The sequence below is a fragment of the Biomphalaria glabrata genome, chromosome 18 (assembly GCF_947242115.1).
Source record: "Biomphalaria glabrata chromosome 18, xgBioGlab47.1, whole genome shotgun sequence".
Classification (NCBI taxonomy): Eukaryota; Metazoa; Mollusca; class Gastropoda; family Planorbidae; genus Biomphalaria; species Biomphalaria glabrata.
This window is the reverse complement of record NC_074728.1, coordinates 2,599,345-2,743,523: the sequence shown is the minus strand read 5'-3', so window position 1 is coordinate 2,743,523 and position 144,179 is coordinate 2,599,345. Positions and strand designations below refer to the sequence as shown.

At 36.5% G+C, this 144,179-nt stretch overlaps 4 protein-coding genes across 8 annotated transcripts in view; 3 read left to right on the top strand and 1 right to left on the bottom strand.

Annotated features, from left to right (window-relative positions):
- The window catches only part of LOC106052273 (NXPE family member 3-like), a 36,109-nt gene extending 15,921 nt beyond the window's left edge, over window positions 1–20,188 (top strand). The window contains exons 5-14 of the mRNA XM_056016866.1: window positions 1,720–1,854; window positions 2,335–2,573; window positions 4,269–4,453; window positions 8,574–8,756; window positions 10,732–10,823; window positions 11,875–11,924; window positions 13,861–14,045; window positions 14,745–14,834; window positions 15,886–15,978; window positions 18,512–20,188. Of these exons, the coding sequence (XP_055872841.1) occupies window positions 1,720–1,854; window positions 2,335–2,573; window positions 4,269–4,453; window positions 8,574–8,756; window positions 10,732–10,823; window positions 11,875–11,924; window positions 13,861–14,045; window positions 14,745–14,834; window positions 15,886–15,978; window positions 18,512–18,925 (1,666 nt within the window). The 3' untranslated portion in view covers window positions 18,926–20,188. The remainder of the gene's footprint in view (window positions 1–1,719; window positions 1,855–2,334; window positions 2,574–4,268; window positions 4,454–8,573; window positions 8,757–10,731; window positions 10,824–11,874; window positions 11,925–13,860; window positions 14,046–14,744; window positions 14,835–15,885; window positions 15,979–18,511) is intronic.
- A 5,177-nt stretch (window positions 20,189–25,365) lies between these two features.
- On the top strand, window positions 25,366–55,985 carry LOC106075578 (NXPE family member 4-like). The gene is made up of 14 exons (XM_056016867.1): window positions 25,366–25,677; window positions 30,210–30,281; window positions 34,389–34,495; window positions 36,051–36,126; window positions 36,242–36,376; window positions 38,111–38,349; window positions 39,691–39,875; window positions 41,634–41,816; window positions 42,558–42,649; window positions 43,827–43,876; window positions 49,618–49,799; window positions 51,249–51,338; window positions 53,027–53,119; window positions 53,340–55,985. The coding sequence occupies exons 1-14, from the start codon at window positions 25,664–25,666 to the stop codon at window positions 53,766–53,768; spliced, it is 1,947 nt and encodes a 648-aa protein (XP_055872842.1). The 5' UTR covers window positions 25,366–25,663; the 3' UTR covers window positions 53,769–55,985.
- Window positions 55,986–56,122: 137 nt separating this feature from the next.
- On the bottom strand, window positions 56,123–118,171 carry LOC106063264 (NXPE family member 3-like). 5 transcript variants are annotated; one of them, XM_056016864.1, is made up of 16 exons: window positions 117,836–118,167; window positions 111,714–111,767; window positions 87,681–87,758; window positions 85,667–85,738; window positions 77,766–77,881; window positions 76,535–76,640; window positions 73,924–74,058; window positions 73,277–73,509; window positions 70,503–70,687; window positions 69,282–69,464; window positions 68,359–68,450; window positions 65,614–65,663; window positions 63,531–63,718; window positions 61,295–61,384; window positions 59,996–60,088; window positions 56,126–58,411 (listed from the first exon to the last, which is right to left on the bottom strand). In XM_056016864.1, the coding sequence occupies exons 3-16, from the start codon at window positions 87,698–87,700 to the stop codon at window positions 57,986–57,988; spliced, it is 1,989 nt and encodes a 662-aa protein (XP_055872839.1). In that variant the 5' UTR covers window positions 87,701–87,758; window positions 111,714–111,767; window positions 117,836–118,167; the 3' UTR covers window positions 56,126–57,985. The 5 variants fall into 5 exon arrangements, with proteins under 5 accessions (XP_055872837.1, XP_055872836.1, XP_055872839.1 ...); XM_056016865.1 differs by lacking the exon at window positions 111,714–111,767 and having other exon boundaries at window positions 117,857–118,167; XM_056016863.1 differs by lacking the exon at window positions 111,714–111,767 and having other exon boundaries at window positions 117,836–118,166.
- A 10,886-nt stretch (window positions 118,172–129,057) lies between these two features.
- Window positions 129,058–144,179, top strand: part of LOC106064547 (uncharacterized) — a 15,475-nt gene continuing 353 nt past the window's right edge. The window contains exons 1-9 of the mRNA XM_056016868.1: window positions 129,058–129,423; window positions 130,746–130,787; window positions 131,500–131,566; window positions 132,388–132,586; window positions 133,196–133,276; window positions 134,516–134,628; window positions 136,709–137,494; window positions 142,010–142,050; window positions 142,907–144,179. The exon at window positions 142,907–144,179 is cut by the window's right edge and continues 353 nt beyond it. Coding sequence (XP_055872843.1) covers window positions 129,175–129,423; window positions 130,746–130,787; window positions 131,500–131,566; window positions 132,388–132,586; window positions 133,196–133,276; window positions 134,516–134,628; window positions 136,709–137,494; window positions 142,010–142,050; window positions 142,907–143,014 — 1,686 coding nt within the window. The 5' untranslated portion in view covers window positions 129,058–129,174 and the 3' untranslated portion in view covers window positions 143,015–144,179. The remainder of the gene's footprint in view (window positions 129,424–130,745; window positions 130,788–131,499; window positions 131,567–132,387; window positions 132,587–133,195; window positions 133,277–134,515; window positions 134,629–136,708; window positions 137,495–142,009; window positions 142,051–142,906) is intronic.

Here is a 144,179-nt window from a genome sequence, read left to right as displayed (position 1 = left end):
TTATAACCTGTGACTTAAGGATATACAACGAAACTGTTACGAAACATATGGAAAATAAAAACAGCGAACGGGTAAGCTTACAGAAGATTTTATTTCTAAAACAAAACATAAGTTCCTTTTGGCTTTCTTTAAAAACGTATGACCCCTGGTTACTCGTTTTATAATTTTTGAAATGCTGAGCACCATCGCCCCCCTTCCCGCCCCCCAACCGCACTTATTTTTTTAACAGAAATAAATGGGTATTTTAAAATAAATCAGTTAATGATATGCAACGCGTACCCCCTCAAAAGTCTTCCCGTACTCCAGGGGGTACGCGTACCCCACTTTGGGAAACACTGCTTTAAGCAAAAGTAAAAGAAATGTCAAGTGCGATACAATGTATTCTAAAGAAAAATCGAAAATCGCAAGAGATTTTGAAGCGAATAGTTTTTAAAAAATCGCAAGGTCGCTATATTGAAAGAGTCCTGTTTCCAATTAAATGGTTACAATTACACTGTGCTACTAGCGGAAGAGCTTAGAACTTTGATTTTGCTTAGAGCTAAACTATTTGATTCACCTTCGAGCTAAACTACTTGATTCACCTTGAAGCTAAGCTATTTGATTGACCTTGGAGCTTAACTATTTGATTCACCTTGGAGCTAAACTATTTGATTCACCTTGGAGCTAAACAATACGATTCTCCTTGGAGCTTAACTATTTGATTCAGCTTGGAGCTTAGAACCTTGATTCTGCTTGGAGCTTAGAAATTGGATATTACAGTGTTTCACACAAAATTATTATATGCTTTTTAAAATTACTCAGACCGTCAATATTTCCGTATGGCTTACAGCGGACACACTAAAAAGAGATGCATTTATACATTTCCCTCTAGATATGAAACTAGGGAGGTATCCCTAGAGAAAATTGAATTTTAGGTCTAGGATATCGATTTTTAACTAATAACATCATTAAGTAGATCAATCATTTTTCTTTACATTACAATCATTTTTATTGCTTAAATCTGTGTATAAAACATGTTTTTTTTAATGTTTTTTGTAAGGGCTATGATACAAAATCTTAATAAAATTTATACTTTAAACTCATTTTTCTCAAAATGTTAGTTTTTGCACATGTCATTGTGCTTTACTAGGAATTTCTCCTAAACTACTTGATAGATTTTGATGAAATTTGAAACGCTTCTTAAGGACATCATTAACTTTACTCGTACAATGATTTTTTTTCAATATTTTATTTACTTTTTTTAAAAAGTATTTTTAATTAATAATTATCCAGTTTTTTTAGGTCTAAAAAATACTAAAAATTCAAAAATTTGTAAAAAATTTAACATACTTAAATCTTTAATTCTGACGTTGTACCAATTTAGAGGATCCTTTTTCTTATCTTTTAATTCAATTTCATGTATTTCTGATCAATAGTTTTTACAAAATTCAGATTTTTAATTTGTATACAATAAACAATATGGCCGCCATTACCATGGCAACCATCATTCAAAAAACTTTTTTTTTTAGCATTATTTATTTTAGAATATCATTATATGTTACCATAACAAATTTCAAAGGCCTAGCTTTAGAAATAACAAAAATGAGATTTTCAGGGATACCTCCCCTTAAGAACAGATCGAATTCTGTGTTTGAGTAGTTATACAGCATTGTGAATTTGTCTTTGTGCTATTCAATATTGTACAACGAAACATTCAACACGTCATAACGTCTCCGCCAGAGCTCGGAACTTGTCTATACAGAACACCAGTGCCTGCGCCACTGTCCACCTCAATACGTCGCAAGCGTGGCGGTCAACAACAAAGGTTGGCTTTACGAACAGGACCGACTTTCACAGGATGTCCCTGGCTTCTAGGTATGAGATGTGACGTCTGTTTTTTTTTATGACTATTTAGTGATGATGTTATATTTAATATTGTGTTTACAATATAATGATCATTTCACTTTAAAAAAAAAATACATAAAACCACAAAATAATGTTTCTTAATTAAAATTATAGTTATAATGTTACAGCTTTACCTGATACAACTTTATAAGGATACAACTTAATACTAATATAACTAAATACTGATATAACTGATATTTTTATCTTTTAACTTGACTCTAAACAATTGGTGGACTTTCAACTGCGTAAGGACCGTGTCTGAATCACTTTCCCACATCCCACGTCACACAGCCCAATTTATCTGGACTCATTAAAATAAACCATATGTATTTTTCATCATATAACACTCATTTGTAGATGCCTCACTCAGCGTACAGTACACTCCTGCATAATAAATTTAAACTTATATGTATTTTAAATAATTTCTAGAATCTTCTTGTAACTTCTCAGGTGTGGAGCTCTTTATTACGAGGAGGTGACAGAACCGTCACCGTGGCCAGAGCTGTCAGCATGGGAGCGAGACTACCTCTCCACCCCGCTTGTAGAAAGTTTTGACGACATCGCCTGGGCCAATACATCAGAGATAGAACTGGCCAGTCTGGCCGGATTAAATAACTCATTTACTCTGGGGTCAGAGGTCAAGTTCACTATTTTCCTTTATAATGGCCGCAAAGAGCGAAGAAGATTGGGTAAGATTGTTTCTATGAACTCATCAAGAGATGAACTAATACATGTACTCTCTGAACCGTATTCTTTAATAAAACTTGAGCCAAATCTCATTTTCTTATTTTGACAAATAGGGTTACCGTCTAAGAAAAAAAGTATTACGTAATAAGTGGTTGGGTGTAGATATGGTGAAATTCATTTTGGTTTGCATTGGCTCGGATTACCTAGCACGTTTATTTTGTGTTGTCAGATTGGCGTTTACACTGTGGAACGTTTTGCTTTTCTGCATAGAAAATAAAGAGAAGAGAACCATATGAGTTCTTCGTGCATCCAAAATGACAGAGGAGACCTATTTTTCTAGCAAAGTTTATATCGACTCACTCTGTCTGTTTGTCAGTCTGTCTGGTCAAAAGTTTGTACACGTTTTTTCTCCCACACCCAATCTCGGATCAAGCTAAAATTTTGCACAATTATCTCCCTTCCCTGACAACACAAGAATCAATTAAAAAATTGACCAATTAGTTCATTAATTATTGGTAAATAATTATTTTGTTTGGTATCTCAAACAGTGTAGAGAATTTCTACTTGACTGAATTAATGGTATACGCTGAATTAGTCCCCTGTTTACAATATGGTTTGAGTCATAGTGAATACAGCAGGAAAAATAGGACGAGATTATAGAAAGAATAGATAACTATAAAATCTTCCATGTTCATAACCTATCCACTAGCAGAGAGGTTACCGTGTTTGCTTGAAAAGTCCGAGAAAGCTTGTGCCTTTTCAATTTCAAGTCGTTCATCCCTTTTTTTTCTAAATGCTTTTTTATTGTTAGTTCACATTTAATAAAATTAATTACATCACTTATCCATACTAATTGATACAAGTACGATTATAATAAGCTTTTTTTTTTTATTATTATTTTCTTATGTTGTTTTTTTTTTTTTGTTTAAATTTTTACCTTAGTTAAAGGTTTCCGCTAGGACCTTGATTAACTTGATTAGCAAGAATATAGCTTTTCTTTCCGGACCACAGTTCAGTTAATTAAACTTGTGAATTAATACACCGTCTAATTATATTTTATTATTAGTGTGTTATAGTTACCCCTTACAAAAAGTACATCCCCCAACCTATTCAGACCTTGTGATCAATGAAAGCAGATTATGCCAATCTCATCAGTTTCTACAGCTAACTGTTAACAAGGGTCGGCATGTGACCAGCACAACGACCAATCGCCGCTACTTCGAATAGGGTTGATTCCTTAGCGTAGTAAAAATCCCAAAGTTGAAAAACTCAACAGCTTGAACTTGGCTTGTCTTGGCTACCTAGAAAGGGGGCTCGACACCCGACTCGGGCAGAGTTGCGTTTACTGAGCGCCTAAAGGCAGCACGGAAAATCAACTCCTAGATACCCCCTCCCCCCACTTGTCCACAAATGAGATGGGACCAAAGCGCTCTGAGCATGCTATAAGCATGAAAGTAGCGCTATATAAAAGCTATAATAATAATAATAATAATAACATCTCAGTACGGATGCCAAGCGATTTACCACTCCATCTCCAAGTTTCACCTTAGATTAAAAGACCTAAGCAACTAAAGTTGCCAGATCTGGGAAATGAGAAATCCTAGACAAATAGAATGCCTTGTTAGCTGAGATTTATCTTCGTGTCTTTATGTCTATGCCAATTGCTTTGAATGCATGTCTGCCGTGTGTGCTGACAGGTGGCGATCAGGTGAACGTGTGGCTGGTCAGTGACAGCCCCAAGGCCTCTATCGCGGCTGATGTCACTGACAACAAAGACGGCACCTACACGGCCGTGTCACTTTTGCCGTGGACTGGGAAGGTCAAGGTCAAAGCCGGAATAGCGCACCAGAGGGAGAAATTTAGAATGATGTTTTTCATCCAGGTAAGGGTTCTCTTCTAACGGAGAGTTCTCTTCTAACCGAGAGTTCTAACCTAACAAGAGTTCTAACCTAACAAGAGTTCTAACCTAACAAGAGTTCTAACCTAACAAGAGTTCTCTTCTAACCGAGAGTTCTAACCTAACAAGAGTTCTAACCTAACAAGAGTTCTCTTCTAACCGAGAGTTCTAACCTAACAAGAGTTCTAACCTAACAAGAGTTCTCTTCTAACCGAGAGTTCTAACCTAAGAAGAGTTCTAACCTAACAAGAGTTCTCTTCTAACAGAAGAGTTCTAACCTAACAAGAGTTCTAACCTAACAAGAGTTCTCTTCTAACCGAGAGTTCTAACCTAACAAGAGTTCTCTTCTAACCGAGAGTTCTAACCTAAGAAGAGTTCTCTTCTAACCGAGAGTTCTAACCTAACAAGAGTTCTCTTCTAACCGAGAGTTCTAACCTAACAAGAGTTCTCTTCTAACCGAGAGTTCTAACCTAACAAGAGTTCTAACCTAACAAGAGTTCTCTTCTAACCGAGAGTTCTAACCTAACAAGAGTTCTAACCTAACAAGAGTTCTCTTCTAACCGAGAGTTCTAACCTAACAAGAGTTCTCTTCTAACCGAGAGTTCTAACCTAACAAGAGTTTTCTTCTAACCGAGAGTTCTAACCTAACAAGAGTTCTCTTCTAACCGAGAGTTCTAACCTAACAAGAGTTCTCTTCTAACCGAGAGTTCTAACCTAACAAGCGTTCTAGTCTGAGAGTTCTCATTTAACGGAGAGTGCTAGCCTAACGGTTTAGAGTCAAACAAAAGATTAAGCCAAATTTAATTTTAAGATGATTATTTTTTTTCACTGTGTGGCAAATTACTTAATTATTTTTCCCCAAACATAAACATAAACTATCAAATTTAAAAAATATAATAATAATATCGTTAGAGCCGTTTTTAAAATACCCGTCTATCCCGTTTCCAGCTTCCAGAGTTACACTTTTTGAACCCATGAAGAAAAGGCAAACTATTTGTAGGAATTGAATAGAAACATATCTGCGCACTAACGAAGAAAGCAGGAGTTATATAGTTTTTTTCCATCGTGGTTCGATGCTGACCACTTTGGTCATACAGGAGCACTGGCGGATCCAGAACTTTGGAGTGGGGGGGGCGATTTTTTTCCAAACCCTAACCCTAACGCCCAGTAAACCCTAACCCTATGAATAAACGTGCGTACAGCATTTATATATATTATATATATATATATATATATATATATATATATATACATATTCGATATATGAGAATAAAATAAGACTGTTTCTCAATCTCAAACAGGAAAAAAACAGTCATGTTGAGGCCTTTCTCTTGCACGCTTGAGGGTCTGGGAAAGCGCTGTAAGTTTTCTCAGTGGGTTTCGGGGCGAAGCCCCGACGCAAAAAGCGTTTTCTTGCATTTTTCACGGCATAAACGCATTCTCCTGACATCTGCAGCTTATTACATATTAGTGGGTTTCGGGGCGAAGCCCCGACGCCATAAGCGTTTTCTTGCATTTTTCACTGCAGAAACGCATTCTCCTGACATCTACAGCTCATTGTTTATCAGTGGGGTTCGGGGCTTCGCCCCGACGCAAAAAGCGTTTTCTTGCATTTTTCACGGCAGAAACGCATTCTCCTGACATCTGCAGCTTATTACATATTAGTGGGTTTCGGGGCGAAGCCCCGACGCCAAAACCGTATTCTTGCATTTTTCACTGCAGAAACGCATTCTCCTGACATCTACAGCTCATTGTTTATCAGTGGGGTTCGGGGCTTCGCCCCGACGCAAAAAGCGTTTTCTTGCATTTTTCACGGCAGAAACGCATTATCCTGACATCTGCAGCTTATTACATATTAGTGGGTTTCGAGGCGAAGCCCCGACGCCAAAACCGTATTCTTGCATTTTTCACTGCAGAAACGCATTCTCCTAACACCTACAGCTCATTGTTTATCAGTGAGCCCCGACGCCAAAAGCGTTTCCTTGCATTTTTCACGGCTGAAACGCATTTTCCTGATATCTACAGCTCATTACTTATTAGTGGGGTTCGGGGCGATGCCCCGACTCCAAAAGCGTTTTCTTGCATTCTTCACTGCAGTAACGCATTCTCCGGACCTACAGCTCATTATTCATTCTATTATAAATGACCTTTTGAATAATGTGTTCTAATATGAATTTATAGTCCCTTAATACACTGCAAATACAACCGATTTGTTCTTTAAAAAGATAAGATACCCAACATATTTAGATTAAGGCTTTGAGGATCGCCGCCGAAAAAAAAAAATTCGATTAATAATATTCAATAAAATGTAAGCATAAATTGTGAGTTATAGTCCTAAATTTATTTAACTAGAAAAATATGAGATAGAGTAAAGGTTGGAAAAAGTCGACTAGGAAAAGATTATATGGCTTTTGAACTCATCTCAACCGTGACTGTTATATTTAAAAATTTCGTTTGAATTATAACTTTTCCAAAGCAAAGTCTTTCTTAAAATAGTTATGATAAATTCATGTGAAATTACACAAACTCTGTCTGGAAAGGGGAAGGGCGGTAAAATGAAAACGGTTAATCCTCCCTCCTTTTTATAATTTCTGCTAACGATTGCATTTTGAATTAAAGAATAGAGGTTGGGCGACTCAATATAAGAATTTACTTTATAGCATATATATATTATATTAGTGACAGATTTTTTTAATTTTGTAATTTCTTACTATAATACAAAAAGAAAAAGTTTGTCCGATGGGGGGAAGGTGATTGCATGTATCGCACTTCCACTTGTTTATATTATATAGATATTCGACTAATTTGGTTCACATACTATGATTTCTCCATTAAAGTAGGACCGCCCCCCCCCCCACTCAAAGGGTTTAGATGGGAAGGGCAGTAGAGGTATTCGCTCCTCCCCTTCCAATCGGCCAAAGATGAACGACATAATATAAAGACCGATTAAAATACCAATAAAAAGTTTTAATCATATAGATATTTAATTGATTCTGTTAGCAAGCTTTGATTTCTACAAATAAATAGGACCGCCCCCCCCCACTCGAAAGTTTATGGTGGGGGGGGGGCGGATTGATGCCATCGCCCCCTCCCGAACCTACCAGATCGGCCAAAATAATAGAAGGGGGGGGGGCGAAATAATCTAAAAATAGGTTGAAATATAAATAATTAGTATATATTATTAACATAAGTAATAAATTCGTATACAAATTGTGTGAATTCTATACTAAAATTAGTCCGCCCCCCCCTCGGGGGGGGGGGTCGGCCGAGTGGGGGGGGGCGATCGCCCCTACCGCCCCCCCCCCCCTGGATCCGCCAGTGTACAGGAGACTTGTATGGGGCGGGGGATGACTAAGTGACGCGTTGAAAATTTGGATTAAAGTGAGGAGGATTCTCGCAACACGTTGCCCTAAAGCCCATCCTTTTCCAGAAGCAAGATTTAGTCAAGTTGTCCGGGGACTGACCAGAGACTTTCTGTATGTCTTGTCCTGCTCTAGAGTGCTCCACAGCACTGTACTGGTAGTTTCCTTTCTGTCCGATTTGTCTTGTTATTGTGATAAATCGACACACAATGTGAGTGAATAATAACAACAAAAGTAGTTTCCCTTTTCAGGCCTTGCGATCTATGGGACAGATGATGAACAATTCATAAGTTTCTGTGGCCCACGGTTGACGAGTTTGTCATGTTGCCAGAACAACGAACAACCGCCTTTACTTTTTCTCAAATAATGTCAGATACCAATTAAGGCTGGGTGGTCAGATGCGCCCTAATGTTCTCAAAATAAAAAAATCCTAGTCTTGACCAGGATTAGAACCCAGGACTCCTGCTTCGGAAGCCAAGCGCTTTACCAGTCAGCCACCGCGCTTTAATATAAAAAGACAGGTATTGCAGTAATTGTGCGGTTCTTTCACTTTTTTTGAGTTTGCTTTTTTAAATAGCAAAGATATACTAATTAAGATTTTGAAACCATCAGATTACACAAATTTTGCAACTACCTTTCCTATAACAATGATGTACATTTTTTTTACAACTTATAATTTAGATGTTCATTTATAAATGTAGTAACACAAATTTGCATTAGACATTTATTTCTCTCCTCACCAGCGGGTATATAAAACTACATTCTGGCACACTGGGAATTTCGTCAGCCCTAAAGCATCCGAAGCCACACCTTGCTCCGCCCTGCCTTATTTACTCGGCTTCAGAAATAACGAATTTTGCAATTTGACGGAAATCAATGGTTTCCAATGGTACTGTGGTAAACCCGTCAAGACAGATGTGCTAAATGTAAGTAATATTCCAATGGTACTGTGGTAGGCCCGTCAAGACAGATGTGCTAAATGTAAGTATTATTCCAATGGTACTGTGGTGGACTCCTCAAGGCAGATGTGCTAAATGTAAGTATTATTCCAATGGTACTGTGGTGGACTCCTCAAGGCAGATGTGCTAAATGTAAGTATTATTCCAATGGTACTGTGGTGGACTCCTCAAGGCAGATGTGCTAAATGTAAGTATTACATTACGCATTCAGAATTTTTTTTCTGCTTCCCGACGACGGCGTTGGACCAATCAGGAAGTCCCACGTTCGATTAATGGAAAGCCCAAAAGAGTAAAGCGAAGACGTCTAGCACGGTGTAGCAACTTCTGTTCAGATACGGCCTAAGGGGGTTGTAAGTGGCCCCGTTCCTGAGAGCACCCCGAAAAAGCAGAAATTTGTTTTTGTCTACTTTGTTGACTTTTTATGCTTAATGTTTTCTAAATGTTTCTGAATCATTAGTTTTGTGTATTATAAGGCAGTAAACTATCATTAGAGGACTGGTGATAACATTTTTGTAACAATAATACGGTCTTCAGTATTTGAGGCGGACGAGCCCGTTTGCTCGACGAGAGGTACGGTATATCTTTAACACGCTTACGGTTCCCGATCCCGCATATGATAATCAACCGGGGCCCCGCGTATTCCGCCTGACACGGACCCAGCGTACTGTTAACGCCATCTGTTAAACCGTTGGGGCACCACACATGATCTGTTGACCGTCTTTCTCTATTTTTCTCTCTGGCTTGGATAGAATCTATTTCAACGACAGGCCCGTCCATTCTTTTAACTCTTTCTCTCAGTAATTATTCACCACATTTTGGTGGAATCAACGTTGGTATCGTCAGTTAGGAGAGAAAGAGTTAAGTCATCGTTTTTTCTGTCTTTAAAGACTTAAAATGTGTAGGCCTAGCTTAGACTTGATACTCGTTGGGCTGTACCTCCAAACATTTGGTACGACTAAAAATGTGCATGCGCCTTATTTTCTGAATGAAGAATGTAAATAAAACTTCAACAAACTTCTTTTTGATACCTAAATAAACTTAACGTTTAGTACCCACACAACTTTCAACTTCAATACAGATGTATTTAGATATACAACTCGTTGAACGAAGCCTCTTTCTGTCACTCTTTTTGTTACTCTTTCTGTCACTCTTTCTGTCACTAAATCTTTCACTCTTTCTGACTCCCTTTCTTTCACTCTTTCTATCTCTTTCACTCTTTCTGTCACTGTTTCTGTCACTAAATCTTTCATTTTTTTCTGACACTCTTTCTTTCATTCTTCCTTTCACTCTTTCTTTTGTTTAAACAATACATTTTTTAAAAAAGCGATCACCCAGATACACCGCTCTTTCTCCCCCCTTTGCAACTGGTCCAGAAATTAGGCTAGACAAAAACAAGTGGTAAAAAAAAATATTACTAATTGCACAGGTTTCATATTGTTAGTCTAGAGTCTAGAACAATTACAAATTTAATTACATGACTGATCTAAACGAATTAATACATTAATTAACACATTAATAAACCAATTTTAATAGTTTAATAACAGTTTAATATTTAAAGAGTCTTTTGAACCTGAAATTAATTTCTAACAGTAAGTCTTAATCCTTAAGTGCAGCATAATTTTGCTACAAGTTTACTTGATGCTATAAGTGTATCTCAGTGTTAAAGGCAGGGTGTTTAATATTGGGTGTTTAATGTAAAGTGTGTAAAATAGATTTTTTTATCATAGTTTAAATTGAGGTGTTTATTAATATGGGGTGTTTAAAATAGTGTGTTTGAAATAGGGTGCTTAAGATAGTGTTTCTGAAATAGAATTTTTAAAATGGCGTGTTTAAAATGAGTGGTTTACAATAGTGTGTTTAGTGTGTATGTTTAAAATAGGATGCTCAATATAGGGTGTTTAGTTTAAGGTGTTTAATATATAACGTTTATTTATCTTTTAAGTGTTCGCACTTCATTTCGGTGACGAGAATGGACCGAGACACAATTCCGCCTCTGACAGAGTTAGAGGAATGGCTGTTAGTCACAGTACGTAGGTCAGTTGTTGGAGTTACTTATACATACATTAGTTAAAAATGCTTAAAAATTGAGTTTGTATTGTATATATTTGATATAGTATATTGTGTGTGTGAGAGAGAGAGAGAGAGAGAAATAGAGAGAGAGAGAGAGAAAGAGAGAGAGAAAGAAAGAGAGAGAGAAAAAGAGAGAGAGAAAGAGAGAGAGAAAGAGAGAGAGAGAAAGAGAGAGAGAAAGAGAGATAAAGAGAGAGAAAGAGAGAGAGAGAAAGAGCGAGAGATTGAGAAAGAGAGAGAGAGAAAGACAGAGAGAGATTGAGAATAACAAAAGAGAAAGAGACTGTGAGAGTCGTCTTCACCTTTACCTACTCCTTAGTCTGCTGGACCATTGGGGTCAACTATTTCTCTCAAAATATACAAGTTATTTCCCTTATTCGAGAAAAAAAATTAATTACACATAATTAGTGACTAATTAGTTTAATTCATGTTATTCTCAGCACAATAAATGTTTAAAATTTTACGTGAGAACGGATGTTGACTAAGAAAAACAAACTGGCATAATTATCTAAGGGGACTAACTCTATATATTTTGCCATATTTGTGAATACTTAAAGATTAATTCCCCTTGTTGTTAAAATCCAAGATACTTAATAAGCAGTAATTAATTGACTTAATAGTTATTTCAAGCCTCTGTTGCCTTGCAGCTATGCACAAACATTGGAAAGGTTTCAGGAGTAAAGGCTGAGAGAAATAATAGCCGGTGTCCTTTGCAGTATAATGTGCTACATCCTCGCATAGGCTTCAACGACCCTCATCCCAAACTGCATCGGCACTTGCCGTTTCTCTGGACCAATCAGCTGCGGGGAACTGCTGCGTGGGCCACATTGTTCCGGCCACACCTATTGCCCAGGCATTCATCTCATTTCAAAGAGATTATCCATAATTGCTTCGTAACTAATGGACGCCATAGATAGATTCCAGACACTATTTATTTCTGCTTTAGTAAAATATCTTTAGAGCTGAACTATTTCTCTTGGAAAATGTTACTGATGTGAATGTATTTCTATTTTAGCCTGAGGCCGTTCTTCATCGCCAACAACATTTCCATTGACGTTGTGCCAGGTAGGAACACCCGGTTAGCAGAAGTATTTCTTTCAGTTGTATTGGATGTTAGTTCTGAAATGAAGATTATCAAATCCTGGCCCAAATCTCCCAAATGATGGCAGGAGGATGAAGGCGGATGAGGTTGAAGGGCCTGGACATAGAGACGACAGTCCAGAACCCAAATACACAGCCAGGCAGCCGCTTTTATGGAGTTATGGGAAACGGTATCGTGGAATGCATGATCGAGAGGCTAAGTACGCTTAAACTTGGCTTGGCTTGGCTTGGCTTGGCTACCTAAGAAGGGAGCTCTAGCAGAGTTGTATTTACTGAGCACCTAAAAGGCAGTACGGAAAACCCTCTCCCATATTCCCCCTCCCCCCTCCCACTGGTCCACAAATGAGATTGGACCATAGCGCTCTGGGCATGCTATAAGCATGAAAGTAGCGCTATATAAAAGCTTTGATTTAATAGTAGTCTAAACCAAAAGACTAAACTATTAAATGTACATTTACAAGCAACATAGATTGCATTGTATCAGTTTCCTAATGACCTTTATCTAATCCCAATGTACTTTGTAATTACAAATAATAAACAAAGAATTAGAAACATTCAGGCAAAACAATATGAGACTTTTTTAAATGGAATTTTGTGCTTAAATGCATGGTCTACTACATTGGAGGGATTTTACCTCTTTTGTTGGACACTTATCGTCGATACTTATTAATTTCGTGGACTTTGTTTAAGTTATTTCTTTTCCCCCAAGCGCTTAACCCCCTCAGCCACGGCACTTCTTGCATGTGTAAATGCATGAAATTAATCTTAAAAGTTTTATTCAACACTTGTGTCTTGCTAGGTATCAATTGTTTTATTTTAATTTTGAAATATAGCGCAATGGTTAAGGCACAGTCTATCTAAATCACCTTGTATATTACCCGACATTACACTTACAATTGTTTAAAACGTCAACATCATATTAAGCCCCCCCCCCCCACAATATAGTGTCTAGAAGGTGTCATAATGTCGTGTTTTACGAAAAGAAAGAGTCGTGTATCCAATTTCTGCCATCATTGATTTCATCCTTATTAATTGGCAGGCATTACTTTCCTTGACGTCCTTCCATTTCGTTTAAGACTGTATTAAGGGCCGGATCTAAGGATGTGGAGTTCCCGAGCAAGATGTATTAGGAGGCCCCTAAAATTTTTCGAAAGCTGTAAATAAAGAACCATCTTAAAAAAATGAAAATACTTAGATCTGAAAGCAGGCTATATTTTAGAAGAAAGAAAAAGAGTTTTTGTACATTTAATCTACGTTTACTTTGAATAAAATATTTAATACAGTATGCATATTATGGATGGCTGCCTGGTCGTGCGGTTTGCGCGCTGGACTGTCGTTCGGATTTATCGACGGTCGAGGGTTCAAACCCTGCCCGCTCCCATCCCCCGTCGTCCTGCGGGAGGTTTGGACTAGGAAGTAAACTATCTTCAACTCTGAAGGAACATCCGAAATATGTAAAACATTAAACAAACAAACAAGCATATTTTAGTTTTATAAAAATATTATAGAGCCAGTGGTGGGTAAGGCCTTCAATAGATGCACTGTCGTAAATTCGAAGCTGTATTTACTTATTCCAAGCATTCTACAAGCGTAAACGTCTTAATCACTTCATCTTCTTAATCGCGACAATTTTTGCCAACCCTAAAAATGCGAAAAAAAAAATGTCAGTAAAGTTTCTGTCGAGTGGAGATTCGGACATATTTTTATCTCTTTCATGGAGGCCCCTTTCTATGTGTAGTGTCCTGGGCTGTAGCCCCGCTTGCCCTTCATTAAATCCGGCCCTGACTGTATTTTTTTTTTATTTGCTTGTTTAAGTTGTGCACATCTTTAACCTAACACATTAAAATATATATCTCATTCCAATGTCTTTCTCGTTACAAAAAAAAAAAAAACAACCTAGTGCCATCTTCAAACAAGACTGTACTGCCATTGCCAGAACTCAATTGCAATAAAAGGAAACTCTCATCAACCTTTGAAGACACAAACACATCCGGGTTTTTCTATAAAGGAGACTGGCGACCTTTGGCGTGTCAAATTCCAGAAGTGAACACAGAGACTGTGGTCACGTGTTTGAAAGATACTCAGGCAAGGATAATTCATATAGAGAAATAAGCAAAGTTCCCGATTCAGATTTTCCTATCTGTCGGCCAGGGGAGGTAACTGTCATCTGTTTGATCGACGGTTAATGAGGGTGTCATGTGGCTAGCACAACGACCAACTGCTTTAATTTTCCCCAATTTATGTCAGGTAACCATTAGAGCTAGTTGGACTTATGTCCCTGGGTTCGTAAGCCAAGCGGCTTACCAATCAGGAACCAAGCCCCTAATTCACGTATAGATAATCTAATAGTGCATTAAATTTGTTTTCTGATTTAGTATAAATCATATTAGGAGGGCCGGGGCTGAGTGGTAAAGCACTAGGATTCTAACCGAGGGGGTCCTAAGTTTGAATCTTGGTGATGACTGGGATTTTTCAATTTTGGGATCTTTAGAGCGCCTCCGAGTCCAGCCATTTCTAATGGCTAACTGACACTAGTAGTTAATGTTGGTCATTGTGCTGGCCACACGACACCCTCGTTTTAACCGTGGATAATAGAAATAGATGACCTTTACATCATTTGGCCCATACATCGCAAGGCTCATTTAGTTCATAGTTCATTTAAAATACATTATATATCTTTATTATTAGAAATGAATCCTTAATCCTTTTTTAAAAATAGTGTATCGTCCTAGTGATGAGATTTAGTACACCAGATAAAAACACTGTAGACTTTCTTTTGGACAGGTCATTTTGGTAGGCGACTCTAACTCAAGACGACAGTACGAGCTGTTAACAAGCCTCGCTCCTTGTCAAGACAAGATTGAGAGAACCGCTGTAAGTTTAGTACTATCTGTACAATGAGACTGTAAGTACATTTGTGGTACACGCCTCTGAGACTCGACTCCACTAGATATTTATTACGATACATGTGCGTGTTTTGTCGGTCGTTGATGCAACAGAGGTGCCACGGTCGTCATTTAGTCTTAGTTAGGAAAGGCGACTCCAGAAATTGAGACAGAAAGGTCGTGTTATTGTAGTGAGTTAGATTTTGTTAAAGAATATTATTACTAAAGTATATTACATTTATTTTATCTCACATTAGCTTGATTATTTGTCTCTATCATAAATAAAGTTATAGTTAGTATTGTTATCAAGGAAGTTATTTGAAGTTTTATTACTTAAGGAACAGTACGCCTAAAGCAGTTTAGTTGTCTACCAGCAGTTTGGTGCTACAAGTCAACGACCGACAAAGGGTTTAAATTCAGAGTTGTTTGTTTTCTTTCTACTAGTTGGGTAGCCAGGCTAACGAGCTCCTTCTGCTTGAAGCTTACTGGTTAAAGGCGCCAGTTACTCCAATTTGCACCTTGTCCTATTAGTGCAAACAGTTTCGCAGGACTCAATATTGCTGATCAAAAATGCTCGTCTTTCTGTCAAACGTCTCTCGCTTGTTCTGTTCAGCCAACACAACCAAAACCATCCGCTCACCTTTAATTAAGATTGCATAAAAAAACGCACATTCACTCCCCAACAAACGGACAATGTAATACAATAGGACTATGCCATGTTATCATCTAATCTAGAGATATTGAAAAGGTTAATTGAGTGCTGTCAAGAATTAGGTTGCCTCGTTCAGTATTTTTCGTAAACAAAAGCAAAGCCAAAAGCATGTCGATTAAATCCTCCATCGAACTGGCTCTAACAACATAAAGAGATGTCACACAGTTGGACGTAATCTTGTTTACCTGTTAAGGATTTAAACTAGGACTGCTGTCAGTGTAGGATGTACTACATAAATCTATCTATCTATCTATCTATATCAATATATATATTTATGTTTTTGTTTCGGTTTTAATGAAACACATAAAATAAACTATTTTGCTTTCAGAAAATCTGGCACGCGCCACTGCGCTGTGAGAACGAGACTACCAACATGTCCATTTCCTATTTCCCGCACAGTTTCCCGTTTTTAGGCTCTACAGTAAGTTAACACAGTTAGTGGATAAATAAGTAGGCCCTATCATTACATTGTATTCAAATAGGAACTTAGTATTTTAATTATAGCGGCTTTAATCAAGAGGGGAAAAAAAGAAAGATGCCCTGTCCGCTAGCCCTGAATCAGAGGCATACACATGTATGAATTGTGGCAAAGTCTGCTGCCGTTCTAGAATTGGCTTGATTAGCCACACCAGATTCTGCCTCGTCTCAAGATTAAACCAAAACCAGTGACTCATCTGGACGCATCCGTTGCCTTTCGAGACAAAAGGAGCCTTATATATATATTAAAATAAGAACACTGTTAATACGTTTTGAACCACAAAAGAGATACAAGACACCGATAGCAAAGACATTCAGACACACTCTTTTGTTTCCCTGGCAATCAAATCATTAAATAGAAACTATCTGATAGAAACATTTCACATGTAAATCCCGGGCACGCTACCCTGCCTCATAGTGGCGCCAGGGTGGAAACGATCGTAAGAGGAAACGATTAGGCTAAAGGGTAGCAAAACAAGACTCCCGTGGGGGATGGGGTGCCTAAGGAGGTGCGAGAGCATCCTCATTGCACTGCGCGGAGTTGTAAAAAAGCTCCCACAACCTTGTCACAATTCAGGAGTTGTTCCTCAAGGGGCCGTTACATAAATGGCGTGTTCCGCACCAGTTAGCCTGGTATAGAAAAGGAAAGTGGCGGGGGTCTTAGTGTATGCTGTCTCTTGCAGCGAGTCTGACCCACCCATCAGACAGAACAGTGTACACCGTTCTCATTGAGGCCGGTGAGAGGGAGCTCTTGTTCACTTTTGCTGGCCTAGAGTTCCAAGAGCCGAGGGCTCAACTCTACCTGACAGTTGAAGAAGAAGAAGATTCACATGTAAATTATCAGTGAGTCATGTGTTAATGTACATTCTATTTTTTTTATAGTTACAATGTTTTGTTTGGTATAATGCACAAATTGTAAGACTAATTTCCTTACGGACAATAGAGATTAACAATAATTAATATCATTACTATTATTGATTATTGTGTACAATGTATATTTCAATCTTTCGATATTTTATTGCAAATGTTAAATAATTAAGGAATATGAATCAAATAAAAAAAAAACCTATAACAACATATAACGTGAGTTTTGGAATAATTACAATTTGTGTAAACTTAAATAACAACTATAAAATTATGTGTAAATAAAGCGTCACTTTCACTTCATAATATTAGGTTATAATGGCAATTAGACTAAAAATGAAATTAATCTTAGTTTGATTTTCATATACCTGTACAATGCTTATGTAGTTTTCCAGAAATAGGGTGTTGGGGTCAGGGATATCTGATATTGTGTTGATTGTTCTGGAGTAGAGGATACTTGTATCATTTTTTTGTCTTTAGGGGGTTCATTGGTTAGGTAGTATGTCTTTGATATTAAATAATATTTCTATTACTATTATTATATTTTTAGGTTAATCACTTTTCAATTGTTTATGATTTAATACTTGTGAATTATGATAACTTACAAATAAAAAAAAAATAAAAAAAAGCCCACAAAAGAGGCAAGATGGCCCATAAAAGAGGCACATAAAGCCCAAAAAAGAGGCAAAGAAAAGAGGCCCAAGGCCCAAGGATTCCTATGATGATAAAGCTAAAACTGAATAGCGCAAATTCTGAGGTTTCCTTTAAAAAAAAAATAATAATCTTAATCTACTTCAACTTTTATTATTGTTTGGGCTAGCTGGCTCAAAAAGCTATACAGTATAACAAAGTATTTGATCCTAATCACTTAGAATTGACATTTGGGAAAATTATTGATTTTAGTGTAGAGAATTATCTAGTTTGATTTTTATATGCTTGCACAATACTCAGGCAGTATTCCAGAAATGGGGTGTTCGGGTCAGGGATATTTGATATAGTGTTGATTGTTCTGGGGTAGAGGATCCTTGTATCATTTTTCTGTCTCTGATGGTTTCAACAGTTAGGTAGTATGTCTTTACTATTAAATAATATTTCTATTACTATTATTATATTTTTAGGTTAATGACGTTTCAATTGTTTATGATTTAATACTTGTGAATTATGATAACTTACAAATAAAAATTATAAAAAAAAGCCCACAAAAGAGGCAAGAGGGCCCATAAAAGAGGCATATAAAGCCCTAAAAAGAGGGGGAAAAAAGAGGCAAAGAAAAGAGGCCTAAGGCCCAAGGATTCCTATGATGATAAAGCTTAAATTGAGTAGCGCAAATTCTGAGGTTTTCTATACAAAAAAAAAATAATCTAATCTACCCATGAAGTTATGACTGAATAGATGTAGTGTAAAACAAAAAAGCCCAAGAATGAGACAAATATTACTATCATCCACTGGATATGTCAGCAGACGTCTGTATAAATGTCCAAACGTGTAGTACACAAACCTAGCTCGAGATCACAACCGATCTGCTCCTGTGGTTACAAAATGTTTTTAGCACTAGCCGTACAATCATCCATTGCCTATTTTATAATTTTTATTTTATGTTCTCTTCTGTCTAGGGAAGGTCACTGAACAACACTGACCTACGTGCAGAGACGAGAGTCCTAGATTCGATCCCCAGCCATGGGAAATACATCGTTCATTTTCACCACTTCTTACACCTCGTCGCCTACCACCTGTCCTACTTGGAATACCGCCTCGGTCGCCTGCGTGAGGCCATTGAACGCCTATTGGCTAGAAACCCTCACGTGTTCGTGCTCTACCAATCGGCGCACAGCGTCTACAACAGGCAGTCTATGAACGGCGTCTTTTTCCAGCAGCTCCAGAGGCGTGTACTGAGAGGGCTGGGAGAGCGGGTGATGTTCGTCTACACCTGGCCCATGACCATGGCGGCGGACAACGACAACGTGCACCCACAGATCGCGCCCAAGTTTACGACCTACTACCTAGGCCATATATGTGGACGCCATTAGCTGCTATTACGAAGTTTACGACCTACTACCTAGGCCATATATGTGGACGCAATTAGTTGATATTACGGCATGCGTTGGTTTGATGACTCAACAGTGGCATAGCTAGGAATTTGCCATCATTTGTGGTCCCGCGCGGGGGGGGGGGGCTTGACCTCTTAAGGGGCCCCAGCATTTTGCGTAATATTTAATGTAAAAACACTCAGTTTGGGACCCTCACGTTCAAAATCTCCCCCTCCCTCCCCCCACCCTAGCTACGCCTCTGTGACTCAAAGAGGATACCATTGAAAACGTCATGCGCACTGCTAACATTTCAAATGTATTATATACTAGTTTTAGTAACGGGATACTGTCTTGGAAGTAAAATTAAATTTCACTGCAAATACAGATTATATCACCAAAGAGGACAGCATAGAGCTAACACTTTTATACTACAAAGGAAAATGTCCTTTATTAGTGTTGGCGAATGAAGGGTCCTAGTTGCTGTATTAAACCAATGTTAAGATCTAGATCTACAAAGTTTACACGAATGCATTTTAAAAAAGGTAGTAATCTAAGAGACTATTAGATGTTTAAATTAAATAAGAAGTTAAGTTAAAGATTCTAATCGATTCAGAAGTAGTTTGTTCACAGCTGTGGTAGTTAGTGTACATTGACGACCAATCGCATGAGAGGCAAAAATCACGTGAACCAATGGTATCAATCTTATTTGTCAACAGAAGATAAATATATAGGTCTAAGCAGTTCTTTTTTTTTTTTTAGTCTGGGAACTCATGTATATAGGAGGGAAGAAAGTTTAAACTTTATTTTTTATTGGATGTCTCTTTGTAGTATGACATTACAGAAATAACGGACAATCTTTCCAATGAGGTCAAACATGATGGGCTCATTTGATCATTGTTCATTGTTACTGAAAATCAAGAGATAAAATGGGTATTTCGCCATTTTTAGCATTTATTTTGTGACAAAATGACAATTATTAAATACATTTCTCACATAATAAAGAATACTCTTCAATGTTATCATTCAATAAAATGCGCGCAGATGTTGAACTATTTTAAACACGTAAAAACTAAAACTAGTTATTTTTAGACCATCATCTTCATTTAGTACATGCATTCATAAGCCCGAATGTATATGCAAAAATAACTGCAACAAAAAAAAAAAAAAACAGATTGAACATTTCATTGTGATTTTCGTAAACTTTTGAAGCAACTGTGTATATTCTGTGGATTATAAAAGAACATAAACTCACCAGATTGGAAGCGGTGGATTTACGAGTTATGCCTTCAAGCTAGCTGACCATATAGACATTGGGGGGGGGGGGGGAAGATGATCTGCACCATGGCCACGCCCTTTTTGACCGTAACGACATTAAACTAACATCCTCAAAGCCTCCAGAAATGAATGTTAACATTTGAACAACTTTCGCTTTGCTTTTTGAACAATACAAAGATAGCATTTTAACAGGAAACTCAAGGAATGAACTCAACACATATCTGAAGTTGTAATATTGAGTGTCATGACAAAGTTAATAATATGGAACCGTAAAACTAGAAAGAAGTGAATGTACATATCGCAAAACTGTTCACATATTACAATCATAATAACTCAGACGCCTGTAAACCTTGATGGTAAAGGACTGTAATCTCTTACCTTAGGATTTTAGAGGAAAAAAATTGTTATAAGGTGATTGGAAATGTATCTATCTTATGTTAGTTACTAAAGTTATTGGTCTCTAAATATAACGTTGCTTTTTCAACAAGAAATATTTGTAAGGTATTAGTTATATTACCTCAAAGTTAAAAAAAAAATATTGTTTTTCTTATCTAAAAATAAATGAGAAATATTAACTAGAAAGGAATACAATCCGATGTTCTTCACATGGACTAAAAGTTTATAAACAGACAACCAAGTCCGGAGACTAATCTTCACTAGACAGATCAAGTTTTGTTTGTTTTCATTAATCTTGAACTTTTTACCTACTATTTATGTAGATTCACTATTTAATTACTAATTAAGTATGAATTAATCATATTTCAAAGTTTAATTTTAGTTCTTTGTACTTTAATATTTGTGAAATGTGAGAACTTATAATAATAATAATAAAAATAATAAAAAGCCCACAAAAGAGGCAGGATGGCCCAAAAAAAGAGGCATATAAAGCCCCAAAAAAGAGGCGAAGAAAAGAGGCCTAAGGCCCAAGGATACCTTTGATGACAAAGCTAAAATTAAATAGCGCAAATACTGAGTTTCTTTTAAAAAATAAAATTGTTTTAAGTTTCACCATCTCTGCCTGCAGGGTCGGCCTTAGACATAGGATAATTAGGCAGCCACATATTGTCTCTGATTGGTGGGCGTCTCACACAGTACTCTTTGCGGTTTGCAATTCTTTTTTAGAGAATAAATTGCGAAACTTGTGCTGAATGTCTTTGCTGGAGTACACTAGGTTTTAAATAAATTTCGCATTTTTATTTTTTTTTTCTATTCCGTTTCGGGCCACCAAATACACTTCTCATAGGGCCTTCCGTTCTCTAAGGCCATCCCTGTCGCCTGGTTTGCAAATTGAACATAAAAATAACTTCATAAAATTCTTAGAGCCTTTATCAGTGCCATCAAATAATCTCCACTTTTTAACGAAAAACAATTTTTAGAAACATATAAAAAAATTCGGATCAAGATTTTAATTTTCAATCAATTATTATATTTTTTTTATATTACGCTACTTTCATGCCTAAAACCAGTGGTTTTCCATGCTGCCTTTAGGCGCTCAGTAAACACAACTCTGCCCGAGTCGGGTGTTGAACCTCGAGCCCCCTTCTAGGTAGCCAAGACAAGCCAAGTTCAAGCGCATTTAGCGTCTCGACCACCCTTCATCACAGAAAAGACAGAAGACAATGACCTCAAAAACTCAGACAAGAATTCTTTTGTTTCCTCAGCTCTTAAATCATTTTATGCAGTGTTTCCCAAACCTTTTCTATTACGAAACACTTCGCACATTCTGAGTATTTAGCGGAAAACTTTTATTGGGTTAATACAAGCAAGAGACTAGTTTCCCTTTCAGACCTAACGATCTATAAGGCAGATAATGTTAAGGTCATCTGTTTCTATGGCCAACGGTTAACGAGCAGGGTGCCATGTGGCCAGTACAACAACCAACCGCCTTTACTTTCCCCAACTAAAATCAGGTACCCATTAAAGTTGGGTGGACTCAAAGACGCCCTAAAAATCCAGAAATTCAAAATCCCAGCTTTCACCGAGATTCTAACCCTGGACCTCAGGTTCAGAAGCCGAACGTTTAGCCACTCAGCCAACGCGCCTCCCTTAAGTTTTTGTAGAGAGGCTAATTCACGCGGTGGCCTACTAGTTAATTATTCCAATAGATCGTGGAACACCTATTCAATCCTGGCTGAACACAAGGGTTGCGCGAAACACAGTTTGAGAAACACTGTTTTAATGTAACCAAGCTTATCGATGTAAACTTCACATGTGGCGTTTAAGAGAAACTGTGTAATGTATAGATTGTGTGGTTATAATGTATTTGTTATGCTTAATGCACAATTGTTAGACAAATTTCAACAAGAATAATAAAGATTTATTTTTTAAAAGATGTGTATTTTAAAGTGTATACAGTGATACTTTCACAAAGTCCCTTGAACTATTGGATCGTAAGGGCACCACACACGATCTGTTGAACGTCATTCTCCATTCATCTCTGTAAATTTTTTTTGCCTTCGATAGAATGTCTTACAAAGACATGCCTCTACATTCTTTTATGTAGTGTGCCCATCGCTTTCTCTCTCTGCCTCTTCTCTTTCCTGGTTGCTGTTGACGGTCGTTGACTTGTAGCACCAAACTGCTGGTAGACAACTAAACCGCTGTAGGCGTATTTTATTTTAACTTTTGAAAGTTAAAACAGCTTGAATAAACTTCGCTGCGTGACTAAGATATCAATTAATCGTTAGGCGACTATTAATCAATTTTTCTTCTTTACGTCAACCACGTAAATTAATTTCATATTAATTTTTTATTTGTAGAGAAATCCTGCTGCCTATTTAAAAATACAGAGAATAAAAATGATAAGTATTCTTCGAATTTGTGATTAGTACCTAGTGATTAGTCATGACATAGACTACAATACTATCGAGGACATTTCTTTACATTTTATTAAATACAAATATATATTCGATTCCGAAAATTAAATATAAGGGTTAAATTTGACCTGAAGTCAGTACACATGGGAGGTGAGGTGACCTAGAGGTGAAACGCTTAGCTTCTGAACCAGGACTCTCAGGTTCGAATCCTAGTGAAGACTGGGAATTTTAATTTCGAGATCTTTGAGCGCCTCTGAGTCCACCCAGCTCTAAATAGTTGGGGGGAAAAGTTTGAGTGAGTCGTTGTGCTAGCCACATTAACCGTAGGCCGCAGAATCAGATGCCTATAGATCACAAGGTCTGAGAGGGGAACTTTACTTTACTAATACATATGGGGAAAGTATGATTAAACGTTCCTGGCTGATTTAGGCAACCCATTCCATGCTCTTCATTAGTGGGATTAGAGAATGAAATGGGTTGCCTGAATCAGCCTAAAAAAAACTACTTGGCAGATTTTAGGTCATTGATTAACAAGCATGACTAGATGGTTAATGGGATGCAGGTTGGACGTAAGTATCCTCTCTTTTGAAGTGACGTCTGCAATCTATAAGATAGGATAAACGTGATGCAGCTGCTATACATTACAATGTTGGTACCCACCCCCTCTCACCTCCAAAGTGATGTCATTTGTGTCCATTAAAGTGCTCATTAAACTGCCTAACTTGTCCTATCTCCCATGTACCCATTACATCAGAGGCGTAGTGAAGGGGGAGGGGCAATGGGGCACGATGCCCCGGGCGCCACACTCAGCTGGACGCCACATGCAGCTTATATTTCTAGCTGCAGTGGCGAAGCTAGGTTGGGGGGGAGTAGGGGGAGAATTTGAAAATCCCCCCAGGCCCCCACTTGAGGGGGGGCCTTAAATGAGTACTTTTTACATTAAATATTACGCAAAATGCAGGGGCCCCCAACGAAGTCAATCCCCCCCCCAGGCCCCCAAATGATGTAACATTTCTAGCTACCCCTCTGTCTATGTGATGTTCATGGAAAATGGAGGATGTGGGGCGCAAACAAAGTACCTGGCCCACTACGTCTCTGAATTACATAGTTTAAAGTTTCAATTAAGGTTCCGATTGTCTATTACAGTGTTTCGCAAACTGAGTTCCTAGGGGCCTTAGTGTTCCTAAGGCTGAACAGGAGTTCCACGAACTACTGGAACAATTAACATGAGCCACTACGTGAATTAATCTAATAAGCAAAGTGTTCCGTTAAATACTCAGAATTTGCGAAGTGTTCTTTTAAATACTCAGAATTTGCGAAATATTCCGTTAAATACTCAGAATTTGCGAAGTGTTCCGTTAAATACTCAGAATTTGCGAAGTGTTCTTTTAAATACTCAGAATTTGCGAAATATTCCGTTAAATACTCAGAATTTGCGAAGTGTTCCGTTAAATGCTTAGAATTTGCGAAGTCTTCCGTTAAATACTCAGAATTTGCGAAGTGTTCCGTTAAATACATAGAATTTGCGAAGTGTTCCGTTAAATACTTAAAATTTGCGAAGCGTTCCGTTTAGGAAAAAGTTTTGTGAAACACTGGTCTATTACATTGTCTGAAAAAGCCAATGGAAGATTCTATTGCAGATTTTTTAACCATTATAAAATTATAACCAGGAGTATAGTAAAACCAAATGGAGCGTTACCATGGTAGCCTAACACCATCATCGAGAACTGGTCAGTACTAGTGCACCTGTCGTCTGCTCTATGAAGCCCTGGTCTCATAAGAATTTTTTTTCTCCTGCCATTTTTTTTTTGTTCCAATCAGTAAATCAAACAGACTACTTTAACTCTTTCTCCCCTAATTGACGATGCCAACGTTGATTTGACCCCCATTAAACTAAATTGTTTGGATTTATAAACTTTAATTTGTGTTGTGTAAAAAAAAGCATGCAATTTTACCTATAATTCGATGCCCAAAATAGAACATTTTCTAATACCAAACAAAAAAGTTATTGAAGTTTAATCATAACAGGGTAGTGAAATACAAACGAGGAAATTAAATAATTCTATTGGAACGGAGAAAATAATTGCGGAGGGAAAGAGTTAAGGTTTCATTTTGTTCCATTGTGAGCCAAGAGTGAACATGAAAACACGTTTCGTCAGGCGGCCTCTCATTGTCGTCTGCATCGAAGATTTGACGTCTTTTGCCTGCACACGTTTCACAAACATGGATACAAACCCCTTGACAGAGCCCCTTTTAAAATGTAATGCTAGGTATAAATTCGAGCTTGGTTGCGGGTTTGTGTATGTGAGTGAGTGTGCGTGTGTGTGTGTTTGTGAAGAGAGAGAGGTAGTGTGTGGGTGGGGGAAAAGATTGGTAGCGTGTATGTGTGTGTGATTTCGGATTACATCTGTTTTAAAGTTAGCTAATAGTTCTATACACAAATATTTGTTAACCAATCCATTGATTATTTTTTTATATTTTTTGTGTGCCTATTCTGTATTTATTTAGCTTTAATATCTGATTGGGACAACATTTGTTCACTATTGATCACATCGTGTTTTGTTTTGGTTTTTGGTTTGTTCCTTTGTTGTTTTTTTGTTCGCTAACTAGGACGCTATAATAGTTGTGACTTTTAGCGCAACTCAAGATGGGATTTGTTAGGTAAGAAATATATGCCAATGGCAACTATAGTCTCTTCATTTGTTTTCATTTTTCAACTAGGAATAAAGATTCGGCTTTTTCATTTTTTTCATTTTTTTTTTTGCTTTTTGAAAAAAAAAAAAGATTTTTGTTTCAAAATTGACAACTATTATGTTAGTGAAAACAGAGAGATTTGAAAACATTCTAACAAACTATACCAAGTGTCTTTCAATTATGTTTAGGAGGCCCCGTAGCCCCGTAGTCAGCTGTTAAATTAATTTAAAATTGAAATATATACATATATATGTAGACATTAAGGGTCCTTTTTGTTCTGGGCGGGGTCCTGTGCCAATTTCTTAACATTTGCTCGCGTTTTTTTTTTGACATTTTCTAAAGTCTTTTTTTTTTAATTAATTAATTTTGAAATTAACGCATATGATTAATATAATTAGAATATTTTTCTCATTCGAACAGTTTTTCCTAATGGATTATAAGTTCTTACTGAAAGCCTTTATTGTTGAAATAAATTTTAATTAATAATATAATAATTAATTAATTATTATATGTCTCAAAAGTTAATTAACTTACATTCTGTATAATAACAAATGGGCCATTTGTTACTTTACCCGTGAGCGCTGCGAGAGTGGTCCTCATTTCAAATGTTCTTCTTATAAGTCTTAAAGACATTATGACTTTTTACAATATTGTTACATATTATACAAAATGACTTTAAAGTATGTTAATAATTTTTAAGTTCTTATTTCTAAGGTTCTTATTTATTTGGTTCTAGTTTTGAAAGTTCTTATTTTGAATTCCTAGTTTCTAAAGTTCTAATTTCTAAATTTCTGATTTTTAAAGTTATAATCTCTAAACTTCAAAATTTTAAAGTTCAAATTTCTAACATTCTGACTTTTAAAGTTCTAATCTCTAAACTTCTAATTTATTAAGCCATATTTTCTAGAATTCTAATTTTTAAAGTTCGAATTTTTATAATTCTAATTTAGTTCTAAAGTGGCTACAAAAGTAAAAAAAAATTAATCCAAAAAAGAATGACAAAATACTATCGTTTCCTAACAATTGCAACAAATGACTGAACTTGGAGACACCTAGTCGAGACAAATGACTGAACTTGGAGACACCTAGTCGAGACAAATGACTGAACTTGGAGACACCTAGTCGAGACAAATGACTGAACTTGGAGACACCTAGTCGAGACAAATGACTGAACTTGGAGACACCTAGTCGAGACAAATGACTGAACTTGGAGACACCTAGTTGAGACAAGCTTGGTGAAGAAAGTTATAACAATTTAAGCATAAAACAAGCAAGTTTTTCAAAATTAAATTAAATAAATAATTTAAAAAAAGCTTTAAGAAAGCGTAATTATATCAAATAGTTTGGAACAGTTGTAATAGACTAACAATAGTAAATCTGTGCGATTAGAAATATTTGTACAAAGCATATATCAACTGACTATGTCTGTTTGTCTGTCTGGTAAAAAAGTTTGTACATGTTATTTTCCGAAACCCAATATTGAAAAAGGCTGAAATGTTGTACAATTTTTTCTTTTGCCTGACAAAACAAGAATCAATTTATAAAAAGTTAATGAAGTAATGGTAATTAATTATTTTGTTTGGTTTCTCGAACAATGGACAGAAATTACACTTAATTTGAAGTGGTGGTATAAGCTGAATGTGTCCACTTTATAGGTCGTCGCTTTATAGGTCGCCGCTTTAAAGTAAGTTTGAAACAAACAATATATAACTATACACAATCATCTACAGACATAAGCACCTCAATAGCAGAGTGGTTAGTATGTCGGCTTGAGCCATGGGTCCAAATAAAAAAAAAATGCTTTTTAAAACCGATTACTGTAAAACGTAACCAGATATCGCTTTTTTTATCCACCTTTCCCCATTTTCCCAACTGGTCCAGACAAGTCGTTTTTTAGGTCGCCGCTTTAAAGTAAGTTTGAAACAATACATAACTATACAAGTGACAAGTGATAGGATCTTAACGTATTGAGCAAGCTAAAAGCATGAAATTGCGCTAAACAAAAACACTTGGTAAAACTAACTCTAATCGCACAAGTTTATTTGTTGTTGGTCTAGATCTATTAAAATGTAATTAAAGGGCTGATCCAAACTAATTGATACCATTACACTTCTTATAAGCTTTTGGGCATTTTAAAAATATTTTTTGTTTTGTTTTTCTTGTTACTAAGTGTTTTTGTTTAGAGCTATTTCATGCTTCTAGCTTGCTCAATGTGTGATGATCCTAATATTATTATAGCTTTCATATAGAGCTACTTTCATGCTTATAGCATGCTCAGAGCGCTTTTGGTCCAATCTCATTTGTGGACCAGTGTGTGGGGGGGGGGGAGGGGGTATCTAGGAGTTGGTTTTCCGTGCTGCCTTTAGGCGCTCAGTATACACAACTCTGCCCGAGTCGGGTGTCGAACCACCTTCTAGGTAGCCAAGCCAAACCAAGTTCAAGCGCACTTGGCCTCTCGACCATCAGTTGGGAAAGGTGGGGTAAAAAGGAGTAGGTATCCCTAGGGAAAGTTAGCGTGTTCGCTTTTTAGATGCGTTTTATACATTTTAAAAAGTAGAACTACTTGAATTCAAACTCGAGGGCTGAAGCCTCATAAAGCCGACATACTTAACCACTGTACCAGCAAAGTGCTAATGAAAATAGAAAGTTTTACTTTTTTTTTTTAGTTTCAATTCTTGAAGTCAAAAGCTACTTCTCTACACAAAGTTCAAAGTGGACTTATGCAGCTTATGCCACCATATCTGTCAAGTACAAATTATTTCCCTTGTTCGATACCAAACAAAATAATTAACTATCAATAGTTAAATAACTATTTCTTTACTTTTTTTAAAACTTTATTCTTGTTTCGTTAGGTAAAAAAAAATAATTATGCAAAATTTCATCTTGATCCGAGATAGGGTGTGGGAGAAATAGCATGTAGAAACTTTTTACCAGACCTAGTCAATTGATATAAGCTTTTTAAAAACACTCAGGTCCATGAAATTAACATGTTAACAGCCTAAAAGAGATATGATAGCTGATTACATAAACAAAATAGATACAGGGACTCTTTTCATCCTATAGTAACTAGATCGTTGAATGAAATGTTTACTGTTTTAAATTTCACATTTAATGTTTCAAAGAAACTGGTGTATAAATGTATATTTTGTGTACTATCGTCTAAATTGTTTGCTCTTGTAATGTCAATATGACCTCCTTCAGACCTCCTTCAGTCACGAAGCGACTATGGATCATGTCATGGAAACGAGCTGAATGCCTGGACCAAAAAAAAATTACATTTAAAAAATCTTATAATAATAATAATAATAATAATAATCTACAGACCTGCACAATCGTATCTTTTAACACTACCAAAAAATGATGTGAAAAGCTTTTAAAAGCTGAAACAAGGTGTTGTTTTGTAAAGAAGCTGACCTAACCAATGTAACATATAATTTAATAATTAGATTTAGTAGGCCCAGTAATTGAACAGCGAAAATAAGAGCAATATCGTCACAGAATTATTTTTGGCAATGGGCTTTGTTGCTGAACATAAAAATTATATATGTGTCAGTTGTGTTTACACAATGTTTGTTTACATGTTTCTAACCGCACAGATTTATTATTTTAGTCTAGATCTATTGCAAATTTTATTACATGACTGATCTAAACTAATTAAAACAACTGCATTTTAAATAAGATTTTTTAAATGTAATTTTTTTTAATTTGTAAATGCTTTTAAAAACCGATTTCAGTAAAATTCACACAGAAATCCCCTTCTTTCTCCCCCCCCCCCCCACATTTTCCAGACTGTTCCGGATAAGTGATAGGATCATAGCGCATTGAGAAAGCTAAAAGCATAGAATAGCGGTAAACAGAAACTATTGGTAAAATTATCATTAATCGCAGATTTAGGCCTATTTTTGTCAGTCTAGATCTATTTCAAATTTAATTCCATAACTGATCCAAACTAATTAACACAACTACACACAATATAAGCTTTTTTTTTTTTAAATTTTTTTTTTGTTAAATGCTTTTAAAAACCGATTTCAGTAAAATTCCCCCTCCCCCCCCCCCCCCCATTTTTCAAACTGTTCCGGATCAGTGATAGGATCACAGAGTATTGAAAATAGCGCTAAACAAAAACAATTGGTAGAAATATTTCTAATCGCACAGAATTATTGTGAATAGTCTCGACCTATTACAAATTTAATTGCATGACTGATCCTAACGAATCAATACAATTACTCTCCGTATAGACCAGGGGTTCTCAATATGTGGTTCGCGACCCCCTTGGGGGTCGATTGACGATTTGCCAGGGGTCGCCTGAGACCATCGAAAATATTGACTGTTATTGTCTATTCTTCTATTGCTATAGGTGTGTGTGTGGGGGGGGGGTCGCGGAAGAGTGGGGGGTCGTAAAAGGGGGTCGCCGAGCTTAAAAGGTTGAGAACCGCTGGTATAGACTTAGGGATTTAAAAAAAAAAGATATGTTTAATGATGTTCTTGTTCCATTGCAGTTTCTCTACCAAGAAGAGTATTTATGCCACCATTGTTTTAGCCTCCTTCATGATGACTCTGATTGTTTTGCGGTAAGGAGTTTCATTCCCGAACCATTATATCTGTATTTGTCCATTTTAGACTCGTTGGATTTATCGCGATGGAGTTTATAAAGTTAAATGCATGAACATTCTCAAGAAATTTGATAAAGCGAATTATATAAGATAAAATAAGATAAGACAAGACAAGATAAGATAAGACATTGACGTTTAGGTAGAAAGATTGTTTAGCACGTTACTTATCTGGACAGCCGTCTCTAAATATCTGTATGTTACCATGGAGACATTTAAACATGTTTAAAAAAAAAATTTGTTTAGGAAAACATTCAATTAGTTTTAAGTACGTCATGTAACCAGCACAAGGACCAATTATCTTTACTTTTTCCCAACTAATGTCAGATACCCCGTCAGAGCTGGGTATACTCAGAGTCGCCCTAAGATCCCGAAATTAAAAATCCCAGTCTTCGCCATGATTCGAAGCCGGAAGCCCCGGTTCGGAAGCCTAGCTCTTTACCGCTCAACCGGCGCGCCTTGAAATGTACAGCTCAACAAATACCACTACAAGTTTTGCTTTTTAGCTGTTGTATAATATTACTATTGCTCTTTTAAAAGAGCGTTCCATTTGTGCAATGTTAATTTTTGCTTTTAATTTACCCGACATAATATTTGTCTTTGTCTCAGAGGAGGGACTCATAACTATGAAAGACTGATGAAATGTGAACCGCTTTAAGCCTTAAACAAATGTTGGTTTTACTAAGAGTAGGCTACATTCTTTGCTGGCTATTTCCAGGGTGATTCATGAATAACTTTTTATTTTTGTCTATTAGCTTTTAATTTTTTAAAAATTGGAGAGAGAGAGAGAGACAAAGAAAGAGTTAGTGTGAGAGAGAGAGAGAGAGAGTAAGAGAGAGAGTGAGAGAGAGAGAATGAGAGGGAGAGAGAGAGAGAGAGAGAGAATGAGAGATAGAGAGAGAGAGAGAGAGAGAGTGAGTTAGAGAGTGAGAGAGAGAGAGAGTGAGAGAGAGAATGAGTGATAGAGAGAGAGTGAGAGAGAGAGAGAGAGAGAGTGTGAGAGAGAGAGTGTGTGAGAGAGAGAGAGTGTGTGAGAGAGAGAGTGAGAGACAGAGTGAGAGAGTGAGAGAGAGAGAGTGGAAGAGAGAGTGAGAGAGAGTGAGAGAGAGAGAGTGAGAGAGAGAGTGAGAGAGAGAAAGAGTGAGAGAGAGAGTGTGTGTGAGAGAGAGAGTGTGAAAGAGAGAGAGTGAGAGACAGAGTGAGAGAGTGAGAGAGATAGAGAGAGACAGAGAGAGACAGAGAGAGAGAGTGAGAGACAGAGTGAGAGAGAGATTGAGAGAGAGAGAGAGTGAGAGAGAGAGTGAGAGACAGAGAGAGTGAGAGAGAGAGAGAAAGAGTGAGAGAGAGAGAATGAGAGAGAGAAAGTGAGAGAGAGAGAGTGTGAAAGAGAGAGAGTGAGAGACAGAGTGAGAGAGTGAGAGAGAGAGAGAGAGACAGAGAGAGAGAGAGAGTGAGAGACAGAGTGAGAGAGTGAGAGAGAGAGAGAGAGATTGAGAGAGAGAGAGTGAGAGAGAGAGAGATTGAGAGAGACAGAGTGAGAGACAGAGTGAGAGAGTGAGAGAGAGAGTGAGAGACAGAGTGAGAGAGTGAGAGAGAGAGAGAGAGATTGAGAGAGAGAGAGAGGAACTAAGAAAGAAAGAGATAAATAGGTTGTTTAATGTATATATAGAGATAGATAGATAGATAGATAGATAGATAGATAGATAGATAGATAGATAGATAGATAGATAGATAGATAGATAGATAGATAGATAGATATATGGATAGATAGATAGATAGATAGTCCTGGCGCGGTATGGAAAGTATAGAGGGACTTCTTATGATCCGATACTTATGCTGGGCAAGGCACGTATGCCGTATGGGGGACTAACGTATGCCCAAAAAACAAAGTGAATGCAACCTAAACAAGTTGGCATGTTGTTCTTTTAGCTTTTCTTAAAGCAGAGGACATAGAAAAATTATTTTAGCTCAAGAGTATCACGATGATATGTTAGTAATAAAAGTAATCATGTAGTCAACTACTTGAAAACTGTGTTGCACATCCTGGGGCTTTTGTATTGATGGCATGAGCTCTAAGTTCCCCTTTCAGACCTGGCGATCTATAGGGCAGATGATGTAAATGTCATCTGCTTCTGTGCCCCACGGTTAACTAGGGTGTCATGTGGGTAGCACAACGACTGTTTCTCCAACTAAAGTAAGGTACCCATTAGAGCTGAGTGGACTCAGAGGTACCCATTAGAGCTGAGTGGACTCAGAGGTACCCATTAGAGATGAGTGGACTCAGAGGTACCCATTAGAGATGAGTGGACTCAGAGGTACCCATTAGAGATGAGTGGACTCAGAGGTAATCATTAGAGCTGAGTGGACTCAGAGGTACCCATTAGAGCTGAGTGGACTCAGAGGTAATCATTAGAGCTGAGTGGACTCAGAGGTACCCATTAGAGCTGAGTGGACTCAGAGGTAATCATTAGAGCTGAGTGGACTCAGAGGTACCCATTACAGCTGGGGGGGGGGGACTCAGACGCGCACACAGATCACGAAATTAAAAATCCCAGTTTTCACTCAGATTCGAACCTGCGACCCACGAATCGGAAGCCGCGCACTTTACCCCTCAACCACTGCGCCTCTTTGCAATAGCAGTGCACGACATAATTTTAGTTTAAATTTATTTCGATGGAAGATTTGTTTTGTTGTTAGCCTTAAGTATACACATACACATTTTTTTAAATTATAGCACATCCAAGTTCATGCTGGCTTCAGATCAAATAATTAATGTGTAGATCTTTTGTCATGTTGATAATTGACACTTATGCATTTGGACGTTGAATACCTGCTGGTGTTCTCTTGACAAAGACTTAGACACTTGTATTGTTATTTTTTTTTACAAAGCTTTGTTCGGCGACTCCTCGTTGTGTCTGGTGTAGACTAGTCTAATAGGATGCAACACTCTAATAACCCAATTAATTTACACAGGCAAAAGGCCAACAATTATAATACATGCATACATATATATGATATATAGATAAATAGCATTATCGTGCCCGGTACAGAGTAGTTATACTTTTTCAGTGTATTTTATTATAGTTTTTTACTGAAAAGGCTAAATAAAAAATATTGTTTACTTACTTTTTTATTTATGAGGCGCGGTGGCTGAGCGGTAAAACGCTTGACTTCCGTACCGGAGACCGGTTCGAATCCTGGTGAAGACTGGGATTTTTAATTTCAGGATCTTCGGGCGCCTCTGAGTCCACCCAGCTCTAATGGGTACCTGACATTAGTTAGGGAAAAGTAAAGGCGGTTGGTCGTTGTGCTGGCCACATGACACCCTCGTTAACCGTAGGCCACAGAAACAGATGACCTTTACATCAGCTGCCCTATAGACCACAAGGTCTGAAAGGGGGAACTTTTACTTTTTTTTTTTACTTTTTTATTTAAACTAATAGGAAATAGTCTAACCTAGTAATCAGTGTTCCGTTCAATTCTCAGAATGTGAGAAGCGTCCCGTTAAAGAAAAGGTTTGTGAAACACTTGTTTAAGATATACTCTTCATATCAGAGACATCAAGTATATATGGTCTAGCAATTCTAGTTGCACGATGGGAAAGTTTTTGTAAAAGATTAAAATATTTGGAGAATTATTCCATGCATAAGAAGTGCATACCTGTTAATAATAGAGTGGGTTTTTTTTTTGAGTTATTAGAGAAATTGTAAGAGAGAGCAACGCGTAAGACGTAATCATCTTTTTTTTTTTTTTTTTTTTTTTTTTTTTTTTGAAGTAACGTCTGTATTATATAAGATAAGATAAGATGATAAGAAGATAAGAAAAGATAAAATAAGATAAGATACGATACGATACAATAAGATACAATACAATACGATACGAAAAGATAAGAGAGAAGATACAGGAAGGAAAAGCGAACAGTTAAGTATACATTTCAAATACTGAATCTATGAATGATAAGAACAGGAACTAAGACAAAAAAATTGACATTATCCTGTTACTATTAATCCATGGCACACATCAACGCTTCTCTATTGACCTTCGTTTTATATTTTCTCTGTGTTCCAGGCACGTATCAGAGATGACGCAAGGAATCCCATTTCTGAACACAATGTCGAAGGCTGAGACGCCTGAAGGAAGAGAAGCAAAAATCAGAACAACGCCTGATACCAGCTGTACGTAATGTTTCTCATGGGCGCTGTATTGACTCAAAGAGTGAAAGTAGGAGTTTCTTTAAACTCAAATGCGAGAGTGATGAACAAGCTTGTTAGTAATTGGGGAGAAAAAGGTTTACGAGGATGGCATGTAGAGTCTAGCCAGCACAAGAAGTAGCAGGATTTACGTGTCATTTGACGATCTGGTATAAATAAGACTTGGTTGGAGTCATCAGTACTGAAATAAAACAAGACTTGGTCCCATTCAAACATCAGTGTGGAATAGACATCAGTACAGCACCTTAGTATACACCAGTAGAGTATGTACATTGATACAGTTAACAGCAATACAGTACATACACCATTACAGTTATCGTTTATACAGTACATACATCAATACAACACATACATCAGTAAAGTATTTGCGTCGATACTATTTGATACAGTATATGCATCTGCAGTATATGCATCAGTAACACATATACACATCGATAAATAAGAATTTTCATCACATTGTCAATTGTCAAATAAAAATGTTTCGCTGTTTTAAAATAGTAATTAAAAAAGTCAGATTAGTTCGAAAATGGCCACATTCTGATATGCCTTCGAATCTCTGACTCTGACTGCAGAACGAGGGAGAAGTATCCTAGCAATGGAATTTGGGATGGTACTACAAACATTACAAAAATTATAAACGCAGAGATTAGAGACGGTGTTATTATTGCGATCGGACCCCACAATGACCTACTAACTACTATCAACAAACGCAAACTTAAATTTTATGGTCATATTATAATAAAGTCTTGAGGGCTTCCTTCAGGGAACAGTACTAGGAAAAAGAAGAAGAGGCAGACAGAGAAAGCGATGAAAAGACAACATAAAAGAATGCACGGGCCTTCCATCAGTGGCTTAACTATGGATTTGGGGGCCCTTGGGGGCTTGGCCTCTTAGGGGGCCCTTGCATTTTTAAATTCAACTTCATGACATGAGATAATGGCGTAATATTAACTATTAAATGTAATAACAAATTTCGGACACCCTAGTGGGGCCTCCTTAAAGTGGGGCCCAAGGGGAATTTAAACTTTGGACCCCACCTAGCTAGGCCACTGCCTGCAACTGAAAGAGGTTCTATCCAAGGCAAAAGACAAAGAGAGATATGGAGAAAGTATGTCAACATATGGTTATAATGGATATATACATAACATAATGGATATGGGAAGGTGAATATAACACCAAAAAGAAAAAAAGTGTACAAAACGGTTGAGTTTGTGTAAGATTCTCGCTCCAGAGTCCAGTGGCATAGCTAGGAATTTTCCATTTTTCCTCTTGGGTTTCCCCTGCATTTGCGTAATATTTAATATTTAATGTAAAAAAAAAATAAAACACTCATTTGGGGGCCTCCTCAAGTGGGGGCCCGGGTGGATTTTTAAATTCTCCCTCCTCCTCCCCACACCCAAGCTACGCTACTCTCTCTCTCTCTCTTTCTCTCTCTCTCTCTTTCTCTCCCTCTGTGTGTTAAATATTAAAGTTTCGCTTTTATATTTCAACTTGTAGTAAACATTATTTTATGCACCAGATGAAGGAGATATGACCTGGCCATCGCTAAAAGACACGTCAATCACAGTGGAAGAGATACAGTTAAAATATAACAGGTATACCAAATGCCGTTCTAGTTATCTATTAAGATGGCATGCTTTCGTTATATAAGTCTTGTGTATTTATTGACATTTTAGACCTTCTGTTCTAGTTAATTATTTGTTTGATTAGGTGTCGAACCATCACAGTTCAAACTAACCCTAAGTGCGCTGAGTTACATGACCACCCAGATCTAGCCTGGAAGTCAACTGCCAAGTCGGGAAATTCCAAGCAGGAAGATTTCCAACGACTGACTCTGGCATCAGTGTAAGACGATCTTTTATTGTCTTTTTAAATAGTACCAGGAGGCCGACCCTCGCTCGGTTGAATAATGTGTTGCGAAAAGATATTAACTTATTTCCAACGACTAACTCTGGCATCCGTGTAAGACTATCTTTTATTGACTTTTTAAATAGTACCAGGAGGCCGACCCTCGCTCGGTTGAATAATGTGTTGCGAAAAGATATTAACTTATTTCCAACGACTAACTCTGGCATCCGTGTAAGACTATCTTTTATTGACTTTTTAAATAGTACCAGGAGGCCGACCCTCGCTCGGTTGAATAATTTGTTGCGAAAAGATATTAACTTATTTCCAACGACTGACTGTGGCATCAGTGTAAGATGATCTTTTATTGTATTTTTATATAGTACCAGGAGGGCTAACGTGACCGACCCTCTCTTGGTTAAAAAATTTGTTGAGGAAATGTATTTACTTATTTTGGTACGCAAATGTTTAATTATGCCTATTGATTCATTAAAACATGTTCATGTTTTGTAAAGCAATATTTTAATGTACTGCAATAAGCCTAGTGACATAAGCGGAGTCAAGTTTTTTCCCCTTTGACGTCATGGAAAATTTTCATTCATAAAACATTCTAGCCAAAATTAATTTTTCGATAATGAAACAATTTCAAACCAATATAACTGTCGACCTCGAGTTTTCCCGATGTAGTCAATCATTTATACCTTATACCTTGAAAATTAAAGAAAATTGTGAGAGAAATGAAATTTATATACATACATGTATACAAGAATTGCTCGCTTAAGAGTATATAATTTTGAAATACATAATACAACAAAACATTTTGTTATTTACGAAGAGGCCTCATGCTCTGCAAGAAAATGAAATCAGGACTAGATCACTAGAACATTGTGTGGCCAACACATTCAATACAATTTACTTTCATAGTTTTGGTAATCAAAATAATATTTTTATTCTACCTCGCTTCCCCCCCACACACCCAATGTACAGGTTATCGACCCAAACACAAAGCCACAGCTAACTTAGAGTAAACGACGCTAATATCAAAAGCTATCATCAAAGGACCAGTGGCATAGAAAAGGATTTGGGAGTCGGCGGGGGGGGTCTTGGCCTATTTAGGGGTCCTTGCAATTTGACATTCGACATCATGACATGAGATAATTTACTTAATTAATATATAAGTCTCATGTGTGGACTACATGCAACATGGCCACTAATTTACATAACAACATGAATAGCAAGATAGCATGGCTTTGGCTTAATATTCAATGTAAGGAAATAATTTGGACACTCATATGGTCCCCCCCCCCATCAAGTAGAGGCCCGGGGGAATTTACAAATTTAGACACCCCCCCTTCCCCCCATTATAGCTTTGCCACTTCATCAAAGATTCGAACCATCTATTAATATATATATATATATCATGGGCGTAGCCAGGAATTTTTTCGGGGGGGGGGGGGGTTGGGGGGATTTTCACATTTTACATAACATTTAACATAACATTAACATAGCATTTAACATAACATTTAACATAACATTTAACATAACATTTAACATAACATTTAACATAACATTAACATAACATTTAACATAACATTTAACATAGCATTTAACATAACATTTAACATAACATTTAACATAACATTTAATTGGGGGGGGGGGGCTTGAATATATATCAGAGAGAGAGAGAGAGAAAGAAAGAGAAAGTATTTTACTTCTTATAAATTTGTTATTCAGCTGCTGTGTATTCTACTACGAAGAGATTATGAAGCCCGCACCGCAGTCAGAACTATTTCCCTGGGAAAAATATTACTTGTCCACGCCTCTGTTGCAGAACATCAGCGACATCTCGCAAGCTGCCCAGTCCAGCATTTCCTTTCTTTCTAGCCCTGGCAGTGACAACACATTTACTCTGGGGTCAGAGGTCAGATTCAAGGTGGAGTTGTACAATGGCCGAAAGGAAAGAATGACACGGGGTAGGTTGTTGCTAAAACAAAATCTAACATTGTTCAATGTTATGTTAAATGTTATGTTAAATGTTATGTTAAATGTTATGTTAAATGTTATGTTAAATGTTATGTTAAATGTTATGTTAAATGTTATGTTAAATGTTATGTTAAATGCTATGCTAATGTTACGTTAAATGTTATGTTAAATGTTATGTTAAATGCTATGTTAAATGTTATGTTAAATGTTATGTTAAATGTTATATGTTAAATGTTATGTTAAATGTTATGTTAAAGTTATGTTAAATGTTATGTTAAATGTTATGTTAAAGTTATGTTAAATGTTATGTTAAATGTTATGTTAAATGTTATGTTATGTTAATGTTATGTTAATGTTATGTTAATGTTATGTTAATGTTATGTTAAAGGTATGTTAATATTATGTTAATTTTATGTTAATGTTATGCTAAATGTTATGCTAAATGTTATGCTCATGTTATGTTCATGTTATGCTCATGTTATGCTCATGTTTTCCCAATGTTTTCTCATTGTTGACAAAATATGAAATTGTCCTAGCTTCATTAGAAAGAAAAGTCGTTGATGTATCGGGGTGTAAATATTTTGGCAGCGTTCACGCCGTTTTAACTGGCTGTTGGTGGTCGTACCTAGGCATTTAGTTGCCTTTGGTCACTTGGCTTCCGAAACTGGGATCCTGGTTCGAATCTCGGTGAAGAAGTTATAAATTTTTAGGGCGCCCCAGAATTTACCCATCTCTAATGGGATTAATTGAGGAAATTTCAGGCGATTGGCCCTTGTGCTGGCCACATGATACCCTGCTCGTTAACCGTTGGTCATAGAAATAGATAACCTTGACTTCCTCTTCCCCATAAATCGCTAAGTCTGAAAAGGAAAATTTACTCGGTCTATTGTTAATAAATTAATAAAAGGTCTATTTACTTTTTAATCAAATACGTAAAGCTAAATAGAACAGCTTAGAACAACCTTCACTTATAATAATAATAATAATAATGATCTTTATTATCCGTAAGGAAATTTGACTTACAATATGTGCATTACACCAAGCAAAAAACATTATAACTATAAGAAACCAAAGTGTACATTCACACCAGACTTATCTGTTAGTCTTTAGGACCGTTGGGGTACCACGCAAGATCTGTTGACCATTTTTCTCCATTCCTGTCTGTCTTTTGACTTGGATAGAACTTCTTTCAATGACAGGCCCGTCCATTCTATTATGTTGTCTTCCTATAGCTTTCTCTGTCTGCTTCTTCTTTCCCCCCCCCCCCTGGCATTGTTCCCTGAACATAATGAGTGATTAAACCATTCAAAAGGTAATTCTGCTCTGTACAGGTGGAGACAAGGTCGACGTCTGGCTGTCCAGTGACGACGTACTCGCGGCCATCACAGCGGACGTCACAGACAATCAGGATGGTACTTACACAGCCGTCACCATCTTGCCTTGGAGCGGGACTGTCAATGTCAAGGCCACTATCGCCCACCACAAAGAGCTGCTGCGTACTGTGATGTACCTCCAAGTAAACAGTTCCTATTTAGACGCTATCAATGTCGAAAGTTATGAAACTTTAGATATAAGTGTTTGCAACACTGTTGAAAATATTTATTTTTTTATATTAATATTTTGTGTCTGTTTCGTTTTTTTGTTGTGTAATCTTTCTTGGGTTTTATTGTGTATTCCTTCTTGGTTTTTTATTTTGTAAGTTTTGTAAGGTTTTTTTATAATTATTACTTCCAGGACCAAACCTCCTGTAGAACATCAGACGATAATGGTCGCAGGGGCGAAGCTAAGAATTTTTTCATCATTTGGGGCCCCGGGAGGGGCATTTTGCGTAATATTTAATTTTTATTTAAAAAACATTCATTTGGGGGTCCCCTCTGAAGTGGGGCCACGGGGGATTTTCAAATTCTCTCCCCCCCCTCTTCCCCCCCCCCACTCTAGCTACGCCACTGAATGGCGTCATGGCTGGAACTCTCCACAATCGTAGTCTGAAGCGCCCAACCGCTTAAACATGTATCCGCTTTTCATTTGAACTTTAAGTTTATGACACTTATGTAAACTTTGAAAAACAAATCTAGTGCAAAATTTATGTTTAGCTCAGTCAAAATAATTCTAATAATGACACACATCGTGATATATGAAAAATAAAGTTCTCCTTTCAGACCTTGTGGTCTACATGGCAGATGATGTAAAAGCAATCTGTTCCTGTGGCCTATGGTTAACGAGAGTGTTATGTGGCCAGCACAACGACAAACCCCCTTTACGTTTCAGCAAATAATGTCAGGTATAGGGGCGCCCAAAGATCGCGAAATTAAAAATCCCAGTCTTCACCGGGATTCGAACCACGGACCCCGGTTCAAGAGCCTAAATGCTCAGTTATATAGCAGGCTTTGGTCTAAATTGTCGAAATGTCAGGATTTTACTCTGTTGTGTGACTTCAAATGAATATTATTCAGCCATCATTCTTAACTTCTGGTGTAAGTTAACAAGCTTACTCAAACACATAAGTAAATTAAAAGCTTTGTGAACAGTGTGTATAGTCAAGGCTCTTCAAAAGAAAACCTGTTACTTAGAACTGTAAGGATTTGTTTTTCTTGTACATTACCTGGTAAACCGATAACGTTGGTAATGAGGTTTTCGCTTATCAAAGAGTAGTGAACAAATGAGATAGACTTTCCATTGGAGGCTTTCTATTTTACAAGTTAAGGCCTACAATTTAGATCAATGATTGCGTTTACGTTTCTACACGTAATCAGGGGTGTAGCTAGGAATTTTCCATCGTTTGAGGGCACGGGGTGTTGGCTTGACCTCTTTGGGGGCCCCTGCATTTCGCGTAATATGTAATTTAAAATGTAAAAAGCACACATTTGGGCCCTCCCCCCTCAAGTGGGAGCTCGGAGGGATTTTCAAATTTTCCCCCCTTCTGCACCCACCCTAGCTACGCCACTGCACGTAATGTACGTCTGCTCAAACGATGAAGCACTATGAAAACTGGCTTCATTTACTCTAAGGAATGGTTTTAAAGCCTTAATTTACGGAGATATTTCACCAAACACATTTGACGTTTTTAAAGGGTTCTTTTTATTTTGGGACTTGTAGCTTTCGTCCTTCTTTTAAAGGGATCTTCCACCTTTTAAGGATTTTCATACAGTGGTACCATTGTCCCTTCCGGTACTACTTTAATTAACATATCATTAGAAATGTAAATAAATTAACTTCTAAACATTTGCATGAAATGAATTTCAGTTAACAGAAATTTGTTGTTTTTTTTCACCAGAGAGTATTTAAATCAACCCATTGGTTTACTGGGAACTTTATCTCCTCGGGAGCGGCGGAAGCAACGCTATGCTCCCCTTTTACGAACCTACCTGGGTACACTGCTGATCAAGTCTGCAATTTGACGGAAATCAATGGATTCCCTTGGTATTGTGGGAAACCAGTAAAAGCAGAATTCTTAAATGTGAGATTTTTGTGTTATATTGTCAATATGTACGCTTGGAATATCTATCTATCTATTTATCTATCTATCTATCTATCTATCTATCTATCTATCTATCTATCTATCTATCTATCTGTCCATCTATTTATCTATCTATCTATCTATCTATCTATCTATCTATCTATCTATCTATCTATCTATCTATCTATCTATCTATCTATCTATCTATCTCTCTGTCTATCTATCTCTCTGTCTATCTATCTATCTATCTGTCCATCTATTTATCTATTTATCTCTCTATCTATCTATCTATCTATCTATCTCTCTATCTCTCTATCTCTCTATCTCTCTCTCTCTCTCTCTCTCTATCTATCTATCTATCTATCTATCTATCTATCTATCTATCTATATATATATATATATATATATATATATATATATATATCTAGTCATAGAAAGACAATGGATGGATGGAATAACGGAGGGATTGATGTTTGTTTGGTAGAAAAAGTAGTCCGCGGCTCCCACCTTCTATATCCAGCTTGAGCCTCACTTTGAATTAAAGTATGCTCATTGATTTCTAACACGTCTGCACGTTACTCTCCCTTCAGTCAATAGTATTGGTAAAAGTGAATACCCCCCCGCCCGACATTTTCCAAACCAGAGTGAGCTCCTGGATATCTGTAGCGGACTATTTTTTTCGTATTCTCCAGCAAGGACATGTTTATAAAAGTAACTATTATATTAATTTGGGTCAATTAGTGTTCGCATTTTACGTCGGAGGCGAAACTTTTCTATCCCAGTTACATGCCCATGACGGAAGAGGAAGAGTCTTTGCTGACCTTGACCGAAAGGTAGGTCAATCGCTGTTGTTGTTGTTGTTGTTTTTTTTGTTGGTATGATTAAATGTGTTTGTCCTTTTATCACTTAATCAAGATGTTTGATAATAATAATGTGTTCGTTTACAAAGACTAATGATCGGTGCAGTGTTTCATATGGCCTCGCAAGCCCAGTTGCAACCTATATATTTTTCGACAACTAAACCAAATACAAAGCAGCTGTCCAGTTGGGGGTCTATATAAGTTTTCGTTAGGTCCAGTGCGCCTATCTTTCACAAAAGGTTTTCTCAGGGCTCAAAATCTAGAGATTTCGTGGCCTTCATGTCGCTCCCTCTCCTTTAGAGACTATTTTCCACCACCTACTTTCCTTTATGCAAGTGAGGGCAAAATGGCGCCTGAATTGATATTTACAGCGCTTACGCTAGATTAACAATATTTTAAACAGTTGACAGTAAGTCTGAGAATAAGAAATTGTCTAAAACTGGGGAGTGGAACTCCAGTGCCGGATTTAAGTCGGTGTAGCCACTAAGGACCCAACCTTATAAATGGACATACATATTTTTTAAATATTTTTTTTTACAAATTATGTAAAAAACTAAAAGAGAATAATGAAGATGAGAATACAATTGCTAGTTCACAAGTGGGACATACCATTATTATTATCATCGTCATCAAACACAATTGAGTGATGGCTTGAGAGGTACACATACTCCCTTGCAAAGCCAATGGCCAATGATATGCTAAGTGGGTTCCAGTTCTCTCTATCTAAAGAGGGGAGGCGATCGCGTTGGTCGGTAAGAAGGAAAGGGTCGTTAATATTAACCGTTGAAAAACTAATTAAGATAGACAAAGCCCGCCTATTGCGGCGCCTATAGCAAACAAAAGGTCTTCATTCAGCACGGGAAATATTTCAAAATTAAGTGTGCGATAGACAGAAACCCTGCTGTTTTGCGTAGTACATACACGTCACTATGTCACTACAGGTCGAGAATTATTAGTTTCCCAGACATACTAATAATCATGTATATTGAAGCTTGAAGAGGGTAAGGGCCTTCACCACGAAACGATCCTGCTTAGGACCTCCACTTACTAAAATCTGGCACGGGGGATTTAATCAATGATTTTAAGCTTAAAGATGGTTACAATTTTTACAATATATTTTTTTCTAAATCTATAACTTTATTTCTTTCAGGCACAGGCCGTTTCTGATTCCCAGCAATCTGTCGATTAATGTCTTAGCAGGTACGTTTTACATCAAAGTTATTTGATTATTTTCTTTACTATTTTATCATTTGTCTTTTGTTTTACATATTTCGAATTTTCTAAATATTATTACATCCTAGACTAAAGCCTACTGCAGGACGACTGGGGAGGGTGGGTGGCGGGCAGGGTTCAATCCTCGGGACAACAGAACGACAGTCCAGAGCGCATACTGCAAGATCAGGAATTAAATGCTATGAACTAATTTTGTTAATCAACTTAGAGGCCTATACATTCAGAATGACATCTATTACTATGTACTCAAACAGAACCACACGGACGTTAAGATCCTTTACAACAAGATCTAGAAAACGCAGAATGGTTTTTCACAGACTTTCGTGCTGGCTTCTCTAGCCTTAGTTCTTGCATACATCGACATGCACCGCCCTCTACGGTGCCAGTCGTTTTGGCACAGCCGTATTGGCGCAAGAGTTTCAACACATAGCCGTTGCTGCGGTGCATGGCCGCGCAATTTAAAAAAACACACAAACCTTTTTATATTTTTACCAATCGTTTTTGTTTAGCTTTAAGCTTTCTCAATACGCTATGATCCTATCACTTGTCTGGACCAGTTGTGAAAGGGGTAAGGTGGTGGTAGAAAGAAGGGGGGTAACTGAGTGATCGCTTTTTCACTGAAATTATATATTTAAAAAAAAAAAGTGAGTGACTTGAATTTTGAACTCGAGGACTAAGGCAATCTCAAGCCAATACCGTAACCACTGTGCAGAATGCCGAATCCTTACTGTCAACACCAGCCTCCAGCAGAATGTGGTTATTTGTAAGGCAGTACTGCCAGCGTATGCCCATTATGGAGCAGAGGCACCTTTGATTGAAGCGTTCGAGGAGCCTTAGTGTTGTAGACGATCGTTGACTTGTAGCACCAGATTGCTGGAAGACAACTTAACCACTGTATTATAACTTAACTTATACCGCTTTTAAAACATAAATAACTTCTTTATGAGCAAAACTTTATATCGATCTAAGCACTGCACACTAAAATGAACTTGATATAAAATAACATAAATGTAGTAGACTTAAGTGATAATACAAAATGGTATTTTGAATACAATCTAGCTCATTACAAAAACACTCAGGCAATCTGGAGTCGTCTGGCGTACCCCAGACAGCTTACGACAATACCCCCTATCTTGCATCACTCACACTGCATAGCTAACAACCAATCGCTTCGTCTCACTATCACCATAGAAACACACAGACACACCACGACACTGATATGCATTTGTTATGTGGTGATTATTAAGTTAAAGATGTCTAAGCTTCCAAATGTATGTCCGTATAAACTGTAGGTGATCCGAAAATTGGAGTGTAATATTTACATTTACTAAATATTTAGATGTGTACGTATTCCTTATACCTGCTAAGTAATCAACGATTTAGTGGTGTCACATTAAAATAATTAAACACAATATAAAAAAAAATTTGAAGGAAAGATTTCAATCAGCTAGCCAGGGGCGTAGCTAGGAATTTTCCATCGTTTGCAGGCCCGGGGGGTTGACCTCTTTGGGGTTGCTTAATATGAAATTTTCAATGTAACAAACACTCATTTGGGCCCCCCTTCAAGTGGGGGCCGGGGGGGGGGGGTCAAATTCTCCCCCCTCCTCCCTCCCACCCTAGCTAAGCCACTACAGCTAGCAACGAAATAGTGTCATTTTACGAAAAAAATCTAACATCATAAAAATGGGGTCAATTTTTTTTTTAAATAACAAAAAATAGGCCTGAGGCCATGAAGTGTCTCTGTGAGATAATGTGACTGAGGGACGGGATAGGCTAAGTGGGTTCCAGTTCTCCCTATCTAAAGCAGGGAGGCGATCGCGTTGGTCGTTAACTCTTTCTCTCCTAACAGACGATACCAACGTTGATTCCATCAGAACGTGTTAATTAAATAATAACGGAGAGAAAGAGTTAAGAAGGAAAGGGTCGTTAATATTAACCGTTGAAAAACCAATAAAGGTAGACAAAGCCCGCCCATTGCGGCGCCTATAGCAAACAAAAGGTCTTCATTCAGCACGGGAAATATTTCAAAATGAAGTGTGCGATGAAATGACTCATACACACACACACATACACAAGCGCACACACACACATACACACAAACACACACACACAAGCAAGCGAACACAAGCACACAAACACACACACAAGCGCACACACACAGACACAAACACACAAGCGCACACACACATGCACGCACACACAATCACACACACACAAGCGCACTCACACACACACACACACAAGCACACACACACACGCACGCACGAACACACACACACACACAAATAGTTAGGCTTAGAATAGAATCTCCACAATGCTTATATTATTTTGTAAAAAACATTACCGTAGCTCATTCTGCCCGGTACACATTTTGCACACGTTACTCCCAATCTCAGATCCAGTTGAGACTTTCCACAATTATTCGTAACAAAACATGAATCAATCTAAAAAAAATAAACCAAGCATTTAATATATAATGGTAATTTATTAATGTTGTTGGAAATCAAAAAAGGGAAATAAATCTTACACTATTGAGATCATGGAGCTGTAAATGTGGAATTCTTCCTCTTAGATAACTTATGCTTTTCTTAAGTATTTTTTTTTTTTATTTTACGTTGGTTCAGAAACAAAGATTATTACGTCCTAGACTACGTCGGGACAGGACGAAGATGGCAGTATACTTGTCAACTTCGGGATGACAGTCCAAAGCGCATAGCAGACGACCAGGCCGACATTTCGGTGCCTGTTTTGTTAAAGATTTTGTCTATTGACATTTTAATTCAATTAAATGTCACTAAAGAAAAAAATATTTGAACGTCTAGGCCTATAAGATCATTATAGACGTCTACAGTGCTCTCTCCGTGAATTTCTATCGTCTAGCGTAAATTGAATGTTATAGCACAGTGATGCCCAACCTAATTCGACCTGCGGGCCGTTTTCATTTCTAACACTCGTGTCGCGGGCCACATGGCCGAAAAGGTACAAAAACGAAATGGAATCGACCTGAAACAATTTGATTAGAAACTTACATTACTTAATGAGACGTTGGAAGTTTATCTTTTTTTTACGCGTCGGAAAGTGGCTTCATTTCTCTACTTAAAATTGTGAGCAACATAGCAGCTAGTTTTACCACCGACTCATTTTCTTGTCTCTTTTTGGTAAATATTCTCATAAATCCTCCAATCTCTAGGTGTAGTTTAACTATCTTTTATTCGCGGCTCAAACTTAGAATGCCGCCATTTTTGTTTCATAATGCTGTTATATATGTTTTCTTTTTTTTTTTTTTGTTTTTAGCAGCTACACTTTCTTCATAAATTAAATATATTGGCTTATTATCATGTTCCACAAAAAAGATTCATCAACTTTTCCTGGTAGATTCTACATTCTGGGTCACATTTCAGAAACGCACTAATTGTTAAAGGTTAATAGTGAGGGCCCTTACATAGGAAAAGATGCATATTTCAACCTTTTGTAATGGAAGGGGGGATTTTCTACACTTTTATGCTGGCGTTTTGGTGGGCCGGATACAACAGAGTCGAGGGCCGGATGTTGCCCACGGGCCATATTTTGGGCATCACTGTTATAACATGTTTAGTGCACCCTGGTACGATCTCTAGTGTGGACTATTGGAGGTTTTCGTGCTCGATTCAGCAAACACAACTGTGCTCAAAACTTCTTTTAGGTAGCCAAGCGATTTATGCAGCTCAGCCACACTACATACATCACACTACACACATCACACTACACAGATCACACTACACACATCTCACTACACACACCACACATCACCTTTAACACTTTACACTTGACAATCACATTTACAATTCACAATCAGACTACATACATCACACTACACACATCACACTACACATATCACACTACACACATCACACTACACACATCTCACTACACACACCACACATCACCTTTAACACTTTACACTTGACAATCACATTTACAATTCACAATCAGACTTTACACTTAACACTTCACAATCCCTTTTCGCACATCACACTCATCCTACTTTACACATCACACATTTACACTTCACACATCACACTTTCCACTTTACAATTCACAATCACACTTTGCACACATCATAAATTACGCTTCACACATCACACACGTTACACTTAAGACAACACACACCACACTTTACACATCACACACATCACACATAATAAATCACACTTGAGACATCACACGTCACACTTAAGACATCACACACCACACTTCACACACGTCACACTTAACACATCACACTTCTCACATTACACTTAACACATCACACACATCACGCTTCACATACATCATACTTAACACATAATACACAACACTTCACACACATCACACTTAACTCATCACACACATAACACATCACACTTAACACACCACACACATCACATATAACACATTACACACAACACACTTAACACATCACACACCACACTTCACACATCACACTCGTCACACTTAACACATCACACATCACACATAACACATCTCACACACACCACACATAACACATCACACACACCACACATAACACATCACACACACTACACATAACACATCACACACACCACACATCACACACACCACACATCACACACACCACACATAACACATCACACACACTACACATAACACATCACACACACCACACATAACACATCACACACACCACACATAACACACTACCTTTCACACATCAACGCTGAGCAATAAACGTTTTATTAATAACAATGATGCCTTTTTCTAGTCCTGACCTTTAAATCTATTTTACTTCCATTTCATAGACATTTGATAATAACTTCTAGTGTGAAATAGTTTTATGTTATAAATGTGACAGGCCTAAAATTTTATCGATGTGTTGTTATTTTATAATAATCTATGCAGTATTATCAGTATTTAGTCTGGGGGCGTGGTGGTTCAGTGGTAAACCACTTGTCTTCTGAACGGATGGGTCCTGAGTGCAAACCTCGGGGATAACTATCATTTTTTTTACATCGGATGTTCTTAGGACGTCTCAACGTTCACCCAAATGTGTCGACCTACATGACTTAGGTAGGTGTAGTAAGGGCTTTGGGTCGTTGTGCTGGCCTTCTGACATCCTCGTTAACAGTGGACCAGAGCAACAGTTTATCTTTACATCAGCCCCCATAGATCGCAAAATCTGACGGAGGTATATTTACGTAATTATCTTAAACCAAGAGAAATTAGAGACAGGGTTACTGCAGGATCCCATGATGACCTGCTAACTATCCTAAAAAAAAAACGCAAGATAAAAATCTATGGCCATATTACAAGATATTCGGGGCTTTCAAAGACCTTCCTTCAGGGAACATTACCAGGAAAAAGGAGAAGAGGCAGACAGAGAAAGCGGGAGGACAACATAATAGAATGGACGGGCCTGCCATTGAAGAGGTTCTATCTGACGCAAAAGACAGAGAGGAATGGAGAAAAACGGTCAACGAATCTTGCATAGTGCCCCAACAGTACAACAGACTAAGGGATAGGTAAAGGTAAAAAGTAATGTAATCTCTTTAAGTGTATATGATTAGATGACTAGGTGATTAGGTCTGTGTTGTCATGTAAGTCAGGTAGTCTTTCTTTTGCATATTCTGACTCGAAATCGTACGCATTGATATTAGAGGCGTGCTGTTACCATCATCTGATTAGCATTTTTTTTGTCTCTGCTCTACAAGATCAAGGTCCAAACACAACTTTACCACTACCTGAGCAGTGGTGCCATGAGCGAGATCTGCCGTTAACATTTGATGACAACAATTCCTATGGGTTTTTCTACCACGGACAATGGCGACCTATGGCCTGCCAACTCCAAGACGTAAACGCTGATTCTCTTGCCAAATGTTTGCAGGATACAACAGTAAGTCTTCTGCAATATTGTGAGATCCCCTGATACTTGTTTCTTTAGAAGGTGTTTATAAGGAAGAAAACGCGTTTCTATAGAGACGAGATAACATTGGAGATTTGTATCTAGGACAAGGGTCGGATCTAGACTTGATAAGGGCCCAGGCCAGTGTTTCCCAGACTGTGTTCAGCGGACCTTTATGTTTCGTTTTACACGTATTATACTTGAAAAAAAAAAGCTTTATTAAGAATATGAGTTAATTATTTTGTAATTTAAACAACAGAAAAAAAAAAACTTAAAAAGAATCAAAGTGTGTTCCGCTAAGTTCTTCGAATGTCCAAATGGTTCCGATAAGAGAAAAAGTTTGAGAAACACTGTTCTAGGCTGTTAATATAGTCTTAAAAACAATTAGGAATAGATAAACGACGAGGCCGATTAATAAAACACACACACACAGGCTTTATTCAAACATATTAGATAGCAACACATACACTTCCTAATCCACTAAAGGAACACAAAACAAGCTATTTGACATATTGGGCCCCTAGTAATCGACATTACGTAATTTGTACTCAACCCTCTCTTCAGAATAATTGAAGATATCCCATGACCCATTTTTTGGCTTGGCGGCTATAAGCTATAGGTTTCTTTGCCTTTAGGTAAATCCGGCACTGTCTATGACAGGGATCTTACAATAAAGATTTCTTGACATTGTTTAATTAATCTATTAATTTAAAAAATATCGTCTCTAATTCCTGATTTCGTTTTGTTTCTTCTTTCGCTTCTTCTTTAGGTTACTTTATATCGCCACCACATTTCTCCTTGTCGTGAAATATGTATCTAGAAAATCTCCAGTGTCTTGTATATGTTAAAAATGCTCGCCTTTTTTTAAGAACTGTACTATACAAAGCCGAAAGAGAAAGTTGAAGGGCTCATATTAAAGGCCGAAAGAGAAAGTTGGAGGGCTCGTATTAAAGGCCGAAAGAGAAAGTTGGAGGGCTCATATTAAAGGCCGAAAGAGAAAGTTGGAGGGCTCATATTAAAGGCCGAAAGAGAAAGTTGGAGGGCTCATATTAAAGGCCGAAAGAGAAAGTTGGAGGGCTCATATTAAAGGCCGAAAGAGAAAGTTGGAGGGCTCATATTAAAGGCCGAAAGAGAAAGTTGGAGGGCTCATATTAAGGCCGACAGACGAAGCCCTTGTAGAAGACATGCGCAGAAGACGTACCCTTAAATAGACCACCGGCTGACAACGGCTTTGTCTGCGTCAGTGGTGGGAAAATATGCAGGTCGCAGCTGGTTGGCATAGTCATGCGAATCGATGCAGTCATCTTTACTCTTCGAACCGAACACATCGCATTATTATTAAATTCGACTATACCCAATACCACTTATGATTATTGCAATTATCAATAAGCTGGACTATTAAACAAATAACCTCAAATCTAGTGACTATTCTACTTTCAGGTTATATTTGTGGGCGACTCCAACTCTAGGAAACAGATGGAACTGTTAAGTTCAATGGTATCGTGCGTTCACAAAATTCACAGAGCGTCTGTAAGTAGATTTCCTCTGGCGTGGAATGTTCTAGTATAAACAGTCTTGTTCAAACAGTACCCTCGCCTTTGTGAAGCTGATGCAGATAAGTTGTTGTCCTTTTGCTTTGTTTGACTGTCACTCCAATAGTCTTCTTATCAAAGCGAACATTCATTGGCATTATAACTGCCACTCTGTGGTCCTTTGACCTATAAACTCAATTTCATATGTGACCTTTTTTTTTTTTTGTTTGGTCTTCAGTTGTTTTTTTCTTTCTATTTTTTTTTGACCTATTTCTTACTTTACCGTGTTGACCTTTTGGCCTAAAATCTTATGTGAAAAAGTTGCTATCGTTTCCTTTATTAGCTATATTTATTTTTTATTTGCTCCTTTTCCAGATTTCCAAATTTAATGCGCAAACGTTTGTGCACTGACCTATCTAATCTCTTCTAGGGGTGCTTTCAAGTTTTATAGCATTTCTTAATAATATTATTTTTTTATTGGCATTAGCTTTATTGATTTGTTAAAAGATTATAAAACATGTTATTATTAAAGAAGGGACTACAGTCTTATTGTACTTCAAACGTTTTACTTCCTATTTCATGATTGTTCTTCTTCTTCGTTCTCATTTTACACGTCGGAGGGTTCAGATCAGTAATCCTATATCTGAGATGAACCGTGCAGTGGTTTCAAGATCAGGCAGTTCTCCATATAGATTTTTTTCTATATGAGAGTTTTTGGGGCCAGAGTCTTGTTCGGGCCTCTTGATATAGTAGGCAGCTTTGAAGGACATGGTCAGCATTCTCTGGGGATGCTCCACAAGGGCAGGCTTCATGTACACGCCTAGTGAACACAATAAGATCACTGAAACTCTTTTTACTTTCATATTTGGGTTGCCATAGGGGTCTACAACTTGTCAGTATTTATAGTTTTACAAATAATTAGACCTACTTTAAACTGGCATAGTGACAGAAATTCCTGACAATTATTTTCTTTTTTTTAAATGCCTTTGAGGGAAAAGGCGGAAAATGTGTTTTTTTTTATATTTTGTTTCGATACCTATCCCGAAAGTCATCCTCAACGGACAACTCGCGACTGGCTCAAGAAAAACTGGTCGCCCCCCACCTCCGTTACATAGATGTAATAAAACGGGACCTCAAATCAGTGAACATCAATACTGACAATTGGTAAGACATAGCTCTAGACCGCACCAGATGAAGAGAGACAGTGACCAAGAAAGCTATGGATAGCGAAAGAAGATGGGCCTCCGCCCTGGAAGAAAAACAAACAATGCGAAAAATGGCCAGCTCCTCTGCCACCGAAGCGAAAGCCACCTTAACCTGCGATATTTGTGGACGGGAGTGTCTCTCCAAAATAGTGCTCCACGGCCACAAGAGGAAGTGTGCGAGATGAACCATAGTCGTTCTACGACTGAAGGAGGCCAATGAACTATACCTGTGCCATTATGCCGCTGCTACTCCCCCTGTCTTCTCACAGTATGGATCTAGTACAAGAAGATATTCGACTTAAAAAGGTTGACAAAACTTTGAATTAATATCAATAACATATCAATTTTAAATAGGATTTCTGAATTTTAATATCACATACAAAGATAGTATCTGATCAAAGCCAATTTAGACAACCTTAGGTTGAGTTTTCTAGACACAGAATGTAATCGTAACTAAGTGTTCCTCTCGTTTGTGTTTCAGGTAATCTGGCATGCTCCTCTTCGCTGTGATAATAATCAAACAAATATGTCTATACAGTATTTCCCTCATAATTTTCCCTTCTATGGGTCACAGGTAAGGGAATTCTACTCTTACACAAATGTTGTAATGTTTGTTTGCAATAGATTGATTCCCTTTGTATCCAGCCATACTTGTGTGAATTTTCTTAAAATAAATAAGTGACTTTTGTGTGATATGATGGTGTGGATTGAAAAGTGGGAAAAAGACACATAAAGAACAATATAAGCTCTTCTTCGGAAACTTAACTGACACAATTTCTCTGTCATTTTTTCAGAAAGAAGAAGTAAACCCTGAAGTGCTTTATTCAGAGGCCAGACTGCTCGACTCTCTTCCCAAACATGGACGATACGTCGTTCACCTCCACACGTTTCTGCACCTGACTCCCTTTCATTTCTCAATCCTAGACCATCGCCTGCGAGTCACGCGGGAAGCCATTCAACGTCTGCTGGACAGGAACCCTCACGTGATCATCGTCTACCAATCAGCGCACAGCGCCTACGACAGACGGCCGGGGAACTACCACAAGCTGGGCGTCTTCTTGGTCGAGCTCCAGAGGAGTATCCTTAGGGGACTTGGAGATAGGGTGATGTTTTCATTCACCTGGCCGATGACGGTAGCGGTCGCCAACGATGACGAACATCCGCCTATTTCCAACCAATTTGCAAAATATTACCTGGGATATATATGTGGCCGTTTAAAGTAATAGGTACACTCTAAATGGCATATGTAAATACAGTAATTAAAATATTTTGTAACATAATTAAATTAAAATATTTTTTTTTTACATTATTTGGCAAGCGTGGTCTAGAGGCTAAGTACGCTTTATCTTGGCTTGTCTTGGCTACCTAGAAGGGGGCTCGAGGTTCGGACACCCGACTCAGGCAGAGTTGTGTTTACTAAGCGCCTAAAAGCAGCAAGGAAAACTTACTCCCAGATACCCCCCCCCCAACTGGTCCACACATGAGATTGGACCATAGCTCTCTGAGCATGCTATAAGCATGAAAGTAGCGCTATATAAAAGCGAAAATTATTATTAAAATTATTATTATTATTAATTATGAAAGTGAGCAAAAAATAAAGTTACAATGTGCAAGTGATGCTGTCCACACGGGGCCTGGAGTCAGGACCGGCCTAAGGCCGATCGCTCCGGATTCAACCCCGCGCCTAGCAGCGGCCCCGCAATTTACATTAATCATATCACTATCAGTCATGGCTCATAGATGCTTTTAAAGATGAAGGACCAAAAGGGTTAACATATTTCGTCTAACGTACGATTGATGTAAATTTAATGAACTCACTGGCGCAAATTGCATTTGAGTTGCTTCCTATGCCTGTTTTATAACATATGCTGATATTAATAGTAATAGTTTTTATTGTAAAAAAAAATTGAAGAGAACTTCGCGAGTATCCATTTAATTGGGCCCCTCAATTCGTAAGGCCGGACCTGCATCGAGTGTTGCGCCTGTAACTACCGTCTAGCTCTCGAATTACCGGTTTTTGTGTTAAAAGACCATGCCCGTCGTCAAGATTTATTAGATTAGAGCAGTTTACAATAGAACGTCTTACTGTAAAAGGAGCGGTGGCTGAGTGGTGAAGCGCTTGGCGTCCGAACCGAGGGGTCACGGGTTGAAATCCTGGTCAAAAATTGGATTATTTAAATTCGGGATCTTTGTGGATACCTGACACTAGTTGGGAAAAAATGAAGGCAGTTGGTCGTTGTGTTGGGTACATGGCACCCTCGTTAGCCGTTTGGCCACAGAAACAGTTGACCTTCCACTTCTAGTGTATCAGGTGAAGTCTTATTGAAAGTTGTACAATCAACAGTGGAATGTGAATGAATAAAAATTAGCTCTTTGTCAGTAGAGCCCAGTTGAAACATAAGAAGAACATTAACTTATCTGCCCCTTAGATCGTAAGCTCTGAAAGGGAAACTATACTGTTACAGTCGGCAAGACTTGTTGGCTTCGAGCAGGGGTTCTCAAACCTGTGAGTCGCGACCCCCTAGGGGGTCGAATGACGATTTGCCAGGGGTCGCCTAAGACCATCGAAAAAATGGATTGTTTTTGTCTATTCTTCTATTGCAATGTGTGTGTGCGGAGGGGGGTCGAGGCAGAGTGGGGGATTGTAAAAAGAGGTTGAGAACCGCTGGCTTAGAGGCACCTTACAATAGAGCGGCCGTAATGTACAAGTTGGCATCACTAAAAAGTTGAAATGGAATTCGCATGACACAATCAAGGATGTTTTATGAGGTTTGAGAAATTACAAGTCTCTCTTCAAAATAAACATTGCGACAGTTCGTTACGATGCGTAGGGTGTGTCTATGTTGTGGCGGCTTTGCGGCAGAAATTCAACACAATACCGAGGCTATCAAATAGTTCGATAGTGAATTAGGAAGCTGAATAAAAGTCAAGAGATAATTTGTAGGACTATTTTTCATCTGATCTTATAGATTACAGATGTTAGTTCAAAAAAAAAAAAATTACTTCCTACACATTTCATGTGTTAATCTAGTCATGCTTGTTAATAAATGACTTAAACTCTGCTAAGTTGTTGATTTTCCTGGCTGATTCAGGCAACGCATTCCATTCTCTAATGTCACTAGAGAAGAAGGAGCACTTGTACGAATTGGTTCTAATGTATTGTAATGTATTTTTTTATTATTAATAATAATAGAATTCTTTATTGTCCATATGGAAATTTGTCTTACAATTTGTGCATTACACCAAACAAAACATTATAACAATAAAAATAAAAAGTACATTCACACCAGACTCACTCATATGTGAAAAGTATATATCAGATTGTTTCTATTTAATGATTTTATTGCCAGGGGAACAAATGAGTGTTTGTGTCTGTTTGTCTTTGCTATCGGAGTCTTGTATCACTTTAGTGATGGTAAAATTAAACAATCCTGACCCAAAGGGTGATTTTTCATTTTAGAATCTATTCACCTTTTTATTGATGTCTGTCTCAAACAGCTGCCTAAATGGAGTTTGTGTTTTTGCCAATGACTTTACCAGCAGCATTTAGGATTCTATAGAGTTTATTTTTATTTTTAATGCTCAGATTGCTATTCCAGGCAGTGATATTGAAACTTAAAATATTGCAGATATGAGCGTGATAAAACATAGCCAAGGCCTTTTCGCTAACATTAAACTAGGATAGTTTTCTTAGTAATCGTAATCTTTACTGCAAGTAACGTGGGGCTAGTAACTGAATGCCCTAAACTATAGTATAGGTTAAAACCCAGCTTTTGTGTCAATACAAATCTAATAATTAAATCTAGTTTGACAGGCAAGGGGAATTAATTTAAAATCCTAATAATATTATGTTTACTGCGCGTTGTTCCCCTTTGACAATCTAACAGCCCAACCAATTAAAGATGACCAAACAACTATTTTCATCTCCTGAATGGATAGATGCAAACATGTTGGATTACAGTTAGGAGGATTGAAAGAACTGATATAAAACTAATTTAGTGAAAATGTAGTTTATTACTACAGTTGATATTTCATTCAACAACTTTAAAAGAAGTCATGTACAAAAACAAAAAACAACAAAAACATAATGGCTAAAATAACAATTATTGTTTTCAATCGTTACAAAGTAAGTATAATAATATTAAGATGACACATATATATATGCCAGTGAAGTAGAAATAACTTTTCAACTTTTTATTAATAAAATAATATTTTTTACTTGCTCTTTGGGGGGGGGGGGGTATTTAGGAGCTGTGTCTGGCAGCTAAACATTTTCCAGTGAGGGTGTTGCCTCAATGTTACACAAGTGTACACACCTCACAGCCCAAAGACAATTGTCTCATCTAGCTAAAACTGTGATGGAAAGGCAACAGATGCCAATATTACTGACCTAGGAGTTTGTATTACCTCCCTTGTCTCATGGTATCATTTATCACAACCATAGAAGACTAGTTATTTGTCAGCATGCAATGTTACATTCTGGTCACAAACGTAGGACTAATTCATGTCACCAGTTCTGTCATGGAATCCACATATTGATGAAGCTATCAAAAATCAAACAAAGCATTATGGTTTATTAAAGGAAATTTCTATAAATCAAATAAGAACATAAAACTAAAATGTTATTTAACCTTGGTTAGGCCAATAATAGAATATGCATCCTCTGTTTGGGACTCAACTCAAGAAAACATTAAGAAACTGGAACAGACACAAAATAGAGCAGTGAGATTCATTACAAACGAATATTCACATTTGACTTAAGTAACACCTAGAAAGCCTTTAGGATAGAAGACTTAAAAGTAAAGTAGCAATTATACATAAAACTAAACCATAATATTCAAATACAAAAACTAAATTTAATAAATACTCAGACACAAAGATAAAGTCAGATTCCTCACTCCATATGCTAGGACAAATTTTTACAAAAGCTCCTTCTTCCCTAGTGCTATTAGAGCATGGAATGGGTTGCCCGAGCTAGCCAGGAAAACCAGTGACTTGGCAGAATTTAAGTCATTGGTTAACATGGTACCTTATTAAATACAGCGATATTAAAAGGCAAAGGTAACAAATCTATTTATGAAGTTCTATTACAGAACTCCAATGTCCGTTATTGAATAGCCAATACTTCAAATACTGTTCTCTTTTGAAATCCAGTTACCATTTCTTGGGTATAATGTAACCACATCTATATGGCTAGCCGATATAAAAAAAACTTGAAGAAACAAAACCAGAGCAGATCTGTATAACTCCCTTAAAGAAACAAAGCCATGTTAGGAACTAAATGGTCCTTACACTTTGAATCTTTGGATTCTTCTGCTCATGAGACTGTAGCTGCCATTACATTGAGATACATATTTTATTCCTAAGATTTGTTAAGGCACTACAAGCTGAGCAATAAGTCAACCAATCCTTCCATTTGTTCTCTCTTGTGAGAATTAATTCAGACGCGTTGGCACACTGAGCCAAAATACAAATCTGTGAACATTTCTGAAAACTGTGGATGTCCTTCACTGTTGGCCATAGCCACAGTCATTGGCCAGGTATTCACAAACATAACTCTCTCCCCAAGATCTTTGAGTAGACTTTTTTGCATTTCCAGAAGAAAAACGCCCATCTTATGTTTGTTCATTGGAGTCCTGTCGTAGGCGCTGTGAGCCGATTGGTACACTATAATCACCTGAGGGTTTCTGGCTAAGACCCGCTTCACAGCTTGTCGGACAAGTTTGAGGTGATGTTCGGATAGTGATAAATGGAAAGGTACCATGTGCAGGAAGTTGTGGATATAGACGATGTACTTCCCAACATTAGGAATAGAATCCAATATGGTTACTTCAGAATAGAGAACTTCATTTTTTAACGACTCTTCCTATAAATAAAAACAAATAAAACACATTAAAACTTTTGTGGATAAATAAAGTTTGATCAAATAAGTTGAATTATGTTAGTAAATCTCCAGTAAATATTAAAATTTACATCATTGTCAGGGAGAGTTATGGCGAGAATGTTACTTTAATATTTTGGTATGATTGTTATATCCCCTTGTTATGAATGCAAAGTGTTGCACGTGTTATGGACTGAATGATTTAGTCTTCGTTGAATGTGCGAGAGAGTGTGTTAGTTAGTGAGGTCTTGCTCCCGGTCCAAGAAGTTTGGACGTTTACTTCCTGGACTGGTGTTTGTTTAGTAATATTAATATTTATTGTGCATTATTTGAGCTATACTGGATATTAAAATGTCATTGTTATATTCTTGGAGATCTGGAGTTGGAGTGGATGTGTATTAAGTATAATTGTTCTTAGTTGTTGAAGAATTTAAGAATCAAGTAATATTTGTTCATATAAGTGAAACTCTTAGTGAGCCAAGTCAAGAAACACAAGAACAACAAGAGACAAGCCTACATAAAATAGACCCCTGAATTAAAATTAGAATAAAAAATAACAATCTAAAAGCACTCATAAGATTTGCTATAATTACACAAATCAACACTAATCTATTAATATTTCATTTGTAAGTTCTCAGATTTTTTAAACCTAAGACTTAAAAATGCATGACAGACTAAAATTAATATACGACCAAAAAGTTTGCGCTAATCCAGCAAATTTAACAAATAACATGTTTTACTTTTAAGGAACAATAATCTACATGAATAGCTTATGAAACCAGTGAGTTTGATCAACAAGCTAGGAAAACAAGTTGTTTGTTTTGTTTTACATGTTTCGGATGTTCCTTCAGAGTTGAAGATAGTTTACTTCCTAGTCCAAACCTCCGGCAGCACTACGGGGGATGGGAGCAGGCAGGGTTTGAACTCGGGACCATTGATAAATCCAAATGACAGTCCAGCGCACAAACAGCACGACCAGGCAGCCATCCACAATAGTTTACTTGAAACTTGTGTACTCGAGTTTAAGTTTGAAATGCTTCATTTTATCATACTAATGACTGACCATTGAAATTTATAATTATTCAATATATCCCTTCTCACATTTAACTAAATTTGGGATATACACAAATTTCATTATTTATTGTATGATACATTAGCCAACTATGGCAGAGTACACATAAAAAATAATACTATGTGTGTATCTTAATTCAATCCTTTCCTAAGCTCAAGAAACATTAAAATGGAAGATATGACTGCTTCATTATTTCCGAGGGTACATCACATTGATCAGAACATGCACAATTTACAAGCAAATGTTGTTTTTTTTACAGCACTGTATTTTGTTTTACCCTTAGCAATCTTAAAGTGTTTAAACTATTACTAGATAGTCAGGATGTTGATTTCCTATACGTCATTAAAACATTAATAATCCAGCTGGCTATAGATTAATCATACAAGTGTCTGACCTGAACATGATTCAAAACATTTATGTATTGTCAGTTTTTGTTAGTACTTCTTCAATGTGGACAAAAATCATTGCTTGATCTTAATAATGCAAATTTTGCTTACCTTTGATCCATAAAAAGGTAATTTGTGAGGATAGAACTGAATGGATATGTTGAATGTATTGTTTTCACACCTTAGTGGGGCATGCCAAGCAACCTACGGAAAAGACAAATTATAAGGTAAAGGCTTGAAGGATTATTATGTGGATAACATTTTATATAATGGTTCACAAAAGCAGATTCTTATTTGGCTGGCTTAAGGGAGAATAAGATGTTATTTGGCCAAACAGTTCCCAATCTGAAATAGCCTTAGGCCCAAGTATAAATCCCAGTGTTACAAGATTGTTATGTCACATTGTTTCAGTTCTTACAATGTAAATTTAGAATGTTCATCTTCAAAAAAGATTTTAGGACATAGGTCCAAGAGATCAGTTTCTGTGTTTAACAATGCTGTGTCCTATACTTTTGTAGTTAAATATCATTAATTTCAAGATGGCTGGGTTTTATCTCCCTTCCTGCTTTCTGAAACAAAATTAATTAATTACTGCTAATTGATTATTTCATTGGAAATTATTTTTTTTCTATTGATTTGTATATTGTGGTTGATTATGAATAATTATGATAATTTTCCAACTTGATCAGAGTTTGGGAAATGAGTTTAAAAATGTTACAAAATATAAAATGGCGGATAAATCCATGTATGCACCCACATCTCTCATTAATTATTAATTATTCCATTAATTTTTATAACAAACAAAATAATTAATTAGTAAGAATTAATGAATTAATTGATTAATCGTTTTAATTGATTCAGTTTTTGTTAGGTACAACAAATAATTGCACAAAGTTTCAACTTTATCCAAGAATAGGAAGTGGGAGAAAACTCATGTTCAAACTTTTGACCAGACAGACAGAGTGAGTTGATTTAAGCATTGTGTAAAAAAAAAATCTCTTTGCTCGTTTTGTAGAAATGAACATATTAAATCCTAGCCTAGACCTACTGTAGGTCAGGAGACAATGGCAGTATCTATTGTTCCAACCCGGCACAATCCTGCTGATGACCCCTTAACAAAGACCAAGTAAAAAAAAACGAGCAATCTGTTTCCTAATTATGGAAATGACTAAATTTTAGGAAGAAAGTGTTTAGAAAGTTATTGTTTTTGTTTCGACTTGCGGATGACCCTTCATAATCAAAATTATGACATCCTAGCCCAAACCTCAGGATGGTAGTGGGCAGGGTTCAAACCCAAGGCCATAGAGACAACAGTGTACTGCACATACCACACAACAAGGCAATCACCCAAATTATAAAGTAACAATAATTTAACAACTGGGTTATTATTAAACAAAAAAAACAACATACCGATGTCATTTTAATTTTTTCAACACAAGGTACCATTTTGATGATGTTGGTGTACTGTGCTCTACCATTGGAGTCCCCTACAAGTATCATCTGCAACAAGGAAAATAATATTTATTAAGGATAAGCTTTATTTACAGTAAGCACATAATAATTTATCAATTACTTTTCTGATAATGATGTACGTTGATCTTAAATTGATATATTAAGAGATAGGATTGAGTTTGTTTAATAAGAGATGAAAGAGAGACATTGAGAGAATATGATGTAATGATGACTGACACATTGTCTTTTCCCATTTGAATGTGAAGCAGGTTATAAAAAATTACTCTGGACTTCTAGGATAAAATGATAACTTAAATATTAGTAAAACAAAAAGTAAAGTTTCCCTTTTCAGATCTTGTGATCTATGGGGCAGATGATGTTAAGGTTTCTATGGCTAACGGTTAACAAACAGGGTGTTATGTGGCCAGCACAATGACCAACCGTCTTTACTTTCCCCAACTTAAGTCAGGTACCCATTAGAGTTGGGGGGACTAAAGGGCACCCTAAAAATCCCAAAATTCAAAATCCCAGTCTTAACCTAGATTCAAGCCCAGGACCCTAGGTTCAGAAGCCGAGCGTTTAACCACTCGGCCACTACGGCCCCCAACTTAGTTATTAATTACCTTAAACACAATGCACAATCCAATCTTTAAAAGATGTTGCTCCAATATAAAGTAAACATGTATTGTAAGAACTGAATTTACTAGCATAGGATCCTCAAATTAGCTTACCACTAGAATCATTTTTCTTATTATAACACCATCACCTTAATAGAACAACTCACTAGTACAGATTTTTTTTTAGGACTTTTTAAGTTCAGTTCTAAGTTTTTTTTGTTTACCAATGGGTTATTTCTGGAGCTTAACAGATGAGGCCCTAATAGAAGAACCAAACTGAAGATCAACTAATGCACTACTCTAACTGGCATAGAAGAAAGCAGCTGGCAGGAGATAGCCCCTGAAGATACAGATGGAGATTTTTCATGATGGTCCTGCAAAACACAATTGAGACCTCAAAAAAAAAAAGCCCTTACTGAAGAGAGATGCAGTCGACAAAAAATAAAACTAAAATAGACCATCAGCATACCACAGCTTTGTCTACATCAAAAGTGGCAAAGTAGGTCACAATTGGGTTTCCTTGTCACATGAAACAATACAGTCATTCTTAATCTTCAGAAAGACAATTCATATATATATATAAAATAAATCAAAGGCTAATGAACATAACAACTTATTACTTGTAACCAGTAAAAGAAATTGTGATTTTTCTTATAACTTACATTTTCAAAAGGTCAAAAAATTAATTGTATATGTTTTCAGGTTCACCAACACAATACTGGACTCAATCCATTGCTTTTGTTTTATACTGCTGGTCACAGCTTAACTATATTCCCACAGAGTTGAAAGACAAAAGAATTTTAAAGTAGAAACTTAACTGAAAAGCTTTTTACCTATCTTACAAGCTGAGTGGTTAAGTGATTGACTTCAGCACATGCATCCTGGGTTCAAATCTCGATGAAAACTGGGATTTTAAATTTCGGGATTTTTAAAATGCCTCTGAGTCCACCTAACTCTGACTTCTGTTGGGGAAAGTAAAGGAGGTTGGTCACTGTGCTGGCCACATGACACCCTGCTCTTTAACAGTTGGCTAGAGATACAAATTACCTTAACATCATCTGAGCTATAGATCGAAAGGTCTGAAAGGGGGAACTTTTTTTTTTCAAGAAATTATTTGTTTTGTCTGGATAAACATACAGATAACTATGTATATTTATTTTCTTATTGATTTGAAGTGTTTATGATGCACTTATTATTATTTCCTTAATTCAAATTGGAACTATTATTTTCTAATGATTTTTTTTTTAATTTGTCTATATTCTGATTATACTGTCACTGATTTAATGATTAGAGGAAATTCTACATGAATTAAGATTGTCTTTGCTTTGGTCAGGAATATTCATTGTTTCCTGTCATTTATTTCACCATTAAAAATTTTATACCTAGTACCACCTTTACTGATACCTAGTGCTACCTTTATTGATACCTAGTGCTACCTTTATTGATACCTAGTGCTACCTTTATTGATACCTAGTGCTACTTTTTATATATGTGACATTCATGCATCTTTCATTGTCTCAGCATTAAGTTTCACTTTAGTACTTACATATCAGAGGAAGTAAAAAATCATTACTAACCATAGTATTTGATAAACATTTTAAAAGAAATTCTAAATCAACATTAGGCAGTTCACAATTCAATGGCCTCCACTTTCCTTTGTAAAAAAATCCATCAGAATTTCTTTCCTCAAACGTCATGGCCAAACTTCGTTGATTACATTTCTCTTGAGGTGGAGGCAATACTTTAGCTGCATTAGAGGCGTCTGCTGGAAGCGTTTAGATGGCAGAAGTATAATATAATATTAATATTGCACATTGAAATAAAAACCAATATAAGATACTTTTCATTATTCTTAATGCATACAATATAAGCTATTTAATCAATACATCCAATGTACACCCCAATCTGTGATGTTTACCTATCTCTTCTGCCTAGGCACAGTGACTTTCTTATCTGAGCAGCTCAATATATGTTACAGTTGTTTGCATACTTTCCATCAAAAGTGAAAAAATCCATCAAAAGTGAAACAATCTATCAAAAGTGAAACAATCTATCAAAAGTGAAATAATCTATCAAATCAAGTGCAATAGTTGTAAAGTGAGTGGAGCTGAATGATGGCAAATGAATATTCACATTTGATCAAGAGTAAGACACCAATATCACAATCAATCAATTCAGAGACACTTCAGGACAGAAGACAAAAAACTTAAGATAACAATAATACATCAAGCACTGAACCCTAACTTACAAATACAAAAACAAAAACTAATAAAATACTCAAAAAGACACAAAGATAAAGGCACATTTCTTATTCCAAATGCTAAAATAAATTCATACAAGTGCTCCTTCTTCCTTAATGTCAATAGAGCATGAGATGAGGAAAACCAATGTCTTTAAAAATGTATGTCTCTTATTGATATGCAGGACTAAATTAATACATGGATATGCGTAGAACATAATTATCTACTTTTTTAAAGAAACATCTGTATTTTATAAGGTAAGATTCTGAGCCCAGCTGATATTCAATTATGATGTTCTGAGACCTAATTTTAACTCAAAGTTTGAAAGAGTAAAAGTGATTGGTCAATATCAGGACCACACCATCATTCTTAAATGTTAAGGATGGTGACAAGCTTCATAGCCATATTTCTAGATTTTCTTCGGACACATTTTTAGATAGATATATTATAAGAACAATTGATCAGTGCCATTTAATTCCTATAAAATTGATACATTTAAACAAAACCATTTATGAAGATTTAAAGTCAATTAAAAACATAATGACAGAAACACTAGAAAACAAAGCAAAAAGCCAATAAGTTGTAATTTGTAGACATTTATTAATGTGTAAAGCCAAAAGATCAATGAGACTTATGTTAGCATTTAATTCCAAGACGCAACTGAACTCTAGGCAAGAAAATCAAAAGTGAAATCAAAGAGTCAACAGAATATGATTGATAATTGGTTAATCAAGAGAGCTCTAGGTCAACCTTCCTTAAGAATGTAAGATTGACATGAAGCTCTTTAAGAATGGCATCAATTATTGGGAGAAAAAAGGTGCATGGAGGCAAGGTTAAAGGAGGAGGTGCTGGATCACAAGTGGTGGATCACAGGTGCTGGATCACAGGTGCTGGATCACAAGTGGTGGACACCCCAGAATCAGGAAAAATGAAAGAAAAAACACCAGTGTATGGCAATTATAAATGCTTAACCTGTGATTGGCCTCTTTAGACACAGAAGAAATGGCAAAAAAAAAGAAAAAGATTAACTCTTGAGATGTAAAATGTCACCAATTTGAGAACTTAGCAGTGAGGTCAAATAATCCCATACAGAACTCATAACATTTATTTATAATGATGTGATTTACACTAGTTTTTGAAAAAAAAACAATTTCCTTTATATCAGGTAAACAAAATTACCGACCAACATTAATTTCTGGTGCTATCATACAACACATATAAATACAAACAATAGAAAACTAGATGAGCTGGTTTTACTTTGAGGTTAAGAGACTAGAAATTAAAATGAATTTTGATACTATGTTGAGACTTTGTCTGAGGTTGTGTGAGTCTGATGAAGAAGTACTTCTTTCAGCCCTATGCTCCACTGGGAGTCAAAAAGAGTAAGTAAGTAAATTAGTTTTAAATTTAAGACATTTACCTGGTACAACCTTGATTGTTATATTGTTAGGTATAAGAAATGGCCTCTGTCTGTGAAAAAAAAATAGGACAAGATAATTATTACTCTTTCGTTAACAAAATAAAATCAGTTGGCTTTTACAAGAAAAGTAATATTTGCAAATGTATGCAAATGTCCTTTAAGTTATGAAGTAATTTTAGAATATAGCTCTAGCCTAATTTTTAGCCTAAGTTGGCTTCTACAAGACAAGAAATATTTACAAGCTTATGTAAAATTCACGAAGCATAGTGAATGAATGGTAAAATCATTGCCTTCCGAAATGGGGGTCCTGGGTTTGAATCCTGGTGAAGACTGTGATTTTTAATTTCAGGATTTGTAGGGCACCTATTGAGTCCACCCAGCTCTAATGGGTGCCTGACATTAGTTGGAGAAAGGTAAAGGCAGTTGGTCATTGTGCTGGCCACATGACACCCTCGTTAACTGTAAGTCACATTTACATCATCATCCCTAAAGATCAAATATCAAACATTTTTTTTTAAATGTCCCTTCATATGTGAAGTAAATGTATACAGTAGTTTTGACAAGCTGGTGATGAACACAAGCAAGTAAAAATGTTTTCAAAATGTTGTGCACTCTTAGGACCATGACTGGAGATGAATGCTCAAAGAAAACAACAAAGTTTTGCCCAAGTGTGGAGCTGATGAACAAGTTATACGTTCTGTGATTGTGATGTCCTGTGAATAAACATCTGTCTTGTTGAGTTGCCTCCCCTAAGTTTATTATATTCAATAATGTCTCTACGTGGTCTTGGTTTGGAATAAATACACTATTATGTTCAAAATATTTATGTAACTTGTAATCGTCAGTGGGGTTATGAATATTGGTACAACATCAACAACCAAATAGATGATAAGAAAATATGAGTACTATAGTGAACATTTTTCAGACGCTACAAAATGAACACATTTATTACCTAGCCAATTATAGCTAATTTTTTAAAATATGACTACTAACAAATTTGATAACACAAACAAATAATTTGTATGTGACCTGTAGTCTTTTTTGACAGATATAAGAAACTAACAATGTACTAAGTAAATTGGATAACTTTCTTTTAAACTAACTGGAGAAGATAATTATATTAAAATGGACCAAAGGCCTGGAGAAAAGTCCTTCTTAGAGAAATTTTAAGTATTTCCCAAACAGTTTTCAAGAGTTGCTATATATATATATATATATATATATATATATATATATATATATATATATATATATATATATATATATATATATATATATGCACAACATCTGAATAAAAACAAAACTCATTATGAAAAAAAAAAAAAAACTAATTGAAAAATAGCAATCAAGACTAAAAATTGCAAAAGCAAAATTTATGACATATATTTCTGTTGCAGTAGGGTTTTATGAGTAGGCCTTCATGATATGATCTGCTACTCTTTGCATTAGAGCTGAGAGGCTTCAGGGTTTTTTTCCTGACAATTAGGGTCAGCATGTGTCATCACAATTTTAGAACAATTACAGATTTGACAATGTCTCCAGACACTGAAAGTTGTATATTTCTTCCATACTTATTCATAGTGGGATAAAATAATTAAATTAATATTTGATGTATGCACAGAAATCATCTATTTCTCACCATTGATAATTTGTTCAAATATATTCATTGTTCTTAACTTATCCTATCTTATATTATACAGAAATTACTTTTAAAAAAAAAAATTTAATGTCCTATGATTGTTAATCTAATCAGCATGTTAATCAATGACTTAAACTCTGCCAAGTCATTGGTTTTCCAGGCAGATTTAGGCAAATTATTCCAAGCTCTAATAGCATTACAGACCAAGGAGTATTTGTACAAATTTGTCATCTTTGTGTCTTTTTAAGTATTTTATCAAGTTTTGTTTTTGTATTTGAAGATTATGGTTCAGTGTTTTATGCTAATTTACTTTGAAGTCTTCTATCCTGAAGGCTTTCTAAATTTAGTGATTTTACTAAAGGTGTTACTCTAATCAAATGTGAATATTTGTTTGTTATGTATCTCACTGCTCTATTTTGTTATAATTTCTTTATGTTTTCTTGAGTTGAGGGGTCCCAAACAGAGGAGGCATATTCTGTTATTGGCCTAGCCAAGGTTAAATAACATTTTAGTTTTATGTTTTGTAAAAATTTCTTTTAAAGAGCCCTAATGCTTTGATATTTGTTGATATCTGTGGCATTTTACGTCTCGAGAGACGATCTTTTCCCTTTGCAACTTCTTGTGTGACTAAAGAGGACAATCATTGATACACAGCTGCAATTGCAGGTTGGGCATATATAATCACCAGGCACTGTTGCATTTTCACCCTACTTTCTGCTTATGTTGTGTATGACATCTGAAATCCTTGACCCTTCCTTTATGCTCTTTTGTTGATATAAAAGTGTCATATTTTACATATATATATATTTTTATATTCTTGTAGGAATTCTAGTTTTCTGATGTTTTTTTTTAACCTAATTAAAATCCTGCAATTAAAATTAACTTACAAATCTGTTTTGGGCTTAGATCTAGTAGATCTCTGATCTGAGACCTCCTGAACACTTGCTTTGGTTGAATAAGGAAAATAAAACTACAGAAAAAAAAAAAAGCAAATAAAGCTAAACTTTTGTCACAGAAGGTTCTTGTCTGCTCTCAAGTGCATCATGGGAATTTCACTAATAATGTCTAAGAAACAAACATAAGTTAAGTCTACAACTACAGCTCACGTTTCTGTCATGTTCAGCAACTTCTCCTCAGCTTCTGTCAGGGGGAGATAGCTAGGCAAATTTAATTTTGTCACAGAGACAAAATGTGAACACTGAAAAGTAGAATAAATATAACAAAAATTTAAGCTAGACATTTACTGGATAAATATGAACATATTTCATGTTAGAAATTTACTGGATAAGTATGAATATATTTTAAGTTAGACGTTTACAGGATAAATATGAACATATTTTAAGTTAGACATTTACTGGATAAATATGAATATATTTCATGTAAGACATTTACTTGTTAAATATGAACCTATTCTCTATTAGATACTTTGTGAGTGCGGAATAATCCAATGTTGGTCTCCATAAATGCATTAATGTTCAACTAGACAAGACCTATAGTTCATGTTAACATTTCCTTTACCCTCCTCAAACAATTCATGATTATAAATCTCAGAAAACATCTTTAAAAAAATATTGATAACTAAGCAATTAACCAATTTCTTTCTATTATCACATAATAATGTAATACATTAATACAACAAAATATATGAAAATAAAAATGCTGGAAGGACTACAAGCTTAAATTTAACTTCGGAATTTTAAATATTCCTATCAGGGAGACTACTTTTGTTTGTTCAGATTTGATTTCATTTATGAAAAAGTTAACTATTAAAAAAATTATGGTAAATTATGGACAAAATATATCGTACACAGCAAGATAGATAACTGAACTTAAGATATGTTGAGTTTAAAAGCAACACAAACATGCAAAAAGAAATCCACCTCTTCTTTTATCATTAATCATAGCATCAATAGATAAGCCAAACCAGCCAATCTGAAGTGGGACACATAATCCCCATAGACACCAGTTGCCTTTATTGGTATCAATGGACAAAATGTAGAATATCATTCACTTGATTGGGTTTACTTACATTGAGATAATCCCTTTTCACAGGACGTCCACAGAACCAAGGAAAACCATTAATGGCAGTAAAGTTACACATCTCATCCTGGGAATACTCAGGAAGGCTTGGGAATGGGGAGCAAGGGGTGGCCTCAGAAGCAGTCCCAGATATAAAGTTTCCAACAAAGGAATGTGTCGTCTTGAACACACGCTGTTGATTAAAAAAAAAAAAAACATGTTCTTATATTTCTGCTCACAATACTCCTTAATCATTGCCATCTTTGTCTTAATAACAATCTTTTTCCCTGTTCAATCACATTAATCTTTGTTTTGGGGTATTGGAAACATTTAGTTGTTTTTTTTTAATTACTTTTGTAAAGCACACCCTTTTATGCTTGTATTATGCTAAGTGTGATATGGTCTAATCTCTTATGTGAACCAGTGGGGTTTCTGGGAGAAGGTTTCCGTGAAGTATACATCTCAGCTCAAGTTTACTAACTTAACTCCCCTTGATATGTAGCCAAGCAGTCTATGTTTGTTTTATTCAAACTGATGAGTTTTTCACACAGCGTAGCACTGGATGACTTCCAGTAACAGCTGTAAAAGAACTAAGTAAACTAGTTGAGACAGCTTCTTAGTCATGTGCTGTGGTGGCTGAGTAGTACAAGTGCTTGGCTTCTGAACTGAAGGGTCACAGGTTTAAAGCTCAGTAAAGACTAGGATTTTTTTATTCTGGATTTTTAGGATGCCGCTAAGTTCACCCAACTGGTCACATGACACCATGGTAAACTGACAAGAGGCATAGAAACAAATGAGCTATAAATCACTTGCCCTCTAGATCACAAGGCCTGAATGGAGCACTTTACTACTTTACTTTAATATTCATGTGGTATGCACACCATACTGTCCTTATGGTGCCTCAGAGTTTAAACCCTGCTCGCTGCCATCCCTATGGAAGGCCTGAGCTAGGAAGTAAAAAAAAGTATATGCAGATGATGTAAAGGTCATCTGTTTCTGTGGCCGATGGTTAAAAAGTGTGTCATGTGGCCAGCACAAGAACCAACCGCCTTTACTTTCCCCAACTAATGTCTGGTACCCACTAGAGCTGGGTGGACTCAGAGGCGCCTAAAGATCCTGAAATAAAAAAATCCCAGTCTTCACCAGGATTCGAACCCAGGACTAAAGCTAGGAAGTAATAATTTTAAATTTTGAAGGAAAACGAAGAAGACTTGAGAAGCACTTCCTCTACCTGTATATAACACATCGTTCTGAATAGTTCTCTATGATGAGCAATAGCCGCATTGACCTTGACACTTCCGCTCCACGGCAGCAAGGTCACAGCTGTGTATGTGCCATCCGAGTTGTCAGTGACATCAGCAGCGATGGCGGCTTTCAGGTCCTTACTCACCAACCAGACTTCGATTTTATCTCCTCCTGTAAAATTAGAAATGAGATCAGGATTTTTTAAAAAATATTTTCAAACATCATTTCTCAATGTTGGTATTCCCTACTGGACTTCATCGAAGGTATTTTTAAAGAGATTATAATATGTTTATCTCATTATATTTGCTTGAAAACGGGAGTATGATGGAGTAGAGGCTTGGATGTAGAGCAAAGGCAGGTTTTGGTGGGAAAGAGTTTTGTCGTTGGAGATTAGGTTTAAGAAACTAAAGTGATCTTTCTTTAAAGAGACTTTTTATGACTTGTCTTATTTATTTATTTGTGGGGATATGTACATTTGAAGTGAATCACAATAGAGGCTTTTATTACAATACCTCTATTCAACTTGTAACTTTGTGGAAACTTATGAGTGGAAAGAACTTGGACACAGATCTCAAAAATGGCAATAATAATTTTCCTAGAAATTGGATAGTTTATGTAAATTGCTTAGAAAAGAATTACTAGCTTGTTGGCCACCTGGTAAAACTTTACTTTGACTGTCTTAATTTTATAAATTTAAATTTGGCTAGAGAAAAAGAAAATATTTATCTTGGATGGACCATACATCTTTGGGTATTTCCACATTCCTTGAAGAAGAGTTTAATAAATTAATGTTCAGGAAAATTGTGTGCATTATCTTTTAAGTCTAGATCTACAGACCTGTCATTGGAATATTATAAAGTGTATAGGGGCTTATTCACTTAACCAGGATTCTTTCTCAGCCGGAAAAGGTGGCAATGGGGTGAGGAAAAAAAAATCTGAAATTCATTAGTTCTAAAGAGAAAAACAAATGCTCTATAAGTTGTTTAAAAGAAGTATTGTTGTTTGCTTTTTATATTTTTAATGATTTTCTTGTTTTAACCAGTCATTGTAAAAAACTGACCTACTTTGGAGTTAGCTTTTTTGTTTTACAGGTTTTTAAAGTTCTATTCAATGAATCATTTTTTCTATTTTATAGGTTTTTAAAATACAGTGCATCTAATATTTTATTTCAGTAGTTTGGGTGAATATGGATTGCCCTTCTAAACTATGTCAGGTAAATATTAACAATAAGAGCCACATTTACAAACAGGGTCATGTAAGGCATAGAATTTCACTAACTGTTATAATCAATCAGATTAGGGTTAACTTAATTTTATAGCTTAATAATATTTTAAATATTAATCCATCATGGAAAATAAAAATGAATCTAGAAATTAAACAGTCTCAAGCTTTTAATATTGAAATTCTATTTTTAAAGTTTCCTTAAAAAATTATTTATGTTCTGTGAGTGTCGAGGTATTGGACTTCAAAACAAATAGATTATTGGATAGGAAGCTCAAAATTCATTTCTAAAACAATGTCTATCAAGCTTCTTATGCCTAGGATGGAAAGTTGGTACTCCACTACTGTCTTCAAGTACATCAAGGTAGATGTGTCTTCAAGTACATCAAGGTAGATGTGTCTTCAAGTACATCAAGGTAGATGTGTCTTCAAGTACATCAAGGTAGATGTGTCTTCAAGTACATCAAGGTAGATGTGTCTTCAAGTACATCAAGGTAGATGTGTCTTCAAGTACATCAAGGTAGATGTGTCTTCAAGTACATCAAGGTAGATGTGTCTTCAAGTACATCAAGGTAGATGTGTCTTCAAGTACATCAAGGTAGATGTGTCTTCAAGTACATCAAGGAAGATGTGTCTTCAAGTACATCAAGGTAGATAAGTCTTCAAGTACATCAAGGTAGATGTGTCTTCAAGTACATCAAGGTAGATGTGTCTTCAAGTACATCAAGGTAGATGTGTCTTCAAGTACATTAAGGTAGATGTGTCTTCAAGTACATCAAGGTAGATGTGTCTTCAAGTACATCAAGGTAGATGTGTCTTCAAGTACATCAAGGTAGATGTGTCTTCAAGTACATCAAGGTAGATGTGTCTTATCTAGAACTATGAACTTCATACCAGGACCAGTAATTAAGTCATTGTAAACATACTATATTATGTTTTCCCTTTATCAATATTTTTTTTAATTATAAAAGGGAAAGTTGTTAATTAAATGGAAACATTGTGATATTTTTTCTTATCATTCTAGGTGCATTTCAGGAGTAAGCACATTCTTGCATTCCAAATAGTTTCTTTTTTTTTGTCATATATTTTTTTCTGTTTCCTTTTTTTTTAAGCATAAAGCAAAGTGTTATATCATCTTTTATCTGTCCCTTGACTTTCATTGTAGCGGTGCTGTGACAGTTCACGTCACCAAGTCCCTCCCCTTTTCCCGGTCCGCAGCTGTTCTAAACAGGATATCAAGAGAGAGGCCGGTCCATTCTTTTATGTTACCCAGCCAGCTGGGGCATGATCAATGCTGCTAAAACTAAACCAAGCTAGAATTGTAAAGATGGAGGATGATTTTATATACCAAATACCAAAGTTGTTTTTTATTGAGGAAACAAAACTGGAACCCTATAAAATAAAACCTAATACTCAAGAACTTTAATTCTCCGACTCTCAAGTATAAGCATGTGGACTTTTTTAAAATTGTGACCACCTATTTCCTTTTTAAACACCATTGACTAAAAAAAAAGGTTCTTGAAGTAATACTAAACTTACCCAAAGTTCTATGTTCCTTGCGGCCGTTGAAAAGAACAATGTTGAGCTTGATCCTACTGCCAAGTGAGTACACACCATCTTTCATAGATTCTATTGATATTGTAGAGTGATTTGCCCAGGCAATATCTTCCAGATTCTGCAAGTAAGGGGATGATAAGTAATCCTTCTCCCAAGAAAAAAGATCTGCACTTGGAGCTGGTCTCATTAGTTCATCATAAAAGTAAGCACAGCACCTTAAAGACAAACGAACAAGTTTTGAGCTTTAGTCATTTAGAAAGCCTTCAGGATAGAAGACTCAAAAGTAAAGTAGCAATTATACATAAAACACTGAACCATAATCTTCAAATACAAAACAATATCTAATAAAATACTCAGAAAGACACAAAGATAAAGGCACATTCCTCGTTTCATATACTAGGACAAATTTGCTCCTTCTTCCCTATTGCTATTAGAGACTGGGTTGTTTGAGCTAGCCAGGAAAACCAGTGACTTGGCAGAATTTAAGTCATTGGTTAACATGCATGACTAAATGCCTGATGTGTAGGACGTAATCATCTTCTTATTTGAAATAACATTTGTTTTTTATAAGATAAGAAAATAAGTGTCTCAATTATGTCAATAGCAGTTGAAAATAGTCCTATACTTACGATGATGCCAAGTTCATGCGGTTAAAATCATCTACATTAGTCTTAGCAGACTTTGAGTGGGACTTCCAGACGAATGAAAAGTTGCTGTGAACCAACTTGCATTCACTGTTGACACGAACAGACACAGACTTGCACCTGGAAAGAAATGGTTGTTACTATGTGGAGCACGTGTCAAGATAACTAAATGATACTCTTTTATTTGTGTTTGATCCTAGATTGATTAATAAGTACAACAAAGAAATTGATTTAAAAAAAATTCAAGCATTCGATCAGTAAATGGTACAATAGCCAGTACATTTGTACTGCTCTTGACTTTCAAGTAATCAGATTGTTTATTGTTTCCCATATTGCAAGTAGCTCTTCAGAGTTGAAGATTATTTGATCCTATCTAAACATTCCACAAGTTGGCGGGGATGATGATGGGCAGGGTTTGAACCTTTGACTGTTGAGTTGGAAGTCCACATGACCAGTACATAATAATAATGATAATATGAAGCTTATGTGATGCAATGATCCATTGTCAATTTTAAAAAATAAAATCTTTAGATCATATACATGAGAGCTTCATTAATGTATAGTGTTATTTTTATTCAAAGAATATATATTGTTTATTAAACTTTAAAACCTTAGCTGTGAAATAAACTGAAGTTTTTTTTTAAGCTCTTCAGATTATTATACATTATACATGAAACTTTAATGGCATAATAAAGATATTCCTTGAGGAACAAGTCTTGAGATTTTAATCTACTAACAACTATCACAATTTCTCTTGATCAATAACCAATCAATAATACACTTGTGAGAGGTCAGTACGGTATTTAAACAGAAACATATACAGTTGTAAGCAATAATCTTTTATGACCAAAATACAATGATCAGAAAACAATGACCTACATGGAAAAAAAGCATCCAACCAGCATACAAGAAAAGAGTTTTAATACTAATGTTGGATATTTTTTTTTCTAAGAATGTCAAAAGTTATTAATGAAATGTTTCCATAAACAGATTTGATATAATGAATGATGTAGGTTAGCTGAGCTTTAAAATATGTAGTTTTTATGACTTCCAAAACATATAATTTTTATAGATCTATGTATGACATGAAGTTTTCAGAGCTCCAAGATATGAAATTTACTGAGCTCCAGGATATGGAGCTTCATGATATATGTTCAAAAATTCTTGAATAAAACTGACAGGGTGGAAGAACTGATTGTTTGTCTTATAAGTTTCAGATGCTCCTTCAGAAATGAAGTGTTTGTTACATCCTTGTCACATAGCACATAACACTCAACCAGGCAGCCATCCAGCAAAAAAAACATTCCAGCAAAACAAATATTTTTGACTGAACTTAGCATAAAATACAAAAAGGTTTCCACAAAAACATATTGTTCTTTACCTCACTCTTTAAGCAACATTATTTTTTTACAAGAGTGTGATTTGATTTGATTTGATTTTTGATTTGAGGCACATCGGCACAATTTAGGCCATGTCATGCCTGCAGTCCCTTAAGGACTACTCTCTCTCTAAACAACAAGGGCCAGATTCTATACAGTCATATCATTAAAATCAAGGTCTATTCACAGTTAAAATAGTAAAGGTAGTAAAAATTTAAATATTTGGTAAAAATCTAATGTAAATAGTGCATGTTCACAAATTCATAAATCAGATCTTCGTAGATAGCCCCACTTCCCGAATAAAGCCCAGTACCTTCCCAGGGTCGACATTATCAAATAGTGTATTTAAATTAGTGGCTCTAAAATATTTCGCCCTGACATCCTGGTATCTGGGGCAATCAACGAGGATATGTTCCACGGTGAGGCGAGAGTCACAGTACTCACAAAGTGGGGGCTCCTCTCTCTTCAGTACAAAAGAGTGCGTGATGTAGGTGTGGCCAATCCTAAGTCTGGACATGGTTGTGCTACCACGCCTTGTCAGACCCTTAGATGTGGGCCGCCACCTGACATCCGCCACAATCTGCCTGAGTTTACTGTGAGTCTCAGTCTCCCATCGGTTCTGCCACTCTCGATAGGTGGCAGAGGCAATACTTTGTCTCAGGTCCGAGTAGGGAATTTGGGTTCCTGACACCGCATGATTTAGGGCTCTCTTTGCTTCTCTGTCTGCGGCTTCGTTTCCCTCAATGCCAACATGGGAGGGGACCCAGATGAAGGTGACATCCCTACGGTCGGCTGTTATTTGGTCCAACAGCTTCAGGCTCTTATGTACCAATGGGATGTCAGTCTTCATCCGCCCCAAAGCTTGCAATGCAGATTTAGAGTCGGAGCAGATTATAAATTTCCTCCTTTCTGATGCTTTTACGGCCATAAGTGCAAGCAATATTGCGTGCAATTTGGCCGTAAAGATGGAGCAGCCATTGGGGAGTCTACGGGAGATTGTTCTGTTCCGAAAGGAGCAGGCACACGCGACCTTTCCCTCCATTTTGGATCCGTCTGTGTAGATGGTGTTACAAGAGTGTCAGAAGCTAGTTTATATAATCAAGTTTCATGAAAGGCTTTATTTTTAATCTAACTGCTGTCTAAAAAACAATGAAGGCATGGGTAATGCTGACTGGGTTCGGAATTTATTCAGGCTTAATATCCTAATATAAATGTACCTGTTATATTTCTCTTGTAATTCGCCGAGTGTAATGCTGGTACTTTGCAAAGAGGGCCATGTTTTATCTACCTCCACCCATGTTTTATCAATTTCCTTTGTTGCTTCTAAAAAATAAATGTTAAAACATAAATAAGAAACATTGGATCTACATTTCAATATGATAAGATGATAAGCTCATGAACAAAATGCTGGGCACTGAACTCCAGAAAAGGTCAAATTAAATCTAAAAGTTTTATAGACATAAACTTAATTTTCCAATGATGATTCTAGCAATAGTTTAATGTTTCAAATGTTTCAAATATAACTTTAAAAAGTATATTGACATGACATTTATAATTTCCCTTTTAAATAATAATCCAATATGATTTTAATGGTAGGTTTATGAATGCTAATATAAAGAACAGGTGTGATGGTGAATAATTGCTGTATACATTAATGTTGTAAGCTCTCACTACACACAAAATGCATACAACGATAACTCAATGGATAAACAACACTGTTTCTTGAATATCTACAAGGTTACGTCTCATGATGGGGAAAATGTCATCCATTTTGTCTAGAGCCAGAAAAGATAACTAAGCTAGCTTACATTACCACTATCATGTCACTTCCTTAAACTTCCTTTTATGTAATACAGAACTTTTTGTTTCGAGATTTTCTTCTTCACAAAACATCTGAGGGAACCTCGACATCTACAAAGTTAATGTACATACCAGACTACATTTATATCTACTTAGTAAATGTACATACCAGGGAACTTTAACATCTACTTAGTAAATCTACATACCAGGGAACATTAACATTTACTTAGTAAATCTACATACTAAGTAACCCTTGTTTACACAGAGCAGAGACATAACATTTGAAGAACAAAGCCTTTAAAAGCTTCTTACTTATATTACGTACAAAACATATAAAATGTTTGACATGTTTCGGATGTTCCTTCAGAGTTGAAGATAGTTTACTTCCTAGTCCAAACCTCACGCAGGACGACGGGGGATGGGAGCAGGCAGGGTTTGAACCCTCGACCGTCGATAAATCCGAACAACAGTCCAGCGCGCAAACCGCACAACCAGGCAGCCATCCCGACCAGGCAGCCATTAATGATTCATTAACACACAGACACATAAAAATAAAAAAAAATACATTAAAAAATTTGAACAACTAGAAAGCTTTTAAAAGAAACAGAAGAAAAGAAAGAATTCAAAGACTCATTCTATGTGACATACCTTTGTCTATGTTCTGAATATGATAAGTGTTAATCCTTTCTTTATAGAGCACTGGTTGGTTCAGAACAGTGAGGTACACCAGGGAAGGATTTCTTAAATCGGCAATATTTATATACCTGAAACAAAGGACCACCAAATATAAACAATAAAGTCACACACCAGAATAAAAGTTATTTTGTATTAGGATATTAAATTGTACAAGAAAGACAACTTGTTACAAGGATAATGAAGATATACATCAAGGCCACAGCTTAAAAAAAGCATTTAGATCTTACTTTGTCAACATCAGCAAGCTGAATACAGATATTTCCTTATCAACCTCCAAAAGCTGCTTTAATATCTTTACCTATCAATCTACGCAAGATGCATATAGATCTTTCCCTATCTAGCTTTGCAAACTGCTTTCAGATATTTTTTTATAAACCTCTGCAAGCTGTATATGCTCTGTAAAGCTGCATAAAACCTATCAACATCCATAAACTGCATCCGTGTCTTCTCCTAGCAACCTCAGCTACCTGCCAACAGCAATCAGGTCGTGCCCAAACCACCTCCCCCCTGTTCTCTCCATGTTAGACAATAATATTTAAAAAGAAACACTGCAAAGTCTATTTTTATAAATGCTAATGTCGCAGGCAAAAAAAGTCATTGTGCTGTACCTTATTGTACTTTGGTGAATTTTGTGAATACAGAGAGTGAAAGTCTAAATAGTGAACATGAGTTGGGTAAGTAAGGTCATCTGAGAGATCAAGAGTTTAGTTAGTTGAAGCAGAGTTGAGTTAGTGAAATGACTTGATCAAGTTAAGTCTCAAGTACAGTTGGTGAAATGACTTAATCAAGTCTCAAGTACAGTTGGTGAAATGACTTGATCAAGTTTCAAAAACAGTTAGTGAAATGACTTGATCTAGTTTCAAAAACAGTTAAGTGAAATGACTTGATCAAGTCTCAAGAACAGTTAGTGAAATGACTTGATCAAGTCTCAAGAACAGTTGGTAAAATGACTTGATCAAGTCTCAAGAACAGTTGGTAAAATGACTTGATCAAGTCTCAAGAACAGTTGGTAAAATGACTTGATCAAGTTTCAAGAACAGTTAGTGAAATGACTTGATCAAGTCTCAAGAACAGTTGGTGAAATGACTTGATCAAGTTAAGTAGGTGTAGAGCTAGTTAGTCAATCGTTGTAGCAAGTTATTTTATGATCAAATCAGAAGTGATGTAACAAATATGTAAATTCTTTATAAGCTGATAAAATAAGTTTTGTGAAGTCAAGTCGTGACATTAGTGATCTGACCATATTACAAGAGAAGTTGAAAAGTTAACGCAGCATATAGATTACATATTTGTGATTAAAACAAGTTAGTAAAAGTGATCTGTCATTCTGTGTAAGTAAATTATAAATATCTTCATGGAAGTTGGATTTAGATCTACAAGATCCTATAATAATAATAATAGCAATAAGAATAATATTAATCTTTTATATCCGTGAGGAAATTTTTTTTGCAATTGTGCATTACAAAAAACAATACATAATTTGAGAAAACTTTTGTACGATAGCACACATGATATACATTCATACCCATTTGTATTTACAATTACATGCAGAATTTACAATAGTAAGTTAAAAATTGTTCAATAATTTAATTACCAAAGGAACAAAAGAGTTTTTGTGTCTATTTGTTTTTATGATCAATGTCTTATATCTTCTTTGTGATGGTAAAATGTTAAAATCATTAAGAAGAGGGTGATTTCTGTATGCTTAAAATCTTAAAAGCTTTTCTAGGAATGTTATCTGATCTTATCTTATATGATACAGATGTTACTTTAAAAAAGAAGATGATTACATCATGCATCTTAACCAATGACCTAAATTCTGCCAAGTCACTGGTTTTCCTGGCTAGCTCATATTATTAGCATATTAGCTACATATTATGTGTTCTAGTATTTTACATGTGATGCTGTGTAAGTGATACTAGTCTGTAGTTTCTTGGGTCGGATTTTTCTCCTTTTTTAAATAGGGGGGTGACATTAGCTTCTTTCCAGTCCCTTGGTACTCTGCCCTGGTTAAGAGAGGCCTGAAATAGTATTTTGAACACTGGTGCTAGCTCATTGCTTTGTTCTTTGAGAAATCTAGCTGGAATATACCATCAGGTCCAGATGCTTTATTCGGTTTGATGTTTGCTAATAGTTTTTGGATTCCCTTTTCTTGCACTTCTATATCTCCTATGTTGTCTACTTGGTTCAAATTAATTAAGTAATATGTCTTTGTCTCAAATAGGTGATCTAGTGCAATTTGTTTGTTGCCTATAATCTTGCTAGCAGCATTTATAATTTTAATTTTTTTTTATTTGTTATTTATTTTATGTTTAGATTGCCATATCAGGCAGTGATGCTGAAACTTCAAATACTGCAGATGTGAGCATGATACAACACTGACAATTCTTTTTCGCTAACATTTAAGAATGACATATTTCTTGGTAGACTTTAATCTTGGTTGCCCTTTTTGGTGATGTAATCTGTGTTTCAAATAAAATTTGATGTATTGTCTAACACAGTTCCAAGTTAGGCCTACTTGAAGCTTTAAGGTATTTCTATGTTCTCCCCAGCTACTGAAACAATATAATTTTCTTTCTTTTCCTTTCGGGAGTCAATAATCATTTATTTTTGTTTGTTTGGTTTTTGTTGTTGTTTTTTTTTTGACATTCTATAGATATATAGCAATTTTAAAAATTGTCATTGCAGTACTTTTCAATATTGTTTCTTTCTCTTAAATAATTATATAAGTCTAAGCTCTCTAAGAGCAGGGCAAGAAGAGCGGTGTTATCTGCAAACTTTGCCATGGAACAAAAAGAACTATCTGCTTGAAGATCATAGTAGATCTTGATCTATATATAGAGTAATTAATGCTATTCGGACACCTACAGGCCCAAATTTGAAAGTTTGACTTTGACAGCGCATTATTTTACAATGGTTCGACATAGAAAAGAAAATGAAGTATCAAAATCTTCTTTATAGTTTAAGGAGAATAAGGATGACTACTTATATTTGTACCCCTAACCAGTATTGGTTATTATATTTAAGGTCAAAGAGTCTGTGTGTATTTATTTAATTCTGACAAATTTGACCCACATTATTTGATTCCGGACACCATAATTTATTTTGGACAGTCTCTATATTTAGGCATCAATAAACTCAGATTTTAATTCTATATTAACATTAACAAAATTTTAAGATCCCCAGGCATAGCCCCTCACATTAAATCATTAAGATGTTTTCAAATTATGCATAAATACGAACACAAAAAAATAAAAATATGAACCAAAATTAGGTCACTGGTATACTGACTTCTACACTGACTTTTAGACTTATTTTATGTTTGCATGATTAGATGTGTGTTAAATATTGTTTTTTTGTTTATTAATTTAATAAATTTCTAATACAGATGATCTTTTGTAGTATAGTACAGGTTAGGATAGCCTTTCTTGCCTAACTGAATCCTCTATATTCTCTCTCTATAAATCTAGATCTATCTAGTAGGTCTAGATCTAAGCATTTAACTTCATTCAATGTACCAAGCTCACTCCAAACATTTGCCCATTTATTCTCTATAAAAAAAAACAAAAAACGAACAAATATAAATATAAGATCATTAACATTGATGTCCAAAACTGGCTGTCTGAAATAAATTTTGGTAAGAGGATCGTAATTTATAATTCAGACACCCAATTAATTTTTTTTGTATGGAATCGAATAACTTGGATTATGAATCAAATAAATCAGCTCCAAAAACAGAATAAATATTGCCGGGCTCATTGGTATAGAGATAGACAATCAAAACATATATTTAATATACTTATATAGTCTTAACCCTAGGAAGAGGTAAAGTAATCCTGGTAACAGGGAAAAAAAAACAACCTGACAAATTTGAAATTCGTTTTTCTTACATAAAAAGATAGCTAAATGGAAGGAAATTGGGTCAGAATCATTGGAAAATGGACAAGTACATTATACAGGGCGATAGTTTTATAATAAATATTAAAATAATTATTTAATGACCACGAAAACAGCGAATGTCCGAATTCATGTAATGTCCCAATTAAATAAACTACATCACTCTATGGACTTATCATTATCTTCATCATTGCTTTCATGTATCCTAAATAGACATTTTATAAGATCTAGCCTAGTTCTATTTTCTCGACGTAACTTAAAAAAAAAAAATAGGGCCTAATTAGATCTACGTCCTACACATTTCATGTGTCAACCTGCGCATACGTCTTTGAATAGTTACCGGTACTTGAATAATTAGCTAACAAATGTGTAAGCACAACAAATTCAGTTCTTTCTTCTTCTTCCAAGAGTTCCTTCAGGAGCAGGTAATTATTTCTTATGTGTATGCATGTGTTAATCTACTTCAGGGGTTCACAGCCTGTGAGTCGCAATCCCCTTGGGAGTCGAATAACGATTTTCCAGGGGTCACCCTAAGATCATCGGAAAAATAGATTTTTTTGTCTAAAAGAACCTAACATTGTAAATAATTTTTCATGGAAAGCTTTTTTTTTTTTACTTTAATTGTCATTCAAGAATCGAGAATAGATGTGGCAAACAACTGATTCAGACCCATTCCAAACTTTTAATTGTTGCAGCATCAATATTCATGGGCGTAGCCAGGGGGGGGTTCTTGGGGTTCAAACCCCCCCCCGAAATGAAATCCCCCCCCTTAGGGGGGGGTAGTCGGAATTTAGTGACTGATTTTTTGCTTTGATTTTGTTTATTTTAGGTGAGATTTTAATACTAAACCATCACTTGCCCTAGCACAACCAAAGGGCTTTTGAGTTTAAAACCCCTTACCAGGGGGGTTCGAGTTTAAAAACCCCTACCAGGGGGATTCGAGTTTAAAAACCCCTACCAGGGGGGTTCGAGTTTAAAACCCCTACCAGAGCGGTTCGAGTTTAAAAACCCCTTCTAGGGGTTTTGAGTTTAAAAACCCCTACTAGGGGTTTTGAGTTTAAAACCCCCTACCAGGGGTTTTGAGTTTTCAACCCCCTACCTGGGGTTTTTGCAGTCTTCTATAAAACAAAACAAAAAAAATGCAAACGAAAATCCCCTAATTCCAAGAGCACAGTTAAGGAAGATTTTGATTTTAAAACCCCGTCTAAAATTTACGATAAACCCCCTCTTTAATATAAAAAAAGCTAATTACGCACTCAAAATGTTATGAGCGTAGCTAAATGGGTTTTGACTCAGTTTTGAAGGTAAAAAATACCTCTTTAATAATAAAAAAAAAGAAAATTATACACTAAAAATGTTATGAGTGTAGTCTATGGGGTTTTGAGTTTAAACTCCCCTCCAGTGGAGTTTGAAGCTAAAAAGTGCCTCTTCAATATAAATAAAAGAAAATTACTCACTCTAAAATCTATGAGCGTAGTCAAAGGGGTTTTGAGTTTAAACCCCCCGCCATCTTCAGTGTAAGAAAAAAAGCAAATTACGCACTCAAAATGCTATGAGCGTTGCCGAAAGGGGTTTTGAGTTTAAACCCCCATTCAGAGGGTTTTGGTGCTAAAAATACATCTTCAATATAAAAAAAAAGCATATTACACACTAAAATTATTTGAGCGTAGCCAAGCCAATCGGGGATTTTGAGTTTCTTCTACAGATGGCTTTTTTTTTTAAAGTTTAAAACCCCTCCAGATGGTTTTAAGTCTAAGATTCCCCTACAGAGCATTTTGAGGTGGAAAACCCCCAACAGAAGATTTTGACGATGAAACTTTTCTTTTCGATATAAAATCTAAAGCAAACTACAGTCACTTAATTCCAAGAGCGTATTCAAGAGAGGTTACACATTTTTACCAGTGGCAGGGCTCCATTAATAAACTGCAGTGAATAGTCATCTGCCGAAATTGAAAAACACTAAATGTGGCTCAACAAAGATGGCTAAGACAGATTTTAGGAGTCAGTTATAGAGATCGGATCTAAATCAAGGAAATCCTATGCCGAACTGGGAGTCGACCCCTTAGTAAGATTGTGAGAGAACGACGCATGAGGTTTGCGGGATATGTTCTCCGACAAAATGAAATACGCATAAGAAAAGTTGCAATGATATCCTAGTACAACTTGACGCCACTCATTCATGGAGGTCCTCATGGTAGGTGGGAAGAGGCTTCAGACATTACCAGTGACAGATTTTTATGGAAACTGCTTGACGTCAAATGCTCCGAACGGCGTGGAGGGTCTAAGTCAGTAAGAATAGCACATTAGGTTTTTGAAATAAAACTTTTTAATAGCATTAAAATGGACTGTAGATACCTCAGAATATGCATTTTGTTGGCTTTCAATACCAGAAATAGTGCTTGGCGGCGGGGCTTCGCCCCGCGCTGGGAAGCTCCTGGCGCTCCCCTAGACCCCCTTGCTAGTAATGGCGGGGAGTCAACAATTTTATGGAAACAGCTTGATGGCAAATGCGCCGAACGACGAGGGAGGGTCTAAGTCAGTAAGAATAGCACATTAGGTTTTTGAAATAGAACTTTTTAATAGCAGGAAAATGCACTGTAGATACCTCAGAATATGCATTTTGTTGGTTTTCAATATCAGAAATAGTGATTGGCGGCGGGGCTTAGCCCTGCGCTGGGGTAGCTCCTAGCGCTCCCCCAGACCCCTTTGCTAGTAATGTCTGGGAATCTACAATTTTTTCACTAACTCATGGAAGAACCTATTCTAGGGCACAATAAACGTCTTCCGATAGAATGAAGGGTCAGAATGTAATACATATAATTTTTCTTCGCGGGCCCCCCCCCCCAAACCCCCCCCCCCCCCGAAAAAAAATCCTGGCTACGCCCATGTCAATATTAGTAACAATTGAATTACTGCCCATCAAACAGTGTGACGAAATACAACAACGTTACACAATTGCAAGATAAAATATATTATTTGTATGGATAGGATTTACGCACATGATTGAAAACAACATCCGTATATCTTCTTATCTTATCTTATATAATACAGACGTTACTTCAAAAAAGAAGATGATTACGTCCTACGCGTCATGCATTCATTCATGCATATTAACCAATGACTTAAATTCTGCCAAGTCAATGGTTTTCCTGGCTAGCTCAGGCAACCCATTCCATGCTCTAATAGCTCTAGGGAAGAAGGAGTATTTGTACAAATTTGTCCTAGCATATGGGACGAGGAATGTGCCTTTATCTTTGTGTCTTTCTGAGTATTTTATTAAATTTTGTTTTTGTATTTGAAGATTATGATAATATCAATGAACTAATAGCAAGGAGCACTTGTATGAATTATTTTAGTAGGCCTACATTTTTTGTTAAGTTACTTACCCAGCTGGACTAAGCTGGTAGATTCCAGCTACCCGTCGCCTCAGCGTGGCGCCTCCGGTGGAAACGTATAGAGGTGGAACTAGATAGGCTAAGTACGAATAGCGAATCAGGCCCTTGCGGAACCCCCTGGTTGAGCTTTTGTTTGTTTTTTATCTCACTCGGGGTAGGGATGGAACAAGTAGCCCGCATACCAGTCCAAAACGTCCGCCACACCGTTCCACAAGGGGGCCGTCATCAGTAGCTGGAGTGGCGGTCCTTGCACGGAACAGTGTCAGTTACAGTATAGGAATATGAGACAAGCTCCCCGCAGTCAGCACTGTTCTCGGCCACTAGTAGCGAATGGGGTCCAGGAACGGGGACGGAGCGCTGTGTTCACGGCACGGCCCGGTCTGGCCCAGTCAACCGATATGACCGTCTACCGTTGGGAGCCCTCAGACAGGACAGGGGTGAAGAGCCCCATGTCCAGGCCTGGTAGTTAGATAAAAGACTTTCTAACCACCAACGGGATCACGGCGCCTACTGGACTTCACTGAAGGTAATTATAATAATTATATAAACAAAAGGAATTACCTTAGCGCTGCATATGTCATGAGTAATGTCAGCACAACAAAGGCTAAAAATAGATTTCTTCTCCACGGCAGCCTAAATAGAGAATAAAGGATCAAACCATGAATCAAATTTACAAGGTGTTTTTACTGCTAAGCTTAATACAGGCATGTCAATCTCATTAAGGTGTATGGACCACATAAAAAAAAACTACTATGACATGAAAGGCCTCAGTTTTAACGACATACTCCTTAATAAGATCACCGTCACTAAATGATTTGCTATGGCTTGCAATTAAGTTTAACAAAATGTAGCAGGCTTTCACTGCAGACTCACGATATTACCACATCTAATTCAATTTAAAATACATTTTTGAAAAATGCCATATAGTTAAGATTATGTGAGATTTATTATTTGGTACTACCCAAAACTAACAAAAGTACCGGTACATAAAAAAACTAACAAAAGTAGCCCTACCCAAAAAACTAACAAAGTATAAATTTTTACAACAAAAAATAGTATTCGGGTAAAATGTTTGTTTGTAAAATGTTTTACATGTTTCGGATGTTCCTTCAGAGTTGAAGATAGTTACTTCCTAGTCCAAACCTCCCGCAGGACGACGGGGGATGGGAGCGGGCTGGGTTTAAACCCGGGACCATCGATAAATCTGAACGACAGTCCAGGGCTCAGACCGCACGACCAGTCAGCCATCCATATATTAGCGTCATACGATACATCAATTAAATTTGTACGGCCCAAATTCTACATTTATTGTTTCGATAGCTCAATACTGGTTCCGCAAGGTTGTCATTGCCGGAAGTGGTAATGGATGTAAGCACTCCAATACCTATAACATACTTCCTATTGGCATGCGTCTCAAATAGCCTCTGATAAACCAGTCCAACTCCTGGCCTTCACGTGTGGCTCAGATATTGAGTCCAGCGGAAGTGTTCTCACTAACAGGAGAAGGGGCAAAGGCGAGTAACTGGCGCCTTAACCAGTAAGCTTTTTGGCAGGAGGGGCTCGTTGGCCATGGCTGGCTACCCACCTAAGAGAAGGAAAACTCTAAATTCAAACCTCTGTTGCCTTGCAGCTTTACCCAATCATGGGAAACGCTTCGGGAGTCAACCCTGGGGAAAAATCAGGAGCTGGCGACCTTAAGGCAGTTTGCTACACTCTGGCAGAACCTGCGACGCCGCTGACCCCAAACTGTATAGGCACTGCCGTTCCTTTGGATACATCAGCTGCGTGGAGAGGGGGGAACTGATGTGTGAGCGACATCGTTCCAACCACAGCTAATGCCCAGGCACTCATCTCATTTCCATGAGATGATCCATAGTCACTTTGCAACTGAAAGAGGCCATAGTAGCTCAATGCTAATCAGCACTATGGTCACAAGAAGTGTACGTTACAAAAAAAAATATTAAATAAGAACAAGCAACAATCTTTTCTTATCTTATATAATACAGACGTTACTTCAAAAAAGAAGATGATTACGTCCTCGCGTCATGCATTTAGTCATGTATATTAACCAATGACTTAAATTCTGCCAAGTCACTGGTTTTCCTGGCTAGCTCAGGCAACCCATTCCATGCTCTAATAGCACTAGGGAATAAGGAGTATTTGTACAAATTTGTCCTAGCATATGGGACGAGGAATGTGCCTTTATCTTTGTGTCTTTCAGAGTATTTTATTAAATTTTGTTTTTGTATTTGAAGATTATGGTTCAGTGTTTTATGTATGATTGCTACTTTACTTTTGAGTCTTCTGTCCTGAAGGCTTTCTAAATTTAGTGATTTTACTAAAGGTGTTACTCTAGTCAAATGTGAATATTCGTTTGTTATGAATCTCACTGCTCTATTTTGTGTCTGTTCCAGTTTCTTAATGTTTTCTTGAGTTGAGGGGTCCCAAACGGAGGATGCATATTCTATTATTGGCCTGTTAAATGTGTGAATTATTTTTAATACTAGGATACTTTATGCTTCTAAATCAAATAGTTTTGTTTGAAAATAATTTATAAAATGTGTTTTCTACTTACATGTTCCGAACAAGTTTCATTGTTGTAAACTTTGGACAATGTTGTCACTTCCAAGCACAATAACGTAATAACTGGCAACTGCAAGAAATAAACAGATGTGGCAAAATATATGAAAACATGTTCATATACGAAAAAAAATTGAAACGTACACTGCCAGAGTGCGAAGTAGGATATGGGTTTATTAATTATTTGGTTAATTTTTTTTTAAAATTGATTCTTGTGTTGTCAGGTAAAAGAAATAATTGTGCAAAGTATCAGCTTAATCTGAGATTGGGTGTGGGAGAAATGACGTGTACAAACTTTTTTACCAGACAGGCAGACAGAGTGATTTGATAAAAGCTTTGTAAAAATGGAGGAAAAAAATAGTGCATCACTTAATTCTGGCCTTCAGCTGGTTCTTCAAAATGGCACATCACTTTGGAGGAAGTCGCCACAAACTAATACCTAAAACACCAATTCATTAACACCTGTGATGTAGTGTCTAATTCTATGCACTGAGGTGCATTCGTGGAAACTCAAATCCCCTGAGCAGTAGGATGTAGATCTACATAACTGTAATGTAACTACCACTCCAATGATGGAGCACTCTGCATAAATGTGTTTATTACAAAGCTTATATCAACTCTGCCTGTCTGTCTGTCTGTCTGTCTGTCGGATAAAAAGTTTGTAGGCCTACACGTTATTTCTCCAACTCTCATACTCGGATTAAGTTTGAACTTGCACAAAACATGAAAAAATTAAAAATAAACAATTCTAAAATTTATTACTGGTAATTAATTATTTTGTTTCATACTAACAAGGGAAATTAATCCTTCAGTATTTACAAATATGTAGGGTTTCGTCTCCTTATATAATTGTCCATGCTTTTATCTTCCACACCCCTTTCTCCGATCAGGTTAAACTATATAGGCACTTGGGGTTCCTTTGGATAGAGCAGCTGCATGAAGATGGGGGAACTGTGGGTGGGTGGGCATCGCTCCGATCATTGCTTTCATCTCATTTCCATGAGATGATCCATAGTCACTTCGCGACTGAAGAAGGCCTTATATTAGTAATTAATTATTTTGTTTCGCAGTGAATGAGGGAAATAACCTTTACAGTATGGAGGGATATTGTTCCATGTTCTTTCCCTTAGATAATCTTATTTTTTAAAAAAGGATTTTTTTTTTAAATTGTGTTTGTTTTTCTAATTGCTCTTGTATAGTATTCTTTCAAGGTAGCTATAGTCTGCTCAGTGCACACGTAACAAGGCTCTATACTGAACATGTGGGGTGTGAGGTAGGACTTCTTTTTTCTTCTTCTTCTTTGTCGTAGGGTTCAGATTAGTAATCCTATATCAGAGACTAACTGCGCAGTGGTTTTCAGATCAGGCAGTTCTCCGTATAGTTTTTGTTCTATAGGAAGGTTTAGGGCCAGTGTCTTGTTTGGGCATCTTGATATAGTATGCAGCTTTGAAGGACATGGTCAGCAATCTCTGGTAATGCTACACAAGGACAGGCTTTGCTCGTCCCGACTTTAAGCTTCCGGAACATACGTTGTCTCATTCTGTTGTGTCCGGTTCTGAGTCGAAAAATTATGCGTTGGTCATGTCGATATAGCTTGTAATAGGCGTCGTTTTTCTTGTAATTGGGTTGTGAGGAGGGACGTAGATTAATTAACTCAAATAAAGAAACATTTTTTTGTAATGTGGATCTAGATCTATAGAATGTAGAGATTATCTAATAGAGTTAAGAGTCATAATCCACTATACGACGGAACGGCAGTCAGAATGCAACTTAATTCTAAGTGGAAACCGGGAACAATAGTTTCGAAACGTTCTAAGTCTAAATCATATAATGTCCAAAGTGGAAATCAGGTCTACAGAAGAAACCGGAAACACATCAGAAAGTCGTCTGAGACAGCAAACACTTCAAACAGATTTAACAATAATTATGACTTTCCAGATGACATCTCAGAACAACTAGAACCACAATATCTAGAGACTCCAAGATTACAAACTACGCTGTAGATCCGCCACTAGACACTGCTTCTTCTAACACCGCTAGACCACATGAACCTTAGGTAACACTCTCAGGCAGAATAGTTAACAAACCCAAGAGACTTGATTTGTGATTAACTGAATTGACTTTTTAGTTGACTAGTTTGTTAGCTATTCTGATCAATAGATTTTCTGAATTAAAGAAGAGAGATGTAACATATTGGTATTATATGTGCATTTGCACACTAACGCGTCAGTGCAACACCGCTTGTGTTTTGTGATGGATGTTTATCCTGTACTGAAGTCAACTGTTTGTTAGATTTCAATCAATTACTCAGCAAGCTTTTGGGTTTCTTGTTCGGGTGTATTCAATGTTGGTGAACGACAGCACATAATCAACACACATCGATTTTAACTAGTGAAAAGATGTGGTCAACACTGATGAACAATGAATAATAGGTTTAATCAGTTTAATCCAATAAAAGGTCACAGTCAGAGTCTCTGTCAAATAAAACCCGTCTTTACCCTAGAGAATCCTATCGCTAACTGATTTTCCAGTCTCTAACCCAAAATATCCCAAGCGTCACTAGTCCCGTTCAATATACGTCTTCTATGGTGCGTCTCTAACTAACTAATAATATAAACTAGGTGCCTAACAGTTTACGTAATAAATGGAGTTCCTAATATGTCTTCCCTCTTTCACACTAGTTTGCTATTTGTGTAACAAATATTCTTCAGTAGCAATACTACATTTTTACATAAAACACTGAACCATAATTTACAAATGTAAAAACAAAACCTAGATCTAATGGATTACTCAGAAAGACTCGACCATGTAGATCAGTGGTTCCCAAACTTTTTTGTCTCGTAGACCCCTTGCCATGTTTTCTGCTTTTCGGTAGACCCCCTGCTTAACTTATATTGCTTTTTTTTTTGCAATTTTTTTAAAAACTAATTTCTAATTTTAGTGAGTTGAAGAGTGAAAATACAATTTAAAGCTACAAATTAAGTATTAAATAATAACTAATTTTTATTGATTAAATTCAAATGAAATGTAAACCAATTAAATTAGCAATTAATATGTATTGCTGGAGTCATCAAACACACTGGAAATGTTTCTTTACCCAGGCTTATCATCTGTTCCTACAGATGTCATGTTTCATACATTCTATGAAGAAGACATTCCAACATTAAATATTAATTCATTTATTTGTATTAAGAATCAGTGTAAAAGTTTTCGCAAAGAGTTTCTCGTGTATTTCTTGATCTTTCACGTGTCCGCGTAACCTTTTTCACTAAAGGAGAAGGGTGAAGGTGAGTAACTGGCGCCTTAGCCAGTAGGCTTCAAGCAGGAAGGGCTCATTAGCCACATAGCAGAAGGAAAAATGAATTCAAAACGCTGCTGCCTTGCAACTATACCCAAACATGGGAAAGCTGTCGTGAGTTCATCATCATCATCATTCCTTTGGGTTCCTCATGGAACATAGGGCCTTGACAAAAACACGCCACCCTCCACGGTCTCTTGCTAGTTTTTTTTTTATGGTTCCCCAGCTCTTCCCGGTCCTCTCGGCTTCTTCTAGTACACAGCGTCACCATGTTCTTTTTGGTCTTCCTCTGCGTCTTGTTCCCTGGGGGTTCCACTCAAAGGCCTGCCTAGCTCTGTTGCTGGTATCTTTTCTAAGGGTGTGACCAATCTATCTCTCCACTTCCTCTCTAAGATCTGCACCTCTATATTTTTCTGTCCACACATTTCCCACAGTTTGGTGTTTTCTACTTTGTCGTACCAGTGTATTTTTAGGATATTTCTCAGGCATCTGTTGATGAATGTCTGTACTTTTTTATTGTCCCCTCCGTAATTCTCCATGTTTCAGAACCATACAGTAGGACAGCCTTGACATTAGAGTTAAAGATTCATAGTTTAGTCTTGTTTGAGATGTGAGGAGATTTCCAGGTTGGTTTTAGCTGTGTAAATGTCTGACGCGCTAGATTTATATGGCGTTTAATGTCTTCATCTGTTCCACCTCATATACTGACTACACTCACAAGGTATATAAAATTTTCTACTTGGTCTATTGTCTGAGAATCCAGTACGTGGGTTAACCTGAGGAAAAATAAGGAGCTGGCGACCCTTAGGCAGTTTGCAGCACACAGCGCTACACCCTGTCACATCCTGTGACGCCACTGATCCCAACCTATATATATTTCCTTTGCAAAGAATCACATAAGAAGCTTTTAATTTGATAACTCATGCCACCGATGTTCCATAGAACTGTTGCTTAAAGAAATTATTTTAATAATATCAGATGTAGGTGTGTGTAAAACAGTTTTCACAACTACAACGGCTGGTAAAATCCATGTTTTACCAATTGTGTTTTCCGTATTTTGCTATAAGTTAAGAGATATTGTAAGACACTCACAAACCAACATCTTCTCTATATGATGTTGAAGAGAGATTGTGTGGGTCTATTCAGAACTTTATCTTTGAGGGTTAGAAAATTTTTCAAATCTTTATCTATTTTGTCAGGGTGACATTGTCTCAGATGATCCTACAGCGTAATAGTTTCGTATCATTATAAAAAAAGTCACTTAGGCAACCGCTTGTTTGACAAGGAAGGAATGAATCCCAGTTTTAAATAACCAACACTGGACAGTGTACATTTCTTGTTGTTAAACATTTGTTACATGTAGACAAAATGAAGCTTTTTAAATACGTATTGAGACTAAATACTACAATTTTTTGGTTTGATAAGCAGGATAAATATTTAAAGGATTTACCAAGGTACACATCATATATTGGTCTACAAAATAATTACATTAAATGAATGTAAAAATTAAAGTCACGATCTGCTTAAATGAAATCTATTACCGTAGACCCCCGTGGACATCTCATAGACCCCCAATTTAGTTTTTCACTTTCGTAGACCCCCTGGAAGTCTTCGTAGACCCCTGGGGGTCTATATAGACCACTTTGGGAATCACTGATGTAGATCAAAATGTAACTACAGAAGTAACTACAGAAATGTCAATGTATTCAGACAATCAACCACGGCATTAATTTTAATTAATATAAGTATGAACTGACTGATTAAATCTAGAGTGGATCTTGATTTACTAGTCTAGACTACATCTAGATTTAAATTTCTAGATCTAGATAGCCTATATAGTATATAGATTGATATATTCTAGATCTTTACTTAGTAATTTTTTACTAAGTAAATTACATGTAGACAGATTATAATCCTGTAGTAGCTATTTCCGTTTGGTAACAATTCCCATAATTTGCCTATCTAATGGGAAATTACTCTTAACAAGAAAAACATTTTTTTTTAAATTACTTAAAAAAAAAAAAACAAAAAAAAAAGCTTACATAAAGTTTCGAATAATTGTGACAAAGTGTACTATTAGATATATCTTCATCTTATGTATTTAACATTTAACTTTCTCAATGCACTATGATCCTATTCCTATCACTTGTCTGGACCAGTTGGGAAAGAGGGGGGTCAGGTAAAAAAAAAAGTAATATTTGTGCACAATTTTAACTTAATCCGGGATAGGGTGTGGGAAAAAAAAGCGTGTACAAACTTTTTGTCAGACAGACAGAGTGAGTAGATATAAGCTTTGTAATAATAAAAACAACGAAAATACACCAGAATCTATTCAGGCGCCAGCTTTCTCTGACGTAGAAGAGAGCACCTGGCATCAGGCGGCTTCCGAAAGAGACACCTGGAGGCTCATTAGGGCCTACTAAGGCTGAGAGCCGAGGAATACACATTTGGGATCATTATGAAAATTACTGCCGAGGACAAACCGCGTAAAGAGAACATAAAACGACCATCGGCAGAGAACGGTTATGTCTGCGCTGGATGTGGCAAAATATCTAGATCACAGCTAGGGCCACCCTGGTGGGTGCTACCCGCTGCGGCCCGCATCCCCCTAGCGACGCCACTGAACTAAGCCTAGCTACTGGCACATTGTAGTGCGAGAAAAGGCCACGCTAGCGGAAGTGAAATCAAAACAATCCACTATTCATAGCCTGATTGGGGTAGGCCTATGAAATATTGACGCGTGACGATGCTACTATAAGACTAAGACTATGACTGCTTTATTGATCCTTATGGGAATTTGTTGTGATTACAAGGACTCTTTTCTCATATAAAGACAACGCAACAGAAACATACACATAAATACAACAGACACAACATAAAAAAGTTCATTCAGCGACTACACATGCATCTTGGTCCTTTTCATCTTTCCTGATTAACGAGTGGCGTTGATATAGTCTGACCGAGTGAGGTACGAACGAGTTTTTGTATCGCTCTGTTCTTGTTTTGATTGACAGTAGTCGCCCACTTCGCGACGATCTGACATTGTTCTGATGGAGCGGGTGGCCGTTGTCTTCTAAGAGTTTATAAGCTTACCATTGGGATGGTTCGGAGCATCCTCTGAATATTTCAATATCTACTACAATTACGGTAGGGCGTTTCTTAAGCTTCGGACGTGGTGTACTTAAAGGACGTGGTGTACTTAAAGGGAGATCAAGAGGGCGTTTCTTTTTTTTTTTAATGAAGAACAAAAAATGTATTTGCTTTGTAGCTGCATTTCTGCAGTTCGTTGAAGCGATAAAAAAGCTCGAGATAAATCCCTTTTTATTTAGATTTGACCCGGCAAAGGCTTTTATCGCGTGGCCAGGTTCTGAGATTGGCTCTTCACAGACCTTCTTGTCAGGAAGCTCCCAAGAATCATTTTTTCACACACGTCTACGTTGAGACAGGACTCCTTGAGCCGGCGACCTAAGGTCCTCGTCTTATGCGAGGACCGGAGGCCCAGCCCAAAGGGGGGTCTCTCCTTATTCCCATGATGTACCGAAGCAAATCACGGTGGGGACCGTTGCAACGGATGGGACTGGGTTAGCAAGCCTTTCTTCCATCCACACCACGTGACTGAAGGTTCGCTGGAACATACTGACTGTGGTAGTCCACTGGAGGCTATGTTCTAAGGCAGTGATGCCCAACCTAATTTGACCCGCGGGCCATTCTTTTTTCCAACACTCATCTCGCGGGCCACATGAACGAAAAGTTATTAAATGAAATGAAATTGTTCTGAAACTATTTTGGTAGAAACCTAAGGATTTGATACTTAATTAATAGGTTATTTGACAATTATATATATATATTTTACGCGTCGGACAATAACTTCATTTCTCTACTTAAATGTGAGCAACACCGGCTCATTTTGTGGTCTCGATTGGATAAATATTTCCATGGATCCTTCAATATCTAAGCATAGTTAACAATCGTTTATTTGCAACTCAAACCAAGAATGCCACCATATTTATTTTATAATGCCGTTTTTATGTTGTTGTTTTATTAAACAGACACACTTTCTTTATACAATAAATATGTTGGATTATTATCATGTTCAACAAAAAAAAAGTAAAGAACTGTTAACTTTTCCTGGTAGATTCTACAGTCAGAGTCCCATTTCATAAACACACAAATGTTAAAGATCATGATACCAATCCATTAGAGAAAAAGTGAGGGCCCAAACGTAGGTAACGAATCATTTTTCAACCTTTTTTCTTTTTGTTTGGAAGGTAGACCGTAGTTTCACTGTTCTAAGGCGTTACGCTGTGGCAACGGTAGCTTTTCCACTGCATTTCTGCAGATTAGGATAGAAAGAAAACGCATGACGCAAGGCTCCGCCCCATACCCCGCTAGGAGAGCTTACACCACTCCCAAGACCTCTCGTTGACTTGGACCCGGGAAGAGGGAGATGTTTTCGTAAATATTCTAATGTTAATCAAGTAAAAAAAAAACGCAAGCTAAAAATGTATGGCCATATTACAAGATCATCGGGGCTCACAAAGACCTTCCTTCAGAGAACAGTACCAGGAAAAAGAAGAAGAGACAGAGAATGCGATGGGAGGACAACATAAAAGAATAGACGGGCCTGCCATTGAAAGAGGTTCTAACTAAGGCAAAAGACAGAGAGGAATGGAGAAAGACGGTCGACGAATCTTGCATGGTGCCCCAACGGTCCAACAAACTAAGGTATAGGTATAGGTAAAGGTAAAAATCAAGTAAAATAATTAAAAAAAATTTGTTACAAAATGAAAATGATTAAATTAAAACAAATCGTTTCATCTTCTACGATGAATCTTTTGTAATGCTGCGCTAATAGCACAAAGTCTCTTTTCATTAATTGTTATGTTTAATTGTCTACATTAATTTATTTATTTCTCTGTGACAAAAGGACAACTGCATAGGCTACCCCTTTCTGCGTCTGCAAAGAACATGGAATCAATACATTGATGTAGATTTACGTAACTAGTAACGGTGTAGAAGTAAGGGACATTACTCAAATTACATTATTACCAAATAAATTATGAAACGATCGTTAAGCTTGAATGAAAAAATAAATTAAAAAAAGGTGTGGGCGACAAATATAAACGCGGACATACTGCCAGAGGATACCGAGGACTGAGGACGTTTCAGTGAATGTATCCTCCTTGTTGGAAAGTAGACATGTTTTTTTTTATTATTGGTTCTTCTTTGTTGTTGTTTTTTTCGTTTTTCTAATTGTAATTCAAAACTAGATGTTACAGACCACATCTCCGTTGTTGCAGAATACATTTTTCAACAACTGAATTGACTGTCCATCAATGCGTCAAAACCGTATTGCAGGATCACTATTTGTTTGGTAAAGATCTAATCACGTCACGTATTCAAGTCAATGGGAAAAGAAATCATTATGGAACAACTCATGAACACGAACTTCGAACAAAAGAAAGAGAATACAAGAAATGAGAATGACGATCATTAGGCGGTAAAGTTTTACTTCAATAGTTGAAGCAGGAATTCAGAGACCACTATGTGCAGCATTTGTAATGAAGTTCTCTCTGACGTATGTATTGAGGCCGAACAAACGTCCGAGCTTTGCCGATAACGAAATTCAGTAGTTTAGTTCTGAATCCAGGTGAAGTTCAGACTTTACTTAGATGGCAAGTACAATAATTAAAACATATCAGACTACGAAGCTTCTTATTTCGGTGGCTCTTAGAATCGCCGTAGTTCTGAAACCTCACTCCATTATCAAGGAGTTATTGTCAGCGGCCAAAGACATTGCTAGTTATGATTGGAGACAAATTTATTAATACATTTAGTGCAATTTCCATACCTAATAACACTATTCACAGGAGATAAGTTCTGATATTGAGAAAATGATGTCTACTCCTTTTACACTATTTAGCATACAGCTTGATGAATCCACAGGCGTTGTAAACTGTTCAAAACTACTAGTTCCTGTATAGGCTCCTTACGATATATACATAATGGCGATTTTAAAGATACGTTTCTATGCAAACCTCTATAAACGACATCTACAGCGCCTGATGTAACTGACAAAGTTGGTTAAATTTGAAAAAGCAAAAGACTTCTTGGAACAAATATTTGTGGTGTCGGCACAGATGATGCTCTAAGTATGATAGGATGTCGGTTTGGATGTCAATGTTTGCTACAGAAGGAGTCACCATAAGAATCCATTGTAACTCATTAATGATTCACCGACATATATTAGCAACGTCAATAGCAATGCAGTTACAAAATTTTGGATCAATTGTTTGCAGTCATTCTGTTCTATAGGAGATTTTTTCTAGAGTTCCTCTTCTATTTCCAACACTGTATCTTTGTGAAACATTTTTGTTTTTCTGCCTGTCAATGATCAAGTCTAAATACAGAAATAAACTTGATGAGAATGTGAAATAAAAACAAGCTCAACCTTTGCACTAACTTTGACGTGTTTGAAAATATTGTCTCAACAGTTTCCATGATTTAATACTTTTTAAATTATAAAATATGTATTTAATGTGAATATTATAAACACGCAATGATAAGTAAATAAATAAAAATCATAAAATTTGCTTTTTTTACAACTAAAATATAAACATATTTTACACTAAATAGATAGGATACGTTTGTAACAATTAAATTAACATCATGGATATTAGTTCTATACATTCTGATAACCATATCATTAGCTAAATCACATTTACCTAGACCTATGACAAAATGTTTTTATGGTTGGGGGTCGCGCCCTGGTGAAAAATTGTATTAGAGGGTCGCGGAGCTAAAAAGGTTGAGAACTGCTGCTCTAGCCTAAGTTCAAAGGTCAAGTGGAGCAGACGGGAATAGGCCAATGACTTAGCGCAGTGTTTCCCAATCTGTTTTCCGCGGACTCTAGTGTTCCGCGAGGCCTGAATAAGTGTCCCACGATTTACTGGAATAATGAGCTATCAGGGTACCAAGGGAATTAATCTCTCTAATAAAAAATAAGCAAAGTTTTCCGCTAAATACTCCGAATGTGCGAAGTGTTCCATTAAGGAAAAAGATTTGGGAACCACTGACAAAGCGCAACGATTGTAATCAAATACATGCTTCCAAGGAAGTGACTCTTCTAACGAGGGTTCAAGTGGAAATTTTTACATGTCGGCACAAGATGAACTTTTTTTCTCAGTAGTTTCACTTGTATTTTGTTATCTAACTCTAAATCGACAGCAAATTTTATTGAATAATTTCTCAAATACTGTCTCAATCTTTGAACTGATGATTCATATGCGAAATTACAAAAGCCATAATTAAATACAACCCTTCCCTAACGTTGAGATACAACCTATATAGATTCTAACGGCTCTCACGGCAATCTAAAACCCATAAAAGATATTGATTATATACCACTACGGACTTTCATCTAGACAAAAGCCCATAGCCCAAGACATCACAAAATGAAAATGGAGCTGGATAGGACACACCCTGCGAAATACAGCTACCAATGTTGCAAGGCAGGCGCTTGACTGGAACCCACAAGGAAAGAGGAAAGTGGGCAGACCCAAGCAAACCTGGAAGAGGTCAGTCATCAGTGAAGCTGAGGGTACTGGAATGACATGGGAGCAGATGAAGAAAGCTGCTCAGAACCGAGTTGGGTGGAGAGGTGTGGTTGCGGCCCTATGCTCCCCTGGGAGTGCACAGGATTAAGTCTAGTAAGTCACGGACTTTCATCACGACTGAATTTAGGACCTCCACAAACTTGAAAACTTAAAAGATTTTTAAAATGTGCCTACTAAAAAAAAAAAGAGGGGATATTCTATTCACTGTACCAGTATTCCAATGACTCTTGAATAATTAAGATAATTTTCATTTAAGTATTTTAAAAAAATGGTATGGGATACCGCATGGGCTCAATCCACGGCCTTCATTTAACCCAACTTCGGCACTGACAGGGATAAAATGTCGCCTAGTTCTCTCTAATCTGTAAAACTGTCATCTAGAGTTTCTGTCATAAATATAGCTATTCGGTTTGTTGTGACACGGTTACTATGTGTGTGGTCAACAGTGACACACGGTCAAGTGTTGGAGACCTGGGAGTTACTGGGCTTGCGTGTTAAACACAAGAAGGAAGGAAGTCATCAAGTGGAGTTGGTCATCTGTCGATAATGTTAGCCTTGTAAATATGTTATGTTGAAATGCTTCACAATAAAAGGCAGTTATACTTAAAAAGACTTGTTTCTCCACAACTGGCGACCCCGACTGTGAAACTGTGAAAGATATAGACACATCACACCTCCAGTATCCAGTTTAAGCAAGATATTGATAAACTGCTAGCTCAATGGGCGCCAATATTCACAGACCAACCGGGTAGAACAACTGCCATAAAACACACTATCCAACTGACTGATACGAAGCCCACAAAAGCCAAACCATATCCAGTTTCCGTACACCATAAAGAGATACTGAAAAAGGAAATTGAAACGCTGCTAAAAATGGGAATAATTGATGCATCCACATCTCCATACTCAGCTCCAGCAGTCCTAGTGAAACAAAAGGAAACAACCGGAAAGATGCGTCTATGTGTAGACTACTGGAAACTAAACGCCATCACAGTGAAAGATACATACCCAATGCCTAACATAGAGAACATTATAACTTAACTTAGAGATTCAAAATACTTCACTACTCTTGACTACCGGAAACTAAACGCCATTACAGTGAAAGATACATACCCAATGCCTAACATAGAGAACATTATAACTTAACTTAGAGCAGGGCTGGCGAACCTGTGGCACGCGTGCCCAAGGTGGAACGCGAAACGATGATATTAAGAAATGTGTTTTTTGGAAAAATCACGGATATCTCAAATTACCATAATTAATAACGTTCAATTATTTCCGAGAACTGTAAATAATATGGAAGAAGCGCTAGTGGATCATATTCCATATACTTTTTTCATATGACTGTGTTTCATTTGGGGAGCATAGGGCATACTAAATTTTTTTCAAGACAAATCTCGTATTTGAACGAGATCTCGTTAGCTTCCGCCATTTTGTTGATACTGAAAACATCGATTGCTAGCGTTGCCATCAATAAATTTTTATCAGAATAATTACCATAACATGTCATTCTCAAAAATTAAAAAGAAAGAAAACTTAATGAAGAAGAAGGAAGTGGCAGACCTTTTCAAGAGTGGTGGACTGAAAGATATGGAATGATTCACAGAGAAAACGAGGCCTTATGTGCCATGTGTTTGGAAAGTGTTGTTTGTCGGACATCATCAGTAAAACGTCATTATGAGTCCAATCACAGCTGGCTTGTAGGCCAAAGCGAGGATGAGCAAAGAGAACATATATCGCGTGAGTTAAAAAAAGCGATTTCACAATCCAGTTCTTTTGTAAACTTTGTTAAAAAGTTCTTCTAACTTAGTGGCTGCAAGTTTTGAAGTTTCAAAAATTATTGCTAAGCATGGAAAACCTTTAAGTGACGGTGATTATATCAAGGAAGCAATGTTAGAATGTGCGTCTTATTTGTTTGAAGACTTTCAAAACAAGGATAAAGTCATTCGGAGAATAAAGGATTTGCCAATAAGCCGAAACACGGTTAAAGCGAGAGTTATGAAATTGCACGTTAATATTCAAGAACAAGTAAAGAAGGATATTAATGCATGTCAAGCCTATTCTATTTGCCTTGATGAAAGTACTGATGAGACATCGTCCGCTAGACTGGCCATCATTGCCAAATATAGCAAAGGAAATGAAATACACGAAGAACTAATAAAATTAGCAACTTTACCAACGACAACAACAGGTGCAGATATATGTCAAACTGTTGTGACTGAACTCAGAAATGCAGGTGTAGATCTAAAAAAAATAGTTTCTATTACAACTGATGGTGCTCCAAGTATGACTGGAAAAGATGCAGGTTTCGTTACTTTGTTTACAGGACATGTTGGACACCCACTAATAACTTTTCACTGCATTGTGCACCAACAAGCCCTATGTTCAAAAAACGGCTTAAAGGAACTTGAAGACATTATAAAATGTGTAACAAAAACCGTAAACTTCATTACTGCCCGTGCTTTGAATAAGAGAAAATTTGAACAGCTGCTAAATGAAGTTCAGTCCAGTTACTCTGGCTTATTAATTTACAACAACGTACGTTGGCTAAGCCGAGGTCACGTTCTCAAACGGTTTGTGGAATGCCTTGATGAAATTCGAATCTTTATGGATGATAACAAACAAAAGTTCTCAGAATTGACAAATGTTGACTGGCTTATCAGACTAATGTTTTTTTACCGATTTTTCATCCCATTGAAATGAACTTAATACGAAGTTGCAAGGTTTCGGAAAATCCGTCGATCAAGCATTTGACATCTTGACAGCATTTGAGAAAAAGTTGAAGATTTACAAACGTGACTTAGAGAAGGAAGAATTAAAATATTTTAACAAACTGAAGAAATTTTATGATAATTTAAAAGTTCATGATACTACCGGCAAAGATTATCAGAAAAGATTGTTTTTAGAGATAATTGACACAATTGCTGAACAACCTCCAGATTTATAAAATATCCAGATACAGTAGATTTTGAAACTCTGGATTTGACCATGTTTTCTTGGATGGGATTGGGATTACATGACTTTGAAATGCAACTTGTTGAGTTTCAGTCCAGCGCAATTTGGAGACAGAAATTTATTGACTTACAAATACGACTTGAATTAATTGAACGTGAACGGTTAAACGGATCATTAGAACCTCAGATATTAGCAGAAAATGAAATTCTTCAAGTTTGGAATGACCTGCCTAAAACTTTCAAATCTCTGATAAAAGTAGCAACATCCATTCTGTCAATTTCCTCGTCTACTTACTCATGAGAATCTTTATTTTCTACAATGAATTATATTAAATCAGATGCCAGAAGTTGCTTGACCGATGAACTAAGTGCGGCGTGTGTAACTTTGAAGAATACACGGTATACACCAGATATCAAACTGTTATCGTCTACCACACAACAGCAGAAGTCGCACTGATTGACCTGCCCTTAGACTTCAAATCTGTAGGTCAGGATAATAAAATTGAATAAACAAGTAATATTGTTACTAAGCTGTTTTTATACATGCAGTTGACTTACTGGCTGTAGCACTTCTTTTATATATCGCCGTCACTAGTAGACCTACTGGGCACGCAACAATCTTCATTGTTTTTAAATTGAAATTAATTGGCACTCGGACTGAAAAAGGTTCGCCAGCCCTGACTTAGAGGTTCAAAATACTTCACTACTCTTGACTTAGCCATAGGTTATTGGCAAAATTCCACTAGAGGAAGATGCTAAGCCACTCACAGCATTCACAACTCCATTTGGTTGTTACCAATGGAATTACATGAGTTTCGGGCTTAGTGACGCACCTGCGACCTTCAACAGAATGATGGCAAAACTATTAGGGAAAAGACCAGATGTCATTTTCTATCTTGATGACATATGTGTCTTCCACAACACATTAGAAGAACACGTTGCTGGTCTGCAACAAGTATTCCAGATACTACCAGACAACGGGCTTACAATAAAACCCAGTAAGGTTAAAATCGCCAGAACAGACATTGAATTTCTAGGGCACAGAATACAGCAAAATACGATCAGACCACTACAAGACAACATAAGCAAGATACTCAACTTAACAATACCTACAACCAAGGGACAAGTCCGAACCATCTCAGGTTTATGTAATTACTATAGACGGTTCCCGGCAAATTTCACAAGTATTACACAAATTTAATTGAACTGACAAAAAAAGGCATGCCAAACAAGATCACATGGAGCTCCAGACTACAGGAATGCCTGCAAAGCATTAAAAGTGTCTTCTCAGACGACATAGTGTTCCAGCTTCCAAACATCAGAAACCCTTTCTTCTTGGCAACAGATTCATCCTCCACAGCAGTGGGAGGCACTTTAATGCAGAAGTGTGACGCAACGCTACGACCAGTCTACTACATTAGCAGAAAGCTGAACGCAGCAGAACAGAAATATTCCACGATAGAGCGTGAAGCTCTAGCTATTGTGTTCTGCATAATGAAACTATCCCGTTACTTGCTTGGGAAATCATTCATCTTACTAACAGATCTCGCCCCACTAGCTTATATCAATACAAATAAGCTAGCCAACCAGAGGATTACTAGATGGGCTTTGAAACTTCAAGACTTCAGCTTTACAATTCAAGCTATTCCGGTACAAACTATTATTAACTACTTGTGTATTTTTCACCTTACAATGTTGTCATTCAAAAGACTATCTTTAGATAGGAAAAAACTAAATGCGGGATTTTTTTTTCATATAACAGGAAAGGTTTCTGCGATAATTCAATTGGAAATGTCCCTTGCAATAACATATTATTTAAGATTTATTTATCGTCATAGGCATTATCAGTTCTCTCAGAATAGAAGATGCCATTGTATTACATGTCATTGTTTTTTCTTGTCGATGTAAAACATTATTAATCTACACCCAAACTATTGGGTTCATGAAATTTTGATACGATCAACATTTTTCTCTGCCCTGGGAGGACTGTTGTGACACGTTTACTGTGTGAGGTCTACCGTGGCACACGGTCAAGTGTTGGGTATCGGAAATTAGGGGACTTGCGGGAAGTCGAGTGTGTTAACATCAAGAAGAAAGGAAGTCATCTAGTGGAGTTGGTTATCTGTAGATAATGTTCGCCTTGTAAATATGTTATGTCGAACGCCTCACAATAAAAGGCAGTTATACATAAAAGGACTTGTTTCTTCACACGATTCTAGATTGTATAAGTATTGCCTTGTAGTCCGAATATTAAAAATCAATGCTATATTTCCCGTGGCTATGCAACCCCAGCTGCGACCTACATATTTTTGCCACACCCAGAGCAGACATAACCATTGTCCGGCCAGTGGTCGATTAAGATTCTTTTTTCGCTGTCTACGTCTGTCCTCCCTGGGTAGTAGATTTTCTTTTGGTCTCAAATGCTCTAGATTATTACTCAATAAATATATCTAAGTAGGCCTACTATAAGCAATATACCCTGATGCTAGTTACCTTATTTCTTTTTTTTCTATTCGTCCAGTTAGAGACATAGCCTGCTACTTCTGAAATAAATTCGAACGCATGTTATAGGACTTTAAAGCTGCGACACTGCTGTATTGCGTTATAATAGAATCCATAACAATAAAGTAACTAGGTATCACATTTATTAAAGACCGCATCACAAACGAAGAGAGAAGAGACAGGGTTACTACAGAGAGTGGACCCAACGATAAACCTGGATGGCTGCCTGGTCGTGCGGTTTGCGCGCTGGACTGTCGTTCGGATTTATCGATGGTCGAGGGTTCAAATCCTGCCCGCTCCCATCCCCCGTCGTCCTGTGGGAGGTTTGGACTAGGAAGTAAACTATCTTCAACTCTGAAGGAACATCCGAAACATGTAAATTATTTTACAAACAATAATTGTTTAAAAAAAAAAAACTAAAACTATTTGGCCATATTACAAGGGCTCGCAAAGACCTTCCTTCAGGGAACAGTTCCAGGAAGAAAAAGAGGCAGACACAGAAAGCGATGGGACGACAGCTTTAAAGAATGGACGGGCCTGCCATTGAAAGCGGTTATATCCAAGGCAAAAGACAGAGAGGAATGGAAAAAGACGGTCGACAAATCTTGTGGGGTGCCCCCAACAGTCCAAACAGACTAAGGGATAGGTGAAGGTGAACTGTAGTAGATATATCAAGGATATAATGTGTATATAATTTATCTATACTTCATATATTGTAACACTTGGTATTAGAATTAAAATTAAATACATGTAAGAAATGACAAGGAGAGATAATACAAATAAAGTGAGGCCCAGGTGACTTAAGTAGTGTTCGATGAAAGCTAAAGGGAGACAACTTGCGAGTCATGTCAAGATTGACACGTGAGATTTTTATTGAGCTATGTACTTAGGCCTAAGTTGGGTTTCAACTCATTCAAAAGTATAAAAACCGGTACATGGAAGACGATGTCTTTGTCTGCATGACATATGACACAATATGTAAATAGACCTGTGTTGCCAAAAGGCACGTGATAAGGTACACATACACTTCGGACTCGATAACAAGCCTTAGTGTATTGTATTTACATGTCTTCATTACATAACAACAGTGGCGTCACACCGAAATGCGGTCGGCACCGGGTGACACCCAAGTAAAAAGATGCACTTTGTGAATATCTAACAAATTAATGACAGTAGCCAGATATTGGAACATGTTATTCACAATTATTAAATAGATCTATCTACTTTTTTTTTTCATTTCGACTAAACATATTGTAATTGTTTAATGAAATATTATCAAAAGGTTTAAAATGCCATACCATACTTAAAATATCAAGGAAAACGTGAAACCTTACTTTCAGATGTATACCAGCTGCATGTATGTATATGAACATGGATTTGATTTTTAAAAATGCTGTAATCGAATCTATTGAGTTTGTATCTAGCACAGTAATATCAGGATGCCAACCAATAGTCACTGTTTAACAAATTACGGCGTCATTCAGGCATAAAATATTGTCGAAATCTCACAAATAATTAATAAAAATTTTGTAGAATTGGAAAGTAAATAAGTGTCCCTTGAGATTTCTAAAGATAATAATGTTATTTCATTTTTCTGTAAAAGAAGCTGTAGCCCAAGATGAAGGAATTCTAACAATGTGTCGAATGGTATACTTGAATATTGTAAAGGGGGGGGGGTTCTTGGCTAGTGCAAGAATGGTTCAGATGCTTCCTAATGGGGACGATTTAGTCACTTAATTGCAAAAATACTCTATATTTTTGTTGTTGACTATTTTCAACTAATTGTATTGAAATGAAATAGAAATGTGTAACGTAATCTAATGTGTGGTTGAAATTAAGTCTGGAATTGAAATATCTAAAGACGTTTGAAGATTGGAAAACAAGGACAACTGGCTTCAAAAACAATTGACAAGGAAGTCGTTGCTATGATTGATGTAAAGAAGAAAAACAATGGAAGGAGATATTGCACGGACTGTTTTATAAAAGCAGAATATTTGACATGTTGTGACTATATTTTGTCACATTTTGTGAAATGTTCTGTAGATAAGACCCATAGCTGAAACTACATCTGTAATGTTAAAAAGTTTATAAATGTTTTAGCAAACGTCATAAAAGATATTTAAGTGAGAATGTATTTTGTTTGACAACACACCTGACATAGCACCCCTGACATAGCACACCGGACATAGCACCCCTGACATAGCACACCTGACATAGCACACCTGACATAGCACACCTGTCATAACACGCCTGACATAGCACACCTGACATAGCACACCTGACATAGCCGACCTGACATAGCACACCTGTCATAACACGCCTGACATAGCACACCTTACATAGCACACCTGACATATCACACCGGACTTAGCACACCTGACTTAGCACACCTGACATAGCACACCTGACATAGCACACCTGACTTAGCACACCTGACATAGCACACCTAACTTAGCACACCTGACATAGCACACCTGACATAGCACACCTGACATAGCACACCTGACTTAGCACACCTGACATAGCACACACTGATCAGATTCAGGAGTTATACGATTTTAAGGGAGACAAAAAAAAAGCTGATAAAATCATTTTAATATTTTAAAATATATGGAAAACGATGAGCTTGAATTTGTATTTGGAGCTCAAAGATATGAAAATTCAGCTTCGATGTCTGGGACCATGGAGAGGAGGAGTACAGGAAATTTTATTAAGAACCAACAGATAATAAAAATTCGCTAAATCTATGAGATCAATATTCTTTTTCAGAAATTAGTTTTTTGCCTAGCAATTTTTTATACGATTGAAATACTTTTTTCGTTCTGAAATTATTGCGCTAGAGGTGAAGCTTAAGATCTTTTATTTTACCTATCTTTACTTTTTTTTTTTTGGGGGGGGGGTGTATGTACAAGAAGGCGGTGACTAATTAAACATTTTCTTTAAAAAAAAAAAAAAGGCATAACATTTTAGCTGAGACATGGACACTATATGAAAAAACAACTAAGAAATTTTGAGCGCTTTCACTAAAGATGCTTGCACTCCATCATGGACATACGTTGGCAGAACAGCACTACAAACAGCGATGTCCTTGCGAACGCCGGTATGGACAGTATAGCGGGACTTCTTATGGTCCGACAGCTACGCTGGGCAGAGCACGTATCCCGTATGCCAAAAAAAGGCAGTCGACGTAGCAGAGGCGCCCCACCTAAACGCTTCAAAGACCAGCTTGGGCGTCAACTTTCCTTGGCTGACTCAGAAGAGAGCACCTGGTTGCATGCGGAGTCGGAACGAGACATCTGGAGGTCACTCACGAAGTCCGCGCGATACACATTTGAGACCAAAAAAAGATCTGCCGAGGACAAACGTAGACGGCGAAAAGAAAATCTAAATCGAACACCTGCGGACAATGGTTATGCTTGCCCTGGTTGTGGCAGAATATGTAGGTCACAGCTGGGGCTGCGCAGCCACGGGAAATACTGTATTCCTCACTAATCTTCGGACTCGAAGACAAGCCTTATATATATTTTAAAAAGTATTTTTAAAAAAAAAGCACTGTGATTCAGAAGAAAAAAAAAAACCATTAAAACCAGAAGAAAATGTCAGGCGAACAAACCCAAGATGTCGGACTCACTATTTAAGAAGACAAAAAAAGTTTCATTCTTATGTGCATTGATTGTTTTTTAACTATTAGCTTCAACTCTTACTGGAAGCATTCTTTAGTTCAACAACCAACAAAGTATTGTAGATGTCAGTTTCAAAATATTACGTATATGATGATTTTTCAAAAGGCGACATTCAAACAGAAATACCATGACTGAGAAGGGATCTAAAGGTAACAAAAAGTTATTTTTCAAAAGTTATTCTTGAAGAAAATAAAAGTTGACATTGCTTGATTCATATGCCACTGAGACCTTAAAAAATATCGCTAAATCATTTAACAAAGCCTTCAACCGTTTTTTACCATCTGCTTATCTATGGCGTCTCATGTGACAAAGGATTTTTTAAATTAAAATTAAGAATTTTTTTGAGACAAAGGAACAAAACAACACGTTCGCAAAGCGGAATTTTTTTTTTTTTTTAATGAGATCGTTACAGACATTAACTTGAAGTTAATGATACGTTTACAAGTTTGAATTCCAGAAGAAAAACAAAACTGTGTAATTTACTTATAGTTGCATTTGTTGCAAAATCAAACTATAGATTAATGGCAATGCCTTTGATATAAAAGATTAAAGATGCGTGCAGTTTCACATGACTACATAAGCCCAGTGAACTGTAGATAAATGGTAATAGACAACTGAATTTTAAAATTTAATAAACACTTATTTTATAGTTTTTTGTTGAACAATCAAGTAGCGTAGGTAATTAAAAAGTATATGTATTACAGCGCAATAAACCAACGAAAAAAAAAAGGATTTTTTAAATGGGTGGGGGGCGGGGGTGACACCCTAGTGACGCCACTGCATAACAGTATAACCCTAATTCACACACAATAACCCAAATGATTACTCATTTATTGTCTTGCTTTTAAAAAAAAAAGTAAAAGAAAAGCCATAAAAATAATATAATACTAAACATCTGCTGGGTAAGCCTGTTTTGACCGACAAAACTGTAGATTTTTATCTCCCTGATCTGCTGTTCGTTGATAAAAAAGAAAAAAACGCTACCATTATCGACATCGCCGTACCACTGTCTCATAATTTAAGAAAAACTGAGATAGAAAAACAAAGAAAATATGGGAACCTACTTCGGCAGACCTGCCACATCACCAGAAAATTCCTCAGTGGAAACTGATAAAGGGACTAAGATGAATTTTGTTTCCCTTTAACGAAACTCGACCCTGGCTTCGCCAAAGAATGAATACTCGCTCTTTTAATAATAATAATAATAATAATCTTTATTATCCGTAAGGAAATTTGTCTTACAATTTGTGCATTACACCAAACAAAAAACATTATAACTATAAGAAACCAAAGTGTACATTCACACCAGACTCACTCATAATTTACATGTGACAAAGTTTATACCAGATTGTTCTTATTTAATGATCTGATTGCCAGGGGAACAAAAGAGTGTTTGTGTCTGTTTGTCTTTGCTATCGGTGTCTTGTATCTCTTTTGTGATGGTAAAATAGGCTATATATATAGGGCAATATAGGCTATATATATATAGGGCAATATAGGCTATATATATAGGGCAATATAGGCTATATATAAATATATATATATATGTCTACATTGAGATAAAAAGTCTGTGAATATGTTAATATGGAAGCGTGAACTCGAGATTTATTCCACTTTAAGGAACAAATAAATCCATATGCCTACACGTTGTTTGGTTGGCTATCTGAAGCTACATTACCATGTAGCCATTACATCCAAACGTTTAAACATGCTTTAGTTTTTGTTCTGATTAACGATCGAGTCTCCTTTGCATTTATTGATCTAGGCTCCATTTGGCGAGGGTTGTAAAAACCAAACAAAAACCAGCGGATCTAATGATAACGTAGCTCTCAATCGTGGTCGAAGACTAAAAGCAATCACATTTTTATGAACACGAAGGACAATCTCATCTTCTAAGAAAATTAAGGACAATCTCATCTTCTAAGAAAATTAAGGACAATCTCATCTTCTAAGAAAATTAAGGACAATCTCATCTTCTAAAAAAATTAAGGACAATCTCATCTTCTAAGAAAATTAAGGACAATCTCATCTTCTAAGAAAATTAAGGACAATCTCATCTACTATGAACACAACATTTTTTGTGGTGCCCCATCTTCTTTTTTAAAAGCCAAATAAGTTCAGGTCACGAACGAATAAGTTCAGGTCACGAATAAGTTCAGGTCACGAATAAGTTCAGGTCACGAATAAGGTCACGAATAAGTTCAGGTCACGAATAAATTTAGGTCAGGAATAAGTTCAGATCACGAATACGTTCAGGACACGAATACGTTCAGGACACGAATAAGTTCAGGTCACGAATAAGTTCAGGTCACGAATAAGGTCACGAATAAGTTCAGGTCACGAATAAGGTCACGAATAAGTTCAGGTCACGAATAAGGTCACGAATAAGTTCAGGTCAGGAATAAGTTTAGGTCAGGAATAAGTTCAGTTCACAAATAAGTTCAAGTCACGATGGGGAATCTCTTAATGTGAAAAGTTCTTGCTACCATATATATTAGCCTTCACATTCAAGACAGCTGAAGATCCCCCATTAACGAAGACATTGTTTAGGATTCACTTTCACTCCTCGCCATTTTCTCAGACATATGAACTTCAATTAAAACTCTTCATCCTCCATTATTTTAACTGTCCATCCCACAAGGTCATGAGGGCGCAGTGGCTGAGTGGTTAAGCGCTTCCGAACCTGGGGTCCTGGGTTCGAATCTCGGTGAAGACTAGGATATTGAATTTCGGGATTTTTAAGGGCTCCCCAGGGTCCACCCGACCTTAACGGGTACCTGACTTTAGTTGACAAAGTAAAGGCTGTTCTTTTTAGATTCTTTGGCATTTTGATTCCAAATCACACATTTCAACACTATTCATGATAATAATTGTGATTTGTGAAGGACTCGTAGTGGGGCCAACTCCATCAAACAAACAAAATAATTCGTATGTGAATGGACATGTCCTCTATAGGACTTGGAACTTTGTTGTTGATCCCTTTATAGATTCACACTAACGTTGATGTCTATAAGAAAATAAATGCCTTAGTTTTCTTGTTTATCGCTTAGTGACGTCTACTCGAAGCACTGTAGACGGATGAAGGATATTTACGGCAATGCTTTTAGATTCGTATTAGACTTGAAAAGTGTCAAACGTATTTTTGTTTCATCATGACGCTCAAAGTGAATAATATAAATCATGAAACAATTTACTGTCATTCATGGGGCCCTTTCGGTGGCCCTTCCGGCCCAATCGGGTACCGGCCCACCGGGCATTTGCCGGAATGCCCATATAGCCAGTCCGCCCCTGGTCACGAATAAGTTCGGTTCACAAATAAGTTCAGGTCACGAATAAGTTCAGGTCACGAATAAGTTCAGGTCACGAATAAGTTCAGGTCACGAATAAGTTCGGTTCACAAATAAGTTCAGGTCACGAATAAGTTCGGTTCACAAATAAGTTCAGGTCACGAATAAGTTCAGTTCACGAATAAGTTCAGGTCACGAATAAGTTCAGGTCACGAATAAATTCAGTTCACAGTTCAGTTCACAAATAAGTTCAGGTCATGAATACGTCAGAGTTAAATTTCATGGCTTGTGTTTTTTAATCCACTGTCTCTTATTCTCTTTGCCTCTTAAACTCAACTATCACGTGATGAGGGGATATCAATGCCAGTTTTTCCCTCGCGCTACTACTTTTACATTATTTAATCATAACATTAAATACAATTCTTAAAAGTAATCTTTATTTTTATTTAATTTACACATTTGTTGACGACCGTAATTGGCTTTGTCTATTATGAATAGGATATGATTATTAAGAAAAGAGACTGTGATTATAGCATGTATTAATAATTATATAAACATAAACATAATAATATGGACTATTTCTTTCAACACTTCCTAAGTCATTTAATTTAATTATGATATAAATTACATACAGTAAAGCTTTAAAATTACTTAGCGAAAAATTTAAAAAATACTTAGAAACCGGTACCTCTAAAGGTAGCCCCTGAGGGCCCGATGTCTCAACCTTAAGTCTGGGAGAAGTCTAAGTAAAGAACAAACAAGAAATAGATAAATTCTTTTTTTTTTAATGAGAGGGGAAATAACATGTACAAACTTTTTACCAGACAGACAGACGGACAGACAGAGTGAGTTAATATAAGCTGTGTAAAAAAGATTACACATTGGATGATTCTTTTCAAGTTTCGTTGTGCGCATTTCGCAAAAGCTAAAAAAAAATTTAACGCAAAACTCATCCTTACCCACCCACCCCCCAACCACCAACCCGCCGCGGGTCGCCCCCTCAGTTTTTCCTGGATGTGCCAGATTGTCAGACAGTTCTGCAAAGAGATGCGGAATATAACATTCGGTGTGTGTACGCGTTGATCTTGAAACGAACCAGTGAGCTCTTTTCCCTATTAAAACTCTAGGGAGCAATAACAAAACTATTATCTTGCGATTCAAATAGGGCCTATAAGTTAGGTCGAGGAAGAAGCACACACTATGATATATGGCTTGTATTGTTCGTTTGTTCTTAAGCCAACCTGTGCTGTGCATAACAACTGCTTCATTGTGTGATTCTAAAGATGTGGGGTTCTGCAAAGGGAGATAATGAAGTCGTGCTGACAAAGGGATTTAAGCGATTTTCTTTTTCAAGGGTAAAAAAAAAGTTGAGTCTATTTGCATTGTTGTTATGGCTCTATAATCTGTGTATCGATCAAATATGAAACACCATTACTACCAATATTTAAAACAAAATTGACTAATACATTGAGTGATAACGTTGCTTCTTCCTAATGGCACGTAGACCCATATCTTAGCTCAAGATTACAGACCAGGGGTGTAGCTAGGAATTTCCCATCGTTTGGGGGCCCGGGGGCTTAAACTCTATGGGGGCCCCTGCATTTTGCGTAATATTTAATTTTTAATATAAAAACACTCATTTGGGGGCGCCCCTCAAGTGGGGGCCCGGGGGATTTTCAAATTCTCCCCCCCTCCTCCCCCACCCTAGCCACGCCACTGTTACAGACGTTACTTTAAAAGAGTTGATAATTACGTCCTTCGCATTTGTCAATCATGTTAAGCATTGAGTGTTAGGGTTTCTTTTCCTGGCTGATTCAAGCAACCCATTCCATTCTCTAAGGGAAGAAGTAGCACTTGTACGAATTTGTCCTTGCATATGGAATAAGAAATATGCCTCTATCTTTGTGTCTTTCTGAATATTTTATTAGGTTTTGTTTTTCTATTTGTAAATTATGGTTCAGTGTTGTAGGCCTATGTATTATTGCTACTATACTTTTTAGTCTTCTGTCCTAAACTGTCTTTAAATTTAGCCATTTTACTAAAGGTGTTACTCTATAATCAAATATGGTTGTCGGTAGAGGCGTCAGAAACAAGTTGGACTTTAAAAAGCTCTTTTGAAGAAGACTTCTCAATAATAATAATAATGATAATGATGTGATGAAATCACGCTGTCGACGCTAGGAGAATGTACTTCTGTAGCTAACAATGCAGAAAAAAGCTTTGCGACAGGGTACTGCCCCGGACACCGCAAGTGTTTACATTTATCCCATAGACCAGTGATTCCCAAAGTCGTCTTTTTAGACGCCCAGGGGTCTACGAAGACTTCCAAGGGGTCTACGAAAGTGAAAAAAAAATTGGGGGTTTATGAGATGTCCACGGGGGTCTTCGATAATAGATTTCATTTAAGCAGGTCGTGACTTTAATTTTTACATCCCATTAATGTAATTATTTCATACACTAATATATTATTTGTACCTTAGTTAATCATTTAGATATTTATCCAGCTATTCAAATGAAAAATTGTTGTATTAAATTCCAATAATTATTTAAAGAGCTTAATTTTGTCTACATGTAACACATTTTTAACAAAAGAAATGTAGATTGTACAGTGTTGATTTTTTAGAATTTGGATTCATTCCTTCCTTGTCAAACAAGCGGTTGTTAAGTGCCTTATTTATGGCGATATGAAACCAATTAGGCTGGAAGATCATTTGAGGCAATGTCACCCTGACAAAATATATACAGATTTGAAAAACTTTTGAACACTCAAAGATAAAGAATAGAACCACAAAATTACTCTTTGACATCATATAGAGAAGATGATGGTATGTGAGAGTCTTACCATATCTCTTTACTTATAGCAAAATACGGAAAACACTATAGATAAAACATTGAATTTACCAGCCGTTGTAGTTTTAAAAACTGTTTTAGACAAACCTAGATCTGATATTAATTTAACAAATTTACACCTAGAATTCGCGCGAGGCCTATGGAAATGCGGGGTACGCGTGTATTAAACTTGCTCTTCGTTACCCGCTGTGATGCGGACGTGATTTAGGATTGCAATAGTACTTGGTGTGAAATTCAGATATTCTAGGGGACTTTTATTTTCTACCCGCTGTGTTGCGGACGTGATTTAGGATTGCAATTGTACTTGGTGTGAAATTCAGATATTCTAGGGGACTTTTATTTTCTACCCGCTGTGTTGCGGACGTGATTTAGGATTGCAATTGTACTTGGTGTGAAATTCAGATATTCTAGGGGACTTTTATTTTCTACCCGCTGTGTTGCGTACGTGATTTAGGATTGCAATTGTACTTGGTGTGAAATTCAGATATTCTAGGGGACTTTTATTTTCTACCCGCTGTGTTGCGTACGTGATTTAGGATTGCAATTGTACTTGGTGTGAAATTCAGATATTCTAGGGGACTTTTATTTTCTACCCGCTGTGTTGCGTACGTGATTTAGGATTGCAATTGTACTTGGTGTGAAATTCAGATATTCTAGGGGACTTTTATTTTCTACCCGCTGTGTTGCGTACGTGATTTAGGATTGCAATTGTACTTGGTGTGAAATTCAGATATTCTAGGGGACTTTTATTTTCTACCCGCTGTGTTGCGTACGTGATTTAGGATTGCAATTGTACTTGGTGTGAAATTCAGATATTCTAGGGGACTTTTATTTTCTACCCGCTGTGTTGCGTACGTGATTTAGGATTGCAATTGTACTTGGTGTGAAATTCAGATATTCTAGGGGACTTTTATTTTCTACCCGCTGTGTTGCGTACGTGATTTAGGATTGCAATTGTACTTGGTGTGAAATTCAGATATTCTAGGGGACTTTTATTTTCTACCCGCTGTGTTGCGGACGTGATTTAGGATTGCAATAGTACTTGGTGTGAAATTCAGATATTCTAGGGGACTTTTATTTTCTACCCGCTGTGTTGCGGACGTGATTTAGGATTGCAATTGTACTTGGTGTGAAATTCAGATATTCTAGGGGACTTTTATTTTCTACCCGCTGTGTTGCGGACGTGATTTAGGATTGCAATTGTACTTGGTGTGAAATTCAGATATTCTAGGGGACTTTTATTTTCTACCCGCTGTGTTGCGGACGTGATTTAGGATTGCAATTGTACTTGGTGTGAAATTCAGATATTCTAGGGGACTTTTATTTTCTACCCGCTGTGTTGCGTACGTGATTTAGGATTGCAATTGTACTTGGTGTGAAATTCAGATATTCTAGGGGACTTTTATTTTCTACCCGCTGTGTTGCGTACGTGATTTAGGATTGCAATTGTACTTGGTGTGAAATTCAGATATTCTAGGGGACTTTTATTTTCTACCCGCTGTGTTGCGTACGTGATTTAGGATTGCAATTGTACTTGGTGTGAAATTCAGATATTCTAGGGGACTTTTATTTTCTACCCGCTGTGTTGCGGACGTGATTTAGGATTGCAATTGTACTTGGTGTGAAATTCAGATATTCTAGGGGACTTTTATTTTCTACCCGCTGTTTTGCGTACGTGATTTAGGATTGCAATTGTACTTGGTGTGAAATTCAGATATTCTAGGGGACTTTTATTTTCTACCCGCTGTGTTGCGGACGTGATTTAGGATTGCAATTGTACTTGGTGTGAAATTCAGATATTCTAGGGGACTTTTATTTTCTACCCGCTGTGTTGCGTACGTGATTTAGGATTGCAATTGTACTTGGTGTGAAATTCAGATATTCTAGGGGACTTTTATTTTCTACCCGCTGTGTTGCGTACGTGATTTAGGATTGCAATTGTACTTGGTGTGAAATTCAGATATTCTAGGGGACTTTTATTTTCTACCCGCTGTGTTGCGGACGTGATTTAGGATTGCAATTGTACTTGGTGTGAAATTCAGATATTCTAGGGGACTTTTATTTTCTACCCGCTGTGTTGCGGACGTGATTTAGGATTGCAATTGTACTTGGTGTGAAATTCAGATATTCTAGGGGACTTTTATTTTCTACCCGCTGTGTTGCGGACGTGATTTAGGATTGCAATTGTACTTGGTGTGAAATTCAGATATTCTAGGGGACTTTTATTTTCTACCCGCTGTGTTGCGGACGTGATTTAGGATTGCAATTGTACTTGGTGTGAAATTCAGATATTCTAGGGGACTTTTATTTTCTACCCGCTGTGTTGCGTACGTGATTTAGGATTGCAATTGTACTTGGTGTGAAATTCAGATATTCTAGGGGACTTTTATTTTCTACCCGCTGTGTTGCGGACGTGATTTAGGATTGCAATTGTACTTGGTGTGAAATTCAGATATTCTAGGGGACTTTTATTTTCTACCCGCTGTGTTGCGTACGTGATTTAGGATTGCAATTGTACTTGGTGTGAAATTCAGATATTCTAGGGGATTTTTATTTTCTACCCGCTGTGTTGCGGACGTGATTGTACTTTGTTATATTGGATTGTGTTTAACCATCTTGGACGTAATGACTTATCTAACCAGTGACTTATCTAACCAGTGACTTATCTAACCAGTGACTTATCTAACCAGTGACTTATCTAACCAGTGACTTGTAGCTGGACGCTTGAAGAAGCAGCAGCACTTGATCGTGTACCGGTACTATTTTCAGTAAATAAATATTATCTCGTCTGCTGAGGTCGGGCTCAGGTCAGTGTATACTAATTATGCTAGTCACGTACTGAATGTGTAGCACAACTTAATAGGCACAACTCAAGAACTTAAGAACACACGAACCCAGTAGCAAGACTACAGCACGCAGACGTCTAACGTTACAGCAACATAAAGCGTTCTTTTAACGTAGGAGCCTTGAGATACGATGAGACTTGAATATGTATGTTATGTAGTGTTTTTATATCCATTTTAGCGCTCGTCCTTCCCCTAAGTACTGTACCGCACACATGGATACGTCTTATTATTTCCAGACGCCTCTTCAGAAATGAATAATATCATCACAATTTAAAAATAATGGTAAATCTTAAAAGGGGGGGGGGGGAGATAGTTGCCTAATGACCGAAACCAAAAAGAAAACTGAAGTGTCCCTAGGCTAGCAAGGCGACATGAAAATTGCTCTAAAACTCTGTGTGGAAGTATTTTATCTATTGAACTAATGACGTCCCTTCAAAAAATAAGATAATTAGTCTACGTACTACGTACAGTGGTCAAGTAGTGAAGCAAGCCGAAGTAGGTCATCTAATTAGCTTAATTAGGCTAGGTTACTCTATTTTTTTATAGTTGCATTTAAAAGTAAGTACATAGGCGTACTAAGTGTCGGATTTTAATTAGTCGAGGCCCAATAAGGATTTTGGTTGAGGCCCCTATACGTACTTCAAGGTCTAATTGTTTTTTAAATGTACTAAATTAATAAAGATAGATCTATAACCATGTCAAATTTGTGGGGAAAAATAGAGTAGGCCTAGATTTATTCCCGTTTCCTTTGTGTTCTTATATTTAACATGAGTATTTTGTTAAAATAATAAAGGTCTGTATTTGAAATGTAGAGGCCCCCTTTAAGAGAGAAGCCCCTGGCGCCGTTCAGTCTTACTTATTCTTAAATCCGGTCATAAGCGTATTATCTTATCTTACCTATGCATTACAGAAGTTCCTTCAAAGAAGATAATTACACCCTAAGCATAGCGGTGTGTTATAAAGCGTTTGTTGTAATTAAATATTCAAAATATAATAGTCTTTGGCGATCATCTCAGTCATTCAAATTAGGGTCTACATGTAAACCTATTTGATTATCATAGAGCGAGCTCAAACATAATAATACAGATCAAAGTTTAAGTAACTGTAAGCCTACCTTAAATAATAGCTTTCATACCAATTGTCCAATTTTAATCCCATAATCCTAGGCGATATTCTGGAAGAGATTCCGAAACAACACCATTGTCACCATATCTAAATCAATTAGGCCTATTTCATAAGAAAATAACTTTGCGAATAGTATATGCGGCTAGTTAATTAAACTTCATCGTATGTAGGACCCAACGTATGCATGAGGACATTATTCATAGCAAGGGAAACAACCCATAATTTAGGTGGAAAGACAGCAAATGAATCACTTTGAGAATGACAGGTCCAAATATAGAACTAGTCCTGCCTCTTGACAAAGACATTTTCACAGTCAGTGGCGTCACCTATAAGGGGGGAAAAATAAAACATTTTTTTTATGACAAACCTTTAAAAAAAAATTGACAGTTGCTGAGAAACGATAAGAGCCGGATTTACAACAGTTGTAGCCTCCGTAAAAACTAATAATAATAATATTTCAGACGTCACCAAAATCAAAAAGCTAAAAAAAAAAATACTATAAAAAAATATATAAATAATTTTTTTAAAAAAGTACATGTCTAAATGAACAGTTGCCAGTGGGATATTATCAGAGCCGGTTGTACGACTGTGTCCACAGTGTAGTCACCCAGGAAATGAAAAAATGAAAGGAAAAATTGTAAAATCTTTTAAAATGCGTGTATTGCATCTGAACAGAGAAGGGAAATAATTTAAATGTACAGCGGCCCCAATGCATTAATGGTCATTTTCATTAAAGTCTTGACAAACATTCAAAACAATTATCCATTTTCTTAAATTTACCACTGATATGCTATCGCACGCATATGTTTATATTATTGTTTTTCTAGAGATATAAAAAAAAATTAAATAATTAATTGAGGCAAGATTATTGTTTCAAAAGAATGGATGCCATTTCATTCAATATAAGCTTTGTTTAAAATAGCTTTTTTTATAAACTCGGCAGTAACTTCTTTTATACTTCATTAATATAACTTTATGAATACAATAAAAATGTTTAGGTTTGAAACAAAAAAGGCTTTGCCCTTTGTCATTACACCCAACAGCAATGCTGGATTTACCTATAGACAACACAAGCTATAGTTTATGCCAATTTAGGGCCCCACTTGCTTGGGGACCCCGTAAAATTGATCCAGGGATATCTTTAATCATTTTGAAAAAAAAGCAAAAAAAAAAAAATGTCTTATGTTGACTATAAAAGACCGCTTAGGCCTATATCTCAAATAGTTTTGGCTTTATCAAGTCTACACCCTGCCCAACAGTTTGAGAAACGTTTAATTACACCCAGTGGGTTGGGGGCTTGATTTCTTAAGGGGACCCTTGCATTTTGACATTCGACATCATGACATGACATGTACTTAATAAATCTAGGCCTATAACTTAATAATAAAGAACTGAGGTTCCTCCCAAAGAGTAACCCCACATGGAATGAATTAATCTGTGTGGAATACATACAACAGAGTCACCGACTTATGTAACAATCTGAATAGCAAGACTACTTGGCAGTGGTGTAATATTTAATATAAGAAACATTTCTCAGACATTCGTTTAGGGGGCCCTTCAAGTGGAGGCCTGGGTGGACTTTCAAATTTTGATCCCCCACCCACCCTAGCTACGCCACTGATTACACCATACTTTTTTTTATCAAGCACATATCAATAAGTTATTTTAAGCTGCACGCGTGGGTTTCAACTCATACTTTCGCCAGCTCCGGTGAAACTTTTGCAAATACTCGGCCATGTTAATTTCTACCTCGAGCGGCTCGGGTATAGGAAGGAAATTTCTAGCGACCATTGAAAGCCGTATCCCTGTAATTGTTTATTAATTAATGCAAGCATCAAATCTTATCTACTTACTAATTTTTACCTCTGCTCGTTAATATACGGCTGCCACCGTGTTAATTTAGACCTAGGTTCAAAGTCGTCAATAAACATAAACAACTACCATTAGCTTCATGGCGCAAAAACAATGCTTTATTATCTTGGACGAGAGCACCTTTGCGCACCATCAACAGCTTTGATATAAAGAATTGATGCTGACGAAACTTGGGTGATGTTGTCAAAGCACAATCACACAGACCTATATATATATAGATATATAGGTCTGTACTCGATCACTTAGTGCAGTGGTGTTAATGAGAACATGAGAGATTGTGGAAATGCTTGACATTATGAGATAGAAAGACAGATTTGCACAAATAGCATCTTAACTTACCTATATAATTTTTACGTTCCTTCAAAATAGAACATAATTACACCCTACGTTGTTAGTCAATTGCAGACACAAAGATAAAGGCACATTCCTCATCCCATATGCTAGGACAAATTTGTACAAATACTCCTTCTTCCCTAGTGCTATTAGAGCATGGAATGGGTTGCCTGAGCTAGCCAGGAAAACCAGTGAGTTGGCAGAATTTAAGTCATTGGTTAATATGCCTGAGTGAATGCATGACGCGTAGGACGTAATCATCTTTGGAGTAAGGTCTGTATATTATAAGATAAGAAAAGACTTTTAAAAATGTTGGGAATATATGAAGTATCACCACTAGCACAAAGCTACGGGTCTATCCAGCTGTCATACTCCCTACATTGCTCTATACTCTATACCTCAGAAACCTGGACAGTATATAGAAAACATGCAACAACAAAAAAATGAACCACTTCCATTGCCTGCTTCAGAAAAATAGTAAAGTAACGTTAGCCTTTCAGACCAGGCTTTAGGGCAGATGATGTTAAGGTCATCTGTTTCAGAAAAATAATGAATGTTAAATGGCTAGAAAAATACAGAAGTCCTTCGTTCAGCTGTGGTGAAGACGGCATCGTATGAGTTGTCGACTCTTCGAAGCTATCATTGTTTAACAGTTTAAGACTAAGACAAAGACTAAGGCTAAGACTAAGACTAAGACTAAGGCTAAGGCTAAGGCTAAGACTAAGGCTAAGGATAAGGATAAGACTTAGACTAAGACTAAGACTAAGACAAAGGGCTAAGGCTAAGACTAAGACTAAGGCTAAGACTAAGACTAAGACTGAGACTAAGACTAAGGCTGTGACTAAGACTAAGGCTAAGACTAAGGCTAAGACTAAGACTGAGACTAAGACTAAGGCTAAGGCTAAGGCTAAGGCTAAGACTAAGACTAAGACTGAGACTAAGACTAAGACTAAGGCTAAGACTAAGACTGAGACTAAGACTAAGGCTAAGACTAAGACTAAGGCTAAGACTAAGACTTAGGCTAAGACTAAGGCTAAGACTAAGGCTAAGACTAAGGCTAAGACTAAGATTAAGACTGAGACTAAGACTAAGACTGCTTTATTGATCCTTATTGTAGTTATGTTGTAATTACACGGGCTCTTTTCTCATCTTATAATGGAACCCGAATTCCCTGCTCGGACCTGAGACAAAGCATTGCCACTGCCACCTATCGAGAGTGGCAGGGTCGGTGGGAGGCTGAGACCCACAACAAACTCAGACAGGTTGCGGCCCACGTCTAGTGATATGACAAGGCGTGGTAGCACGACCATGTCCAGACTTAGGATTGGACACACGCGGGCACGTTACCCTGCCTCATCGTGGCGCCCGCGTGGAAACGGCCATTTGAGGAAGTGGCTAGGCTAAATGGGTAGCAACACAGGACTCCCGTGGGGATGCCCACGGGTAGACGAGAGTCCACTCATTGTACGGGCGGAGTTGTAAAAAAGTCCCCACAAACCTGTCACCAATCCATGCGCCGTTTCCTCAAAGGGACCGTTACATAAATGGCGGGTCCCGCACAGCTAGCTTGGTACATTGAAGGAAAATGGCAGAAGATCCCGTGCATTCTCGGCCTTCGGCCGTGTATCTAGCCCACGTGTCGGGGGTCAAACGCATCGGTCAACAGAAATGCTTTACATAGGCATTGTCTAGGGTATCTCCCAAACAGAACTGTGTGTTCACACAGGTTTGTTTTTTTTACTGTTTGGCGTCCAAGCAGGTTTTTTTTCAAACTTAGGGTTCGAAGAGCCTTCGGCTCAACCCTTAGACATTAACATTGGATTGGACACACCTACATCACACACTCCTTTGTGCTGATGAGAGAGGAGCCCACACTTTGTGAGTACTGTGACTCTCTTCTCACCGTGGAACATATCCTCATTGTCTGCCCCAGATACCAGGATATTAGGGGAGATTTTTTTAGAGCGCACAACTTAAAAACACTGTTCGATAGTGTCGACCCAGAGAAGGTACTGGGCTTAGTCCGGGAGTCGGGGTTGTCTACGATGATTTGATTTGTGAAATTGTGAACATATAATATTTACAAAATATTTTTACTAAATTATTAAATTTTTACTAACTTTACTATTTTAACTGTGAATAGACCTTGCTTTTAATAATTTAACTGTATAGAATTTAGACCTTGTGATATAAAGGGAGAGTAATTCTTGAAGGACTACGGGCACGACATGATCTAAATTGTGCCGATGTGCCAAAAACTTAAAGTTAAAATCACAACACAACAGAAACATTCACATACATAGAACAGACACAACATAAAGAGTTCCTTGAGCGACTACACACAGACATCTTATCTTTTTCATGTTTCCTGATCAACGAGTGGCGTTGATATAGTCTGACCCAAATCACAACACAACTTTTTTATCTCGTAGACCCCTTGCCATGTTTTCTGTTTTTCGGTAGACCCCCTGCCAGTGGCGTAGCAAGGTACCTCCTCCAGCCAATAAGACAAATGTGTGACAAAAATGATTAAATTAATAAACGATATTATTAATTAATATCTATTCGTTTTAAGACACACTAGGAAGTAATATGTAAGCATGTAGTTTAAATATTGGACTATTAGTGTTAAGTTAAATTTTAATTTAGGTGATGGCCAGATGTATACGACGTAACCACTGCCTGCTACATAAGTGAATATCACTCCAGTACTGCGAGGACTATAGGACGTAACCACTGCCTGCTACACAAGTAAATATCACTCCAGTACTGCGAGGACTATAGGACGTAACCACTGCCTTCTACACAAGTAAATATCACTCCAGTACTGCGAGGACTATAGACCTTGTGATATAAAGGGAGAGTAATTCTTGAAGGACTACGGGCACGACATGATCTAAATGTGCCGATGTGCCAAAAACTTTAAGTTAAAATCACAACACAACAGAAACATTCACATACATAGAACAGACACAACAGAAAGAGTTCATTGAGCGACTACACACAGACATCTTATCTTTTTCATGTTTCCTGATCAACGAGTGGCGTTGATGTAGTATAGTCTGACCGAGTAAGGAACGAACGAGTTTTTGTACCGCTCTGTTCTTGTCTTAATTGACAGAAGTCGCCCACTTCGCGACGACTTGACGTAGTTATGATGGAGCGGGTGGCTGTTGTCTTCCAAGATTTTTCCGATTTTTTTCTTTAAAATGTTTGTTCCAAAAGTTCATTTAAATATGGTAGTGTTGTGCGTGATTTTTAATGCTTTTTTTGTAATGCTGTCTGAGCGGCGCAACAGTTTAGATCAGTGGTTCCCAAACTTTTTTATCTCGTAGATCCCTTGCCATGTTTTCTGTTTTTCGGTAGACCCCCTGCCAGTGGCGTAGCAAGGTACCTCCTCCAGCCAATAAGACAAATGTGTGACAAAAATGATTAATCTAAATGCAAAGACATTCTAATGTAAAGATCGTACCTTTTTTAAAAAAAATAAGTTATTCGAATGGATGGTTTTAAGGTCATACGATGTGAATGAGTGGGCATTGCATCGTATTCGTTTCAAAATCAACCACCGCAAGAAAACAAAGAAACAAACTTCGAATGGATGGTTTTGAGGTCATAAGATGAGAATGTATGGGCATTGGCATCATATTGGTTTCAAAATCAACCACCGCAAGAAAACAAAGAAACAAACTTCGAATGGATGGTTTTGAGGTCATACGATGAGAATGTATGGGCATTGGCATCGTATTGGTTTCAAAATCGACCACCGCTGGAATCCGCTATCGGAATAATTTAAGTAGGCACTCGCTGAACCTCCAAGAAAACTTTTAACATCTATATTTCATTTAGTATGGGGATCTAACCCAGGACTTGTGTGACAGGCTCGAGCTAAATGGGAGATGGCATAAACACGGCTAGGTGTTGGACCGAATTGATGTTGGAAATCAAGTGCCAGTGCTTCTTGTGACTGAATTAGAGACAGTATTATAAGTGCACATTCTTAAAAGCACGGGATAAAACGATATTATTAATTAATATCTATTCGTTTTAAGACACACTAGGAAGTAATATGTAAGCATGTAGTTTAAATATTGGACTATTAGTGTTAAGTTAAATTTTAATTTAGGTGATGGCCAGATGTATACGACGTAACCACTGCCTGCTACATAAGTGAATATCACACCATTACTGCGATGACTATAGGACGTAACCACTGCCTGCTACACAAGTAAATATCACACCAGTACTGCGATGACTATAGGACGTAACCACTGCCTTCTACACAAGTAAATATCACTCCAGTACTGCGAGGACTATAGGACGTAACCACTGCCTGCTACACAAGTAAATATCACACCAGTACTGCAAGGACTATAGGACGTAACCACTGCCTGCTACACGAGCAAATATCACACCAGTACTGCTAGGACTATAGGACGTAACCACTACCTGCTACACAAGTAACTATCACACTAGTACTCCGGGTTCAAGAACATCTTGATGGGCTCCTCTCTAGCCAATAAGACACATTTAGTGTATGACAAAAATGAGTAAACTAAATGTAACTAAATGTTACACTAGACTAAATGTAAAGATCGTACGTTTTTCTTAACAAAAAGTGATTATGTCATAACGTTTGATTCAGTTAGGACTGCATATAAGTAATAGTAGGCCTATCTTAAAAGTCAATGTTTTTACAACTTCTTAACAGAGTTAAACTACTTAAAAGTGTTTCAAATGAACAAACAAATGTTCTTCCTGAGTTCTAATGTGGGCTACAACTGGCCTTGAGGCATGGGTCCAAGCGAAATGAGCTCCTTCGCGCCATGGTTGCTACGCCACAGCTGTGGGCCCCTATTGCTTGTTGGCCCGGGTTCATTGAACCCCTTCGCGCCATGAATGCTACGCCACTGCCTCCTGCTTAACTTTATAGTGCATTTTTGCAAATTCATCAACTCCATTTTTTAAAACTAATTTCTAACTATAGTGGGTGTAAGAATGAAAAATAGAGATTTATCTTTTTTTATTCATAAAATTCAAATTTAAACCAATTAAAATAACAATTAATATTTTTTACTGGAATCACCAAAACACACTGGAAATGTTGTCTTTTTTGCACGTCTATTATCCGTTACTATGGATATTATGTTTCATATAGGAATTTGTTGTTCTATGATGTAATCATCAAACATTAAAAATTAATTAATCAATTAATTAATTTGCCTTATGTATCATTGTAAACGTTTTCGCAAAGCGCAGTTTCTCGTGTATTTCTTGATCTTTCACGTGTGGCTCAAATATTGGATATACAGAACTGTTTTCACTAACAGGAGAAGGGGCGAAGGTGAGTTACTGGCAACTAAACCAGTAACTTTGAGCAGGAAGGGCTCATTAGACTTGGCTTGCTGCCCACCTAGCAGAAGGAAAACTGAATTCAAACCTCCGCTGCGTGCAACTTTACCCAAACACTGGAAACGTTTCGTGGGTCAACCCTGTTAAAAATAAGGATCCGGCGACCCTTAACCAGTTTGAAGCATACAGCATTACATTCTGTCAGAGCCTGTAATACCGCTGATCCAAAACACTGAATGTATGTCGTTTACAAAGAATTACATAAGAAGCCTTTAATTTTATAACTCATACCACCAGTGTGCCATTGAACTGTATTGTTGCTTAAAGAAATTGTTTTAATAATATCAGATGTAGGTTTGTGTAAAACAGTTTTTACATTTTAACGGCTGGTAAAATCAATGTTTTACCTATAGTGTTTTCTGGTTTTTGATATAAGTAAAGAGATATTGTAAGTCGCCTACAAACCATCATCTTCTCTATATGATATCGAAGAGGGATTTTGTGGGTCTATTATGAACTTTATCTTTGAGTGTTCGAAAGTTTTTCAAACCTTTATCTATTTTGTCAGGGTGGCGTCGTCTCGATCCTCCAGCGTAATTGGTTTCATATCGTCATAAAACCGCTTATTTGACAAGGAAAGAATGAATCCCAATTTTAAATAATCAAAGCTGTACAGTCTTTCTTTTTGTTAAACATTAGTTACATGTAGACAAAATTAAGCTACTGAAATAAGTATTGAAATTAAATGCTACAATGCTACAATTTTTCGTTTGAATAGCATGTTTAAATGATTACCTAAGGTACAAACTAAGGTACTAATCATAGATTGGTTTAGTAAATAATTACATTAGTGGGAATTGAAAATTAAAGTAGCAACATGATTAAATGAAATTTATTATCGTAGACCCCCGTAGACATCTCATAGACCCCTAATTTATTTTTTCACTTTCATAGACCCCTTGGAAGTCTTCGTAGACCCCTGGGGGTCTATATAGACCACTTTGTGAATCACTGGTTTAGATGAAGCGTTAATACCTTTCCAACGTTATCCCATAAGTTAGCAGATTTTGCATGGTCGCGCAGTAAAAATTATATAGGATCTTTTTATTTAGTTTAAAGCTATTGAGTATAGGAAAAAATAGCCGATGGGCTGTTTTCTTTGTCAGAGTTTCAAGGTAGTCTTCCTATCAAAACTTGTTATCAGCTATGACGCCTACATATTTATATGACTTCACTTGTTTCGATTTAGGGCTTATCTGCATTTCGTGTATCATTTGTTAATTCTTTCTAAATTTATGATAAGCTCTTTAGTTTTTGTAACATTCGGTTCTAGAAAGTTGTCAGTGCACCAGTTTATCTTGCCATCAATAAAAAGAAGTAGCCGGAAAATTAACATAGTTTATTTCATAAATAAACGACATCCAATCGGATTTGAATACAAAAAAGCACAGTGGTCAAATTTGAACCAGTTGCAACTAGTTATAAGGCTTTAGTTATTTCTGCATGAAAGAGTCATAGGTCATTTATTGTGTTCAAAACTTCAAATAGTATAGAAGGACCAAGGCTTAGCCCTTAGACCTCGGCACCAAAATCAGACTAATGCGCTCCCTGGTCATGGCCACATTTTTATATGCTTGTGAGTCTTGGACGCTGACTGCAGAGCTAGAGAGCATCTTGCTATCTTAGCAATCGAATTGAAATGCTACAGAAGGATCCTAGGTATCACATATAAAGACCGCATCATAAATGATGAGATTAGCGACAGGGTTGTTACAGCTGGCAGCAGACGGCCTCTGAGAGAGACAGTTGGAGAGCTCTCGCAAAGGCTGCATCTGAGACTCAAAGAAATGGCATCATTAAAGACAGGCGCAGAAGAAGGGGGGAAAATTAAATAGACCACCGGCAGACAACGGCTTTGTCTGCATGACATGCAGGTCGATAGACCCATCCTTAATCGTCGGAATTAAAGACATTGCCTTTGCCAGTAATACAGCAATTGGACCCCACGATGACATGCTAAGTACTGTCGAAAAATGCAAACTTAAACTCTATAGCCATATCACAATGTCCCCCAGGGCTTGCAAAGACCTTCCTCCAGGAAACAGTACCAGGGAAAAGAAGATCAGGCAGACAGAGGAACCGAAGGGAAGACAACATAAAAGATTGGACAGGCTTGCCAATGAAAGATTTTATGCAAGTCAAAAGACAGAGAGTAATGGAGACAGACTGTCAACAGTTCTTGTGTGCTGTCCCAACGGTTTAACAGACTAAGTCAATAAGGGAAAGGTGAAGGTCAATTCTATATCAGCTGCAACTGTTTGCAACACATTCACGATTACAGTAAAGAAAGCGACAAAGGGTTCAATTTCACTTTATATTGTCTCATTGTTCCGGCGCCACTGTCATGAATTCTATTTACTATGAGGTCATATCCTACGTCCGGAAAGCATAGGCTTACAATAAGAAAATATCTGTGGCTTTTTTTTTTTACTCTTTTTATTAATTTAATGACATATTAACGACACTCGAATTCAATTCTTCGTATGCGTATAATCTGATTGAAACAAAGAAACTTAATTCTAACTGATAAAGTGAGACCTATTGTACTTAGAAGAATAGGTCCGGTCAATAGGGTATCAATGTAAGCAATGTTCAGTTGTTGTTTTTTTTACCAGTATTGACACTTGAAATTATTTGCAGGTCAGAAAGAGTCTTCTTGAAAACTCTGTTTGCAACCGCTTATATTAAGAGAGAGACTTCATGAAAATTATGTTTGCAACCGCATATATTTAAGACTCTTCACGTGTACCATATAACTCTAAGCTTCACAGTATCTGGGGAATTTATCTTTTCAAAAAAGCACTTTTGTAAATCAAAGTCGCGGCACACTGAACAAAAGAGACCCATAAACTCTTTCCCACTCTCTAAATCAGGGATACACCAATTTGTTCCCACAATAAAAAATAAAAACTCTGGGTGATCTAGGTTTACTATAGTAAATAGTAGGCCTACTAAATCGACCACCGGAAGACAATGGTTATGCTTGCGCTAAATGTGGGAAAATGTGTATGTCGCAGCTAGGGCTGCATAGCCACGGGAAATTCTGCATTCCTCATCCTCATTAATCTTCTTCCCTCGCTCTATTAGAGCATGGAATGGGTTGCCTGAGCTAGCCAGGAAAACCAGTGACTTGGCATAATTTAGGTCATTGGTTAATATGCATGACTAAATGCATGACGCGTAGGACGTAATCATCTTCTTTTTTGAAATAACGTCTGTATCAAATAAGATAAGATAAGACTCGAAGACATGCCTTATTATATACTTTTAATAAGAACGAAGAAGAATTCATTAAAATATCGATATAGGTAAGTGAATCCAAATCACAGGTTTCATTGGCCAGATAACGAATAGAATGTGTTGTTTAAATGTGTTAATCCAGAAAAAAAAATTATTCATTATTAGGCCTAATAGATCTAGATCTAATATTTTTTCTTTACATTTTCTTAAATATGTATTAAAATCTGCAAAATGTTTAAGATTTATTTTAAAGTCAATTCGAATAGGCCTTGATATTTATAGATCTAGCCTGGTTCTAACTTTATTATTATTTTAAATTTTAAAGAGAAATAGGGTTTTGAAGCGTTACAAAAAAGGCCGGAAGTACCACTTTAACAATGGTTATAACTAAGAAGACCGCCGCTAAGCTTAAAATTAAAAATACATGACTGATTAAGACATTTAGATTTATTACAATACGAAAAATAATAAATGACTTATTGGATCCGTGTTTCAATCTTGCATTTAATGCTTCTATCATCTGTTTGGTGTGGAGGTAGCTCTAGATCTTTTAAATCCAAAAGTTTGACGAGACTTCAGTCACTTGAGAAACAGAAAACGGAGATAAAATCTACTGAGACTACTGTCAATACAGAGAAATCTCAGAAATCTGTGAAGAGTGCGACATTTGACGTGGAAAACCTAGATCTTAAAAATGTTGCATTCGATCAATGCCGTGAAGTAATTTTTTTTCCTGATTGAACTGTAATACCAGATCTAATATGTTGATCTAATCTTGATCTAGATCTAGACAATCTAGATCTAGTAGAGAGAGATATCTGATATAATAAGCCTAGGCTAATGCAGGCTAGATTAGATTTTTTAAATTAGATTTCGTCTTTCGTGAAATTGGGGGAAGGGGGGGGGGCATAGGGCTTTTTATTATAGTTGTATAAGATCAAGGGCAAGGGGGGTGTAGAGATGAAAAAAGAGGTGCATTGACACAAAACAAATAAAAAATTTACTTAAAAATTAACTGGCAAAGTAATACAGACAAATTAGAGATAGCTTGCTTCTAAATTAAGAACAGAAACAGAATCCCCTTTTCTATGTTTAAATTCTTACTCTGTTGCTGTAATTGGAGGGTATCTTTAGTTTTTGCATGCATTAAGTTAATGTTTATGATTTGATAAACTATGTAGCCTAATACTCATTTTAGATTATAGCTTATTTATACATGTTAATATTTTTTACCTTTACCTGTCCCTTAGTCTGTTGGACCGTTGGGGCACCAAGCAAGACTCGTCGACCTTTCTCCATTCCTCCCTGTCTTTTGCCTTGCTTAGAACCTCTTTCAATGGCAGGCCCGTCGTTTTCTCTGTCTGCCTCTTCTTCTTTTTCCTGGTACTGTTCCCTGAAGATTAAATATCAAATCATTTGTCTTATGTCTTAAGTCTTATGATGTTGTTTACAAATAATTAAAACTGAAATTAAAATTGTGAATAGTGTATCTGAGACATAGAAAGACTTTTTTATTGGTTAGTGATGTAATAATTTTTCAAAATTGTGTAGTTATGTAGCTTATTGTGACATATGGGGCACCATTTTGTGGTTGGTAGCTTCAAAGGGTTTAAAGTTAATGGAGTTTTTGGAGTTTTTGAAAAACATATTTGTGCAAGATCCATTATTTATATAAAAAAAATGAAATTAGAAAATAGAAAAACTTAACATTCTGATCATGGCCCTTTTTAACGAGATTTTTAAAAGTAAAATTATTGTACATCAGAAAAGCTCATCCTGCAACCCCTTGAGCCATATCAGGCTCTAGAAACCTTTACCCAGTGTGCATTGCTAAGCAGCTGAAGCTGCACTTCTATTGGACAACTTTTATAATGAAAGATGTGCTAAATAAAAGCAACTTTAAAAAAAAACAATGTCTGAAATTCATAAGGCCTCATTGTCCACAGAGGTGGGGCAGCTCAGACATACAATGTTGTTTTCTTCTTTCTTGAACAAAATTTGATCCAAGTCAGTTTTAAAATTTTAATTTTCTTTCATTTTAGGCTAATTGCAGTCAGATTGCAAGGATTAACAATCAATGCATAGTAAGTACATTTTTAGTATAGTAAAAATAAGTATTTGTTTTTTGTTTTTTTTCCATTTTCAATGGCATAGACTTAATTAGTGGCCATAGCTGTTTTTGTGTTGTAAGCTACTGAGTATTCAAATGTTTGAACTAAGTGGACATGGTGCAATGAAACTTATAATGAATTAAGTAACGTCAATGGGTTAAGTTATTCAACTAATGCTTTTTTAAGATAAGAAGATTTGGTTGACAGAGATTCAAACCTCGCATCAATTGTAATATGATATAGTACGAAAAAAATCACTAATATTTTATATTGGACTAGATCATCATCAACATTACCTTAGACTACTAAGAGCAGTCTCATATGTAAATTTTCTGACACAAAAATCTAAATATTTAAAAAAAAATAAAAAAAACTTTTGTTGAGACTGAACCAGTACAAATCAATACTGAGATTGTAAAGTATTGTATGGTGCTCCAGTAATTGTGAAATTGTGGAAGTCTGTTACAAAGATGTCAGAGAAATTAGTTAACAAAGACCAGTGGCGTATATTGTAAATGATTTAGAATTCTTATTTGAACCTTAGCAACAGTTTGAAAAATGAACCATAAGTGTTTATGAAATTTACGTTTAGAAATTACTGGAGACTTTCCACTGTGACCATATATCAAGTTCACTTTAATCTATATATGTTTTTGTCACAATTTTTTATGTTTATTATTTTCAGAATCCCAATGATTGTAATGTTTGTGGATTAACTGGTGTTGAGAATATCTATGAGTCGTTAAGAGAAGGTAGTTCTAGTTTATTTAGTTCCAAATTGTTTTAATGTTTTCTAAGGATAGCATTGAATAAAATCTTAAGCTCTAACTGCATACATTTTATTTAAGTACCACACACATGAAATTTTCTGGATACACTTTAAAGACAAGCAATAAATACATACATTTTATTTATGTAGCACACATGACATTTTCTGGATACACTTTAAAGACAAGCAATAACTAAGTAAATATGTGATGCAATGCTGGATGGACCAAATAAATATATAAATTAATTAATTATTGATGTTACTTAGTAAGAAAAAGTATAACTATAAACTTATTAGTTTTGCATTACGTTTCAAATCTTCTATGCGAATTAAAGATTATTTGATCCTAGCCCAAACCTCCCCTAGAGTTCAATCTTGGGACCATTGAGATGAAAGTCTAGAGTGTATACCACATGACCACCAAGCAGCCATTCTTAAGAGCACGAAACTCTAGGTATTTTATCTACAAGTGAATCCTTATCAATTCGTTGCTTTGTAATTTGAGGAACGCTCACTGTACTTTTAGTTTTGAGATTTAGATGCACCTGGTATGTGTGTTTCGCTTCTTGTGTGCCTGTAACGTGATAACTTTTGAAGATACTTAAGTCATCCTGTGATACATGTTATTTGATAAAAAATGTTCTGCATGTTCACATGTTTATCTGCTTGAATGAATGTCCAGGACATACAGGTCAAAGAAAAAGAAAACATAATATGCTCACACATTCTTCAGTAAACCAATTTTTTCCGCTAATTTTATTTCCTCTATTCTTATTTCCTCTAATCTTTTTACCTCTATGTCAGGTGTGTATTGTGCAGATAAGAAGGATGTGATCACGTTAACTAATAGAAGAGGTGGTTTGTTATTCACTGTGAGGTTTCCATTTATGGGTCAGTCTTGGGACTTCTGTCAACTAGGACTTCTTCAAAGCAATAGATTGGACTCTGCTGATAGATTTGTGACCCTGGACAAAGTACTGGACTCTATACAGTGCACGGACTTGTCAGTAATACATTTTTTACAATTATATTGTAAATGTTGCTGTTTTCAAATCTTATTTAAATGAGCTAAAATCTCAATAGTATTTGATAATAAGAATAAAACTATTTTTTTAGATTGCATGTTATTTTAGAATTTTTAATTTTGTAAAGATAATAATTTAACATTGCATTTGTTTACTTTATATATTCTCTCTGCTGAAATACTCTTTCTGGGTTTAATCATTTTTCTAAGAAAATAAGTTGACATCCAACTTGAAACAGCATGATTTCAAAAAAGATTATAAAATCACAGGTTTAGAGTTCATATCCTTGTAGAGGTTTCAATTTTTTTATTCAGGATTTGCAAGACACTCACAAAGCTCTAATAGATATATGTCAGCCTAGTAAAGCCTGTTGGTCATTTGCTAGCCACTTGACATTCTTGGTAACAGATGCTGACACAACCCTATGCTGACACAACTCTATGCTGACACAACCCTATGCTGACACAACTCTACAACACATGCTGCATGTAATGCTATTTCTCCAAATTAACATTTTCTAACTGTAGAGTATTTGTTTTCTCTAGTAAAGATATTTATTTGTGCCATTATTTTGATCCTGTCTCTAGAAGCTGTACACCCTACAATCTACAAGCTAAACTGTGCTCCCTTGATGTCAGTGATGTGGTAGATCAAGGATGCTTTGACAGGTAGGCTTATAAGTTACTGTATTTTACACATCCCACTGAATGCTAGCCTGCATTGTGCAGATGTTTCACTTGAGGAGAACCATGTTGTGAAATATGTTTGACATTGATTTGATAAATAAAATTGCCATAAAGTAGCCATTTCATTATATGTGGAGCGTTCAGTTTACTAGATACAATAAATCAAAATAGGTATCAATTTAAAATGAAAGTGATAGTTAGCAGTGTTAAAGATTTTTTATTTTTAAAAATAAATGTGTAAGGAAATAATGTGTAAAAAAGATCACATTTAAAATAAATTATTATGGTGAGCCTCATTCAACTTAATGTTTTGGTAGGGAAAGTTGAGGGATTATATATTCAAACCTTCTCTTGGCAATTCCTTACTAAAAAATACAATGATAATGAATAAACTGAAAACTTAAGCAACTTGAAGGGTTATGTTTATGTTAAGATCACTGCACATAGTCTGTCTGATGAGTATCGTCTCAAACAGACAAGAGTCTTATAATTCATATACTTTTGTTAACCATCTATTTGCTAACAGTTATTTGTCTAGGATCATTTATCAATATTTTTAACGTTGAGAGACAGTGACTGAATGTCATTGTATGTTTAAAAAAAATAACCAAATACAATATCCTAATCAATCAAAATATAAAAAATACTTTTTTAGAATTCAAAGCTTATATAAAGGAAAATCTGCACAATTACTGTCATATCCTTAAAACTGCAAACATTTGTCTCCCTTTTTCTACATAAAACAACATTAATTACCACTGATAAAACAGAATCTTAAAAACAAAACAACCATTTTGGCCTGTTTCCATTAATCTAGATCTAGATATGTTGAGTTGGCCATCTTTTTAGTGGAGATATCTGCACTTTATATATGTCTTTACTATGATAGCTGCCTGGTCATGCGGTTTGTGCGCTGGATTGTCGTTCGGATTTATCGATGGTCGAGGGTTCAAACCCTGCCCGCTCCCATCCCCCGTCGTCCTATGGGAGGTTTGGACTAGGAAGTAAACTATCTTCAACTCTGAAGGAACATCTGAAACATGTAAAACATTTTACAAAACATCTGGAGTTAAAATCATGCCAGTGTTGTCTCACTTTACCGCCCTGCTGGGTGTTTGGTCGATGTTTTTTCAGGGCTCCCATGTTCATGGCATTTTTAGCATATTTTTTAATGCTTCTTTTGTTTTTATTCCTTGTAGCCTTTTTAAAATTTTGTTTTAGAACTCCCATCTTGAGTGTTCCAATAAGCAAGGAGGCTATAGTCTTGTATTTGGATGAAAACCTGAGCTGCAAGAAATGTCTGCTACAACTAAGCATATCTGAAAATAAAATTGGTAAGTCACTTTTTTTATTGGTTGCAATTTTAAATCATGCTTGTGTACTAACATACTGAACCATAATCTTCAAATACAAAAACAAAATCTAATAAAATACTCAGAAAGACACAAGGATAAATGCACTCATTCCATTTGCTAGGACAAATTTGGACAATTGCTCCTTCTTCCCTAGTGCTATTAGAGCATGGAATGGGTTGCCTGAGTCAGTCAGGAAAACCAAAGACTTGGCAGAGTTTTAGTCATTGGTTAACATGCATGACTAGTTGCATAACGCCTAGGACGTAATCATCTTCTTTTTTGAAGTAACGTCTGTATTTTATGATACTTAAGCCTTTTTCAATCTATGTTTAAATTGGTCTCGGACACTTCTTTTCTTATATTGCAGAGTTAACTTTTTTAACCTATAAAATGCAAAGTTTTTTAGTATCTGCTTTTCAAAGTTGAGATTTTAAAAATGGTGTAAAGACATTTTTTCCTTAAGCTAAACTAACCAGGGTGGGTTAAGGTGGCTTAGTTGTAATCAGGGGTTTTATCTTCTAATATCTAATAAATTACATTCGTTACTTTAAAAAAGAAGATAATTATGTACTACGTATTTCCTGAGTCATGTATGTTATTAGTGACTTAAACTCTTCTTAGTCATTGGTTTTCCTGGCTGATTAAGGCAACCCTCTATTTTGTTGTTTATAAATTGAGGGTTCTTGAGTTTGAATCCTAGTGAGGACTTGGATATTGAACTTCAGAAATGACACCCTTGAGTCCACCCAACTAAAAAAGGTACCTGATATTAGTTGGGGAAAGAAATTTCTGTTGGTCATTGTGCTGGCCACATGACACCCTTGCTATTGTCAGCCATAGAAACACATTATCTTTACATTATCTGCTTTTAATGATCACAAGGATGGATTAACCAGGGGCCAGTTGAATTGAAATAATTTTGAAATTTCTCTTTTACCCATTCAAAAATATTCAATAAATTGTAGATGCCCTATGGTCTGAAGTTCTTTCTGGCTTTACACACTTACACAGATATTAGATGTCAGAGCTCTAGATAGTGAAGAATATTTTATTAGCCACCTAATTTTACCACAGTACAGAAAAATTTCCTGTTTAACTTCTTGAGATCTTGTGTTGACAATGGACCTCATTCACCATTCATAAACAAACAACATTTAGCCATGTGGTTCTCTATCTCTTCTATACAAATTAAGTAATACACACAGGCTGTCACGTGACAGTTTTTTTTTTCATTGTTTTATCAATATTATCACATGGTTAAATGTTGTGTGTTTACAATTGGTGAATGAGGTCCATTAGAAGCATTTAAGATTCAGAATACATTGGTCGAATGTGAGAATCTGTTTGGATGAATCAATGGCAAGATTTAATTCTTTAGTCAAGTTGCTCATGCACAAGCTGTAATGTCTAATTAATGTAGTTTTAAACTGTAGAAGCCAAGTTATTTTTCCGAAAAATTTTATGGTCATGCACTATTCTACTATTTTAAGAAAAGTAATAATTATAAGCATTGCACCATTCATCTGATGCTATTTTCTCCATAAATAATCTTTAAATTACAAGCTGTCCTTTTAAACCTGACTGGACTAAATGCACACTTTTTACAAGCCTTTCTACTTCTCTTTGAAACCTAGCTAGCTGGCGGCATATTGGAGCTCAGTGGTCCTCAATCTTAATGATGGTTGCCATTCAAAATTAATCCCTTGCATTGATAGACAAGGGCTTAACTCTTTCTCATCTTATTAACCATACCATTGTTGATTAGATCCCATAAAATTAAATTAATTTTTGTTTTTATAAACTTTAATTTGTGTTATATAAAAAGAGCATGCATTCTCCAAAAATTCTATACCAAAAGTAACATTTTCTAATTATCAACAAAAATGTTATTGGAAGTTTAATGATAACTAGGTAGGATATTCAAATGTGAAAATAAACAATTCTGTCAGAATGTGTCACATAATTACAGCAATGGATAAACTGTCTGCTCTCGTGTTTTATCCAATTTGCTAGATTTTCAGTCATTAAAAACAACAAATGTTTCTTATTTCTTCCACAGACCAATCACTAATGTGTTTCCCCATGAGCGTCGTACCAGCTAGTGTCAAGATGAAGCGCTATGCTTCTGACCTGGACAAAGAAACTACTACTACCAAAAGCTCTCTACCAGTCTTGCTAAAAAAAATTGTCTTGAGCAGTGCAGAGATTAAACCCAATGCCTCTAAAGCTGATGAACCACATTCTCAGCAAAATTCTTCCCAAACCTCCAAACCTGTGAATCCTCAAAATATTCAGAATGGGCAGGAACCTAGGCTTGCTAAACATAACAGTGGGGATTTAGTGGAGGAATCTCAGCTTGCCAATCAGTCAGTTACACAGAGTGCTGAAGATCTGAAAAATAACAGCCTTAGAGAAAGCCCAGTAGATAGCAAAGTGCCTGTAAACCCTGATGGTGCTGATGAAGAAAACTTTTCTAAAAAGCAGGCAAATGAAAATCCTATTCAAATAGGTAAAGAAGATCAAAGCAAGAAGCCAGGCAGTGAGACAATGAAAACAGCATCTGTAGTGAAAGAGATGTCAACCACTGAGAACACCAGGACAACGTTGACAAACACAACGAATACTAAATCACAAAACATCAAAAAGGAACCTGAAAAAAAATCTCTTTATCCCAAAGCTTTAACACTGAATGTGAACACCAACAGTTTGAAATCCTTCACTTTCCATGAGCTGAAGGCCCCGACCTTACCAACAACTACTATGAAATTTGAAGATTTATGGAACAAGAGAATGCGAGAAAGTGAGATGAAAAGGAAGGAACGGGAACAATTTGAGGCCATTCAAGGTAATACAAACTTGTTCATGTTGGATGTGTGTTAGTAAAGTAAAGTAAGTAAAGATCCCCTTTTAGACCTTTTGGTTTATAGGGCAGATGATGTAAAGGTCATCTGTTTCTGTGGCCTACGGTTAATAAGGATGTCATGTGGCCAGCACAACGACCAACCGCCTTTACTTTTCCCTAACTTATGTCAGGTATCCATTAGAGCTGGGTGGACTCAGAGGCGCCCGAAGATCCCGAAATTAAAATCCCAGGATTCGAACCCCGGTCCCCGGTTTGGATGCCAATGGCCTTACCGCTCAGCCACCACGCCTCCCAGATGTGTGTTACATAACTGATAGTCATCTTGCTTGCTTGATTATTTTATTTTATCAGTCCTGTGTTTTCTGGCATTGCCATTCACATGACAAGGATTTGTAACTGGCATTAATTTAATGTCACTCCATATCTGACACATCGTGTCCAGCAGAAATTATTTATATAGATCTAAAAGTATGTATTCCTTGAGCAACTGATAGCTGAACAGTGAATTATTTCCTTTCAAGTAAACATTAATTACTAGACTGAACTTTACAATGACTATTTATAAGATAAGATCATTTTTATTGATCCAATCTAATGGAAATTCCGTTTGACAACAATTGACAACCTCAGCGTAACTACTGTAACAATAACATTATAGATGTTAATACGAACAACATTCACACACGAAACACATATACATTCACAACCAGCGCTTTTTGAATTAGACTTCTATGAACTTCTCGATGATGACAGATGATCTTGTAACACTCTGACTGACGGTGGGATGAAGGAGTTTTTAAATCTTTCTGTTTTAGTTCCAATGGAAAGGAGACGACCACTTTGTTCAGATCTTATGTAATAGTGGTTTAATGGGTGAAGGTTATCTTTAAGAATTGTTAGTGTTTTTGGAAAGGGATCTTTCATGGAAAGGCTCTTCAAGAGATGATAGCTGTGTTCGAGTGATATACGATGCTTTTTTTATTAGTCTATTTAGTCTAAGTCTTTGTGCAAGTGAAGTATTACCATACCAGCAGGTGATGGCAAAGTTAATTAGACTGCTGATGATTTCTGTATAAAATAGTTTAATTATTGTTTTGTTGATGTTAAACTTCCTTAGCTTTCTAAGATAGAGTATACAATATACATATATAAGACTTGTCTTCAAGCCAGAAGATTAATGAGGAATGAAGCCTCAGCTGTGACATACATATTTTGCCATAGTACAGGCATAACCATTGTCCGCCTGTGGTCGATTTAGATTTTCTTTTTGCTGCCTACATCTTTCCTTGGCAGCTGATTTTTTTCTCTCAAATGTTTATCCATATAGAAGGATTGAGAGAACCACTGCATGGTAGACATTAATTTTTAGTAGGTAAGCGGAGCGATTTATTCCCCCAAACTCTCGTCTAGAGATGCTCCTTGCCAGATGTTTATCAACTTCCCTTGAAAGCCATGTGTCATTTGATACTGTGCTTCCCAGATTTGTGAAGTAGTCTACCACCTCAAGAGGCCATCTATTTACTTTGATCTTTGGGGCTAAGTAGGTTTTATTGGGTGACTTCTGTTTTCTCGAAGTTTATAGATAATTATCCAATATATGTTTTTTAACATTAAATATTAAATACACATAAATTGTGTCTCAGCATGTTTAAAGTCCTAATCTAATAGATACAAGATTAAATTAGTATTAATATCATAGTTAATACAACACAGATTAAAAGTAATCTCATAGTTGAACTTGTGTGTAGTAGCAGACACTTTTCAAGTAAATTAAACCAAATAGTTAGCATAATTAGACACATAGTTATACACTCAAGTGAGGATATGGTGTACATCTTTACATTTAGACAGATTGCACACTAGCATTTTGTTGTCAGACTCAACTTAAAAGATTTAGCTTACAATAATTTTAGCAGATATATTCTTCATCCATCCCCATGTAAGGGCCCTGGCCTGCTTCAATACATTTTTTATTCAGATCTCTCCCATGTAGGGCCCAGGCCTGCTTCAATATTCATTCAACTCTCTAATGTAGGGCCCAGGCCTGCTTCAATACTTCTTTTCATTCAGATCTCTCCTAAGCTTTTCATCTTCATGCTTCAAGTTCAAGTGTAGATTTGTTACTTTATCAAACCATCACATTTCACATTAAAACTGATTAGTATAAAAAAATTAACATTCCTATTTGTTTTAGAGGGATTAACGTTTCTATATAATAGTTCCTTGCATATTTTGATAGTTCATGATTGCTTAATTGTGAAGTATAGTAGAGGTCTAATGGTTATCAGGTTAGTCTTTAGGTGATATTGATTCCTGAGCTGAACTGGTTTGGTCATATAGTAAGACATGACTCACTGTCAAAAATCTTTCTTCAAAGTACAGTGGAGGGAGCATGAAGAAAGGGTTGTCAGAAGAAAAGCTGGATAACATAAAAGAAAGGACCAGCTTCTCTCTTGATATCCTCCAAAGATCAGCTGCTGACTGAGAAAAATGTAAGGATATGGTTATGTGAATCGTCCCAGCACTCCTGTGATGAAAGTCAAAGGGACAAGGATAATGATGTGATATCCATTAAAACAATGATACCGGTTTACGCTCTGGCACTGACACCTCAACCTTGGCTTGAATCTTAACGTTTATAATACAAGTGAAGAGATGAGGCCAACATTTCACATATTTTATTTAGAATGCATATTTACAATGAATTAATATCATTTCAGCATAAAATATAAGATATTCTTCTCTGTACAATCCTAAGATTCATTGTTTTGAATGACCTGAATTGACATGATCATGTAAACCAGTGCTTCTTGCCCAGAGTTGGATTAAAAAAATACATGTCTTTTGAAGGGGAATTATATCCATGTCCTGGACCTAGTCATAAAACATGATGGCCTCAATACTGACCCAGCACATTTATTAGAGCAACAGGATCAGTACAATAGTCGAACTTAGCCAGATACAACACTGATAAAAGGTAGCCCAGATCTAGCTCCACCTAGAAGGGGGAAACCAAACCCCAAATCTGGCCAAAACGACATTAAGACCACCTAGTTCAAAGGCATAAATACATATGCTGCCTATGAGTAGGACAAGCGAATGTAAACATTTTTAACAGGTTTGAAAGTAATTGTCAATGCCCTAGTAAACAGATGCGCACAACCTTGGCTCTGTATGCTGTTTTAGTGCTGAAATATGGAAATGCCCATTGGTTTGTGTGTGCATCATATTATTAAAATAAATCAAAGCATTCCCTTAAAAGAAAAGAACTATAGTATTAAATACTGGTAATCATCTTCTTATTAATTTGTTTTTTATGTTTCAAAACCTTAAAACTGATAAAAAATCCTCAGGATCCTTTATTTGAACCTTGAATGAGTTGTCTATGCCTGTGATAAATAGTACTTTTCTGTTTGTGTTTCTTGTCATGATAATGTTCAAGGAAACTTGCCATGAAACCTAAGCTAAATAATCTTATCTTCAGGGTTCAATGAAGCTTTGTTTGATACGCACAACATTAACCAAATAACTGAAGAATTTTGGTTTCTACATGTGTCCAGACACATCAAGCCAGTTCAGATATGTCATATTAGTCCCTACTAAATCACTTTGTTGTGGCATTTAAGTGATTAGACTTTCCCCAAAACCCCACACACATGGTTGTTAGTCACAAAGATGCTCTGTAATATAGCAGGACTGCTACTTGGGCTCCACAATGCAAAAATATCTTGTCTTAGAAGATCAAAGAGAATGCTGCTTCGACATATGGTAAACAAAGAAAAGGGACAAAGACTGGTTTCTCCAATGCATATGTCAGTGTCTAATTTCATTTGTGTGAAGTCTGCTGGGGAGAATCCAAAATAAGGCAACAAGAGCCGCAGACTGAAGACAGGCAATAATGAAAGAGTATGTGTTGATATCATAATTAAATAATTATAGGGCAACTTGTCAGACATTTTGAGCCACCTCCAACCCTAATTGGATGAGAAGATATTCTTTCCTTTTGAACACAATTATGGACACGAAAACTGTTTTTACATTTTTTAAAATTTTTTGAAAGCCACAATTAATGTTCAAAGTATTTATTATAGATTCGACTAAAGATGCAGCTAGAGACTAACAACAAATATATTTGTGACTTTTGGTTATTTTTGTGCTAAATGTTCACCTTCCCTTTGTAGAACACATTTGGTTAAAATAAATGAATGAATGAATTTTATAGAATACATTTTTTAGCTTAAAATTGTAACTCTAAAATAACTTTTGAACTACATTGAAAACTGGACCGGGTGTAATCAGGACTTCACTGTTAAGTTGTTCTTTCAGAATTTTTTTGTAATCCTGTTACTTGGGGGTTTATAAAATTGTATGATATTTGGAACATATTTGCTTCAAGAAATGTATTACACTACTGATTCTTTTTTTGTTTAATTTATCTATAATCAGTAATGGTCAATATTGAATATTTGATTTAAGATTTTGTTTTGAATTTCTTAGATGATGATGATCCACCACCTCAAAAAGATCCCTTTATTTCGGTGAGTGCATACTCTGCTGTAAATACTTATGAAGTGTAAGCTATACATGTAATATTACTGTGACTAACACATTGTGTACGAAAGAAATATATCAGCATTTGGTTGTAATGATTGATGAAAATAGAGGCTAATAATGATGTACCTGTAGTTTTAAGAGGAGGGATGTTTAAATCTCTCTTGTTTAACACATTATCAATGTATCTATCTTTGAACCATTTTTCTAGTTTAATAATTTCAAGAATGTTTTCAGTATCAGCTTATATCATCTCACTCTGTCTGTCTGGTAAAAAGCGTGTACACGTTATTTCTCCCACATCCATTCTCGGATGAAGCTCATGGCAACAAAGGAATTTTTTGGGTTTAGTCCGCTAATTAATATTTCTCCATGCATCCTCGGATAGGTTGAAACTTTGAACAATTATTTATTATACCTAACAAAACGTGAGTCATTAAACAAATATACTCAATTAGTCAATTAATTACTGGTAATTTATTATTTTGTTTGATATTGAATAAGGGAAATAACTTGTACATTATTGGTAGATATAGTTTTAAGGATGGAGCTTTTCGATAAGCATTTTTTTTTTTAAATGATTTGTTATATTTTGCTTGTTAGTTAATGTGGCAATCAGGATATGGTTTAGGTAAAAGAGATGATTAAAGAGGGTTTCAGCTAGACAGCACTAATTACAATGTTTGAAGTGAACCAGTCTCCTCTGACTATAGGGGTTGCATTGGTGATGTTTCACTAGTCAGGGGGGGTAATCATTTTAGTTTGTGAAAGGAGTGTAGATATTAAAAAAAAACTAATTATCCTGAATTACCTACCCTTATTTTTTTTTTTTTTCATTTTCAGATGGATAAAGAAATTGGACAGTCTAGAAGCAAGGCTTCAACCTTGAAGGCTATGAACCTGGTTCTCTCTTTACTCCTTGTCATTGCATTGATTGCTATCCAGATATAAAGCACAATACCAATTTTATTTACAAAGGGAGGCTACTTCTTTTCTTTAACAGCACCGTAAGGGAAAACTATTCCCTAGTTGGATTCATTAGCCAAATGTAAAATGTTTTATATACTAATACTGATAAAAGATGTTTGTGCTTATTGTTTCAAAGTTATTCAATTTTTTTTCCTCTGGTTTACATAAACATTTTAAATTGTTTTAAGTTATTGATTATGCACTAAATATTTAGTACCATTTGCTCAAAATAGTGTCCTGGATATTCTATCACTATAGGTAGATCATGATTGTTGCTCTGATGCTATAGAATGCTGTTGTAGAAAATAGTTATGAAAGCCCCAGTGAAGAAAGGGTTCTTATTGGACATTATTTTGTCAGAATTATTTATTTCTTTTCATATGTTTGATTTCACCCATGAATCTTGCTTCTGATATTGGATGCAATGTAAATGGCTTACATGTAGTGCCTATTTACCATACGCCACAAAACCTTAAAAAAAAAACTGGGTTGTGGAAAAGAAAATAGAAGTTAAAAGAAGTATATTCCAAATACTGAAATATAATATATATATATATATATTATATATATGTATAATTATATATATGTAATTATATATCTGGCATTTTATGTCTTGAGAGACTTCTTGTGTGACTAAAGAGGCCAATCCTTGATGCACAGCTGATGTCACAGGTTGGGCCTTATATGATAATATTACTATGCAAAAACTTGTATGTGTCCAGTGAGCGAATTGTAGAAAGAATCATCTCTTTTCTATTTGAGCGTTTTATTTCATAATGTTTCCCCTTATATTCAGTACCAGAATAAGCAAGAAAGAAGAAAAAAATGTGTATGAATATTTGTATTTCTTTAATCCACTAGTAATATTGTTTTGTGCATTGTTTAAGTCAGTCTGTCCTATTGTAGCAATGTTCAAGTCAGTCTGTCTTACTGTAGCAATGTTCAAGTCAGTCTGTCCAAGTGTAGCAATGTTCAAGTCAGTCTGTCCTAGTGTAGCAATGTTTAAGTCAGTCTGTCCAAGTGTAGCAATGTTTAAATCAGTCTGTCCTAGTGTAGCAATGTTCAAGCCAGTCTGTCCTAGTGTAGCAATGTTCAAGCCAGTCTGTCCTAGTGTAGCAATGTTCAAGCCAGTCTGTTCTAGTGTAGC

Coding starts and splice junctions, on each gene's coding strand:
- LOC106075578 (XM_056016867.1), top strand. Junction 49,800..51,248: donor AATGTTTGCAGGATACAACA/GTAAGTCTTCTG, acceptor TTCTACTTTCAG/GTTATATTTGTGGGCGACTC. Junction 51,339..53,026: donor ACAAAATTCACAGAGCGTCT/GTAAGTAGATTT, acceptor TTTGTGTTTCAG/GTAATCTGGCATGCTCCTCT.
- LOC106063264 (XM_056016861.1), bottom strand. CDS start 117,879: ATGGGATTAAAATTGGACAATTGGTATGAAAGCTATTATTTAAG. Junction 77,882..85,666: donor ATGACATATGCAGCGCTAAG/GTAATTCCTTTT, acceptor CCTTTGTTTCAG/GTATATAAATATTGCCGATT. Junction 63,719..65,613: donor AACAATCAAGGTTGTACCAG/GTAAATGTCTTA, acceptor AAACGCTTCCAG/CAGACGCCTCTAATGCAGCT.